At 46.2% G+C, this 139,657-nt stretch overlaps 12 protein-coding genes and 1 non-coding gene across 23 annotated transcripts; 6 read left to right on the top strand and 7 right to left on the bottom strand.

The window, feature by feature from the left end:
- Positions 1–26,840: 26,840 nt before the first annotated feature.
- On the top strand, positions 26,841–30,758 carry LOC112877369. Of its 2 annotated transcripts, XR_003225472.1 has the most exons (10): positions 26,841–26,976; positions 27,103–27,271; positions 28,529–28,613; positions 28,714–28,760; positions 28,892–28,948; positions 29,263–29,454; positions 29,554–29,586; positions 29,673–29,772; positions 30,271–30,391; positions 30,627–30,758. XR_003225472.1 is itself a non-coding variant. In XM_025941662.1 (9 exons), exons 2-9 carry the CDS (start codon positions 27,122–27,124, stop codon positions 30,282–30,284), a joined length of 678 nt encoding a protein of 225 aa, XP_025797447.1. In that variant the 5' UTR covers positions 26,841–26,976; positions 27,103–27,121; the 3' UTR covers positions 30,285–30,669. The 2 variants fall into 2 exon arrangements, 1 of the variants encoding a protein (XP_025797447.1); XM_025941662.1 differs by having other exon boundaries at positions 30,271–30,669.
- A 2,066-nt stretch (positions 30,759–32,824) lies between these two features.
- Positions 32,825–37,859, top strand: LOC112877798 (protein GDAP2 homolog). Its single transcript, XM_025942171.1, has 14 exons — positions 32,825–33,262; positions 33,358–33,435; positions 33,546–33,601; positions 34,085–34,204; positions 34,329–34,399; positions 34,646–34,739; positions 34,817–35,026; positions 35,428–35,679; positions 35,816–35,924; positions 36,811–36,878; positions 36,973–37,042; positions 37,126–37,200; positions 37,287–37,378; positions 37,466–37,859. Exons 1-14 carry the CDS (start codon positions 32,906–32,908, stop codon positions 37,545–37,547), a joined length of 1,734 nt encoding a protein of 577 aa, XP_025797956.1. The 5' UTR covers positions 32,825–32,905; the 3' UTR covers positions 37,548–37,859.
- Positions 37,860–40,377: 2,518 nt separating this feature from the next.
- LOC112874338 (probable inorganic phosphate transporter 1-3) lies at positions 40,378–42,283 on the top strand. Its single transcript, XM_025937614.1, has one exon. The coding sequence runs from the start codon at positions 40,479–40,481 to the stop codon at positions 42,048–42,050; it is 1,572 nt and encodes a 523-aa protein (XP_025793399.1). The 5' UTR covers positions 40,378–40,478; the 3' UTR covers positions 42,051–42,283.
- Positions 42,284–45,301: 3,018 nt separating this feature from the next.
- LOC112874337 (probable inorganic phosphate transporter 1-8) lies at positions 45,302–47,386 on the bottom strand. The gene has a single exon (XM_025937613.1). It carries the CDS (start codon positions 47,123–47,125, stop codon positions 45,494–45,496), a length of 1,632 nt encoding a protein of 543 aa, XP_025793398.1. The 5' UTR covers positions 47,126–47,386; the 3' UTR covers positions 45,302–45,493.
- A 6,316-nt stretch (positions 47,387–53,702) lies between these two features.
- LOC112877891 (ethylene-responsive transcription factor ERF096-like) lies at positions 53,703–54,492 on the bottom strand. Its single transcript, XM_025942269.1, has one exon. It carries the CDS (start codon positions 54,464–54,466, stop codon positions 54,065–54,067), a length of 402 nt encoding a protein of 133 aa, XP_025798054.1. The 5' UTR covers positions 54,467–54,492; the 3' UTR covers positions 53,703–54,064.
- An 11,456-nt stretch (positions 54,493–65,948) lies between these two features.
- Positions 65,949–68,741, bottom strand: LOC112877281 (E3 ubiquitin-protein ligase AIRP2-like). 4 transcript variants are annotated; one of them, XM_025941526.1, is made up of 6 exons: positions 68,396–68,741; positions 68,114–68,255; positions 67,945–68,011; positions 67,627–67,852; positions 66,675–66,815; positions 65,949–66,548 (listed from the first exon to the last, which is right to left on the bottom strand). In XM_025941526.1, exons 1-6 carry the CDS (start codon positions 68,455–68,457, stop codon positions 66,485–66,487), a joined length of 702 nt encoding a protein of 233 aa, XP_025797311.1. In that variant the 5' UTR covers positions 68,458–68,741; the 3' UTR covers positions 65,949–66,484. The 4 variants fall into 4 exon arrangements, with proteins under 4 accessions (XP_025797311.1, XP_025797309.1, XP_025797310.1 ...); XM_025941524.1 differs by lacking the exon at positions 65,949–66,548 and having other exon boundaries at positions 66,573–66,815; XM_025941525.1 differs by lacking the exon at positions 65,949–66,548 and having other exon boundaries at positions 66,573–66,815; positions 67,627–67,849; positions 68,396–68,740.
- Positions 66,000–66,073, bottom strand: TRNAI-UAU. The gene has a single exon. It is a non-coding gene; the product is annotated as a tRNA-Ile (tRNA).
- A 2,006-nt stretch (positions 68,742–70,747) lies between the features above and the next one.
- On the bottom strand, positions 70,748–82,126 carry LOC112876597 (actin-related protein 7). The gene is made up of 8 exons (XM_025940738.1): positions 81,828–82,126; positions 81,512–81,724; positions 80,391–80,532; positions 78,669–78,913; positions 78,279–78,462; positions 71,453–71,520; positions 71,204–71,380; positions 70,748–71,121 (listed from the first exon to the last, which is right to left on the bottom strand). The coding sequence occupies exons 1-7, from the start codon at positions 81,903–81,905 to the stop codon at positions 71,228–71,230; spliced, it is 1,083 nt and encodes a 360-aa protein (XP_025796523.1). The 5' UTR covers positions 81,906–82,126; the 3' UTR covers positions 70,748–71,121; positions 71,204–71,227.
- Positions 82,127–97,915: 15,789 nt separating this feature from the next.
- On the top strand, positions 97,916–100,421 carry LOC112875138 (pentatricopeptide repeat-containing protein At5g14080). 3 transcript variants are annotated; one of them, XR_003225127.1, is made up of 3 exons: positions 97,916–99,496; positions 99,602–100,076; positions 100,285–100,421. XR_003225127.1 is itself a non-coding variant. In XM_025938866.1 (2 exons), exons 1-2 carry the CDS (start codon positions 97,951–97,953, stop codon positions 100,341–100,343), a joined length of 1,605 nt encoding a protein of 534 aa, XP_025794651.1. In that variant the 5' UTR covers positions 97,916–97,950; the 3' UTR covers positions 100,344–100,408. The 3 variants fall into 3 exon arrangements, 2 of the variants coding, with proteins under 2 accessions (XP_025794651.1, XP_025794650.1); XM_025938866.1 differs by lacking the exon at positions 99,602–100,076 and having other exon boundaries at positions 100,285–100,408; XM_025938865.1 differs by lacking the exon at positions 100,285–100,421 and having other exon boundaries at positions 99,602–100,240.
- On the bottom strand, positions 99,737–103,126 carry LOC112875140 (rubisco accumulation factor 1, chloroplastic-like). Of its 4 annotated transcripts, none has more exons than XM_025938868.1 (5): positions 101,597–103,126; positions 101,301–101,469; positions 101,156–101,195; positions 100,236–100,360; positions 99,737–99,940 (listed from the first exon to the last, which is right to left on the bottom strand). In XM_025938868.1, exon 1 carries the CDS (start codon positions 103,092–103,094, stop codon positions 101,724–101,726), a length of 1,371 nt encoding a protein of 456 aa, XP_025794653.1. In that variant the 5' UTR covers positions 103,095–103,126; the 3' UTR covers positions 99,737–99,940; positions 100,236–100,360; positions 101,156–101,195; positions 101,301–101,469; positions 101,597–101,723. The 4 variants fall into 4 exon arrangements, with proteins under 4 accessions (XP_025794653.1, XP_025794654.1, XP_025794652.1 ...); XM_025938869.1 differs by having other exon boundaries at positions 100,236–100,337; XM_025938867.1 differs by having other exon boundaries at positions 100,236–101,195.
- An 11,179-nt stretch (positions 103,127–114,305) lies between these two features.
- On the top strand, positions 114,306–115,673 carry LOC112876623 (growth-regulating factor 3-like). 2 transcript variants are annotated; one of them, XM_025940765.1, is made up of 3 exons: positions 114,306–114,687; positions 114,930–115,045; positions 115,173–115,673. In XM_025940765.1, the coding sequence occupies exons 1-3, from the start codon at positions 114,562–114,564 to the stop codon at positions 115,531–115,533; spliced, it is 603 nt and encodes a 200-aa protein (XP_025796550.1). In that variant the 5' UTR covers positions 114,306–114,561; the 3' UTR covers positions 115,534–115,673. The 2 variants fall into 2 exon arrangements, with proteins under 2 accessions (XP_025796550.1, XP_025796549.1); XM_025940764.1 differs by having other exon boundaries at positions 114,309–114,687; positions 115,170–115,673.
- Positions 115,674–117,567: 1,894 nt separating this feature from the next.
- On the bottom strand, positions 117,568–119,512 carry LOC112875521 (brain acid soluble protein 1 homolog). The gene is made up of 2 exons (XM_025939397.1): positions 119,132–119,512; positions 117,568–118,707 (listed from the first exon to the last, which is right to left on the bottom strand). The coding sequence occupies exons 1-2, from the start codon at positions 119,390–119,392 to the stop codon at positions 117,805–117,807; spliced, it is 1,164 nt and encodes a 387-aa protein (XP_025795182.1). The 5' UTR covers positions 119,393–119,512; the 3' UTR covers positions 117,568–117,804.
- Positions 119,513–129,278: 9,766 nt separating this feature from the next.
- LOC112872852 lies at positions 129,279–129,892 on the top strand. The gene is made up of 2 exons (XM_025935890.1): positions 129,279–129,519; positions 129,567–129,892. Exons 1-2 carry the CDS (start codon positions 129,279–129,281, stop codon positions 129,890–129,892), a joined length of 567 nt encoding a protein of 188 aa, XP_025791675.1.
- Positions 129,893–139,657: the final 9,765 nt, after the last annotated feature.

Raw genomic sequence — 139,657 nt, 5'->3', positions numbered from 1 at the left:
GTTGCACCAATTACCCCTAACTAAATGAGCCGTTATGGGTTGTTTGGATCCTAACTCTAGACTAAAGTTTAGTCCTATCATATCGTATATTTCAATACGAATTAGAAGAACTAAATATGAGGTAGTTATAAAATTAATTGCGGAAGCCTAGGCCAATTCGCGAGATGAATCTATTAAACCTAATTAATCCATGATTAGCTCATATGATGCTATAGTAAACATATGCTATTAGGGGTTATACAATTAGTTTTATCATTATTTTACGTTTAATACTTTTAATTAGCAACTAAACATTCAATATGACAGGACTAAAATTTAGCCCTGCCGATCCAAACAAGACCTCAACCTTTTGGCAACCACGATAGTTGATAGAGGGTGACTCCATAGTAGCAACATTGATACTACGAGAAAACTTATGTATAAGAGATGGATTTAATTCGATAAATAAATAGAAAAAGAAGCTAAAACGAGAAGCATGTCTGAACATTTAACCTTATTATTTTGTGCCTATTTTAGCTTGTGCGACACAGGCACACAGCAACTCGCTAGCTAGCGGAAGACTCTAGCCGCTAGCTATATTATTTTAACTTGGATTGTTGGAAATTTAATAGAGGTAGCACCATCCATGTCTATACCATGCAAATAGAAATACTTGATCTGATCTTTGTTGAATAGCTCGATCTCGCATCATCGGAACTCGCAAGTTCCAGGTTAGAACCAAGCTTGACTTGATTCCCAGTATAGTCCAGCTTGAATTGAGTTTTTAGCAAGTCAAATTTAAATAGCTCGCGAGTCTCGAGCTTTTCTGGTAGCCCTACTAAGGGATAGTGGTGAACCGTGAATGCTCAGCAGGTGAGCAGGTAGAAGTAAGCTAGTCGTGATGTGTCTTATTTATTTACCTATCTTTCTATTTTTATATATATTCCTATCTTTTCTTTTTAATATTATAGATGAAATAATAAAATTAGTTGATATCTTTCTAACCATGCTATATTTAGCTACATAAAACATGTTATATCAATTAAATTTGGCTTTTTAATCATTATCGTATTGGGCTAATCTTTTCTATATTAGCTATTGATTCAAATCTTACATAGGTATAGACAACATGAAAATTTAGTGAATAAGGCGAGAAAATAACATTTCATACAAATACTAATCAGCAAAATTCCGACAAGCAAAAGGTCACACGTCTATAAAACATATATCTAACAAACAAGTTAGGAAACCATCTATCTTCACTAACTCGACTTTAGATAGTAGCTTAAAAATATGACTAAGAAAAATAATGATACAATGTTCAGAGGAACCGTTTGATTTAGTGCTTATAATAGATGATATTTTGACCGTCGGTATCGAAAATATTGAAAAGGTTGATGTCTTATGATCCACCATTTTGAACATCTTGTTGGTGTTGATATTTTTTAGCATAGTGCTTTGTAATAAAATAAATATGTTCTTAAAATGGAGTATAGTAAGTTATATAATATTAACTTTTATCATACAATTTTATTAAGTATACTTTACTGATTTTAAAGAGCGGATTGTTTTCTTAGTTCATATTGATTTTTGGTCATTAAACTTATCATCAGATATAGAATTGAAAGTGGACGGAGTTCACGTCTAGATTGTAGTCTCCTCCGACTTGGAATCGATACCGCCCATTTTCTTTATAGACAAATGATTAGTATGCCGGTGGGGCTATTGTCGCCGCTGGCGCGGGGGGGGGGGGGCCTAACGGGAGATTGTGTGATGCGTAGGGCAATAGGTTATAGCTAAAAGTTGGGTACTGTCCATGCCAATATGGAGTTGATGCTAACAACCCTGCCTGATATCCTCGTAAGGTGTGGTTTACTAACTTCGGTTGTTCTGGGGTCAGTTGCTCCAAACCCTGCTTCTTCTGTTTGATTATTGGGAACTCGTTTATGTAGTGCCCCTTGTCCCGACCGTTGAAAAAATAGAATGGGACCTTCAGCCCTGCCTAACCCCAGCCTCCTCTGTCGTTTCTCCCAACTCAGCCTGCCGAAGGGTGATATTTGTGCCCTTCATGTCCGTCTGAAACCGTGCTGATTGGTCTTTGAAGTTGCCTGGGCTGGTCTACATGCCACGGTTTCATATGTGGCCATTGGTTGCCTTTGGCTGCTTTCTGCTCCCTCAGGGCCTCTAGTCTTCTCCTCCTTCCCCGGTCGGACTTGCAATATTCTTGCATGATTTCGAAAAATCTCTTTGACTGAGTCTGGTTTGCATCTATCCAAGTACTCAACACACGGACCCATTCTCATCCCCATGATGGCTGCATCGATGATGCTGTCCGATCCTCGGCCACCCTTGGTGCCCTTGCTCGCAGCTTGACGATAAGTTGTAGGTAGTCTTGCAAGGTTTCCTTCTTGTAGGATCAAGGATATCGACTAGAGGTGAATAGGCGGTTTTAACTAAAATCACAAACACTAGGCAAATTTAATTTGCAACACAAGTGAGTCCCTATTTCTACTAACTCCTATCACTGGTGGGGTTTTACAACCTAGGGTGACAAGTAGCAATTCAAACTCTAGTATAATAAAGTGCTTAAAGTAAATTGCAAGAATTAAAAGAGCAAACAAATAACCGGGCATGAGATAAGAATTTTTTTCATGGTTTCGATAACTTGCCGGTCACCCCTAATCCACGTTGAGGTGGATTCAAAGCTTCAACCGCTCCTCTATCAAGAACTCTTCTTGATCTTGAGCCGGCTTGAATCAATGAACCTATCCAAACCTCGATTCCACTAGAGTTGCTCTTCACCACTCCGGCGAAGTGAGCACAAGAATGTCTTCACAATCCAAACTAGGGCACCTTCACAATCTTCTTGCAGAGCTCAACAGTTTCACCTTCTCCAAGCCATCTAGAGAGTGGCAACTCCCAAGAGTAACAAGTTGATGACGCTTGCTTGAAGACACCCTAGTGCCACAAAGCTCTAACACTTGATGCAATGCACTAGGATGCTCTCACACTCTCAAGAATGCAATCTCTAAGAAAAGTGAGCGAGAGAGAGGAGGGAGCTGGCTCAAGTAAGTTAAGGAAGCTTTTCAAAGTACCAAGAGACCTCACCCATGGCCGGGCATGAGATATATATAGACACCCCCTCAAAATCTAGCCATCACACTCAAAACTCGTCGAAAATAGGGTTATCGCGAACTGTCCGCCTCACACAGACCGGACTGTCCGCCTTTCAAACCCAACGGCTAGAAGTGCAACAAATGTGTGTCAGAGACGACCATTAAAGCCATGGCGGACCATCCGCACCCCTCTGGCAGACCGTCCACTGTTCAAACTTGAAAAATCCAGTCAGAATAGAGAAACGTCTTTGTGTCGTTCGCGGACGGTCCGCCCATCTGGGCCGGACTGTCCGCCGTTCACCAAGTTCGAACTCAAGGGACTTGAACGATTAATTTGATCCTACCACAAACATTACCACCAAATTAGGATGTGTTAGGTGGCGGACCGTTCGCTCCCCCTGGGCGGACCGTCCACCGTTCATCCTTTGACGCTCACCAGAAACTCAAGTTTTTGTCCAATCACCAGAAACTCAAGTTTTTGTCCAAAACCTTCTGTGTCGTTCACGGACCGTCCGCCCATCTAGGCCGGACCATCCGCCTCAGGAAGTCAGCACACATTTTGAACTTCACGCTTTCCCATTTTTCAAACGAAGTTAAGCCTCATGCATGCAATGCAATTGTTTGAGCAAAATAGCACTATAGAACCATCAAGCAAAGGCACACCGACCCCTCTTGATAATATGGCTATCTATCCTATTCATCCGGTCATTTCTCTTCCGCTAAACACCTTATGACCGGCAAAAATAGAAAAGCACTACAGTATACCTTTGCCTTGAGCATTCCCTTCAACATCATCTCCAAGTGTCTTCATGACATCAACGTATGCTCATTTTCTCATGGACCAACCTATACTCATTCTTTTCAAGAGTTTTTTAGTCCACAAATGTTGTCATTAATTACCAAAACTTGAATTAAGGGCCTAGATGTTTGAAATTATGGAAATCGCAAGAAGTTAGCTCTGCCCGCCATAGTCCTCTAAAACTGGTCTGCAGATTCGACCACAACTAGCTCCAAGAATGAATGTGTCCCCTCGGGATGTTTGAGTACCAGTGCTGTGCCGGACCACTCAAGGCCATGATGAATGCTTTTGTGAAAGTGCATCTAGGCCCCTAATGGATTTTGGTGAATTGAGTGACAATGTGAAAGTGCATCTAGGCCCCTAATGGGTTTTGGTGAATTGAGTGACAATGCGATTAAAGGACTAACCTATTTGTTAAAGAGTTTTTGAGCAGGAGTATTTGTGAAATCATTTATATCATTGGCTCATGTGACATGCAATCAAATAAAGAATCATACTGTTGAAATGCAAGCAACATGCAAAGTAAAATAGAAACAAGAGTTCATGCGTATCAAGATGGTTTCTATCTATGGCTTGCTATCATGGAAAGTGGATTGTTAAAATTGTATGATTTTTCTGTCTATGGCTTGCTATCATGGAAAGTGGATTGTTAAAATTGTATGATTTTTAAGCAAGACAAGTATATGAAGAAATGGATTTAAAATTGGATATTCGTTGTTGATGGTAAAATGAAGCTAAGCTCAATAAAGGTAAGATGGGATGGAAGAATCAAGCACGTGACTATACAATGAAGAACTAGGCAAAGGATGGTCAACTGACGACTTGGATCATAAATCTTTGCTAGGGTGAAGTAGCTAGTACCTGAAAGTTTTTGTAGCATCAAATCAAGCCTTGGAGAGCAAAGAAATGTGAAGCATCAAGTCATTTTTAAATCATATGGTCAAATGGCTTAGAGAACAATACAAACAATATTGATCATAGAATTCTCTAAGTCACTAGCTCAAGTTGAATGTGCTCAAGATAATAATCAATGTTGGAAGTCCCAAGATTGAGAAAGACAAGTATGGCAAAAATGAAGACATACAAAGCTCAAGTGGTTGTTTGGCTTTTTTATTGCTCTTGAGTATAGGTATGTCGTACTATCAAGAGGGATGCAACATTGGTTGATTGACAACATCCAATAGTGCTAATAGGTCTACCCAAGTGAGAATCCATGAGAAAAATCCCCTGGTTACTAGCTGTGAGCAACCTGGTCGACCAAGTCTTGGGTGGGTTCACCAGGTGGAGCTCTTTGTTTGGAAGTGTTTCCTCTCTGGCTCACATCGTACCGGTCTGACCGGTGTGAGGAATCAGTTTGACCGATCTATGTTGGGTGTGGGTTAACAGCTAGTTTATTTGAAAATCGGTTTGATCGGTCGATCACACCGGTCTGACCGGTAGGGCCCTGACAGTACAACGGTAGTTTTCGGAAGGTGGGTATTTATACCCCTTGGCCCTCTCTTACATGGGCTGCTGGTTCCTTCTGCATCCAGAGCTTCCCAAAACCAATTCTTTGACCAGCAAGCTCTCCCCAACCTTTCTTTGTGAGTTGTGCTAACTTGGTTGCAAATCTTTGAGTTGGGTTGAGAGATTGAATATGTGTAAGCACTAGAGAGCATTTCATAGCTTGAGCACTTGTGGTTGACGTCAAGGCAACTTGTGAAGTATTTGTTACTCTTGGAGGTGAAGCCTCCTAGATGGCTAGGCATCGCCGGCTAGCTCCCAAGCTTGTGGTGAGTAGTGGCAAGTTTGTGAAGGTTGGCATCTTGCCTCCGCAAGAAAAAAGATCACATCAGTGGAAACGAGGACCGGTTGAAATAGATCGAGCTCAATGGACCGAGTTGAAATAGACTCAAGCCCAACGAGTTCCTCAACGGAGACGTAGGGTTCACGGTGGTGAATCCGAACTTCGGAAAATAAATTCTCGTGTCTACATTTGGTTTGTCTCAATTCTTTACTCTCTAGCACTTATTTGCTAATTCCACATTGTTCTACTTGGGTGTGCTTGTTCTGTGTGCAATTACTTACTAGAAATACTTGAAATCATCGACAGAGGCACTACACCAAGTTTGGTTTGTGTTAGAGCTCAAGGAGGGAAGTTACTCTATTTTTAGTGTGCTTTCTGCTTTGAATCGGTCTGACTGGTCTGTGGTGCTGGCAGTTGCAATTAGTGTTATAATTTGCAGAAAAGCCTATTAACCCCTCCCCCTCTAGGCGACATCAAGATCCTTTCATTTTGCCTTCACAGCTGGGCCCCCTCCGTTCAACTCGACCGCCGCCTTGTACTTCAGCAAGAACTCCTTTGGATCTAACTCACCATCATACTGCGGTAGAGTCGTTGCGTTGAATCACGCGCGCCATGGCACTTCCTTCAATTCAATTGCAAATGGGGACGAAGGCGCTTCATGGTGCCTTCCCCATGGAAGATACTCTCTATATCTTCTGTAATCTTCTTCTTCGGAGTCTTCAGAATAAGGGTCCACTCTTCATATGGTTCTTGTTCGGGGCCTTGCTTCTTGAGCTTGCAGTCCCTCAGACTGCTACTGAACCTGCGGCACGGTTGGTTCAGGAGAATCTTCGTTGTACAATAATGTGTGCATCTGCTCCAGCATTATCTTTATTGCTTGTATCTGTTGTTACAGGAGTTCGCTTCGTAGTTCTTCCTCTCTGAAAGTGCATCTAGGCCCCTTGTGGGTTTTGATGATTGAATGACATAAATAATTAAATGACTAATGAGCTTGTTGAGTTTTGGATAGACTTTTATTGTAAATGACAAAGGCAAGCACATGTCATATGAAGTATGAAAAAGTAAAGGTATGACAAGCAAAGATTGGAGTAAGCAATAGAAACAAAGATGCAATGCAATGGTATGATCTTATTGGTGGTTTGCTTGCATAATCAATGAAATGTGAATATCATATGATGATTGATCAAGAGGAAAACATTGATAAGAAAGGTGATCAAAGGTTAAATTGTTCAAGAAGAAGTTTATATGGAAAGTTGTTTGGTCACAATATCAATATGGAGAAAGATAGTGAAATGAAGAAATGATAAAGAAATATAATATAAGTGTGCGCATTGATGTGGAGATTATTGATCAAGACCAATGGTGAACCCAAGGGATTTGAAATGATAGTTGCTTGGTCACATGGATGGTATTCTTAATTAAGAAAGAAGATCATTGACAAAGTACGATCAACATAGAAGTTTACTTGGTCACAATATTGGTATGGAAGTATATAATCAAAAGCAACGATCATGATATTGAAGAAACGGAATTCCATGAATACTTATATTGAAGAAATGGAGTTCATTGAATACTTCTATTGAAGAAATATGATACTTGATGGTTAATATAATTGGAAAGGATGACCAAAATGTTGAAATGGAATTCAATATGGTGAAGGGTTAGCAATAGCTTGGCTATGAGGAACTAAGCAATGGTGGAGGGCTAGCAAATGGCTTGGCGCCAGAGAACCGATGCTACCGTAATGTAGCAAGTATTGACCAAACACTGAGGGACCGATCAAGGCCATAGGAGTGTCATGTTGCAAAGCATCAAATTATTGTTGAATCATAATGAATTAAAGTAATTTGTGGGTATGAAGTTATTTGTTGATCATATTTATTGAGGAATCAAAAGTCACTAGCTCAAGGTGGATATGCTCAAGCAAAGTGCAACGTTGAAAGCCCTCAAGATTGGAATGATCAAGTCACTAACTCAAGGTGGATATTCTTTTACCTTGAGTATAGGTATGTCGTACTATCAAGAGGGATGCACGTTGATATCTTTATTTATGTCTTGGTGCTCAAAGTGATGTAACCAACTGCTAACATGAGAGAAACACTTATCACAACACTTGCACTAGATGGTCTTAGGGCTTGTTTTTAGTTGGGTTGGATAGCCCTGTGAATAAGCTTTCTGTAGAGTCCAAGATCATCGAATTCGTATCCGAAGTAAAAAGTTATGGACGTTTTAGTTGGGTGCTGTGTGGAATTTCCAAGGCTGTCAGAAATTTCCGACCCAAGCAAAAATTTCTGGTCCGGGCGGAAATTTCCGACCAGGGGAGGATATTTCCGACCCGTGCGACGGAAATCAACAGCTAGTTTTGAGGGTCCTCTATATATACCCCCATGACTCTTTCAGTTGGGGCTGCTGATTCCACTGATGAAGAACACATTCCACATCAACGATTTGCTCTCCCCTCTCTAGATTTACTTGAGATTTGAGAAGAGAAGAGAGTTGGGGTTGAGAGATAGATTGGCAATAGAAATTGAGCTTCATTCCATACTTTGAGCACTTGAGTTCATATCAAGAGATCGTCAAAGCATTTGTTACTCTTGGGGATTCAATCCCCTAGACGGAAAGGAGTTGCCCGGTGAGCATCCAAGGATTGTGGTGTGCCGCGGGAAGTATTTGAAGGTGTGATTTCGCCTCCGCATGGGAAGAAATTAAGAAGTGAAGTGGAGCAGGGGTTAAGGGCGACCCGGCTTCCTTGGAAGCACGTAGAAACCCTCGACGCAGGGATCCAAACTTGGGGAAATAAATCATTGTGTCTCCCTTCTTGGTTTGCTTGTTCTTAGTCCTTGCTCTACTTTGTGCATATTTTCCCGATCTGTCTTCTTGTGAGCTTTTTGTTGCAGGTGGTTGCTTAGAAATCTTCTACACATCAAGTAACATCTTGCAACTCATAGATTTGACTAGAAGTGCATAGACGTACCTAGATCTAAGTTTGTTTCTAAATTTGAGGCTGTCTGAAATTTTCAACAATCATCGAAACATTGGAGATTTCCTGAAACCACCAGAGATTTCCGATAGAAATTTCCGGTAGACTAATTTCACTATAGATTATTTTAAATTTTGTAAGAATCGCTTATTCAGCCCCTCTCTAGATGACATCAAGGTCCTTTCACTCTCTTAATTTCCTGAAGTGATTCTAGGCTTCGACGCCTGTCATCTACCGTTCTTTGCCCAGTGACCTCATTTGCATTTGGGAAGCTGATGGTTGAGCTGCCTCTGCTGTAGCCTGGCGTGCTCTCTGATTAGCCTTGACCAACCTGGCCTCAATTCTACGGAACGCTACCAAGTCTTCTCAGAAACTCCTAGGTCTTCAAGGTTGACTTCAAGCTTTCCATCTGCGATGTCCTTAACTGCAACATCTTCTTCGTTTGTCTGCACCGATGGGTGCTGGACGATGGCGAGGTCTTGAGGTTGCGTCTCAGTTGCTCTTGCCGAAGTACCATCACCCTTCTTCTTTCGAGCCATGTGGGTGCTAGACGATGGCGAGGTCTTGAGGCTGCGTTTCCGTTGCCCTCGCCGAAGTACCATCACCCTTCTTCTTTTGAGCCATGTGGTACATTGGGACGAACCATGGTTGGCGCCAAAACTGTTGGTGGAGCATACCCTTCGGAGCGAAGTAGTATCACAACAACCCGCGGCAAAGATCATTCAAAAGTAATTACAAAGTGGCACTAAGATTCTCAATAGATTCATTCATTATCCTTCACACCAGACATCCCATCAAAATGATTACAGGGGTATTTATAGGGCTACTGGGCTCCCCAAATTCGAAGATTATAATTTTTACCCCTCAACCGCTATATTCTAGGAATATACTGGAGGTACACGGTAATTTTCTATCTGAGTTGCCTTTTAGCAACTTTACAGCTCAGCTCATTCTCCCTCGAGCCTTGTCCTTCGGCCCAGTTCCGGGGGGGGGGGGGGTAGCTCGAGTGCGCACCGCCTCTGAGCCGCCTCCTCTGTTCCGCATCTCACGCCCTCACTGCAGCCGGCTCCTGGACTTTCAGGATGCCTTCGGATTGCCTCTTCGGCTTCGCGCCTTCGCTCTAGGGGCTTAGTCCTTTAGTCTTTTCCCCCCAAAAACGGTAGATCACCCTTGGGTCCGCCCCGAGCCCCTCTAGCCTTGCATCGCCTTCTTGCTAAAAGAGAGAGAGTCAACTGGACCTGGGTTAAAAAATAACCCTTCTGCCAACGACCGAAAGTGGCATCCGAAACACTAAACACACACACACATATATATTTATATATATATAGGAAAAATCCATTCTACACACGTTTATAGGTAGTCCTACATGTGTATCTCATGATGTAAAGCGTATCTAACCTAATGAAAGGTATATACTTTAAGTATGTGACCATACATGGAGTATATGGACATACTTATTTTTATATACTAGTACTAATGTATAATCATGATATATCTAAAAAATAAGGATGCTTTTGAAATTTTTCATACATATCCCTTTGAAGTATCTTAGAATTAGTATATGAACATACTCAAAGTGATAAATGAGTATGTGGACCATGGTAGTATACTGATAGTGAGAGTAGATACAAGCGAGTCATATACATATATATATATATAGTTTTATTATAATGCACCTGGATGCATTTTGTATAGAGAATGCACCCACCGTTTCAGTTGCAACTGTGACACTTCTAGTTGCAATTGGATTGTGTCCAGTTGCAACTGGGGCGGTTCAAGTTACAACCGGTTCACGTCCAGTTGCAACCGGGTCGGTCTGAGTTGTTATATATATATATATATATGACGAGTTTTATCAACACTACTCGCTTGTAGCCACTCTCATCATCAGTATAGCACCGTGCGTATATCCACATACTCATTTATCACTTTGAGTATGTTCATACACTAATTCTAAGATACTTCAAAAGGATATATATGAAAAATTTCAAAAGCATCCCTATTTTTAAAATATATTATAATTATACTTTAGTATTAGTATATAAAAATAAGTATGTCCATATACTTTATGTATAGTCACATACCCAACATATATACTATTATAGATGTTCTAATATGATCACATACTCCACGTGCATACTCTTCGTTCGGTTAGATATGCCTACGTCACCAGATACACATGTGTGCGTGACCCCCGCAGCTTTGCTCTCTGGTGAACGCACGTACGCCGTAAGCTGCAGCCCGTACCGGACGCATGCACACAACTGAAGCAAAGCACTAGCCATGCTGCACGCAAACGAGATTTCGCTGCATCTGCATGTAGCCACTGTTAGAATTCTAGGCAATTTTTGGTATATTTTAATTCCAAATATTACTAGCAATTTCATGATATAAATGAGTGGTAATGTGTGAATAAGACATGTGCATGTGTTCATGTTATTCTTACTAATAAGCATGAACAAAGAATTAAACCAGAATAGGTTTAGTAAGTACCCCAAGGCGGGACCAGTGCCGGGGGCACCGGTTGCGCCGTTACCAGCTGGAATAGACATGCTATTCGACTGGCCTTGCTCGAAGTAGCCGAACTATGTCGATGCAAGAAGAGGTTCGCAGTGCAGTCCCACGAACGGTCACGCCGGGAAGTAGACGAAGTAGTCGTTCCCACGAACGGTCACGCCGGGAAGTAGACGAAGTAGTCGTTCGCACAAGCGGTCACGCCGGGAAGTAGACGAAGTAGTCGTTCGCACGAGCGATCACGCCGGGAAGTAGACGAAGGAGTCGTTCAGGGAGCGAGCAGTCGCGTCAAGACGCTCCCCAAAAACCTGATTGCCCGCGTCCCGTGCAGGACCTTCAGCGAGCGGAGGTTCCGGAGGCCCTGCTCTCGCTAGAGCTGTGCGCGCAGTACTAGCAATGGGAATGGCAGAAAGCAGCTGAGGGAGAAGGGAGAGGTCTCCTAAGAAGGAGTACCTGGATCAAGTGCTGAGGTGAGTGAGGATGGGAGGAGGGGGTGCTGGTTTATATAGGCATGAGGTGCCTCAGGTTCAACGAACCTGGACGTCATGAATGACTTTGATGAGCGGCAGTTAATGTGCCTCAGGTTCAACGAACCTGGACGTCGTAAAGAGTCTTGATTGTCCGGTCATTAGTATCAACATTAACTCTCTGTTTTAATGCTCTTTACTGCTCTTTACAGCAAAACATCCTTATCATCTCAGCACATCACGTCGCACTGCACCTGCACGTCACGTCCGTCCGTCCGGCCGCGCACGCGCACGCGCACCGCATCGCATCGCGCCGCGCCGCGCCTCGCCTCGGCCTCGGCCTGGCGAGGCGAGGCGAGCGAGCGCGCGCGCGTGTGGTTCACCGTCCTCCTCTTACCGGCTTCACAAGTGCTGTACACGAAGTCCACCCTTTAAGTCGGTTCAGATCCTCCTCAATTCCCGGTACGGAATTAAGCTATTGATTCCCTAGCATTTAATAGTGGGGTTTAAATTCTTTTAATGCATTGATTAGAATGAATGAGCCAAGCCCATAACTCCAACAATCCCCACCAAGAAATTAAAGCCACACTAGAAATGCCCTCATTCCCTCATTGATATACAGTATTCGATAGAGACTGTTAAGTTGAACTTCCATCTAGGACAAAAGCTACACTTATTCACAACTGTGCAATGGACTATGCCTTGAATTGCTAGTTTTGTGCAAACAAGTTTGACCAGAGCCCTACACTGGTACTAGGTTGCAAAAGCATCCCCACGGTTTGGAGCTTATAAGTCATACTCCAGGCCCTTCTTGAGTTTCTAGAGAATACCCAGTTCTCAAAGACCATGACTAGTAGTTAGACTCATATAGGTGTGTTCCTTTCAGATGTTCTGTAGGACAACATTTTTGTTTCAAGAAAACAACTTATTTGTTTTAAAGAAACCACCTGGAACACATTAAGGTATAGACCAACCTGCCATACAGATTAGAAGAGAAATGCACCTTATACACGGAATGAGCCCTTTTCACAAAGGTTCTCTTCTCACAGTCAGACTTTAGTTTGTTTCACCATCCTAATTCATGGGATCTCCGATCACATAGGACAGCTTTCCACTATAGAATGACTCACGTGGGTCTGAAGCCCAATTCCATAGATGCATTGTCTATCACATTTCGTGAAAGACCCTTTGTAAACTGATCTGCCAGATTTTTAGCCGTCTGAACATAGTCCAGGGCTATAACTCCGGAGTTTCTCAATTTTCTGACAGATTTCAACCGCCTTTTCACATGTCTAGATGACTTCATGTTATCCTTTGAACTGTTCATCTTGACAATTACTGTTTGATTGTCACAGTTCATTAGAATTGCCGGTAACGATTTTTCAACTATCGGCAAGTCCATAAGGAGCTCACGAAGCCACTTAGCCTCAACAGTGGCGGTATCTAATGCTGTGAGTTCTGCTTCCATAGTTGACCTCATTAAAATGGTCTGCTTGCAAGACTTCCAGGAAACAGCTCCACCACCAAGTGTAAACACATATCCACTTGTGGCCTTTATCTCATCCGCATCAGAAATCCAGTTTGAATCACTATACCCTTCTAGTACCCTTGGGTACCCAGTGTAGTGAATTCCATAGTTCATTATCCCGTTTAGATAGCGCATTACTCTTTCAAGACCCTTCCAATGATCATCTCCCGGGTTTAAAACAAACCGGCTCAGTTTGCTTACAGCAAACGAGATATTAGGTCTTGTAGCGCTCGCTAAATACATTAATGAACCAATGATCTGAGAATATCTCAGCTGATCTCGCATTATCCTTTTGTTCTTTCTAAGAATTAAACTGGCATCATATGGTGTTGAGACAGGTTTATAGTCGCTATAACCAAAGCGACTTAACACCTTCTCCACGTAGTGAGACTGTGTAAGAATCACCCCACCATTGCTCTCTTTTACCAGTTTTATATTAAGGATAACATCAGCTTCTCCCAGCTCCTTCATCTCAAAACTTTGAGATAAAAACTCTTTGACTTCCTCAATCACATTAAGGCTAGTGTCAAAGATCATTATGTCATCCACATACAAGCACAAAATCACTCCTTCAGCCCCACCATAGCGATAGTACACACATTTGTCAGCTTCGTTCACAACAAAGTCAGCAGAGGTCAAAGTTCTGTCAAACTTTTCATGCCACTGCTTAGGCGCTTGCTTGAGACCATATAAAGATTTCAACAACTTACAAACCATTCCTTCTTGACCCTTTGATACAAACCCATCCGGCTGATCCATATAGATCTCCTCTTCTAACTCTCCATTGAGGAAAGCCGTCTTAACATCCATCTGATGAACGAGAAGACCATAAGAGGCTGCCAGGGAAAGTAACACTCGAATTGTGGTCAATCGGGCATCTGGTGAATAAGTGTCAAAGAAATCTTCTCCTTCTTTTTGGGTATAATCCTTAGCCACAAGCCTAGCTTTGTACTTTTCAATAGTACCATCTGGCCTAAGCTTTTTCTTGAACACCCACTTGCATCCAACCGGTTTACATCCATAAGGACGTTCAATGACCTCCCAGGTTCCATTAGACATAATAAAATCCATCTCACTCCTCACTGCTTCCTTCCAATAGTCAGCATCAGGAGATGAATATGCCTCTTCAATAGTTCTGGGTGTATCATCTATGAGGTATACAATGAAATCATCACCAAAAGACTTTACAGTTCTTCGTCTCTTGCTCTTTCTCGGAGCATCATTGTTATTCTCCTCAGGATTTTCCACAAGTGTATGTTCATTGTGTTCTATCGGCTCAGCAGAGCCATCATCCTCGATGAACTCTTGCCTAGATGAACTTGTTTCATCTCTCATGGAAAAAATATTTTCAAAAATGTAGCATCTCTGGACTCCATTATAGTACCAACATGCATGTCTGGTACTCCAGATTTCACTATTAAAAATATATACCCAACGCTGTGAATAGCATAACTAGAAAGATACAATCCACAGTTTTAGGTCCAAACTTATGTTTCTTGGTTATTGGCACACTCATTTTTGCCAAACAACCCCATGTACGTAAGTATGACAGTGTTAGCCTTTTCTTCTCCCATTCCTCGAATGGAGTTATCTCTTTATTCTTTGTAGGAACACGGTTTAGGACATGACATGCAGTCAATATAGCCTCACCCCACCATTCCTTGGAAAGTCCCGTTGTATCTAATATGGCGTTAACCAAGTCCGTTAGAGTGCGGTTCTTTCTTTCAGCAATCCTATTTGACTGAGGTGAATAGGGAGGCATCCTCTCATTAATAATACATGTTCCTCGCAGAATAAAGTAAATAAATTTGAGAAATACTCGCCACCACGATCTGACCTAACTCTTTTGATCTTTCTCTCAAGTTGATTTTCTACTTCAGCATTATAGATTTTAAAGTAGTGTAAAGCTTCATCTTTTGACTTCAACAAATAGATGTAACAAAATCTAGTACTATCATCAATCAAAGTCATGAAATATTTTTTACCACTTTTTGTCAACACTCCATTCATTTTGCACAAATCGGAATGAATTAATTCTAAGGGTGCCAAGCTCCTTGCCTCCGCGGTCTTATGAGGCTTACGAGTTTGTTTTGATTCAACACATACATGACACTTAGAATTTTTGACAAAAATAAACTTTGGAATTAAGCTCAAATTAGCTAAGCGCATCATACAACCAAAATTAACGTGACAAAGCCTCGAATGCCAAATATTTGTTTCATCAACGTTAATAACATTCTATGTAACTTTATTACAAAGATCTGACAAAGAAAGACGGAACAGGCCTCCGCTTTCATAACCCTTTCCAACAAAAGTACCAAACTTAGATAAGATACATTTATTAGACTCAAAGACTAATTTAAAACCATCTCTACACAGTAGAGAGCCGCTGACTAGATTCTTCTTGATGGTGGGGACATGCTGCACGTTCTTCAGCTGCACGGTCTTCCCCGAAGTAAACTTCAGATTTACCGTACCAACACCAAGAACACACGCATGCGATCCGTTCCCCATTAGCAAGGAGGAAGTCCCGCCGATCTGGTAAGAAGAGAACAGAGAAGCATCAGCACAAACATGATTATTAGCACCAGTGTCAACCCACCATTCGGGTGAACCAATGACTGAAAGAACAGTAGGTAATAAATTATCATACCCCGATATTCCTCCAGGCTCGCTAATAACCATGTTGGCAGAGTCGTTGCCTTTGCGGTTCGGACGCTTTGCAGCAAAGTGTTTCGTACTAGCGCACACATAGCAAGCTCCCTTCTTCTTCTTCTTCTTAAAAGTGGTTGTCTGCTTAGTATTTGGTTGGTTCTGCGGTGGGTTTTTCTTGTTCTTGTGGGAGTTGTTCTTCTGAACAAGATTGGCGCTAGAAGCACCAACAACTCCTTTCCCACGTATGTCCTTTGCTCTAACCTTCTCCTCAACATCAAGAGTCCCTATGAGTCCATCTATGGTGAACTCCTGTCTGTTGTGTTTTAGAAAAGTAGCAAAGTCCCTCCAAGAAGGTGGCAGCTTAGAGATTATACCTCCGGCTACAAACTTATTGGGTAACACACATGGGGACTCTTTACAGCAATTTTTAAGATTTTTTGCCAGAGTATGTATTTCATGAGCCTGTTCCACCACAGAACGGTCTTCGACCATTCTATATATATTCAAGGAACTGCTCCATGATATACAACTCACTCCCGGCGTCAGATACTCCATATCGAGCCTCAAGAGCATCCCACAATGCTTTGCCAGTTGGCAGCCGGATATAAGAATCCACCAGGTTTTCACCGAGAACACTAATGATCAAGCCTCGAAAAAGGATATCAGCCTCATCGAACGCACTCCCTTCCTCTGGAGAGAACTGTTCAGTCTTACCCTCTTTTACATGGATCACTCTCGATAGTCTTAACCATAGTATAAGCCGCTCTTGCCAACGTTTGTAATTTGAACCATCAAAAGGTGGTGGTTTGATTGATGCAGCAAAACTAGATACCGAAAGCCTATTAACAAGATCAGGTTTTTGGATTGTTAGAATTCTAGGCAATTTTCGGTATATTTTAATTCCAAATATTACTAGCAATTTCATGATATAAATGAGTGATAATGTGTGAATAAGATATGTGCATGTGTTCATGTTATTCTTACTAATAAGTATGAACAAATAATTAAACTAGAATAGGTTTAGGCGGGACCAGTGCCGTTACCAGCTGGAATAGACATGCTATTCGACTGGCCTTGCTCGAAGTAGCCGAACTATGTCCACGTCCGTCCGTCCGTCCGGCCGCGCCTCGGCCCAGCGAGGCGAGCGAGCGCGCGCGTGGTTCACCGTCCTCCTCTTACCGGCTTCACAAGTGGTGTACACGAAATCCACCCTTTAAGTCGGTTGAGATCCTCCTCAATTCCCGGTACAGAATTAAGCTATTGATTCTTTAGCATTTAATAGTGGGGCTCCATCTTGGCTAGCTGTGGCAGAGGCACCTTTGAGACTTTGACCGTCGCGATCGACGATCCGACGCCTATATGGAGCTCCATCTTCCACGCAAAGCAGGCAGTGAATCCAGCACTTGCTCGCCCGGCCGCCCGGTTTACTACCAGCTCCATCTTCCACATCATATCATCTCGATGATCGCCGCTTTGTTCTGTTCTCCTTCCTTTGTTTCTCTGGACACCGCGTCAGGTCGTCAATGTACACGTTTTGATTTGATGGAGATCGATCGAGTTGGACATTATTATATTGCATGGCTCTCTAACTATTAGTTACCGTGTCAATATAGTATAACCCACAGCTCATCAACGCATAGTCTAACAGCATAGAAATCAGAGTACGTTGTGAAGCAAGTATAGCTAGCTATCTCTTCCTAAATACAGCCATGTATAGTACTGTAGGGATACTGCAACGATCGGCGGTTACGATTAGCATTCAAAACTGCCTTCCCAGTCCAACGCATATAAAGTAGGAAGCAGGGCGACACTTCGTGGAAGCAACCGCACTGACCATTCCGGCAAAAACACCAGCTCTGGACCTTTGCCCTAGCGGCCTTCCAAATCTGTGAAACATCACTCTCTCACGCTGTCACGCATCACGCATCATCATTGCTTCTCCGATCCCAAACCAATCACCACCACTTTCACGTACTCCAACCTACACGCCGTACAAATCAGTAAAGTCAGCGCATGCAATGCTGCTCCCTGCTATGACTAATAATTTGGGATAGAAGAAGTACAGCATATCAGATAAAAAGAAACCTACAAAAATCCACCATATACATCACACCAAAAAATCGCTACTATGCTGAATTGTCGAGCCAGGAACGACCCAGAGAGCCGATAAAAGAATAAATCGAATTGCGAAGGCAAGTACACTAAGCTAATTAAATCGAATTGCGAAGGCAAGTACACTAAGCTAATTAAACCGTTTCCGATTAAACACTGGGCTTTAGACCTCTAGCTAGCTACCCTAGGATAACCGTCCATATGGGTGCAGCATCCACTATCAGTGCTTCGATCTGCACATGGAGGGGAAGATGAATGTTGACTGCATATCCGTATCTGTATTCTGTACCGTGCATGCACAGGTGCTGATTTTGACAGATTTGTGTCATCAATGACTCTTTTTATTTGCCATATTGCAAACACTTTGGAATTTAGATGCTGAAGTGCCAGCTTTTACTGTTTTACTAAATGGAAGGTTCCATCAGAAAACATGGCACTTTAGAGGTAGGAATTTGCCACTGCACAGTGGATTGCTGGGGTACGTACGTGCATGGTACCACGCACTGTGCAAAGCACACATGATTTTGTCCAAAGTATGGCAGCTGCAGGTTCTTGGAAATTGCATTGCTCGTGTGCGCGTATGCAGCAGCAGTTAGGAAGTGATTGGTGCAGGTCAGTGCAATTTGGTAGTGAACTGTCAGAATTACTAGTGCTACCTAGAAAGGTGGTTTCCTTTTGACACAAAACACAGTAGCTCATTGTTCTTAATTTAGAGGATTATAAACAGGCCTACAAATAGGTTTTCTTTTTTGCATAAGCAATAGCTCGTTCTTCTGAATCTTCTGCATGTCAGCATGTAAAGCGTAATAATTATTAATGCTTCCTGTACAATCTGAAGAACGTGAATCCTTGTCAGTAGTAGTTCTCGCTTGGCCAAGGCTATCCCCAACGTAGTTACTACATAGTACATAAAAAGAGGCGCCATTTATAAGTTCAATTAATCAAGCAGGATTGGAAAAATATTTTAATTTGCTTTGTGTTCAGATACAGCCTACGTAAAGTTCAGCGTGCTGAATAGTCTTCAGTCTAAAAAAATCTTCGTTCAAAAAGAGAAAAAGATTCTTTAGTGTCATGTAGGTTGATTATTTTGCCTCACAACAGACGACATGATCATGAGACAGCGAATCAGGTGGTGGTCTTATTCTAATCTAAGTGCGCAGGTGGAATATTATTGGCTGATTGCGACATGGATTCGGTGCGCAAGTGGCCGGCCGGCATGCTTTGGACCAAATGTTTTGTGGTCAGTTGGATTTGGTCGCGTCACATCAAGAACTCAAAGCACGATGGTGACATTTGTATTCCATGATGGCATCATCCGAAGAAACGAATCATATATGCACTTTCCTTGCTCAAAAGCTTGGTATCTATCGATGATTTATTACTTCGTTCCATCTGACGATGACGTGGCAAAGGTGCCTATGTACAACCATTGAGATTAGTTAATTGGTGCATATAATGTTCGGATCCACCCAGATGGTGAATCCAACTTTTACAATCTAACCTATGATCCAAACATTATAAATTATGTGATTCAGCTTTTTCAAGCTACCAAGGCCAATTCCAACAATCTTCCGCACCTGATGTTTACCAGCTTGTGACAGAACCGCCCTAATCTAGGTAGGCCCAAACAAATTCCAAACTTTTACAATCCAGATTTTTTAGGTCTAGCTTTTAATGCCGACAATCCCAAGCTAGTTTGTGGTGGATCCAAACAAACCTTTAATAATTATAATAATTAGATAATAAGTGAACTATGTGTTTTGCAGATAATTGAATTGAAGTGCAGTTTTGTATAGCTCAATTTGTTAGGGTTACGGTGTTGAGGTTCCTGTGGTAACTTTATCAACTACAAGATCCAATGACCTAGTCACTCAGTAGCATTTACATAGATAAAATTTGTGTTTGTAGCTTTATGTATTTACAGGGTGAGTGTGCATATTTATATGAGTGACTTCTGCATATATTACTTTTTTAGAAAAAAAAAGTTGATTAGGTAATGCACGTCGGAAAATACGCAAACTGTAGTGGTAAGTTTATTACCGCAATTCTAGTCGTTACTACTGACTCTGAGTAAACTTAACGTTGGGCTTGAGGCCAGGCTTGTGCGGTTGGGCCGGGCTCCAGGTTTGAGTAGAGATGCCCGTGTTAGGCTTCAGGCTGGGCTCAGGGCCTGTTTTTTTGCGAGCCCGGCGGGCCTTTCTTCTTCTTTTTTGCTGCCGTTTCTGAACGGGCGACACGTACCGGTAGCCTAGTAGCAGCAGCACGAATGAGAGCTTGACCAACAGCAACAGCAAGTTCGCGGGGTGCCGGGCGGGGGGCGGGGGGTAGTATTAAATAAAATTTAACTATAAAATTAATTGTAAAATTTTTAGCCTAATTTATGAGAAGAATCTAATAAGCTATATTAATCTATGATAAGTGCATAGTTATTGTAGCATCATTGTTGCAAATTATGAATTAATTAGGCTCATTAAATTCATCTAGTAAATTAGCACCTATCCGTAAAAAAATTTTGTAAATAGATTTTATTAATACTTCTAAATGATAAGAATTTTGTAAACATATTTTATTAATACTTCTAAATAACAAGATTCTTATTTAATGTGACAAGTTTAACTCTCCACAACCAAACGCACCTAAACTTGCACAATTGCACGGAGTACGGCACACGGGATCCGGTAATATGGTACAGTATATAACGATGTACTCCGTAGAACACAAGATCAGTTTAAACAAGTGCTGAAGAAGGACGGCGTGCACGGCGATGTAACAGTGGATTGGACGTGCACACGGCACACCTGTACTCTGCACAAGTACCAGTTGACGGCGTTCTAGTTTTGTAGGGTTCATGATGAGAGCCTAGGAAAATGAATAGAATTGGCAGCAAGTGTCCTTGCGTGTGTAAGCCAACTATGGAGTGTTTACTCGGGAAAAGAGAGTACCGAGATACTCCTCCGTCTTAAAAAGATTGTTTTTAAAAAAATCAGACACATTATTATTGTGAGAGATAACTTCATTACCTCTAATTATAGTAGTTTTGATTAAAAACTATGTTATTTATTTGGTTCTCTAGATTCTTAATAAATACATATGCATTGAAATTTGAAAAAAAATATGTACTAGTGGTGAGTTTGGCACGGCCCAACTCCAAACTTCAGCTTGGAGCTGTGTGGTGCCAGCCGAACATTCCAGCTCTAAAAATTGGTGGAGCAGCCCAACTCCATGGAGTTGGTGGAGCTCTAGTTCATTTTCTTGGAGTACCTCTTCTACTGCTCCAAAACTCTCCGAAACGAACCTGGATGTGGAGTTCGTAGATAATTACCCACCACTGCCATCGATTAGGAACAACAAAATGGTTGTTTCTTTCTTTTCCCCTTCCCACCTCCATCTCCCACTCTCATCCACACGCCCCGACCCGACGCCGCCACCCGTCCAGCCACCGTGCCAAGACCCGACTGTGTCGCCGGTCCTATTACTCACCCTCCCCTCTCTCCCCACCAGCCTCGCCCTCCCAAAAGGCCGCGCCACCACCCTCTCCTTCCTCCCCACCGACATGCCATCCTCGAAGGCCGCACCCATCCACCCCCCCTGCAGGCTGCACCCCGCCACCCTCGCCCTGGTGCCCGTGGATCGACTTCCTCGCCGGCGCCCGCCCGCTGCAGGCCGTGGACGCTGCCCATGGGCCACTCTCCCGGCCGGCGCCACCCCACCCTCCCCTCCCCGATCACCGCCCTCCCTGAAGGCCGGCGGGAGCCGCCCCCGGCAAGCCGTGGCCGTCGCCCGCTCTGCCAGCCGACGCCACCCCGCCTTGCTCTAACGTCACGCGATACCCGCCCCTGCCAGCACAATTCCCGCCCTTCCTGCCTGCGCCGCATCGCCGGCTTGGTCCGGCCGCTGCGGCCCCTCATTATCCAGCAACAACGAGGAGAAGATAAGGTAGAAAAAGAAAAATAAGGAAAAAAAGTATGACATGTGGATCCCGCGAACCAAAGGCAACGATGGCAATACACACTGAAAACCCATATTTTTGGAGTTGAGAACACCCTCCTACCCAAACACCACATCCATACAAGTACAACTCCATCTAGAGCCAGCTCCATCTTGAGTTCGGCTTTAATTAGGAGCTAGCTCAGATGGAGCTAGCCAAATAGGATGCACTTTCGGCTTCTCCATATCATTTTTTTTCTTCATATTTGATACTACTTTAATTAGACTGATCTCTTTACAAGCTAAAACAACACTCTTTATGAAATAAAATTTGAATGCTAAACGAATACTCTCTCCGTTCCAGAAAGACCGTTGTTTTAGCCTTTAAAATTTGTCCCACAAAGAGTGTTTGTTTAGCTTGTAGTAAGATCCATCTAACTAAAGAAATGCTAAGTACAAAAAATTGTACAGAAAAGCACATAGATCCAATCAAATGCTTAGTATATTCTACTTTTCTAGTTACAATACATATGTATTTATTGAGGATCTAGAAAATCAAATAAACAACACGATTTTCAATCACAATGACTATATTAATTAGGGGCAACAATATCATTTCTTAGGACGAGTAATGTGTGCCTGAATTTTTCTAAAAGATGGAGAAAGTACTTATTTTGGAATGGAGAGAGTAGTTATTATTACAAGTATCAAGGTGTTTCGTTCCAATTAAATGAGCTATTACATCAGCGCATATATTGATGTAACAAATAATTTATAAGAAGAGATGAAATGATAAATTTTGTTCTCACCATCTCCAACACGTTAAAAATCGTGTCTCTCTAATTAAGAGTGTTAACTCCCATGGGTCACTTAGATATAATATTTTAATAATATGCTATTCTATAAAATCCTGAAATAAAACTCTGTATTGAGAGACCTAGTTTAATTTATCAATTCAAACATCTCAAAATGACATAGCACTCTTGAAAACCATGCATGCGAACAGTCTTAGGGGTTCAGATTATAGATTATAGATTCAGTGTTGTGCAGATATGGTACTAGCTAATTGATTTCTTCACAACGTACTGCCACCTGCGCATATAGAAAAGAAAATCAGTATCACTTGTAATGCGTATGATCGATTAGCATCAGAGCATGCGATGACTGAGCGAATAATTAAATTACCATTCCAATCTTATCAAGCACTTAGTGTCTTAATCACGCCTATCAACATCGGCTGACGGCCGGGGCTATAGTGGCATGCATATACGCGTCAACCATGCCCACCTCGATCTCCCGGTGATCGCTGCTGATAGGAAACCTAGTGAACTCGAATGCATGACGCATGGTATCATGTCGACGCCGCGCCGGTGGCTTTGCCGGAGAGAGAATGCATGCATATGTTCTCCGTTCTCCGTCCACATTATTGGGATCGGATCACATCGAAAGACACAAAAAAGGGTTTTGGAAAAAGGATCCAAGTTACGTTCACACACCGGTCGTCGTGACTGACGCAACGAAATGGACGCGTGTGTGCATGCATATTGCCTCTGTTATTTTTGTCGCAAGGATCATGCTAAATCAAGTCTCATTTAATTCTACGCTCGCTGTTCAGGTTTGAGGAGCGTGGTTGCGTGTGTTTTATTTTGTCATCTAAATCGTACGCCACCTAATAACTTAATTAAAAAGCTAGCTAGCTAGCCAGCAACAACATAGCAATAAGAGAAAACAAATAGTAGCAATTAAAATGGGTTGCTTTATTCCTCGACCTAGTACAGAATTGTCTAGTAGTTCCGGTTCCCAAATCTCTTTAGTCCCGGTTGTAAGCGGGACTACGAATCCGGGACTAAAGACCTGGATTATTAGTCCCGGTTCCTACACATCGCATGTGACTTTGAATGGGATGTATTTATTTTAAACTAACCCGTGAAGGACCCTTTAATCTGGGTTGGAGACGCCAACCGGGACTAAAGACCGTTTTAATCCGGGTTGGAGCCACCAACGGGGACTAAAGGGTCATCCTTTAATCCCGATTGGTGCTACCACTTGGAACTAAATGTTTAGGACTTCTAGTCATGATTGGAGCCACCAACCGCGACTAAAATGGTGATCTTTAGTCCCGGTTGGTAGCTCTAACCGGAACTAAAGCTCTCCGCCGCCCGCTAGCCGTTGAACCTGGAACTAAAGCCTTCATTAGTCTTGGGTCCAAAAGTGGCCGGGACAATTGAAAAGGATGAAAGATCGTTTTTATGGTAGCTAGTAGTGACTCGAAGTACTATGGATGATTAGCATTTTAAAAATAATAGAATGGAATTCTCCATTGTGAGTGGCCAGATCTACATTTGTATTAATGAAGAATAGTGTGAAATCAATGGCAAAAAATAAGGATGTAATCGCTTTTTACGTTTCTTCCTCGGTCTATTTTGGTCGGCTAAGCATGTTTTGTACTCCAGCATCCATCCCTAAATATAAGCATCATTACTTGGTTTAATAAGAGGAGCATTTATGGAATAATGGAACAAGCCTGGCCAGCCCCCAAATAGCGCGGTTTTCAATCAAGCACATTAAATGAATGTTATGTACGGATATTTTGGTAACATGGCATTGAGTTAAAACAAGAGATATAAGAAAGTTATGGGCCTGTTTAGATCGACGCAAAAACGCAAAAAGATTTCGCGTTTAGGGCCTTTTCGCGTTTAGCTAAACAGGTCGGGACGTGTATTTTTGCGTTTGGGCATCGGGCCGCGTGCCCCGCCGCCTGCTGCTCTCCCGCCCCGTCCCCCGCCGCCTGCTGCTCCCCCGCCCCGTCCCCCGCCGCCTGCTGCTCCCCCGCCGCCCCTCCCCCGCGCGCTGCTCCCCCGCCGCCCCTCCCCCGCCCGCTGCTGTCCCGCCTGCTCCCCCGCCGCCCCTTCCCCGCCGCCCATCCCCCGCCTGCTGCTCCCCCGCCCGCTGCTGCCCCGCCTGCTCCCCCGCCGCCCCTCCCCCGCGCGCTGCTCCCCCGCCGCCTGCTGCTGCCCCGCCTGCTCCCCCGCCGCCCCTCCCCCGCCGCCTGCTGCTGCCCCGCCTGCTCCCCCGCCCGCTGCTGCCCCGCCTGCTCCCCCGCCGCCCCTTCCCCGCCGCCCATCCCCCGCCTGCTGCTCCCCCGCCCGCTGCTGCCCCGCCTGCTCCCCCGCCGCCCCTCCCCCGCGTGCTGCTCCCCCGCCGCCCCTTCCCCGCCGCCCATCCCCCGCCTGCTGCTCCCCCGCCGCCCCTCCCCCCGCCGCCCTCCCCCGCGTGCTGCTCCCCCGCCGCCCCTTCCCTGCCGCCCATCCCCCGCCTGCTGCTCCCCCGCCGCCCATCCCCCCGCCGCCTGCTGGTCCCCCGCCGCCCCTCCCCCGCCTGCTGCTCCGCCGCCTGCTGCTCCCCCGCCGCCGCCGCCGTGCCGTCCGCCCCCTCCCCTGCCGCGGCAGCCGAGCTCCAGCATCGCCGCGTTTTGCCTTTTTGCCTTTACACCGGAACTAAACACATGTAAATGCAAAAAGGTGTAAAGTTTTACACATGCAATTTTGCATTTTGCCTTTTTGCCTTTACACCGGAACTAAACAGGCCCTATATCATTTAAAGATACATCTTGAGCTCAATTTCCAAGACTAGAAAAATATGGTAATTATTTGGGTTCAATCTTATGGAAAGATTTTATAAATGTATGGATACATAGCACATACCTATATCTAGTTTGGTTTCGGAGGCACGCTCTCCCGACAACTTTGGATGCAAGTTGTCGGGAAGGAACGAGTACAACAGAGGAGGAGATATTGCTGTCTGTATTTGGGTTAAATATTCGGTTTCACTTATATATGTGTGACAAAAGAAAGAGTCATTAGTATTAAAAGCAACTAAACGTAGAAGTATAATAATTCGGGCGGGTATCGATCCTTGATTTTATAAATTACTAATTCAATTCTTGATTTTAGCCCATTGATTTTGAAAATCTTTAGTGCATATGACATACATCTATAAAATAAGAAAAGTAATTCAGGCAGATGTCAAATTCTTGATTGCATAAATCACTAATCCAATCCTTAATTTTAGCCCACTGATTTTGAAAACACTTGGTTCATATGACATATGTCTATAAAACAAGGAAGGTAATCCGATTAAGTATCAATCAACGCTAATTAGCAAATGTAATTGATAATTAGCGATGGAAAGTGTACCATTATAAATAGAAAATGTATCGTGATTGATAAAAAATAAAACAAATGAAAATCACACCATATATGCAAAGATTTTGGGGTTAAAGTAAAGTATAATGTATATGGAATGTGCCTTGATTCGTGGATGCATTATATATGCAATCAAATTAATTATTTTCTAAATACAAAATATAATTACTAAAATTAGAGGTAATCAGGACCGCGCACGCATCGGAGCGCGCGTGGAGGGTTGTGGGCCCTGTGGTGGGAGTTTAGGTGTAAAAGGTTTAGTTATTTTGGTAGAATTATTTTCTAAAGAGTGTTTTTAGGTCCTCCTTTACACTTTAGCACCGTCGTAGTCCTTAACAGGTCGATCCCTGTAAGAAGAACGGTGATTTATTCTGGGTGATAATAGTTTTCAATTATTTCATTCTCTACCTCTATTGGATTAGTATATGATTGTAAGCTTTTATACCATAGGATGCGTCCGAAATAAATACCCAAGTGTGTTATTTAAAGCACCTCATCATATTAGATAAAATTATCAAAATATTAAATCTTACATTAAAGTGGATACTTTTATTAATTTTTTATACATTAAGCAAATATTTTTAATAGTTAAATTTATTACACATTATAAAGTTATCCTAAAACTTACTCTTATATTAAAAAAATAATATATAATAGACAATTTCTCCCGGATGTCACCCTCCCTCCCAACCAAAGCTTACAGTGGGAGCTCAAGTCCGCCCTCCTAGCCCCTCTTATATGAGCATGGTTTTCTCCGGTCCAATAGGCCACAACAGCCTTTGCTCTCGTCTGCCTCCATCCTCCTGCTCTGCTACTCTCCCACCCCCTCCGAGGTGCTCCGCCTGCTCGGCAGCTCTTTGCCTCTTTGCTCCTCTCGTTTCCTCACCACCGCCCTCGTCGAGCCGCCGGTAATCGACGCACTGCTGCAAGGAGGATCGATCGATCGATCTATTCATCTGCTTTCTTGTGCTCCCTTCTTCCTCTCCGCGCTGCTACTTCAGGCAAATTTTGATTTATCCCCTGTTTCTTCACAGAGCATTCCCCTGAGCGCTGATGGAGCAGCCGGAGATTAAGTTTTGTTCGCCGGAGATGGAGCAGACGGGGCTGTTTTGGGCGCCGGTGCAGCAAGAGGAGCAGGGACTGGATGGCCACCTCGGCGATCTGCAGTTCAGCCTCGCGAGCGGCACTGCCTGCGAACTCCAGGTAACGAGGATCGCGACCGCGGTTTCAATTTTCCGGTGCTCGGCGTGGCCACCAGCTGAATCTGGATGAAAAAAGTCAGATTTTTTTATGTTGTTGCTGTATGAATGCAACCATACATCTACCCTTCCTCGATTAAAGACGTCCCTTTCTGCATTCATGCTTCTTGGGTCCGTCATGGTCGGAAAGCTCGCGCTCTATTCACTGAAGTGGTGGACGGCGGTCACCACCACCATGGTATCCCGCAGCGCTTGTGCGGGCGGGCGGCGCGCGCGCACCGAATGGCGAAAGACGCGGTGAAGCCGGCACGTGTGCGGCAAGGGTGGGGTTCAGGGACGCGGTGAGGCCGGCGAGGGCGCGGCCGGGGTTCAGGGCGACGTGCGCCGCGGCACGGTCTGGTGGCCGCGCGCGCGGGTGCGAGCGTCTTTTGTGCGGCCAGCGCGCGACGCGGCGCCCCGGTCTACTGTCCAGCGCGGGGACAAACTTGAGGTTGTCCTGCTGGATTTAATTTCTTCTTGGTCTTTTTCTGCGTTTATTTTTCAGCTTGTCTCCCCACCTAATTCTTCTACGGCGGAGATGTGCTTCATTGCGATGGGAAAGACAGAATTTTGTTTCTCGAACTGGACTGAGTGGAAAATTAGTTTTAGCAGATAAACTTTGGGAAAAAGATCGCCAGTTATTTTCCTTGCCGAGTCATAGATGATTGATGCCTGATTTTTCTTTTCAGAATCATAGGAATCTTCCGTATTCCATTTGTTCAAGAAAAAAACATTTTTTGGTACTGGTTTTCACCATTGATTGAACTACTTGGGCAGAAATTTAACAGAGTCTAAACCATAACAACCACGGCAACACGCAGGTCTGACTGCCAAACACCCAACATGTTCAACACTTGGTGCAGTCCGCAGTGTTTGCTCCCAATCTTCAATGTGCATTCCAAGCCCTGAAAACTCCCCTGCTCCAAATCAGTGGTTAGAGACTCAAAAGAAACATTTGCTCACCTTGGTCTCCATTAATCCAGTAATAAGATCCATCTGTTGTAGCAAAATATCCTGGTAGATCCACTGTTTATTTGTGAATGTGCATTCCCCAGCATATAAATGCTGGAGGTTTTACAGTTTCATTGAGTGAAACTTCCTGGATATTGTCATCCTCAACGTTAGTAAAAGAAACAGATTCATGAGTCTCTCATCAATATGGTGGCATATGTTGTCAGGCAAATGAACAAGGTAATCAATATTGATGTTATGTTTTTAACAGATGGAGAATTATCAAGCGCAAGATGATGATGCCCTGTTCGTCCTACAACTTCTGGAAGAGGCAGACCTGGATGAATGGTTATCAGGTACGCTGTTTAGTTATTACTGTCAATTCCCACGGTTTCTACACATGAAACATACAATTATCTTTGGCTTGGAAGAACATTTATAGAGCCTCTATTGCAGGTGGTTTACATCAATCTCCTTTACAGGACACAGTGAGCCATCATAAGGTATAATTATGGAACTTATCAAATAGATGCTGAGATATTTAAGCAGTCACTAGATTTTGGGAAAGGTAAACTTTGAACCTGATAGAAAAGTAGATATGACAAGGTATTGACAATCAGTTTCCTCATGGCAGATGGAAGGTAGAAAAAGTGGTCGAAGAGGAATGCGTAAGAGAAGGATATCTCCATGGGTACGTACAAGTTAATTTGCAAGAGAATCCCTTTCATTATACTAACAAAAGAAGAAAGAAAAAAGGATGAAAAAAATACTTTACTTCTGTGTACAGTTTCTTGAGGAAATTTTATTGTTCTTCATGATCAGAGAGAAAATAGGCTAGTATAGTTAATTTCAGGTACCTAACCAAACATTTATTTTGTTTAAACAGAGTGTTTAACAAATTGATTTTAATGTTTCTGTTGCCCCCTCTTTGAAGTCAGACTCATTTTTAGTCTAGCATCCATCAGGGCTGAAAAATTTCCATGGCTATCTTTGGTTGTTTCACAGGACACATTCATCTTCGGAGGAACAACTTTAGGAAGGAACAGAAAATACATAACTAGAAAAAACAATAGCCGTTGGACAGGTAAAGAAGTGAAATTACTGGTACAGGGTGTATCTAAATTTGGAGTTGGACGATGGAGTGAGATGAAGAAGAAATATTTCAAAACATCAGTTAGGACATCAGTAAACCTTAAGGTGCAGTAGATTAGTGATACATTGCACAATGAAGTAAATTCATTCAGATGATATTGGCTAATATCAAACTCTTGTTTTGTTTCATGTTTCATGGTTCAGGACAAGTGGCGAAATTTGTTGAGAGCTTACCAGGTCAGGGTTTCATCTAATAAACATGTGATATTCTGTCTTAAACTTCTAATGCTAACTACTAAATACATTTCTTTAACTCGATTCAGGAAAATGTACAAAAATATACGCTGCTGGATCTGGAGCCACCATTGGTCGAACAGATCAGGAAGCTGGCAGCCAAACATCCATATCCGAAACAAAGGCACAGTTAAGAATAACAACTCAGTCATTATATAGATTCTAGCATGGAGTTAGCGGCATATAAAAGGGAAGGGAACAGTAGAAAGTAGATTATTAATTAAATGGAGGGAGGGTTTTGTAAGTAAACAGGCTGAATCTTTTACTTTTGCCAAGTCTCTGTAAAATTGTCCAGCAGTCATAGACGAGTTGCTCGTGATTTCACATAGTCCATTACATGGTGCTGGAAAATCCAGTTGAGTTCCCAGCTCAAAATTTGGTTTGGTTAATCCTCTAGGATTGACAGAAAGCAAGAAACTTAGTGCATACAACGAACTGCTTGTTGCTGAAGTAGCACTGTCCATGTCAGTAATGGATAGAAGTTTGCTTACCATATTTTTTCTGAGTTTCCATTTGAATATAAAAGTATAGGAATCAATTGGTGTGTGCAAGGTTCTATTCACGATATTTTGGAAGAATTAAGCAATATGAACATCATATGCTTCATTGTAATTTTCACGGTTGCAGATTGGTACATTTAGAAATCAAAGTACAACAGAATCCATCTTTTCAAAAGCATCTAGAATCGGCCGTCAATTTGACAATTTGGAGAGCAATCCTTCAGCAGGACATGAATATTGAAAGAATGGTATTTTTTCCTTCTTTTTCAGATCTTTATTTTATTTGATAACTCAACCATTTTGTATTTTATATATTAGTCCAACACTGCCCTCAGCTCTCTTCAACAGTAATCCTTCAACAAAAGAAGTTTGAACTCTGAAGTGATCTCCCTGTGCTGTATTATTTTTACGGTCTAGGTCCACGTATGCCATGTGCACCAAAGTTATACTCTGATAAAGTTTGTCCTGCTCTTTGCATATCAGGTCTCTGGCCTCTATGGCTCAAATGCTCATGTTTATGCTACTGTTCCACGCTCATTTTGCGTAGATGTTGTTCAGTACTTTTCTCAAGAGATTGTAATCTCAGGCTTCTTCATGAAGCATCATATATGAAACAGAAATTCAGAATGTTGAACTGTGTGACAGACAAATTATTGTAATCTCAAGTTTCTCCAATTTTCGCCCCCCACAGAAGGGCCTCGCCCGAGTTTCATTACTTAACCAGCAACGAACTCACAGCGTTTCAACCACAGCAATCTCATGTTTCTCCATGAAGCAGCATACGAAACAGAAACTCTGCATGTTTGAACTGTGTGACAGGCAAATGCAGAATTCCCCTGGTCTGTCCTGAACAATGGAACATGAACACATCACACGCGAGTGGTGGTCCATCTGTCATTTGTAGATCCCCCGCACATTTGACAACGGGGGATGCTCAGAACATCTGGGTTCAGGCTTACAGCACTGAGAAATCTGAAACCTGGGAGCTATCCTGACAACAACATGCCTGAAAACTCAGGAACCACCTGGGCCTGAAACAATCCTGGTACCGCTGCACTACCTCACATGGCCACACGAGCTGCCGCTGTCCGCTGCACCGTTGATGGATCAAGTAGCAGCACTGATTTCAGCAGGCTCACAAGCAATCTTGAACATTATACTCTTCGCAGGTACAGCTCTGGGGTCAACACGAGTGCGTCCAATCTCGCAGACACAAAAGGCCAATTCGACAGGCAAGTGATGCAATTCGGTGCTACGGCAACCTGAAAGACCCAAGAGCCTCAGCAGCAGGTAAGGAGTTCTTCAGGGCCCCTTTTGCCTCGCTCACTGCCCACACTGCAATCCGACCTGCTCTGAAATTTACTGCACAGCGAGCGAGGAGAAGTAGGGAACGGCGAGACACCCGGAGCGCGGGCTCGCTCAGCACCAGATGCCGGCGCGGCGGCGAGCCGGCGAGGAGGGTGGGCGCGCTTGGCCTTAGGCCCTCCGCCGCAGCCATCTCCGGACTCCGGGTTGTACACATTGACACTTTGCCCCGGCCGCCTCGTCCCTCCTCGCTAGTTGAATATGCGATCCGGGGTGGCTCGGTTGCCGGCTTGCCGCCGCCACCATCCGCCCACAACCACAAGGACACTCTGCCTCCGTCACTGCCCAGTGCCACCGCCGCCCAGATTTTTGGACTCTTCAACTGTTAAAGAAAAAGGGTATTGTTGGACTCTGGACTGGACCTCTTTCGTTGGATTCTACATACCGATTTGCTACTGGGCCAGGCCGAAAGGATTTACACTCGTGTGTGTGATAAGTCGGCTTCTCTTTGCAACCTCGCTCGTGGGCTGGATATCGGGAGGTGGGGAGCGTGATTGGCTGGGCCTTTATGGGCTGTTGGACTTGAAAGTTTCGCACAGAAGATGTCGGCAGCCCCTCTACTGCCATTTCTATTTTTTTTCGCTGCCTCTATAATCTAATAAAATATGTCGTCATGCGTGTGTATTCAGTATCGTGCTTAGATAGGTTGAAGATGGTCGAAAACAAATGACAGACATGTTATCTCTCCAACAGGCGTTGGACGGCGACTGCCCAGGCATGGTCATGGTCAAGCACCACATGTGCTGCTCAACATGTCGCCCAGCCTGATCCCATCACCAAACTGTTGGCCAGATTCGATCCAAAGGATTACGGGACACGGATCCCGCGGGCGCCCAGGCCCATCCTTCCTCGGACTCGCCTGCTTGTCCTCCTGACAGCATTCCGTGACTCGTGGGCTCGACCCAGCCCGAACCGAAGCTTCGCCTTGGCTTGGGGAGCCCATGCAGTAAAGTCAGTGGACGGACTCGTGGTCCCTAGCTCGGAGCTCGACTGGGGAAAAAAGGACCAGAGAGCCGAGCTGGCGCCTCCACGTCACGACGAGCACGCGACGGGAACTACCTCGCGAGCTCGAACCGACGCGGCAGCCTGGTGCACAAGCACGCGTGGCCGTAGCAGAGGTGTACCAGGCTTCGACTCCCACACCGAACCGAATGCTGCCCGCCCCCGCAACGCGCACGCGCGCCGTAGCCCCCACGGGAGGCGCACGGTCCCTGGTCGCGTGGGTCCAACAGGAATTCGTCGGCCCACATGTCACAAGCGCAGGCAGAGTTTAATCCCGTGCTCCGCCCTCCGTGCTCATGTCTATCTCTCGCACCTCCTCGCGTCCGCTGCTGGCTTAACGGCCTGACCTCTCCTCGCCCCCGCCGCAGCCCGTCCCCGCTACTGATCGCGCCTCCATGCTGCCGCGCTCGCCGCCGTCCGCCGCGGCGGGCGCCATGGTGCCCGGCGTGGGCGGCGTCGAGCCGGCAGTGACGCTGGACCAGGTGCCGCGCTGGAGCGACCCGGACCAGCGCATCTTCCCCGCCGCCTCCACCTCCGGCGAGGCCTCCGCGGAGGGAGGCGGATCCGATCCGCCCGCCGCGTCCGGCTTCCTCTCCTTCTCCGACCCGCTCACCGGCGACGACGCCGGCGGCGGGGGCCGCGGGGGCGCCTCGCGGTTCCCCGTCGACCAGGAGATCAACTCCAGGATCTACCTCTGGCGCGGGCACCCCTGGAACCTCGAGGTCGACGCCGTCGTCAATTCCACCAACGAGGTCGCGATTGATGCCCCTGTCCTCTTACAAGTACTGGGAATTGAGCTGAATTATGGTGCTAAAGCTCCTTTTTTTTGCTCTGGATTTTCGTGCAGAGCTTGGACGAGGCGCACAGTAGTCCTGGGCTGCACGCTGCAGCAGGGACAGGGCTTGCGGAGGAATGCGCCACCTTGGTACTGCCTGGAATTCTCTTTCACTGTACAAATATAGTTGACATGTTTGCTTAATTGTGCTGGTAGAGACTGTTATGTATCATTTGTTCATTGGACTACCTTATTCGCAGGGTGGATGCCGAACCGGTATGGCGAAGATGACCAATGCCTATGATCTGCCTGCAAGGTAACACTTGATTCTATGTTACTTATATTTGGACTTGTTGGATCCTGTGGAACATGTACATGTATATATGCGTGTGAAGATCTCAAAATAATGTTGGACACTCAAGCTACAAAATCAAATTATTCTGTGGCTCACAATTAGAACTGTGGCCCTTTGGGTGCCTAGTTTGATCAGAAGTTCCCGACTTGATGGTTTTCTGCAAATCTCAAACCGTAAGGGACAACACAGGCATTTTTTTTTTCTTATGGAATCACAATAAGGACCCTTTTGACTGAATTTGGTACAAGTTTAAAAAATTGGATCTTGTTAAACCATACTTCAAACTGGCACAATAGTTTCTCTTAAAATTTGCTACTACTTGAAGCTTTAGTAAAAAGTTAGTAGCACTGAAGTTAGTTGCTGAGTACTCACATTCATTATACTGTTATATGTATTTTTTGTATGTTCAGTATGCTAAGATGCATGTTTCAATTGATTATGCAGGAAGATTATCCATACTGTGGGCCCCAAATATGCTGTCAAGTATCACACAGCTGCCGAGAATGCACTTAGTCACTGTTACAGGTCCTGTTTGGAACTGCTCATTGAGAATGGTCTTGAAAGGTACATGTCAAATCTGGATCCTTAGAGCTTATTGTTAATTTATCTTAAGTGATGTTAAATTCTTGCTTTTCACATTGTAAACTTTCCATTTTTTACTAATAATTTCCTTTCATGGCTTATTTAGCATCGCAATGGGTTGCATATACACCGAAGCTAAAAACTACCCTCGTGAACCTGCTGCTCATGTGGCAATAAGTGAGTTCTTTTAACATTTGTTTATTCTCTCTTTACTGTGCTATGAAATATTTCTTATGCATGAATGAAAATAATAGATCTGTAAATTTGGAGATTACATGTGGTACCAACAACTTCCAGTTAAATGGGAACCTTTCGGCATCTCTCACACTTCTTACTCCTACGTAGAGGATGGAGCAGTGAGTGGTAGAAAGTGGGAAGTCTAAAAAATGTTTCATTCTTCATGAATTCATTTTTACTCTGCAGGAACTGTGAGACGTTTTCTGGAGAAGCAAAAAGGCAATATAGCTGGTGTTGTGTTTTGTACTACATCTTCATCTGACACAGAGATATACAAACGGTGCTTAAACTGAAACCCAGAAGTTGCATTATATTGTGATCATTCATATGCTGATGATAAGCAGTTAAGCACTGCAGATTGCTCCCTCTATATTTCCCTCGGGACAAGCAGGAGGAAGAGATTGCAATATCAAAACTCCCAGCTGATGTCGGGGATGAGAATGGTGAGACAGTAATTGATGAAAGGAAAATAAGAATAAGACCTTTGCCTGCTGGTGCAGTAGACAGAACAGTGACTTCAACTCCTATAGATCTTCCTCTTTCTGATCCTGGGTTGGCATTGAAGAGGTGAAATTAAAAAGTTCGACTTCAATTTATACAAATTCAAATATGTTTTGCTTTGGTGGTAGCGGTTTACCGTTTCTGTATCATACTTAGTATAACTTTTTTCCCTCTTAGTACGTTACTCTATCGTGCAGATCAATTTGTATAAGTAACTTTTATCCTTATTTTATTGGGTGTTTTTTTTCCCTTTTCCTCTTGGCGGGGGTGGGGGTGGGGGCATCCTTATTGTGCTTGCTGAGAAGTTCATGTCTTTTCTAGTAGATCCTTTCCCCATCTACGTAATTTGTTCCAGGTTCTTTGTCTCATTGTTGTTTGCTCTACAAGATTCCTTGTATCGATTACTATTGTACTTGTTGGTTTTTATGTGTGATGTTCTTCAACTCATTTTGACTGGTTTGAAACAGGGGTTCTTTCAAGTTGGATTCATATTTGGATCCATCATTCATGTCAATAATTAAAGATCCAGATATGCGGCGCAAGGAGCAGTGGGAAAAATCTGCTCAAGCTCAAAAGGGATTTAATTATGCTAGGTTACTTGGATATGGCGATCTTGGTTGCCCTTCATTATCTGCAGCAGAGGAATATTCACTTCATTCCCGATACCTTGCTAAAGCAAATTCTCTGAATCTTTCAGAGATTGCTGAAATGAAAATAATGTAAGTAGGTTTCCCACGTTATGGTTTTATACATCTATTTCACTTGTGCTTAATAATGCTTGTATATCTGCATATTTATCGGTATACGTTCCATTGTCTTCACTGCCCTTAATCTGATGTTCTCCACCAACTGCAGTTATCGTGGTGGAGTTGATATTGAAGGACGCGCAGTTATGGTTGTTGTTGGTGCACACTTTCTTCTTCGTTGCCTTGATCTTGAACGGTTTGTTCTACATGTAGTGAAGGTAATTGATATAATACAGCTCCGGCAAAAGTTGTGCTAGTATAGTGCGTGTTTTTGTGCCACGAATCAACTGTAATGTATCTTAATGCAAATGTCCTGAAGTCTTGCATTGGAACTGTCTGTTTGACAATTCCTTATTTCCATTGAAGAAAATTGCGATCACTTATTCACCATTGGTGTGTCAGTGACATGTGTGGTCCACCTGTCTCACTGACAGTGGCAAATACGGGATTGTGCAAATTGCAATCAATTTGGAACAAAAATCAGCTTGACATATAATTTATGGTTTTCTGTTATCACTGAGCCTTATGGCATTTCTTAGTCTCCAGGTTCTTGGCATGTCTACTATACCATGCACATATTTCTGAGTTAAAAAGTTAAATCAGCTCTGACATAACATTGTGTAGTTTAGAGAAATATAGGTCACAGAAACTAGGTTCGCACAAGTATAGTTATCTTCACTCTAGGCATGTCTCGAATACTGTGCACATTGGCGGGGACTGACACACAAAATAATTACTCCTTTGGTGCTAGAACATGTAACCTTCGTTTAAACTCTAGAATTTCTGAAATGGCCTCAATCCAAGTAATACAAGCATCTATATGAAACATACTTGTGTCGAAATTATATGAAGTTGAGGATTGATCTTACAGCAAAACTAAAGAAGTGGAGATGGCCTCTGAATATTTCAGTATATTTATAGGGAGTACTCTTGGAAATGTGAATCTGAAAGTTTCTTCCTCTTTGCTTTTGATAATTTGACTGACTTCCACTATCTCTGTTAGAGCATGCATATATTCCTTACTCTCTTGTACATCTTGTTTTGTTTTGTTTTGTTTTTTCACTAAGTTAATTCTGAAAAGTTGTGCTATCTTTCTCTTCATAGGAGTTTGAACCTCTGATTCAGAAGCCTTATACAATAGTATATTTGCACTCTGCAGCATCATTACAACCGTAAGTGTCTGATAAATTTGTTACTGAAGAAATTCCTTATTATTTACCTTTAACTCAAAATGAAAAAAGAAGTAACATCTTGTTGAATTTCCAGGCAACCAGATTTAGGATTCATGAAGCGATTACAACAAATACTAGGACGGAAACATCAGCGCAACCTTCATGTTCGTATCTTTTTCATGTTTAATTTGTATCAAATTCATCCTATAACAGGTTCATTCTTCTAACAATGTTCAACTGTAAACAGGCGATTTATATTCTCCACCCATCATTGGGATTGAGAACTGCTGTTTTAGCAATGCAGATGTTTGTAGATGGAGAGGTACCTCCTAGTTCAGACGATAGTGACTTTTCTAGCTCTTCTTTTCATTGTGCGGCATGAGATCTTAGCATCCTTTTTCCCCCCAGGTCTGGAAGAAAGTTGTATATGTGGATAGGCTTGTGCAGTTGTTCAAATACATACCACGCGAGCAACTTACAATGCCCGATTTTGTCTTTCAGTAAGTAGCCTTGCTCAATACCTTCCAAGTCTTGGCACATTCGCATACAAACCGGAAACTGATGTAGTACTTACTAAATTCCTGCAGGCATGATCTGGAGGTGAATGGTGGGAGGGGCCTAATCGTTGACCCAAGAACAAAGCACATTTATCAGAGGGTGTCCAGTTGATGACTTTAAGTGACAGTTCTGAGTTTTGAAGTTCATTAGTTCTTGCACTGTACCATTATGATGTTCGCTTCTTGTAACTTTATTCCATGTTGATGCTTCTTTCTGTATCTAGATAAGTTGGTCTATTCCATTGGTTCTATTCTGCCTTCTTCTCGCCTGTATATGTTGATCTATATAACTGAATAAATGTGGTCTCAGTCTAGATGTTTAATCTTCATTCATCCTGTACAAATTTTGGCCGTCTTCCTCTCATGTTGTCACAACTGCAGACTTGAAATTGGAGTTTATTTCAAGTTTCACCATTTATATTTATTCTCTCCAAATAAGTACTGAATCATCATTTTTTTTAAAAAAAAGGTGATCCGACTGCAGGGCACTCCTGTTGTGGCTAGTATGAAGATAGACTTCCTGTCCCTAGCAGTCATTCGTTAATGGCCTTGTTTGAGTGCTTACACTTGAGCTTACAAATCCATTGAAAACTAGGAAAGTACGTGGCTTCTCAATCTTTTGAAGAGCTAAATCTTCAAACATGGACTCCATGTCATTGAGCTAAGGTTGCTTACACCATTATTGGAGACTAAGCATGGGCTCACATCAAGTTCAAAGATGCCCCCCCCCCCCCCCCCCAAACCCCCCAACCCCCCAAAAAAAAGAAAAAAACACGGTAACATGATTTGCAGGTAGTTGGCCTTTTCTTTTTAGCAACATTTTGGCCACTTGGCTACTAGACAGATTAAACAGAACTACATAGTGTTGTCAATTAAGATGAACACCAAGCAAGCTCAATCAATGGCCTATCTTGTGAGAGACGGGCCTCACTGCCATTTCCAAACAAGTGCTTAAGAAGGTTCTCGGTACCCTTAATCCTAGTCATGTCATCTGTCCTAAAACTTAGCTATTTTTATGTTTATCCTAAGCCAAGCTATCTTAGGTTTGACCAAATAATACAAAAATATATATATCAAGATTTATGGCACAAAATTACGATTACAACATCAATCATGAAATATACTTTTATGTTGTACTTATTTGGTTGCAAAGATGTGAATTTTTTTCCCTGTAAACTTGGTCAAACCTGACAAAACATAGTTTGATTTAGGATAAACCTAAACATAACTATATATCGATGCTATGGAAGGAATAATTCCTTATGAAGGTGCAGCACAATTTTAGCTTGCTACATTTTCTTACCCCTCACACGATCCACATGTCAATATTTCATACACACCACCGCTATGATATCCATTTTCCCCGTAACACTTTGCCTATTTTTCTCGTACAAGCACCTTTTCTTATAGGTGACTCGGTAGTTGCACAAAATTATGATCACGTAAGCCACCTGGAAGCATACACTGTACCAGCATCTTTTCGAGCATCTCCAATCTACATACTATATAAGGGGCAGATAAAATGAACTATGGGTGTGTTTGTTTTCTCCCCTCTAAAGTTTAGACCCGTCACATCAAAGAGAATCTTGCTATTTAGAAGTATTAAATAAAATTTGTTTATAAATTTTTTTGCACAGATGGATGCTAATTCGCGAGACAAATTTAATGAGCCTAATTAATCCATAATTTGCTACAGTGATGCTACAATAATCATCCGCTAATCATGGACTAATATACCTCATTAGATTCGTCTCGCGAATTAGCCTTGGGGTTCTGCAACTAGTTTTGTAATTAGACTTTATTTAATACTTCTAAATGATAAGATTCTATTTGATGTGACACCTCTAAACTTTAGACCCTAGAAAACGAACGCACCCTGTAGTCTACAAACAAAGGCTGTCAGTTAGCATCGAAGAATTTGACTTGCAACTGACGGATACTGATGAATATGCAAGCATTTGTTTCGTTTACCTGATGAGTGCTGATGATCGAGCAGGCAAGGCAAGTAGGCAAAGCATATTCGAACATTAACAGCCACTTCGACCCAACTGCGATCGCCCGATCATGATCGGACGGTTCGCACAGCACACAGCTGGAAGCTGGAGACAGAATCCTTCTCTGCACTACAATAAATGGTGTTGGATGCGTTCAAGTTCGTGCTGAGAGGTTAACTTGTTATGATACATGCAACACGGCATTGGCATAGTTGACTAGGATTATACAAACCAGATGATGCTACTAAGTATATCCCTAGGATAAACCTTGTCTATTTAGCTACGCGAATCCGACAGCATTGCTCAATATTTTTTCATCCTTGTTCAAACTGAAGTCCTATCTTCTCCAATTTCAATTCCCTCTCAAAGGTGAGCGATGCTGATTCCTTTCATGACTATGTTTTGGTTAGACGACCATACCAGTTCTGAGAAATGTAGGGTTGTTTGTATTTATATACTGAAATTCTACTGAGAAATACATAGCAAGTTGGTAAAGAACTTCTTATGCAGCAGTACTTTACTAGGGCTTCCATTCAGTTCACCTTTAGCTCTTCAGAAAAGATACCCTTTTCGCAGTTTGTTTTGCTCAAGAAAGTGCAGGTGATCTGTATGTACTCCCTTTCTATGATCTTGACATGATGAGTTTCACCTACTGCGCAGTCACATGTAAATAACTAGCTAAAAGAGCATCTTTACTTACCTGCTGCAACATTTGATTACTGTCTGAACGTGCATGCGAGTGCTCACTAATCCTATCCATCTAGCCATTAATGACGACTGGATCGCAAGAAATGTCCTTCTCAAGCAGCAATTTTAATTCCAGCTTTCGCTTTCGTCGACTAAGAATTTCTTCAATAATTACTATTTATCCCTATAAAAGGCAACAACATAAGACTCCTAATTTCGCAAGAAATTTCAAGCTAAGCTCACCGCTGGACCAATTGGGAGCTCACTCTCTTAGCTTCTATATAATTGCATTGCAGATAGAGCTAGCTAGCCGTGTAGTGCACACACCGTGCGGCGGAGCAACTGCAGAGGCGGCGGCGACCATGGCGGGCAAGCAGCTCAACGTTCTGACGACGCTGGACCAGGCGAAGACGCAGTGGTACCACTTCATGGCCATCGTGATCGCCGGCATGGGCTTCTTCACGGACGCCTACGACCTCTTCTGCATCTCCCTCGTCTCCAAGCTGCTGGGACGCCTGTACTACACCGAGCCCAACAGCCCCAACCCCGGCAGCCTGCCGCCCAACGTGTCGGCGGCCGTGAACGGCGTCGCGCTGTGCGGCACGCTGGCCGGCCAGCTCTTCTTCGGCTGGCTCGGCGACAAGCTCGGCCGCAAGAGCGTCTACGGCTTCACGCTCATCCTCATGGTGCTGTGCTCCATCGCGTCGGGGCTCTCGTTCGGCCACACGGCCAAGGGCGTCATCGCCACGCTCTGCTTCTTCCGCTTCTGGCTGGGCTTCGGCATCGGCGGCGACTACCCGCTCTCCGCGACCATCATGTCCGAGTATGCCAACAAGCGGACCCGCGGCGCCTTCATCGCCGCCGTGTTCGCCATGCAGGGCTTCGGCATCCTCTTCGGCGCCATCGTGGCGCTCGTGGTGTCCGCCGGCTTCCGGAACTCGTACCCGGCTCCGTCGTACCAGGACAACCCCGCGGCGTCGCTCGTCCCCGAGGCCGACTACGTGTGGCGCATCATCCTCATGTTCGGCACCATCCCGGCGGCGCTCACCTACTACTGGCGCATGAAGATGCCGGAGACGGCGCGCTACACCGCGCTAATCGCGCGCAACGCCAAGCAGGCCGCGGCCGACATGTCCAAGGTGCTCAACGCGGAGATCGTCGAGGACGCGGACCGTGCCGAGCGCGACGCCGCCGGGGCCGGCAACGAGTGGGGACTCTTCTCGCCGCAGTTCGTGCGCCGGCACGGGCTCCACCTGCTGGCCACCACCAGCACGTGGTTCCTGCTCGACATCGCCTTCTACAGCCAGAACCTGTTCCAGAAGGACATCTTCTCCAAGGTCGGGTGGATCCCGCCGGCCAAGACCATGAACGCCGTCGAGGAGGTGTTCCGCATCGCGCGCGCGCAGGCGCTCATCGCGCTCTGCGGCACCATCCCGGGCTACTGGTTCACCGTCGGCTTCATCGACATCGTCGGCCGCTTCGGCATCCAGCTGATGGGCTTCTTCATGATGACCGTCTTCATGCTCGGCCTCGCCGTGCCGTACCACCACTGGACGACGGCCGGCCACCACACCGGCTTCGTCGTCATGTACGGCTTCACCTTCTTCTTCGCAAACTTCGGGCCCAACAGCACCACCTTCATCGTCCCCGCCGAGATCTTCCCGGCGCGGCTGCGGTCCACCTGCCACGGCATCTCGGCCGCCGCGGGGAAGGCCGGCGCCATCATCGGCGCGTTCGGGTTCCTGTACGCCGCGCAGGACCCGCACAAGCCGGAGGCCGGATACTCGCCCGGCATCGGCATTCGCAACGCGCTGTTCGTGCTCGCCGGTACAAACTTCCTCGGGATGATCATGACGCTGCTGGTGCCGGAGTCCAAGGGCCTGTCGCTCGAGGAGATATCCAAGGAGACCGTCGACGACGAGGAGGCGGCGTGATCTGACAAGAAATCGATGCATGCGACCTTTGCTTAGTGTTTTGTAATTTTGTCGTTGGTACATTGTACACTGTTGCACGAGTATGTGGTAGCTAGTCTGTGTTTTGCTACCTGTTTCATGACACTTGTTAATTTGTGAGCTTGTGACATGGTAATGCTAAGTGTAAATTTGATCTGGCAAATTTTTCAAAAGAAACAATAAACAACTTGTACAGGTTACAGTTTGTACTATTATTCTTGCTATTGAAATGAATTTGAGATTTGTATTCTCCAAAAGACAATTAAAGGATATCTTAACTGTTGCAATTGCTTAAGATTTGTGGAGATGTGTTTTTTACTCAATAAGGTTTGGTTAAAAACACTCTTTAGACCACGGAGGGCAAGATGTTTTCTCTGTGATTTCACGCAGTACAGAGATGAGAATACGGGCGCGATTATACATCATTTCAGGAGATACAATCACGTGTCGTCACCTGAAGCCACCGGCCGACGAGCAAGGGAGTGTCGTTGTCCTCCCCTACCCCGCCGGCCACCTCCACCTCGGCAGCTCCCGTCCTCGAAGCTACCGCCACCGTAGCCGTCGAAGTTCCTGCTCGCCCCCGCGCCGCCTATGACTTCATTTTCGACGACTCAAATCCGCCGCCGCCGATCTCGTTGCCGTAACCAAGATTTGCCGGACGTCGGGAGCTTGTTGTGAATCCCTCACTGCATCAACAGGCCACCGGTTTGTCCCCCGCAACCCACGGCCAGCAGTGTCCCACCGCCTCGCCGCCCTGTCCACAATCCGCCACCACCGCCAGCTACCTTGCCACCAGTGACCTCCCTCTATAGCTGGCCACGCCGGAAATAACCTCACTCGACAACCCAAAACCCTGAAGTCCCTAACCCTAACTCTAGGAAGAAGCAAATTAGCGGCAGTGGCACGAGCAGCGGCCCTAACCCTAACTCTAGGAAGAAGCAAATTAGCGGCAGTGGCACGAGCAACGCCGGCACGATGAGAAAGAAGCAGAGCTGGACCAAAAGTTTAATTGGACCGAAATCGCCTTCAAGCTATAGCTGTAGTGCGAGCCATATATAGCTCTCACCTAATAAGACAGCCAACTAGATGGGAACTAACTTTCTCTATAAGCCATAAGTCAGTACACCCAAGAAAAATCTAACACAAGAATGGCTTTATTAGTTTGTCTGGCTTGAGCTATATATATAAGCTGTAGGAGCTATAAGGGAGTTGTTTGTTAGGAATTTGCCAAAGCTATTGGTTTGTCTGACCTGTGTTTTCGTGTACTGGCTTCTTTTACTCTCTGGCAGGTGAAACAGCAATTTGTCGGCTTCTTCAGGCTCTACGCTGGTGTCGTTGCTGCGAAATGGCCGGCCGGCAAATATAGTACTGCCGTGTGCCGGCTGGTAGGTTTTTGGGATTTATTTTAAATCCAGTCACATTGAATATTTCAAATACCAATTAGAAAAATTAAATATAAGTTAATTATATAAAATTAACTGCATAAGTTTAAAGCTTATTTACGAAATAATTTTATTAAAAATAATTAATCCATAATTAGCATATGTTTACTCTAGCATCATATGGACTAATAACGGAATTAGATTTAATATATTCGTTTCACGAATAAGCCTAGGGGTTATAAAATTTATTTTATCATTAGTCTATATTTAATACTTCTAATTAGCATCAAACATCCAATGTGACGGGAATTAAAATAAGCTTTAGGAAATCCAAACACCCACTAAGATACGCAGTCTCACGTAGGCAAAATAATCTAGAGAATTCGGGATTACCTCTAATCGGAGGTGTATGTAAATGAATAGCCTCGTACCTACTATTTATGACACTCCGGGTATCATTTCTTTTCTTCTTTACTGCGACAAGTTAAAAGGTTTCATTTTATTGGAGGGCAATGATGAAAATATAATCCTCTTAATGGTCTACATTACAACAATGTTGATTAATAAAACACAAGTCCGTCAATTTGTACACTTTTGTATGATATTCATGAAATACCCATGGTTTAGGATTGGGATTTTGCAGATAACTCATGTTTCTGTTTTTATTTATAAACTGAACTTTAGAAATCTTAACTGCACATTTGCCTTAAACTCTAGCATGGATGGATCAGATCTTCTCTTTTTCTAAGACCACAGTGAGAAATTTTCACCTTTTATTATTTTTTCTGCAAATCTTTGGTCTTTGTCTTTTGTTCTTCAGAAGAATCAACAAATGCGTCAAAACCACATTTTGTCATAACATAATTAATTTCTTTACAACTCTTTCATCAAATGGACGTTTTAAAGATAAGAAAAAAAGCCTATTTTTATCCATTGAACTATCACCGTGGTTCTGTTTCGACCGTGCAACTCCAAAACTAGAAATTATTGACTACCCAACTGTTTACAAATGACTACCGCACCCCTTTTAACCCCTTTTTAAATGGTTTTGGCTGCCATGCTGGAACCACTAGCCATGTCCGCATGCTGACTCAGAGGTCATATACAATACAAAGGCATCCCTTTGAGATTCTTTCCCCAAATTGCATCCCTGGCCGAAACTCTAGAGCCATGGTTAGCGGTGAGGCAGAGTGAGGCGCAACAGCGCGGCGAGCGTATGCGACGGATCAATGGTTTTGTACACTCGCCCTAACGTTGCAATGACCATCCTCTACTTGATTTTGTTATAAAAAATGTGCCCAATGCTTAACCATTTCAACCCATTTCCATTAATTTGGAGATTGAAGGCTCAACCCACACTGAGTACAATCATTTAAAACACTATTACAACTAGACTATGGTAGTACTTTAGAAGAGCCCGGTGTATGTAACAAAAGTAGATCATTGGAGAGATTATCTATTGTGCTATGTATTGATAATATTGACAACTAGCAGCCTAATTTTATTATTGACATTGCGCGAGTAATGAAACCTTTGATTACAGCGGACGAGGCTTTCTAAATCAATTGGCACCGTAATTTTAAGATGAGAACGATCGGCAGCGAGGAAGATTTAAAAATGATTTGAGGGTTTGAAAATTGATTGGAGGGTTCCAAATTAAGGATTCAATTGATCACGGTTTCCAAATTTGCACCGAAGTTTTGGAAGGGAGAGGATGAGCAGTGAAGGCATCGCAAATTGATTGGCGTTGTCAAATTATTTATGGGTCAATTAATTGGATGTTTCCGTGCCAAATTATTTACGAGCAGTGACTGGCACCATCGTCCGAGAGTTTGTGCCTGCTCACCAATGTGTGTTGTGTGCTTGATATTTCCTATTTTATATATATTATGTAGATGGATAAAAATAACAGATGCACATGTACCACCACGTACCTACTACACAGCAAAATAGTACTACCAGCTTTGACTGACTTGCACATAGGAGTAGGAAAACGAGATCAAGTGAACCGGCGCACGCGTCATCGTCCCCACGTTCGTTCTACTACACCATCTGGGTCTCGGACGGCCGCACGGCGCGGCCGCCGCCGGCGGCGGCCGCCTCCTCGCCGTCCTCGGCCTCGCCGGACATCTCCTCGAGCGACTTTCCCTTGGACTCCGGCACGAGGAACGTGAGGAAGAAGCCGAGCATGTTGACCCCGGCGAGCACGAAGAGCGAGTTGCGGACGCCGATGCCCGCGGGGTACCCGTGGTCCGCCTTGCTCTTGTCCTGGTTCTGCGCCGCGTACAGGAACCCGAACGCCCCGATGATGGCGCCGGCCTTCCCCGCGGCGGCCGAGATGCCGTGGCACGTCGACCGCAGCCGCGCCGGGAAGATCTCGGCGGGCACGATGAAGGTGGTGCTGTTGGGCCCGAAGTTGGCGAAGAAGAAGGTGAAGGCGTACATGACGACGAAGCCGATGTGGTTGCCGGACGTCGTCCAGTGGTGGTACGGGATGGCGAGCCCGAGCATGAAGACGGTCATCATGAAGAAGCCCAGCAGCTGGATGGCGAAGCGCCCGACGACGTCGATGAGCGCGACGGTGAACCAGTACCCCGGGACGGTGCCGCAGAGCGCGATGAGCGTCTGCGCGCGGGAGATGCGGAACACCTCCTCGAGCGCGCTCATGGTCCTGGCCTTGGGGATCCAGTTGATGCTCGTGAAGATGTCCTTCTGGAACAGGTTCTGGCTGTAGAAGGCGATGTCGAGGAGGAACCACGTGCTGGCCGTGCCTAGGAGGTGGAGCCCGTGGCGGCGGGCGAACTCCCTGGAGAAGAGGCCGAAGTTGTTGCCCGAGGCGGTGACCATCTCGTCCAGCTTCTCCTGCTCGTCGAAGATCTCCGTCTGGAGCACCTTGGACATGTCGGCGGCGGCCTGCTTGGCGTTCTTGGCGACGAGCGCGGTGTAGCGCGCCGTCTCCGGCATCTTCATCCGCCAGTAGTAGGTGAGCAGCGCCGGCGCGGCGCCGAGCATGAGGATGATGCGCCAGACGAAGTCGGCCTGCGTGACGGTGGAGGCGGCGGCGTTGTCCTGGTACGCCGGGGCCGGGTACCCGGCGCGGAAGGCGGCGGAGATGATGAGCGTGACAATGCCGCCGGCGAGGATGCCGAAGCCCTGCATGGCGAACACCGCGGCGATGAAGGCGCCGCGGGTGCGCTTGTTGGCGTACTCGGACATGATGGTGGCGGAGAGCGGGTAGTCGCCGCCGATGCCGAACCCCAGCCAGAATCGGAAGAAGCAGAGCGTGGCCATGACCCCCGTGGGCGTGTGGCCGAAGGAGAGCGCCGACGCGATGGAGCAGATGACCATGAGCATGAGCGTCATCCCGTAGACGCTCTTGCGGCCGAGCTTGTCGCCGAGCCAGCCGAAGAAGAGCTGGCCGGCGAGCGTGCCGCAGAAGGCGACGCCGTTGACGGCCGCGGCGACGTTGGGCGGGAGCGAGCCCGGGTCGGGCTTGGCGGTGTCGGTGTAGTAGATGCGGCCCAGCAGCTTGGTGACGAGGGAGATGCAGAAGAGGTCGTAGGCGTCGGTGAAGAAGCCCATGCCGGCGACGATGATGGCCGTGAAGTGGTACCACTGCGTCTTGGCCGCGTCCAGCGCGCTGAGCACCTGCAGGTTGTCCCCCCCGCGCGCCATGGCTGCCGCCGCGCCGGGAAAGAGGACAGGATCGGCGGATCGGGAGGCAGGCAGCTGATGGGGCTGGGAGGCGTGTCGCTGCCTTGGTGGGTGGTCAGTGGTGGTGTGTGGCCGTGCGGGGGAATGGAGCAGGGCGGGCGCGGGGGTATAAGAAGGAAGGCTGCTGGTCAGCCCGGTGGAGGCAGCTCAGCAGCAGCTCGGGAATCTTGAGGGAATATTACGGCAATTACCTAGCCAATCCTCTCCCTCCCTCCTGCCCGTGCCCGGCGGCCGTCTACACTAGTAGTAGCCGAGACTAGGAGGTGCTGGAGGAGGCGCCGGCCGGCGCGACGACCGTGACGTGCCGCGACGGCCGCGCGCACGGGCTCCTTATCTGTAACGCGCGTGCTCTCGGCTCTCGAGTCCGCGGCGCCGTTCATCCACCCAAAAGGCTTTCGATTTTTTTTCACGGTGATCTTTTCATCTACTACCCGAAAGGTTGGAAAAAGAACAGAACAGAACAGAACAGGGGACCATCGATCGAGCACAAGATCTTCAGTTCGGTCAGTCCTGCGACAGCAGGCTTGACATCAACCAAAGCACCTTTTCCATTTTTCTCCCCTCCCTCCCAGGTCCACCCCGTGCCGCCATTTCTGAGAAACTCGGCTGCGGACGGCGACCCGGCGACAGCGACCTGCCCAGGTCTGAACGGCTGAACGAAGAGCGCGATTATTGCGGTGGCAGGCATCGGCGACGACTCCTCATGAGTCGTCGCGTACGATGGCTGAGAGCAGGCTCAGCGAATCCGATGGACAATTGCAACAGGGACGATGCCATTGGCGTGTCAGCAGGGAACTCCATCTCTTTGTTTAGTTTAAGCTTATCCCAAGAAAAGTTCTCCCGATCTCAGTCCATTCCTGAAATCGCGCGGGAGATTTCTTTCAGATGAACCACCATGCTCGTCAATCCACCATTTAAAAAAAATAGAACTGGTAAATATTTTTGTTAAGGATCGGAGCTCACTCAAGTTCGAGACTGCAGCTGCAGGACGTACCGGTCGCTGTGAACGGAGGCCAGACGACGCGTGCGCCCTGGTCCCTGTCGTTTTGACCCGAAGAACGGACTATCCAGCCGCTGGATGCAGTGGCGTGTGGACCGAACACAGCGAAAATGATAGGAGACTTGACTTGTTGCGAAAAAGAAAAATAGAGGGAATCTTTTTTCTTCCTAAAACGTGCAATTTATCCGTTGGCAGAAACTAGGGGTGGAACTCTTTCGACACAAATTTGGCATTAAAACATGGCAAAAATCTCATACCGAGCTTCTCTTCTGTGTAGTTTGCGCCTTATCCTTCCGTGATCCTTTCCGGGGAATATAGGGTTTTGATGTTTTCCATTTTCGATTCTGATCTCCCTTGCTATTGTTTGCAGAAGTGTTTTTTTCATCCACATGTTAGTTTGAAACCTTAGCACTTTTGTTATACGACACTGCTAGCGTCCGGATATCCGATCACATTTTTTTTAATCGGACGGTCCGTCGCAACATTGATAAATAACAGTTGCAACATGAGAAATCAACCTTGCAACATAAAAAATATGTATACAAATGACTCTGATATCCAATTTGAGGATGAAAAATTCCCACCGCAATATTAACATCATGTTTTATACAACATCCGTTGCACAACATAAAGAAATAATAATTGCAACATCGGTACTTGTCTATGCAATATGGGTCGGAACGTCCAATTTATTTTTTCTGCACGGACGCCCTAATCCTAGCATTATCGTTTGTCCTACCTCTTACTCTAGACCTTCTCTTGGACCTTGCTATTAGGGCATGTACAACGGTATTCAATGAACCGTCTCTACAGAGGGTGCCAGGGTGTTTTTTGCAAAAAAAATTTTGGAGCCGTCGCTTGGTGGGGAGACGTCGCTGGCTCTTCGCCCAAGCAGGAACCGACGATCTCCTCTCCCACTGTAGGAGGTTGACCGTCTCTTTGAGATCCCGTGCGACGGTGCTTCCAATCTTTCATATGGCGCGAATTCGAGCTCCAAAATCCTTTCTCCTCCTGATTCCCCGCCATACTCTCCTTCAAATCTCACCCCTCTTGCACATCTGAATCTGTGGACGACCATGAATCGCCCTTCGTTCCAGTCCAGGCGTCGGCCCTTCGTTCCCCATTCGACTTCGAGCAGCGCCGCCGGCCGGCTTCTCCCCACCGGCGCCCACGGCTCCTCCCCCACTGGCGCCCACGGCTTCTCCCCCACCGGCACCAACGGCTCCTCCCCCACCAGCGCCCACGGTTCGTCCCCCACCGGCGCCCAAAGCATGTATTATCTTGCACAACATGATAGTTGAAGATGAAAAACAAGAGGTTACAATCCCGATCGACTTGAACATGAATCCTGGAGCTTCCATCGCCCTACCCCCTAAAGTGAGCACCGAAGCTAATCCATGCTTTGCAGATATACTTCGAAGGAATAATGAAATACGGGATAGCTCAAAGCATATAGAGCTCAAGAATGATTTAGTTGAACATATATGGCAGCGATATGGTCATAAATTTTGAGCTGAACAAGATTAGTTAAAAAATTAGCTTCTATATGATATATTATATTATATATTTAATGTAAGTATTATGATTTTGGAAGACAACATATATATGGATACAAAATATGTATGCACATTTGATCAAGGGTGTTTTTAATTCTAGTATACATATGCATTTATTAACATATTGTACTTATAAATAATCCATTGTACAACAGAGTCTCTTAACTGTCTGTTATGCTTGGAGAACCGTTTTGGTGTCTAAGCATTGTACATGTCCTTAAGATTTTGGAATCTGGATTTTAGACTGCACTTAGTTTCAATAATAGCGTAAATTCTTCATTTTAAAAAAATAATAGTGTAAATTACATGCACCATGCTGCCCAAGATATCAAATTTTATCTTAGTTACCTTCGCTTATTTTTCATAATAACTAAGGTTAATAATTCAGAGCAATTTATATCCAATAGCAATTGTTACCAATAATGATCAAGGTGCCGATTTGCCCATTATTTTCGCAGCATGTTTCTTGAGGAAACATGGAGTCAAAAAAAATGCTTGCAATTAGTAACCATGAGATAAGGTCCAATAGCTTCCGACCTATTTTAAAAATGAGAAGAAGAAAAAAAATGCAACGATGCAGAGGAGACAGACGCCTTATCTGCTGAGGTGTGCAGGTTGTCGGCAACGCACAGGTGTTCGTGCTGAGCTCCTACGATTCCCTGCGCGTCGAGAAGACTGCCCATTTGATTACTGCAACAGTCTACATGTGCTGCCAATTTGTAGTACTAGTTAATTGATTAATTGATTCCGAGATCGCTTTGGCAGTTCTGTTTGACTTTACTTCGTTATCTGCCAATCAGTTTTGAGTTTAATAAACCATTTTTATATTCAGTTTTTTTTCGAATGGCGGGCCCCTTAGCCCTGAACTTTGGCGGCGTCTACTGTTTTGCAACTGCAGAACACGTTTCCTTGCCCGCTCTATGTGCATCCTGGTCATCGAGTTGGGATGGAATACGTGGTGTGGAAATCTAGGAACACTTTTCGCTTTTCGATGAAGACTACGATCCCTTTCTTATTGTACAATTTGTACTAGCCTACAAAGTTTTTCGTTCGAAGTTGGAACACAAAGCATGGGAGTTGGTAAAACATTATCGAACGTGTAATATGAACAATTTCTTCAACCATGCATGGCACGTTAACAAGGAGCTCCGCTTTGTTAGAAATCAATTCTCCTGATCTCAATCTCCCTGGAATTGTGTGGGAGATCTCTTTCACACGAACCTAAGCATTTGTTAGTGTTTAAACACCTAAATTATTGGTTAGCTTTGATACATTCTCCGTTTCTCGGATTGTTAAATCCATGTGTTTACATTTTTTTCAAATATAATCACTTCCACGTGGCTTAAATTATATTTTGGAACGGAGGAAACACTGCATATGGCACCCAACTCATCACAACAGTAAACCCGCAAATGGAATTACTAACCCTTTATTCCAGTCGCAATAAGTAACGTGCACAACATCACGACCTCTTATCTACCGCAGCCGCATAGTACGCACGATCTCTTGCCTAACCGCGTAGCTCGTGAATCCCATGTCGTCGTGTGGCGCCATCTACCACGAGCACGGATGGTATCAGCTTCGATCGTGTCGATTCCACACACGGCACGGGAAAGCCAGTTTACCTTTCCGTGGTTGGCACTTGGCAGGACACACGGAGCTGCATGCCATGGGAAAAGGAGAACACCAAGTCCACAACCGCCATGCCCGTCCAACGGGAAGGCAACCGGCGGATGGAATGTTCCAAGGAATATCCGCTTGGGCCGTTGACGGCGACCGCCGTAGCCGGACTAAAATATGCGCCAACCATGGACGCGTAGCCATGGATGACGCTGGAGGAGACGACCACGGGCTTTCCCCTCCAAATTCCAACTTTTTTCACTCTCTCTCCATCACATCAATTTTAGGACACATGCATAGAGCTGTATGTAAAAAAAATAACTAATTGCATAGTTTAATTGTACATCACGAGACGAATCTTTTTAGCGTAGTTAGTCCATGATTAGATAAAATTTTTCAAATACAAATGAAAGCGCTACAGTATCTCCGGTTAGAAAAATTTGGAATCTAAACAAGGCCCGGGGTGTAATCACGGGGTTGTGCTAGCTATAGTTAGCTGTGGCTTAATTATTGATGGGGATTAATGTTTTTGCTAGTAGTTAATTGGCAGGGGTGATTGCTACTCCCGTACACCACCAGCTGTTGGTATCCTAGCTAGTGATTGCAATGGGAATATTGGAGCTGAATTTGTTGGCAAACACTTGGAGCGTTCCCACGAATTGATGGGCTACAGTTAGCTGATTCGAGCAGGAATGATGTATGCACTGTAGTTCTAGCATAGTATTTCTCTTGCATGTATTGCCTATGAAATACCAAAATGAAATAATGTATTGTATGAGCAATTTCATCCAAATGGTTTTGGTGCCTATGTGGCACCCTTGAAGATTAAAAAAGTTGAAATCCCCTTTAGGATCGAGTAACCTTAGGTGTCCACGCATCGAAACACGCAAATCTTTTTTAATCAAAACGTGGAAATCTCTGTTTTTCTTTGCCAAAAAAAGCTAGTGCGCTTTGTATTTAAAATCTCTTGAGCAACGCATCAATGTTTCGTGCGAGCAAACATTATTTGTGAAAAGGTTACTTTCGAGATCATCGAAACAGGGCGAGACACTCACACTCCTCTTATGATTGCTGCAGCGCTGAACTCGTGATCGCGCCGCTGATGATACGCGTGGCTCCGCACCTACGGCGTCGGCCATCGTCCGACCCGTGCTGAGTGAGCCGTACAAAACGTATGGAGCACACAGGATGGCCCGTGTTGAAAGCAAGCGGCGCCCCATCCATCCATCCATCCATCCATCAGGCCAAGAAGCAACGTGACCGAGTGAGTGCAGTCCAGCAAAGCCAATCGGTCAGCACTCAACTCAGTTAGGGCGGGCCTTTTGCAGAGGAGAGGGTAAGCCCACTAGTACTAGCTCGGAACGGCCCTGCCGTCTCAGGCACAGCCCATCGAGGCCCATCCTGCGTCTCACCGCGGCAAGTGGCGCGCGCCGCAATTGACCGCAAGAGAGGCCATGCCCATGCATGCCCGGTGGACTGAGTTGACCACTTGGCATGCAGGTCGCTTGACGGCCTTGTCTGGGCTATTGGGCTATATGTACGCAGGCGCCATCGTGCCTCCGCCCTCCGGTAGGGCGTCCCGCCGCTGCCGGCAGCGCTAGCGTGCCCTAAGCTGAGAGCTAGCCTGACGCGCGCCGTTCAAACTAGACCGAGCCTCGCCCTAGCGCGAGGCCGATGTTGATCTACGGTATATCCGACCGGCCAGCTCCCCCGCGCACAAGGCGATCGAGATTCCAGAGAACGACGTGCATATATATATATATATATATATATATATATATATATATTATATATATATATATATATCTGGGCACTATTAGAGAATAAGTTATTGGTTCATCCTAAATATACCGGTAGATATTGGATCCGATACTAATAGAATTTTCTAGGAGTGGATGCACTGGGCTGGCTGGAGCGGCCTTGAGCCCTCTCCCAGACTGCCCTTCCTTGATGGATCTAATGCTAGTCAAGGGAGGATTTACTGTGGATGTCATGTAGATGTAGGAAGATGCATAGACACACTTGGCATCTATGCTAGTCAACCGGCACAAAAAAGGAAGATCATGCATGCACGCATGGCCCAATGAAACAAGCATGCAAAATTTGTCCACCACGCGTTACATATGATGAACCCATGGCAGCACAAATAAAAGAAGAGGAATATTACGGTTCATGCACCTATGCATGTCAGTTCGTTGGACGATCCATAGAAAACTTCCAAGGAGATCGAACAAAACAAGAAATGTTGGTCAGTTTTGCCATTGCCGCACACATTAATGCCTGGTAGCGTACTGCATACACATGCATCACATGAAATCTGTCTCGATCGTGAGCATTCACCTAAATACATGCAGCAGCTCTGCAACCCGATACTCCATTTCGAGTTCATTCATTCGACACGTCTGGCACCCATGACGTCCATCGCGGCCTCTGTTTCTTCTCGGCACCAAACAAAAGCATTTATTTTGCACACTACAATCATCATCGTAATAATAAGCTAAGCATTTACTTCTCCTAAGCAATTTGTTTCATGCGGTATGGTGTTTACTTTATTTTATAGTGACCAACTTGTGATGTTTGCTTCAATATAAGGATGGGTCGTCCGATCCCTGTATTATTACGCGTTTGTTTATTTAATTCAATTCATTTTAGGTCGTCGTTTCCTCATCATGATCGATCGAGCTCCGGCATGCACGCATGCAAGCACATGCACGCGCACGCTCCTCACTTATGGCCGTACTTGCCGTCGTCGAGGAGGTCGTCGAGGATCTTGTCGTCCAGGCACTCGAGCTCGATCTTCTCCGCGTCCCCGCGGGCCCTCCCCCTCGACGAGGCGCCGGCGGGGGTGGTAGACGACGACGACGACGACCCGCCGCCCCGCCTGCCCGTCGGCCCGCCCGCGACGACCTCGCCGGGGAAGTTGAGCACGGCGGCGGCGCCGCGCTGGGCGAGCGCCGCCCGGTCGTACGCCCGCGCGGCCTCCTCGGCCGTGTCGAACGTGCCGAGCCACACCCGGGCCCCGCCGCGCTCCGGGTCGCGGATCTCGGCTGCGAACTTGCCCCAGGGGCGCTTCCGCACGCCGCGGTACTTGGTGCCGCCGGCGTCCTTGCTGCCGTCGTCCTCCATGGATGCGTCCTTGAGCCTAGAGTGGCAGCTAGTGATCGAGCTGCACGCCGGTGCAGCTAGCTAGCGAGACCGGGAGCTGCCGGTATGCATGTGTTGTGGCCTGCAGAACGCACGGCTATTTATAGAGGCCAGGCCACGCGCAGGTGTGCTGTGGCTGCAGTGGCATCTGTACATATACGTAGCTCTGTACGAAATATAATATGGTTTGCTAAAGGAACAAAAATTCTAGCGGGCTGAGAAAAAAACACCCGAAGCATAATTGAACCGCTGAAAGTTCAAACCGCTAGCTCATTCGCGCCACGGGCATGCATGAACCAGTGCTATATTCGAGATGCTTCCTTTGAAAGGGACTGTAGATTTTGGCCCTGATGAGGCAGCTTCCAGCTTAGGGCCTGTTTGGATCCAACGGAAAGAGAGAGAAAGAGCAAAAATTTTACTTTTTTGCACTTTTTTTGCACTTTTGGATCCAAACACCCCAAAGTGCAAAAGGGCAAATGCTACCGTAATTTTGCTAATTATGAATTAATTAGGCTTAATAGATTCGTTCCGTCATTTAGTCCTCATCTATGTAATTAGTTTTTTAATTAAACTATATTTAATACTTCTAATTAGTGTCCAAACATCTGATGTGACAGGAGCAAAAATTTTACCATTTGCCCTTTTGCCATTTGCCTTTGGATCCAAACATAGCCTTATTTGCTTGGATCCAAATACTTTATAGTTCAACTGATTTAACTCGAAAATCTGTAGTCATTTAAGAATTTTTTTAAAACACGAGAACAACGCCTTGGTCACTTCCCCACATCAAACCCATGTCACCCAAAGTTGCTCGTGGTTGAGGGTTCCTGTTCGGTTCGTTGGAAACTGACAGGAATAATAAACCATTTTCTGGTAGTGATGCACGAGTGCTAGAGCTAGCTACTCCAACCTAAGGTTTCTTTTCTGACGAATATTGGAGAGGGTGCAGAATCGTAAACTTCTATTCGTTTGTGCCCTCTTGAGAATCAAGTTAGCTCAAGTGCTGCAGCGCCGCCGGCGGTGGCTGCCGGCCGGGCTGGCTCGCTAAAGCCGGGGCGGCGAGTTGACGTATTGACGAGGAGATCTGGGTGTGTGCATGCATATTTAGAGAGTGTTTGGATCCAAATGCTAATGTCTAATAATATTAGATATATTAAATTTTAGCACTAGTTGATCTAAATAGAAGTGCTAATAGGATGGACTAAATTTAAGATAAATTAAAAATTTTAGCAAAACTTTAAATGCTAATAATTGCTAAAATTTAGTATCTAACTTTAGCTCCTCCAAACACGTGTACCCAAAAAAACGAAAGTTGCGAGCGAGCTCATGGAAGTCCACGCGCGGGAGCCCAGTGTGGTAGAGTCTTAACACTCTTAACTTCAGGCATATGACTAGACGTTGAATTCCCCCCTGGAAAAGCATGCAGTGCGAGAGCTACCGCAGTTCCCATCTGATATCTGACGAAGATTTTTTTTTTTGGGAAGAAATATCTGACGAAGATTCAGCACAGCAGTTCAGGTACACACACACGTCGTCTGCCTCCACTAGCAGCAAACACAGCGATCGGGGACTTTTGCAGTAAGTTTTCCTCTCCATTGGATCGCTTTCGGTTGTGAACCGAAACAAAATATAGGCTGGCTGTACCCTGTGGCACTGCATGAAAACATGCGAATCCTTTGTGGCCATGCAACACAACACGACAGCGCACAGGCCCTGCCTAGATTCGTTACTGGGGATGTTTGGATACAGAAGGGCCAAAGTTTATCCCTATCACATTGTTTAGTGGCTAATTAGAAGTATTAAATATAGATTAATGATAAAACTAATTCATAACCTCCAGGCTAATTCGCGAGACGAATCTATTAAGTCTAATTAATTCATAATTAGTTCATATGATGCTACAGTAAATATATGCTAATTATGTATTAGTTTTATAATTAGCTTATATTTAGTCCTTCCAATTGGTATCGAAACATACGATGTGACAGAGATGTGACAGAGGTAAACTTTCAACCATTGGGATCCAAACACCCTCAGGTTCAGACTAACTTCATCTTCCTCCGATGGTGAGCTCAGATGCTGTAGTTGGAAATAAATTCTAGCAAAGATGATGATGCGACGATTTGAACCCTGATTGCGTACTGAGGCTGGTTCAATAAACACCTAGGTTCTCCTCCTCTCATAAGAAGGTCTTAGATATCATCATTAGAATCTGGTTATATGTACACTACACGGTTAGCACAGACCCCATGCCTAGGGCTCTAGGCATCGCTTTGGCGATGCGGACGTACGTGACCTGACTTTTCCTCGGCTGGACTACTGGGCAGTGATGTATTGACGTTGTCATGATGGATGCGGATGTGGGCTCCACAAGGTCGCCGGCGGCTACGTCCGCATTGGCCCGTTTGTGGCCAGGTAGGCAGGTTCCTACGCATCCTTTGATTTGGGATTGGATTGCCCGTCACCCTCCAGCCATTTGCAGGCAGCGAACATGGATTTTCCGCGTGCCCCTGCGGTCACAAGGGCTATCGAGGCCGTCGAAACAGTACCACAGGTGGAGATTCGTGAAAAGTACTGAACTTGGGAAGTATAGATACGGTTCTCCTCCACCGCCCGGCGGACGGCGCCCTCGCCTTCTTGCCTCCGCCGCCCACAACCCACCTCATCCGCCGGGCCGGCCGCCACCCATGGCCATCTCTTTAAGGCCGCCCGGCCATGGATACCTCCCCAACAATTCCAAATCCGAACCTATAATCTTAATCCGGCAATCTTTTCTATAATTCTAGCCGGTGTCGTCCCCATACCCAGCGCGAGGCGGCGAGGAGGAGTAGGAGGAAGAGCGCGGCGAGTGCCGGGAGGAGCCAGGCCACGGCCGGGTGACGATGACGGCGAGCTGGAGCTTCTGCACCGGCAGGGCAGGTCGGCCGCGAGGCCCTGCAGCCATTGGCGCATGCAGCTATTGCGCCCCTGCTACTCTGCCTTCGCTTGCATGTCCGCGGCGGAGTGAGCGAGCGAACCACCAGGAAGCGGAAATGACGGCGGCGAGCTCGGGAGGAAGCAGGAAGCAGAAATGGCGGCGGCGAGCTCGGGTCGGTCCTTGTCGCAAAGCTTGCCAACTCCACGCAGGACCTGGGATCGGAGTAGGAGGATCGAGGACACAAAGAGATGGGAAAGTATACATGGACGAGCAGATGAGACAAACAGGCTGAAGTCAAATCCCTGAACTATCCCTGTCCGCATAAAAGAACTAACACGTATGAGCTGCGTCTGTAACGAAACCTACTCACCGAATCGACGGCCGAGATAAGCCCGGTGGTCACGAGGGTATGTGGTATGACATTTTCGCCTGCGCCTCTCGAGTGGCCGAGCTTATCGTGTTCTGGTGTAGACGCACGGTTCCTTCGGATTCGGAAGCATCTGAGCAGGAGCGGGGAAGCGTATGTTCGTCATTAAAAAAATAGCTCATCATGATTACGAACCAAAGGAAAGGGAGAAGAAATTGGTGAAAATTTAGCATTGCCACAATGAAGAAGAAATAGTTTAGCATAACAGTGGCACATAAGAAAGTAGCCATGCATGGTGAAAACTGGCATTGCCACCACCTCCAAAGGAAAATAGCTTCCATTTTTTGCATACTTAGTGCAACCAATATGCCCTAGACTGGTGGTAGTGATACTAGGTTTATTATCAAAGAATACGTCCTCAAAGCTCAGAGCGTTCTGGTCTGAATGGCCCAGCGCGTACGAAGCAAAATATTGTCAACCCTAATCACACGAGACAAAATATTAGAACATGAAGAACTGAAACAAAAAGGAAACAAACATCTTCGCTCGTGGGCCAGCCTATACAGATGGACCAAATGGGATGAATTTAAAAAAAAAAGGTTAAAAAATTAAATTCGAAAAAGGTGCCGATTTGGAAAATTTCGAAAAATGGGTACCTCCCGCCCGATCAACGGCCGAGAGGCGTGGGGCCGGACACCTCCCGCCCATCCAACGGGCGGGAGGTACCGAAACTTTTCCAAGGCCCCTCCCGAGAGCCTCTTCGCGGATAAAAAACTTTTCTTATTCGCGAAGAGGCCCCTAAGGCAATGCCGCCCGTCCAACGGGCGGGAGGTGCCCACTTTTTTTTATTCGAATTTATGTTTTACAAACTATTTAAAATTCATACTTTTTTCAAATACAAGATTTATTCGCCATACTCTTTTGTATACATAAAAATTTTAGTTCAATTTTACGAAGAAGATTACTGTATCTAAAACTCATATGAAGATGGTTAACCGATAACGTTTTGCAACGTAGAATCCAAATATTACGATAGTACGATACATCAAGCCATTAAAAATAAAATAGTATGATACAAAAAATAGTTTAAATATACAGAGTCCACCGAATCAGGAGTATCTACTCCGCATGTCCCGGTCCTTGCGCTCTCTTGGTCCTCCCCCCCAGTCCTAGGCCGTCGGCATATGTGCCCCTCTGAGTACATGAGTGCATCTGGAGCACGGTGAGGACGAGGCGGAGGAGGCGCCGGCGTGAACGGGTCATCTTAGGACAGTGGAGGTGGAGCGTCATACGTCTGGGAGGGGCCAATGATGTCTGGCTCGGCGCCGCCGCCCTCCAACTCCGATAAACTGACGGAGCCGCCGTCCCAGTCCGGCACACCGAACAGACCACCGTGTGCAGGAGCTCCCATCGACCACGCATGCTGAGTATAGCCCTGAGAATACGGAGCAGCTGGCGTCGAACCCGACGGGAGAGACGTTCCTGGAGCATAGGCGCCAAACGTCTGAGGCTCCATTCTTGCAGGAGGAGGCCCCATTGCCGTCGAGTGCATGACTATAAAAACAAACGAAATTAGTCGTGTAAATCAAATTTGATTGAAATGGCATTATAAAGGACTTACAGCTCGAACGGGCGGCAGTACCGCTGGACGCTGCGTGCGGTGCTGCAGAGGTCGATGGGCCAGCTGTGTACACGTGAGCGGACCACGTCGTCTCTGTTGCAACACGTCAGTGCACGTAACGCTCGCGTCAAGTTGTCATGAATCCGACGAAAGCTCTCTTTGTAGTGTGTGTCCGGTACACGTACTCCACGGTCAAACAACGTGATCTGAGATGTAGTTCGACCTCCGTGCAGTTGATCAGATCAATCTGCATGAGTAATGGGAAGCAGAGTAATATTGTTATCGATTTTTTTTATAAAAAGATGTAATAATTGAAGTTGCGAAAGACGTACCGCGCCACGCTGCGCCTGATCACGGTACAAGGGATACGTGTCCGAGATGGTCGGCGGGTGCTGATGCTCCGCGTCATCAATATGTGAAAGAGTGACGTACGGACGCATGCGAGTGAGGTACCAGCGGAGATATGCGCCGTAAGATGCCTCTGTGTGTGGCTGCGGCTCGTCCTACACATCGTCAGGTGCGTCTAGCCACCCTCCTACGTACTCCTGCAGCTTGATAACCCAGTTAACTTCGTTGGCATGATATCCCCTGCGTGAATATCTGTTGCAAATATTTGGAAGATAATATTATTTCATGGTAACGGTTATATAATTAATAGAAAACAAGTTATCACAAACTTACTCGTGTACGCTGCGCGGCACGGCCTGGAACGCTCGGGGTAGGAGAGGGAAGTGCTGTCGTCGACCGAACTGCCTCATCACTCGCTCGACGCAGTACGGCTCCACGACAATATCGAACAATAGGTTCGCCTTTATGAGCCAGTACGCCTCGTCACGCGTGCATAGGGAGGAGAACCCGTACGGCGCACGTGTCTGGACAGCCGCAGTGGTGTAGGGGTCCAGATGACATCATGTGGCCGCAACCGATCAAATTTGGACACGAACTACGGGTATGATTTTCGGATCTGCCGATGTGCCCAGCTCATCTGCAAAATTACACAACTGCGTCGGTACTTTGCCTATACAGAAAGGTACAACTTAAAGAGCTTACCCGTCGATCGGTCCAAAGTGAACCCATCGTGGGGCTATCCTCGTGCCACAGCCCATACATCTCGGGCGGATAAGTCTCCTCGCTGATCAGGGGGCATGCTATGGCGAATCGCTCATACGACCATAGCTGCAGCAGAAATGGACAGCCTGTGATAACGGCGGTCCTCTCCGTCTTGAAACAGGTCTGGCAAAGGCATCAATACATGGCAGCAAGCACTGCCGATCCCCAGCTCCACCCAGATACCTGGCCCGCCTCCGCATCCGCAATCGCGCGCGCGTACTGGATGAGAACCTTGTCTACATAGTTGTTGCTAGAGTTGCAGAAAAGAGCCCAGCCGAACAACCACAACAGATATGCCTCTAGGCAGCGCGACACCTCGTACTGCCCAGCCAGAGGGTGGAGATCCTGAGCCTGAAATATATTTGTTCAATGCTTAGAGGTAGTCACATATGATTCAATTAAATTAATTAAAAATAATTGTACGTACCCTATATTGTATTACCCAACCCTTGGCGGGGCCGGGCGCGTCAGGTACGTCCAAAAAATGTGGCGGGTTCACTGGAGCAAACCGCTTCTGAAGCTCCGCCCTCCAGGTAGGTGGCACAGCAACCGGGCCAACGGCTTCACCCGCAATAGGAAGCCCGAGCAGGTACGACACGTCCTACAACATGGGCGCCATCTCCCCGCACAGCAAGTGGAACGTGTGCGTCTCCGGACGCCACCTGTCCGCCAACGCCGCAAGTAGAGAGCGATCGAGCTGCATCCGCTTCTTGGCGCCACCGTCTTGGTCGTCGCCGGCCTGAAGCATACGTGCGAGTGGCAGCAAACCAGCCTCACGTAACCGGTATATTTTGCATTATGGTTACAATTGTCGTACAAGCAATACATTCATTCTGTAAAAAAATACAAAGTATTACCTGTCAAGCCAGCGGTCGTCTACGTGCAACAACTCCTTTGCTACACGAGGGCGCAACTCGTGAAGCTGCTGCCCCTCCACCACTGCCAGGTACGACCTGTGCCGTACATCGGTGGTCGCGTCAAGGAGCTCCGGTGTCTGCGCCATATCTGCATGAAATAAGTACGATACATATATTAGAAACATACATAACGAATACAACAGAGAGTATACAAATGCTAAGTCACAGTTACAATTACAAACACACATAATGGTCTGTTAAAATTATAAATACACATCCACGTCTGATACAAACTCAACGCGGCAAATATTACACATGAGCAAACAACGTTCAAATAAAATTACAACTAAACGGTGCCTGATGTCGTAGTAGCACTCAGTCGGCGACGTCTCCCACTCCTTGATACAACCGGAGGTCTTCCATCTGTAGCATCACCTGTAAGGCCAGCTTCAGCAGAACTAGGCCCAGCATCATTGTTCGGACAACGTTTATACGTGTGTCCACTCTGGTTACATGAACTGCAGCGTTGTATCTTACGAATACGCCGTGTTTAACAGCGCCCTCTCTTAACCCGACCTGTTCTCGGGTCTGAAATATAGATCACAGGATTCGCTGTCTCAGTGAATGCTCCAACCATACGGAACCCATAGATCTCATACTGCCAAGTGCTGGCAATTATCTCCTTTCTGAAGTAATGAGAAACATATATATCCACAGGATGTGCAATATCCGCACAAGCAGCCATTACATGAGAATAAGATCTGTGTAGCAACTTTGGCCTCATGCATGAACAACAACAAGTACCACCAACCTTCAGGATGCACTCCTTTACAGGAGTCTGACGTCTCATGTCATGTCGTGCTCTGTCTCTGGGAGCTACCTCAAACTTGAGCTCCTGTGTACCACATTACCGTACGTGCTGTAGCTGGGCGCCAGCTGCCTTCTTGGTCATATAATCTGTCATCATGCTCCCAAAATGTCTGTCAGGATCTTGCAGGTATACCTGATTTTTAGTGAATCGATCACTAAAGTAATCGGTACACCCATAAACGATGAATTCCACAATTGCAACCAGTGGAAGCCCACGAACATCTCGCATCATCCAATTGTAAAGCTCACCGAAGTTGGTGGTCATTATGCCGTACCTTGCACCATCGGTATCGTAAAGCAACGCCAACTTCTCCTTCGGCTCATTCTCAATCCATTCAGAAAAGGTTTTCACTGCTGACCCAGACCTCCTCCCAGTACGTGCAGTATCTGTTTGCAAAGGACACAAAGCCTCTGATTCGTCCTGTGCAGTTCTGGTTCTTACTGCGTCCTCGCTTCTTTTCTTCCCGGTCAGTCCATCAAGTTTCTGCCACTACTTGTTAAATTTTCGTTGATTTGTTTCCTTGCATAGCCTCTTGAACATATCCATAAGGTGCTTGTTCTTGAACTGCCTGAAAAAGTTTGCACCGATATGTCTCATGCACCACCTACTGCGAACATCACGCCACTTGGCCGGCTCTCCGGTCTCCACACACCCCTCCTGCAAATCTAGTATTGCCCTTAGTATGCTGCCGTGACGATCATGTAGCCGGCACACATCATCCCTGTCCCGAACGACTGTAAGCGTAACCCGTTCCAGTAACCAGTACCAACTGTCTGTGTTCTCGCTCTCAACAAAAGCAAAAGCAACCGGAAGCAATTGATTGTTTCCATCCGCTACAATGGCTGTCAGCATTTGCCCTCTATACTTTCCTGTCAGAAAGGTCCCATCTATGCACAGGATAGGTCGGCAGTGTTGGAATGCATTAATGCATGGACCCAAGCTGAAAAAGGTCCGGTGCAATATGAAGGGCGGACCTTGTCCTCTGTCTAGACTTTTTAGGTCATAATAGCTTACAGGATTTCTCTAACAAATGATTGTCGGTGTTTTATCGGCTGCCCACCAATGGGTACACCCAAGGTGGTAAATTTAGGTGAGGGACACCGAGATCAGAAACTCAAAAGTGCAAGGAACATAAGATTTAGACAGGTTCAGGCCGCAAAGTGCGTAATACCCTACGTTCTGTGTGGTAGTTTGTATTCCCTTGGGTGTAGATGTTGTGTTTTGAGGGGGTCCCTACCCCCCCTTATATATCCGGGAGGTCAGGATTACATGGATCTAGTCAATACTAGCCAAGGAATCGTACTCAGGTATAACTCGAGTAGTTTCCTTCTGTACCGACTAGATTTATCTTCTACTCAAACGAGTAGAAAACAACATAAATAAGAGATAAAACGGGCTTTATCTCTTAATCCTATTTAAACCACGTTATATACACAGCCCCGTAGCCCCGGGTCTGACAATGACGGCCAACAATCGAGAAATATTATCATATGCAGCCTCGAACGTGCCAAACCTCATCTCTAACACCTTATGTTTTGCACTCCACGCCTTCCCGTATGAGATGGTATACTTGTGCTTCTCCTGAATATGCCTGATAATAGACTTTGGTTCAAATGATAGGTTGGCTACTATCATCCTGTACATCTCGTTTGCAATGAATTGCGATGTAAAGTTGCGATGGGACTTCTGCACGTCCAGCAAATGACAACTGTGCTGAGTGACAATTAAGCATTCCCAATAATCTTTCCATTTGCCTTTATAGGCATGCACCCGCCACGGACAGCCCTCCTTCACACATACCACATCGTACTTACGAGACTTGCACTCGACTGTTTTGAACTCTCGCATAAGAGAGAGAGAGAGAGACCAACACTTAACAGCTTCCATCACCTCATCAATTGACTGGTACCTCGCACACTGGAAAACTTCGTTCTCCCTGCAATCCCAAGACACGCTGGGTCCCTCATCTATGACAAGATGACTGAAGTTGCTGCTCACCCATTCTTTAGGCACATGCTCGTCATCATCAGACGAATCGGCATTCATTGCTTTATCGAACTCACGATCTTCATCTCGCAGCTTTTCAACAATACAGGGTATGTTCTCCCCCTCATCAGCCACGCATTGAGGTACTGCGGTGCCACCTGCCTCAATGTTTGGCTCCTCAACTTCTTCGTCAACATCTTCATCCCCCACAGCAAATTCGATGTTTATCAAAGGCTTCTGGTACACACTGACAAGGAGTACCAGTGGCCATTGCCAATGACTTGTATTTTGCAGATAACTTAACCAGTCATCGTTACTTGCAAGTGGCATCAGCTCCCAGATCAAAGCGTGAGTGGTACGGTTTATGACGCACTGAACACTCACAGTGTGTGTCTCCTGATTATTCCTCAATCTGCTCATTAATCAGTTGCATAGGAATTCAAATATCCTCTCGTACGATCTGGTAATTCCTCTGACCGCACAGTTGAATTCACTTAAATCTACCCCATTCGACCCATAAATCACATTTACTTCTCCGTAATATATACTAAAAGTACCCTTCTCGGAAGATATATCTGTCAATTATTAATAAACTAGTTATACTACATATTAATACACAACGACCTTAAGTTTCAGCGATTCTCAGATTATATTTTTCAGATTCTAAACTATTCAGAATATAAATTATACTAAAAACAATTAAAAAATACTAAAAACTATTCAAAATATAACTACCCTAAAAAATATTTCTAAAAACAATTGAAAATACTAAAAACTATTCAAAATATAACTACCCTAAGAAATATTTCTAAAAATAATTGAAAATACTAAAAACTATTCAAAATATAACTACCGTAAGAAATATTTCCTAGATTATAGTTATTTTCAAGTAATCATACGACTAGAACGAGAATATATCTCCAAACCGACGTGTGAACAGGTCTTCGCCGCTTGCTCTCCTCTCTTCCTCTCCTCCCTTTCTTTTTTTTCTAATTTTTGCTGAATAGAATGGGAATTTGGGGGCAGGTGGGGGCTTATATAGGGCTAGGGGAACCTCCCGCCCGCCCAACGGGCGGGATGCCCTTCCGCACTGTACGGGCCCCGGACCTCCCGTCCGTTGGGCGAGCGGGATGCCCCCGCGGCCGCATCAGGGGCCTCTTCGCGAATTGGAAAAATTTTTTATTCGCGAAGAGACCCTCGGGAGGGGCCTAGAAAAATATTTAGCACCACGCCTCCCGCAATATTTGGATGGGTGAGAGGTGTCCGGCCCCACGTCTCCCGCCCGTTGGTCGGGCGAGAGGTATCAATTTTGGAAATTTTCCAAATCGGCACCTTTTTTTCAAATTTATTTTTTAACCCTTTTTTCAAAAAAATTTAAATGGGATGACCATCTTTCGGCCATGTGCACCTGCCGTGGACTGCAGCAGCTTCATCGACGCGTTGCGCTTGCGCACCTGCGACGTGGATGCGGCTCCATGGCTCAAGGCTCAAGCCATGGGCAACGGCTTGACACCTGACCTGACCAGCTCAGGTCTTTTTTTTATAACAGATCCGCTCCGTTTTGTGTTGAAATAAAAGAAGAAGGAGAAGAAAAGCAGATCTATTTTGTGGGGAAAAAGGCAAAAATATAGCGAAAGGCTCGGATCTCTTTGATGAAGGAAAAAAAAGGCCATGCAACGGCTGACAAGTGAAAGCTGCAGCTCTGTTTTGGTTAAACTATGTTTTGTGAAAAATATAACAAAAAACTCAGCTCTATTTTATTTTTTCCAAAAAAGTTTTACAAAAATGCTCCCGGCGGGGCTCGAACCCGCGACCTTCGGCTCATAAGACCAACGCTCTAACCAACTGAGCTACGGGAGCTTTCCGCTGGGATTGTAGTAATAACGTATTACATCGTATTTGTATTGAAGGATTCATGGAGGAAAAGCGGAGGATTTCAAATCCTATGGGAAATTGGTACTGTTCGTCCCTTTCGAATGGAATTCTTGCTTAGGGAAAATGGACGAAAGTTTCCTACCATGCTGATTTTACAGGAAAACTGCAGGGGGGAAAAACATCTGGTCGGACCTCTTTGTTTTTGTTCCCGTCGCGTAGGATCGAGGCAAAACGAGCTTCGCTGCTGCTAATGCACCGTTTAAGCACCCCTGTGCCACTTATCGCTGTACACCAGCAGTGCTGCGCATCGCCACACCTGCCAGACCTCTCCGCCACTCCACAACAGCACCACGAGCGAGTATTGCAACACATCTGAATGGCTGAATCCGGCAGCCTCTAAAACCACTGGAACATTCGACGCGCTTTGCATGCCCTATCATGGCCGTATAATGACAGGGCACTGAAACGAAACAAAGAGCTGGTATGAAGCTATGAACAAGGAGCAGTTTAAGTTTACTTGATACGGTACTGGTAAATGTCAAGATCGACTACATGTAGGACTACAAGGGGCAGCTTGTTTATGTACATGAAGAGCCGCCTAATGTTCTCCCTCGTCAAGGTATCCATATCCACAACGTCGCTGTCGTCGGTGTACATCCACAGGCTGCCCGGCTTCACCTCCTCCAGACAGGCGCGGCAGAACGGACAGGACTTGGATTTGGCGTTCCTGCAGTGAGAGCGAACGAACTTTGTTATGGCCCACCACCACGGTGATTAGATTTATGAAGGAAGGGAAAGGACAGATTTGTGTGCTTGATGACAAGGCAAAGTGCAAAATGTTGACATAAGAAAGCGAAGCTTATCCCCTGACCCAGCAATGAGATAAGCTGAATGGCAGAATCATTGACAGACCATATCACATTATTAGACGACTTCATTTGTTACTAACCAACTAGTATAAGGTAAAAAAGGAAAATTGTAAACTTCAAGACAAACATAAACCAACAGTATAAAACACGAACAATACGGAGTTTGCTGTTACGATGAGAGTCATGCAACCTAATTTGAAAGTGATGCTTCAGCACTCAGCAGGTACAAATGGTCATTGTGGTACCGAGTTCCCAACTCCGAAACAGGCTACTAATTTGATAGAAAGCTTCCTACAGTTTCCTAGCATAATAATGGCACTGTCGCTGCAAGTTGCTTGGATGGACGGCTTGCATCAAGAAGTTTGAATTCTGTCAACGTACTATATATACGTAGCAATCTAAAGAGCCATCTTGATACTAATAAGGGTCTGAAGTGACAGCCTACCGACCAGGGTTGCGTCATTCAAAACAGCACTTTGCAAAGCAGTTAGATTTCACCAAAACCAAACCTTCCATGGTTCCAATCCAAAGTTTCAAACTGCATTCATCTGAATGTAATTCTTCTACGGAACCTATGAGCACTATTTTGTGCTAAATATAAGCCAGCATCGCCAAATTTTGCGCCAATGCAGTAAGCCAGTAACTACAAGGGGACAATAGAGCTCATACCAATCCTCGAAGCACCGCATGCAGAGCGTGTGGGCGCAGTCGGGCAGCACGACCTTGCGGTTGACCTCGAGGCAGATGCCGCACTCGAGCTCCCTCTCCGTGTCCACCTCCGAGAGCTCCTCGTCCCTGCTCCTGAATTTCTTCAGGCAGAGCCTCCTCTGCTTCCGGTCGTCCAGCTCGGTGATGCCGCTCGGCAGCTGCAGCAGCGACGGGAATATGACGCCTGCTATTCCGCGCGACGCCGTCAGAACTCACAAGTCGACAGCGACGAGCAATTGCCCGTGGTTTGACGGGAACCAAGGGGCGTTGGTCGATTACCGTAGAACTCCCTGATGCTGGCCTCCCTCTCCCAGTCGGGAAGCGCCGACGAGCCGTCCGCGTACACCTGTCGCGTCAACGGAGAAGCGGCAGTTCAATAACCTGCTCGCGCGGGGAAATCGAATCGAGCACGGACAGGAGCGAGATAGGGTGGCAGACGAGACGAGACCTTGTAGAGCATGACCTTGAGGAGGCCGAGCGCGCCGGCGAGCTTGCAGTCGGTCCACTGCACGAGGAAATGCGCGACGGCGCTGTACGCCATCCGCATCTGGATGAACGACCCGTCGTAGTCCCGCAGGAACTCCGACGCCCTGGAAGGAAGAGCCGCGCGGGGCAAAAGCGAGCGAGCGATTCAGCCACAAGAACAAGTAGCAATAGCGAAAAAGAAAAGATTCCACAGCTTTAACACTAGCACAAGCAACGGGGGCAAGAAGTTTCTGGGGGGACTCACAGCGCATTGGCGTGCTCGATGTCGGCCTCGAGGGCCTTGACGGAGTCCTGGAACTTCCGCATCGGCGCGCCCCACCGCCGGCGACCCCTCCTCCTCCTCCCACGGCGAGAGCTGAAGCGCACGGGAGACAAGACGGGACAAACCCTGCCTAAACCTCGCCGCGTCTTCCCTCCCCGCGACTCGGCGATCCGACCGGGCTGGATTGGGCAGGAACGGTTTGCCTTCCCTGAGCTCCCTCTCCCCCTCGCGCTCCGGCTTGGATTGGATTCGTCTCCCTTTTTCTCGCTCGCTGGATTGTTCTTGCCGGGTCCGGCTCCAACCCCACCCGGGAGAGTCCCACTCCCACCCCTTCCCCCTTTTGTTGCCACTCCCGTCCCGGGGGGGCCCGGGGGCCGAGAGCGACGACGAGGAACAGTGTTTCCTCCCTGGGGTGGGCCCAGGCGGCGGTGACCGCTGGGGCCTGCGCGCATCTCGGCGCACCCGAACAGACGCGCGCGCCCCGCGCTTGGTCCCTGAAACGTGGGGTCGGAGCCGCGCGGGGCCCGGATGTCAGCCGGAGAAGACCAATCCGCGCGAGTAGCTTCCTGCTGGGGACGTGGCGGGGTGGGTCTTTGCGCGGGCCCACGAAAAATATCCCGAAATATCCATCCCGGTCGCAGTCACGCGCAGGTGTGCAGACCCACATTTACCGACGCGCGGGGCCCGCCAGTGTCCAGGCCGACATGGCAGTTTCGCTGCCCGGATATTTACGGGCTGACCGACTGACCACCCACCAGCCCGGCGGCGGCGGGGTGACACGCGAGACGCACTGACGCCGCGCGAAAGAAACCGGTGGGCTTTGCTTTCCGTGAGGCGCCGCCCCCGCCCTGGTTTCCGTTCGGGGCTTTGGGAGGGTCGGAGGGAAGGGGAGTGCTGGGCGGGTGGGCCCGTTGCGGCATTACCCGTGGGGCCCGGGACGGCGACGTCTGGCTGAGGCTGACCCCACCACACCACGGCCAAGAGTAGGGCTGGTTGGTGATGTACTCATGTGCTCAGCGTAGGCGTGCTTATCGCTGGCTGACTGACTGACGAATGTGATTAGGACGGAGCTTTGAGTGACGGCTCTTTCTTGAGCAAGGGGACAAGCAAGATTCCATTTCTAGTGAAATATTTCGGGTCATGGAGATGTATGGCCTTGTTCTGTTGTCCCAGGAAGGCAGAAACCGTTCCATCGAACCTGACCGCATTTACGCTTGGAAATTGCATAACAGTAGCAACCACACTTATTGTTGCAGATACTACTATAGTAGTAATTTATTGTGGTAAGCTAATAATCATAAAGGCTCAAAAACTTAATCGCAAGAAAAAGATGGTACAAAAAGTAGTGGCAAAGTCCTTCACTAAAAACTGAAAGAAATATTATAGCAATTATACGGTACTACCACTTTCTAAAGTATTTGTAGGAGTGAAAATACCGAGTGAAATTCGCGAAGGAATGAGGATCATTTTCCAATATGAGAAATCGCATATTGTATTCTTTTACTTGCACAAATGGGTTCGGGTCTCTAACTCAATACCGATGTTCGTATTTATGGTTAAGTATTCATCCTAGGAATAGAGTGCCAGTGAGTTATGTGAGCATCACTGCGATGAACAAGAAAAAATGAAGAAGAAAATATGTAAGCTGAAATCATATTGGAAATGCGACTTAACTGTAACGGTAGGTATATGATATTTACATGAAAATTTAACAGTATATGCTGCATAGAGCGAAGGAATATCTATGTTATTAATTAATTTTTGTGTGGCCATCTTTTCCAATCACACATACTGATTTTCTGTCTCTTCTAATCATACGTTGTTTTTGTTAGTTTCGTATCTGTTCTTGTTGCCGGCATTATCGCTTCGCTGAGAAAGACGTCGTTTAGGAAACGACAGAAAAATTTCTATCGTTCTCACCCCTAGTTTTGTGCACGGTTTCCGTCTAGTTTCGGTTTCTCGCAAGTCATGAGACCGTTACTGCTTTGTTGTCTATTTAAGCCAAGGATATGGTAACATCTGCCGAGGAACCACTCAAAAAAAAAAAACATCCGCGGAGGAATGGTAGTTTCAAGTTTGGTGAGGCGGGCGAGGGGTCTTCATCAGTCTGGTGGCTTGGCATAGGATTTTGACCGCTGGTTTAGCTGGACATGACATACGCTGAACCTAAACCAGTACAAAACTCCGCCGAACATTCAACCTTGTCAACGCCCTCTAGAAAAAAAAGGACAAAAACCTGTGCGCCGAAAGTCCAGCCTTGCCCCCGGTTTTGGTTAATGCTGCTGCAAGAAAAGGGACAAAACCTAAACTACAAGTTTATAACACGTCATCATCTTATATAAAACTATACGCATCCAGCAACCAGTCGATGTGACTAGTCTCATGGATGTCTTGAAGCAACTCTCTCACTAGTACTAGCAGCTAAACAGATAATGGATCATAATGCAAATTGCAAATAATTATCTTAGGAAACTTTCTGATACTACTGGTACTATTGAACAATTGGCTACAACACCTAACAAATAGAAGTTAATCTTACAATCTACTGCACTCCAAATAACCTAGGGACAATACAACCTAACCGGGCCAGAGGGCAGGATGCACGAAAAGACCATGAAAAAAGCTTAGAACTGCAGCGCCCTAAGGGCATTAGCGCTGCAGCTTGGAGCGAGCACAGTGCAGTAAGGTTTAGATCCCAGCATCAGCACCTGCAACACAGTCAGGTATGAGCTGCAGTCGCATACACGAAGCATCAGTGAGACGAGCGGCAGCAGCAAATGGCACACCAACCGTGTCAAGTCAAGGCAGCTGTTTCTAAAAGCACTTCTTATGCACAATGGATGGGCCCGTCTCATCGTACTCGCCCTTGGTGACATGCTGGTTCTGAGGGAAGACAACCTTGGCCAGTATGGCACCACCCATCCAGGCCGAGTACCTTGCTAGGTTCTCGGGCATGTATTCTGGGGGCTGTTGGAGCAGTTAGCAATGGTCACGCAGTATGAAAAGGGTGGACTTGCAGGTTAGTGGCAAGGAGCTTACCTTGACAAGAGATGGGCAAATAGCTGAAGCAGAAAGATTTGCTTCTCTTTGGAATCTGTCTTCAAAACCTTGAGAAAAGAAAGAAATATGAACTTGAGTGGTTACTCAACAGAATAGTCTAAACAAAAACAAGAATTTATGATGTATTATTTATGTAAAGATGGGAAGATGTTTGAGTCGATACACAACTAGGCAAGAGAAAGCCTTTCAACATGCAAAGCTGGAACAATGCCATGAAAATTGTGTAACAAACTGCTGATTACAATATTTGCAATCAGTTTCTGCCACCAAGTATTGTTTGACCAGCATATTTTAAAGTGCGATCCACGTGTTTAAACATAATATCAGAAGTACAAGAGATTTCCATATGCTATTACAGATTCCAGTTTCATATCAACCAAATGAATTTCAAAGTTCCAACAGCTTCTCAAGCAGGAGAACACGGAAACTAAAGTACCAGAGTAGCCGTGCATAGGTTACGCACTTACACAATAGGGCATATACACAACCAGCTCATGCATAGGGCAGATTTCAACACCAATGATGCTATGTTCCACTAGTAAACATATGTTGCATCCACGAAACTTCAAAACAGAAGATATGTTTACCCTTTCTACCTAACAGACATGCACGCAAAAGAAAAGGATGAAGATAACAAAGGGTATGTTTGGATCCTTTGCAGGACACTCTTTACCCTTGCCAAGCAAGGATACAGATGAGGCCATGAGTTTGGGTAGATAGCAAAATTAGATATGTATATCTGTACACGTCTTGTATTTGACTTGTAATTATCTTACTTGTACTCCAACCCTATACCTCCTAGGGTGTGTGGTGTTTACCCTAAACATATCTCTCCACATGGTATCACGAGTCCGGGCCCTACCCTAGGCCTGCCGTGCGCCTCTCCCTCTCTTCCGCTGCCCTAGCCGCTGATCAGGAATCCCCTTGATCGACGCCACCCACCAGACTCGCGCCTCCTCCTCCAGGCGCGACTCCTCCCCTCCCCTCTCCCCTACCTGCAGATTGCATCTGCAGCCCTGGCGCCGCCATGAGCACCGACAGCACCATGTCCTCGAACAGCTCTCCGACGGCGCCCAGCACCACCAGCGACTCCTCCGGCCCTCTCTACACCAACCCCTACGCGACCGTTGCTGTCAAGTCCCACGTCCCTCGAGCTGCAGCGATCCAACTACACCAAGTGGTCATCCTTATTCCGCGCGATGTGCGGCAAGTTCAGGCTGCTGAAGCACATTGACGACACTGCTCCTCCACCCCCCACCGACCCCTCTCAGCCGGCCTAGGAGCAAGCGGATTTCCGCGTTCGCAGCTGACTCTACGGCTCCATCTCCGATGCCGTCCTCAACTTCACCATGGGCGGCAAGGATCAGACAGCTTGCGATCTGTGGGTCGCGATCTCCAACCACTTCCAGTCCAATAGGGCGCTGCGAGCGATCTACCTGAGTCACACCTTCCACACCATGACTCAGGGCGATCTCTCGATCTCCAACTACGGTCAGGAGATGAAGAAGGCCGCTGACGCCCTCCACGACGTCGGGCAACCTGTTCAGAGGACACCCTGGTTCTCAATCTCCTTCAGGGATTGAACCCCCGCTTCCTCTCCTCCATCGGCTACATCACCGACATGAACCTCAACTTCACCGGTGCCCTCGACCAGCTCGCCATCAAGGAACTTCGCCTCGCCAACGCTGATAAGGTCGCTGCGTCCACCGCCCTCATCGCCTCCACCAACCCCTCCTGCGGCTCGTCTTGCCGCTCCTCCACCTCCTCGTCGGCGCCCCCGCAGCAGCCCAGCGGCTAGCAGCAGCAGCACCACAAGAAGGGCAACGGCAGCCGACACAATGGAGGGGGTGGCGGCTGCACCCAGCAGCAGCAGCAGGGCCGTGGTCCCTCTCCTGCTGGCCCGTGGGTGTGCTTCAACCTTTGGGTCCAGCAGCAGGGCGGCCAGGGCTGGTCCGGCTGCCAAGGCGGCGCCGGCGGCCAAAGCTGGCGCGGTCAGGGCATCCTAGGCCCTGCGCCCCAGGCCCACACCGCCTACCGCGCCCCCCAACCAGCAGGCCCAGACGACGTTCGCACCCCTACGAGTGTCCCAACCCTCTCCATCATGGGATCAGGCCGGGCTCGTTGCCGCCTTGCAGCAGATGGCGCTGCAGGGCAATCAGTGGGTGATGGACACCGGCGCCTCCACCCACATGCACTCGTCTGAAGGTATCCTTCTCTCTCGGGCTTCCCCGCTGCATTCATCTATCGTTGTAGGCAACGGTACACATTCCTGTCACGTCTCGTGGTCAGTTTGTCCTTCACACTACTGCATCTAAATTCACCTTGAACAATGTTCTTGTCGTCCCTGCCATAGTTCGCAACCTTCTTTCTGTTCTTCGGTTCGAGACAATAGTTGTTCCATTGAATTTGATGCCCTTGGCTTTTCTGTGAAGAACCTCAGGACGCGATGCGTGATTCTTCGCTACAATAGTGATGGTGACCTGGACACCCTCACTACTGCCACACCAACCACTACCCACGCCCTCGTTGCCGCCTCTTCATCCTTGTGGCATCAGCGTCTTGGTCATCCTGCCCCAGCCGTTGTTGCCTCTCTTCGCTAGAATAAACACATCTCTTGTACTAAAGTAGACCGCTCCATCTAGCATGCTTGTCAGCTCGGCAAACATACGCGCCTCCCCTTTAGGGTCCGTTTGGTTGGGGAGCCAACTTGAATGGAATGGTTCCATTCCAATTTCTGAGAATGGAGCCGCTCCGTTCTACGTTTGGTAAGAAGAGCGGAGCCGCTCCATTTTTTGTTTGGTTGGAGAGTACGTTAGAGTAGAACCATTCCATTCTATGTTTGGTTGGAGAGCCAGGTGAGTGTAGGTGAGTGTGGTTACTCTCATTTGTTAGGGTGAGCTTACCACCTATTTCACTGAAACCGAACAGATCATCAACAAAAACAGAGGAGCCATGCTGCCGGCGCTGGGGGTGGGTTGGGGGGGGCGCGGGCGCCGCCGGCCGGCGGGGGGGCTCTGGCGGGGGCCGTGCGGCGGGCGGCCGGGGGGGGGGGGGGGGGGGGTTGGCGGGGGCCGTGCGGCGGCGGGCGGGGGGGCTCCAGGACGCCGCCGGCGGGGGTGGGTGGGGGGGCGAGGGCGCCGCCGACGCTGGGGGGTGCTCTAGGCCGCTGGGGGGGAGGGGGCGCCTGGCGGGTGGCGGCGGCGGGCGGGGGGCTCCAGGCGGCCGCCGGCGGGGGGTGTGGCGGGTGGCGGGGCTCCAGGTGGCTGCCGGCGAGGGTGGGGGGGGGGGCGGGCGCCGCGGGGCGGCGCAGGGAGCAGGCCGCGCGGGGGGCGGGGGGCGGCGCGCGGTGGCCGCGCGGGGGGAACAGAGGAGCGGTGCCCCTATCTCACACGCGCGGGAGAGGAAAAACGAGCGCTCGCGTTCGGTCGGATCTGGGGAGCGGGATGGTTCCGCATATCAACGGAATATTCGGATCTTTCCGCTCCTGGAGCCATTCCGCTCTTACTTGCTTACAACCAAACACGTAGAAAAATGGAGCGGAGCGGCTCCGCTCCGACTCGCTCCCTAACCAAACACACGGTTAGTACCTCTACCTCTCGGACTTCATCTTCTTTTGAGTTAGTTCATTACGATGTTTGGACATCGCCTGTTCCTAGTATTTCGAGCTACAAATATTATTTGGTTATACTGGATGATTTTACTCATTTTTGTTGGACGCTTCCCATACATCGTAAGTCTGATGTTTATGAGCATATCACTCAGTTTATTTCATATGCACGGACTTGGTTCAGCCTCCCAGTTAAGTGCTTTCAGACCGATAATGGCACATAATTTATTAATAACGCCACCACAGCCCACCTAGCGTCCCGTGGTGTCTTATTTCAAAATTCTTGCCCTTATACTTCTGCTCAGAATGGCAAGGCTGAACGTGTTCTTCGTACCCTTAACAATTCTGTGCGTACTTTACTAATGCATGCCTCCATGCCGCCTCACTATTGGGCTGAGGCGCTATCTGTAGCCACATATCTCCTGAACAGGTGCCCATCATCCTCCATTTCTGGTGACATCCCTTATGCACACCTCTTTGGAAAATCCCCCTCCTATGATCACTTGCGAGTTTTTGGGTGCCTCTGCTACCCCAATCTCCAAGCGACCTCCCCTCATAAGCTTGCCCCTCGGTCCGCTGCATGTGTGTTCTTGGGCTATCCTTCAGCACATAAAGGATATCGTTGTCTTGACATCTCCTCCCGTCGCATTATTATATCTCGTCATGTTGTGTTTGATGAGTTTTCCTTTCCTTTTGCACGCGACGCTCCCGTCGCCATCTTCCTTGGATTTTCTATGAGACGATGATTTGGATATTATTGTCCCTTGCTCTACTAACAATGCAGCGGTTCCCTCGCCGGTCACTCCATCCTCCATGGATGTCGAGCACCCACGACCTTCGTCTAGCTCTGGCGCCTCCGGTGCTGGTGGGAGCGGTTTTATACCCCCACCAATCTCTCCCTCGGGCACCCCTGGTGCTGGTGGGCGTGGTCCTATACCCCATCAGCACCCCCTTCGGCTTCTTCGCTCCCAGGCAGGAGCACCGCCCTGGCTGGTGCGCCTCAACAGGCTGCTGCGCCTGTTCACCAGCCCGGTCGCTTCGGCAACATCTACGTTCGTCAACCTCAGCAACTTGCTGTCCAGCAGCCGCCTGATGGCCCTCCTAGACGGTTCGGCAACATCTACGCTCGTCATCTTCATGCACCACTTCCAGCCAGACAGTTTAGCACATCTGCTCGAGTGCTGCCACCACTTCCTGCGCCCCATATGCGGCACATCGCCGCCTCCCGTCCTGCGGCGCATAACTCGCCTCCAATCAGGCACTATTCAGCCCGTGAGCTACAAGAATCTGTCTGCCAAGCACCTATTGCATCCCCGATACCGTCCAACTATCGGAATGCTCTTGCTGATCCAAATTGGCAAGTAGCTATGGCTGATGAATACAAGGCTCTCAACGATAATGGCACCTGGCGTCTTGTTCCTCGCCCACCAGGGGCTAATGTGGTTACAGGCAAGTGGATTTATAAACACAAGTTTCATTCAAATGGTTCTCTTGCTCCCCATAAGGCCCAATGGGCTGTTCGAGGTTTTTCACAGCAGCATGGAATTGATTATGATGAGACCTTCAGTCCAGTCGTTAAGCCTGCGACCATTAGGGTTGTTCTTAGCATTGCAGCATCCCGTCATTGATCAACCCATCAGCTTGATGTGAAGAATGCTTTTCTCCATGGCCATCTTGATGAGATAGTCTACTGCAAGCAGCCGCCAAGTTTTGTTGATCCAGCTCATCCTGATCATGTTTGTCTTCTGCAGAGGTCTCTCTATGGTTTGAAACAGGCTCCTCGTGCGTGGTACCAGCGATTCGCCACATACATAAGACAGTTGTGTTTTGTTCCTTCAGTTATCGACACCTCCTTGTTTGTTTACAAGGATGGCGCTCAGCTGGCCTATCTCTTGTTGTATGTGAATGACATTATTCTGACAGCTTCCTCTGATGCCCTGCTTCGCTCTATCATTGGTTGACTTCATACAGAATTTGCCATGACTGATCTTGGAGATCTACATCACTTTTTGGGGATTTCTGTTACTCGGTCTTTTGACGGTCTGTTCTTGTCTCAACGGCAATATGTTTTGGATCTTCTACAGCGTGCTAGCATGAGTGAATGTCACTCCACCACGACGCCAGTTGAATGTAAGTCCAAGCTTTCTGCATCGGATGGACCTCCTGTTGCTGATCCTTCTGAGTATTGGAGTATTGCCGGCGCCCTCCGATACCTTACTCTCACTCATCCTAATATCGCCTATGCTGTCCAACAAGTCTATCTGTTTATGCATGACCCACGGGAGCCGCATCTTGCACTTGTCAAGCGCATCCTACGCTATGTCAAGGGCACCTTGTCCTCTGGTCTTCAGATTGGCACTGGTCCTGTGGATTCTCTGACGGCGTATTCTGATGCAGACTGGGCTGGCTGTCCAGATTCTTGGCGCTCTACTTCCAGCTATTGTGTTTATCTTGGTGACACTCTGGCTTCTTGGTCATCGAAACGTCAAACTATGGTATCTCGTTCCAGTGCTAAGGCTGAGTACCGGGCTGTTGCACATGTTGTGGCTAAGTATTGCTGGATTCGCCAGTTGCTTCAGGAACTTCATCTTCCTCTCTCTAAGGCTACGATCGTCTATTGTGACAATGTCAGTGCAGTCTATACGACTGCCAACCCAGTTCATCATAGACAGACGAAGCACATTGAGATCGATATTCATTTCGTGCGCGAGAAGGTCGCATTGGGACACGTTCAGGTTCTTCATGTTCCTTCTTCGCGACAGTTTACTAACATTATGACTAAGGGTCTTCTTGTACAGTATTCACTGATTTTAGGTCCAGTCTTGGTGTTCGTCAATCTCCCCCTGTGACTGCGGGCGGGTATTAGATATGTATAGCTGTATACGTCTTGTATTTGACTTGTAATTATCTTACTTGTACTCAAAGCCTATACGGCCTATATATACAAGAGGTCACCCCCCTCCTAGGGTGTGTGGTGTTTACCCTAAACATATCTCTCCACAGGCAACCTTGCCTCGGGACCTGCACCGGCAAGGTTTTGCCTTGCTGATACGGGAGAGCAAATCTCACTCGCATGGGTGGCGAGGATTCACTCACCTGGCAAGGCAAAGGCCAGGCAAGCTAGCCAAGGAACCAAACCGCCCCCAAAGGTGCACATCAAGAAAAGAAGGCATCAAGCATAGGGAAGTGATAACTAACCAGTCATCGATGCGGTGGCACCACATAACATGGTGTTTTCTAGCAGCTGCCTATGGTATTCTGATGAAACATTTGAGACACTAGTAACTAGCTGGTGAACGATACCATAATCTTCCAAGCCCAAAATATTTGGTTGAAACAAAGCTTCACCAACAATGTACCGCTCTTTTTCAATTGTTATAACCTGGAGAAAGAAGTGGTTATAAATAGATTGCTTGCATAGATTCATTATGATATTAGGGCCCAAGACAGTTGGTCAACAAAGAGAGCAAGGACACAATTATGTTGCATTTTATGTAGACAGTCAATATCACACATTAAGAGAGGACCAATATGTATGTTTGGCACAACCACACAAAATTTACACAAAAGCAATGTAGAATAACCAACCTGCCCATCAGGAAGAGTGTGCCTTTCTGGCTGGCATGAGCTTTCTATAGCTTCAAAGGCCAACTGATCTTCTGTGCAGCATGCGTATTGCTCTTTCAGCCTCTCAACATCAGAAATATCAAAATTTACTGATGGATTGGATTTTTTCAGTTCTCGTGCAAACAGATTTGTCAAGTCAACTCCTCCAATCTCTAATCTCTTTGATGCTACGTGTTGAACAGCTCCTTCACAAACTGGAGCAATATCTGGTAAAATAAAAGGAAATTACACTCTTTTTCAACAGTGTTACTTGCCGGCCGATATACAAAAGGGTGCTTGTGAGAGAAAATCCTAGTTAAAGAAGCAAATCATGCACTGAACAGCCAGCACTGAACCAAAATGTAGGCAGAGTCTACTTTAGTAAAAGGTAGCCATTCAAGGTGCGTTATGTATCTTGTCTTTTACAAAGTAGTCAACTATTCCACACTAAACAAATACAAAAAGAAATTGTATAAGACCTTTTAGAAGACCAACAAAATGGCCGACAAGAAAAATGCAAGTATAAACAGTTCTACAGAGCAATTATTCAGTTACGTTTCCATAACTGAACCAAAAATCTTCTAGTCCTTCCTTTGCTGAGCTAATGGAGCTAATGGCGGCGAATATAACTACGATCCACACCTTGGGAGTCACAAGCATCTAAGAAGTCAAGATTTTAAAAAGAAGTTGCCAGGCAGGTAGAGTATTTATCATCAGTACACTGTTTCTTCTGATGAACATATATAGCACAATGATATTATGTTATTTTGTTAGATGTGAGGCTGAATAAAACAATGTGTTCCCTTTGTTAAGGAAATAGTACTATTCCAGGCATCCGCTCGTCATTCAAATCCAACTTTGTCATTTCATTTATCTTGAGATATATTTATGAAACTAATAAAGTTTGTAATATTTTGAAACAACTCCACAGCTAACATTTCCATATCTTCAATCACCATGTACAACTATAAGCACCACTCCCTCAAATAGCCTTGTGTCAGAAACTCAATTTAATACATTTAGTTTCATTTATGCTCTTAACTGATAACCAAATTGATAAACAAAAGTCGGTTATTGTTAACTTTAAATGTATAGAAAGTGGGTGAACGAGGGGTAACAATAGATATTTGTAGAAAAGGTAAACAATATTTAAGCAAGGAACTGAAACACAGCTATACCCAAAAAGAATGCACAAATAAACATGCACAACAGACAACACTAAAACAGTAAAATACAAACCATGGTTGATTTATGAGACTAGGTTAGTGGCATAAAAGCAATAACCCTGTATGCATTGTAACATAATAATTCTTGAAAAAAATTTCCATGAAAAATTTATGTCATCCTCATGTGATGTCCTTTCATGTACTTAAAGATCATCAAACGCTAGGCGACATCTCTGTTCTATGGCACAAGTTTTGAGCTCAAAAGGGAATAATATTTTCCCTGAAAGCCTTCGATATGTGCTGGTCTGCAACAAGGCGATTATGTTATGAATAACCAAAAAGAAAAGATGGCAAAAAAAAAGTCCATAAGAATGATAGTTGAGTTAAGATCTAAAAGTAATGCAGAACAACATAAAAGAAGCAAAAGGTGAACAGCTTCAGACTAGCACTGCACAACCAAAAGCCATGTGTGGGATCAACAGAACTGAAATCTAAAACTTAAGCATCCAAAGTAGAAGCTTTAGTTTGGTGATATTACCTATTTTCCCATGCCCAATGTCAACTGTACATCCTGAAATGCGTCCAACAGCATAGAGTGACAATACAGCCTGTTCAGAGGCATAAAAGCCTGAAACGTTGAATTTCTCAAACATAAGCTGCACCAATTGCTCCCGAAGAGTCTGCAGAGAGCATTAAGAGGTGTTAGGACATTATAATCAAATTTAAAAGTACTAAAAAAATTAATGATAGAGCAATGCATAAGACACACTGAAAGCATGAACAATGTCCTATGGGAAAATTTTAAGAAAGTAGAACTGTACAAGATATTATTTGGCAGCTCCCAGAAGTACAAAGATTACTTAAAAGATGCATCATACACTATCGAAACATGTGCTGCTATGATGCCTTCAAGTCCTATACTATCAGCATCTATAGAACATCACACCAGAAAGGCCACCAAGCAGTCTATTAATCCATTACTTAATACTACTTTATAATTGGCACACAGATGCAGCTAAACTACAGATTTCATCTTGAGTAGAAGTATGAGTAAATCAGCTTGTTTGAATTTACTTTAAAAGCATATCAGATTTGACCTAGAGCTACAATTTTCTACTAAGCTTCAATGGGCGCCAATACAACACTAACATTTGCAGTGACCTTAAAACATAGGCCGAAGCAGCCACGAAAAGTATTGGGGTCCATCAACTCAGCTCAGGTAAGAAAAAAAACTACCAAATTCAGTTAGTTTAACTATTGTTACCAACTTCCACATAGATCATTAAATCCATATCCCATGACCCCATCAAAGCAAAAGGTTTTACATCATAGTTTAGAATGCATGTGGCATGGCCATCTAATTAAGAGCTTATGATTTCAGAAAACTATTAAACAAGCATGTAAGAATACTAAATAAATGCTATTGAGTTTATGATTTGAGTTAAGACTTCAAACCACAAGTCCAGAATCCCAATATTAATAACTAAGGCAAGCAAAACATAAGCCCCCCTAGTCCATTAGTAATTCAGCACATTCAGACCCACATTTACTTGTCCTAAAACAATTTGGGGCACAATTGGCCACCCTAGCCGCCCCCATCAGCAATCCTGCCACGCAGAGCATCTGGCAAGCTGGGTTTCGAGCAGGGAGATCCATCACCTTGGGCGTGAAGAGCGGCTCGGTGAAGAGGATCTGGCCCTCATCCCCAATCTCCCAGCCAATGTTCCTGTACAGGACGTAGTTGAGCAGGTCCTCCATGGCGTCCCAGTCCTTGACGAAGCCGCGCACCACCGGCTGCACCACCTCCTCCACCACTGCGCCGTCCGCCAGCTGCTGGTCCTCGACCTCCAGCTTCATCTTCGACGGCATCACCTGAGCAGCAAACCCACGGGAAAGCAGAAGGTCAAATAATTCGCAGAGAAAAGAAGGAACAACATAGCGCGCTGGGGGGCGGCCGGGAGATCCGCGGGCTCACCAGCGGGGGCGACTGGTCGGGCGCCGCGATGCCGGCCTTTAGCAGCTTGGAGCCCGCGTCGACGACCACCGCCTCCATGGACGGCGGCGGGGGCGGGGAAACCCTAGGGTGCGGGAGCGACGCGAGGCGCTAGGCTGGAGGCTAGGACGGATGCGTGAGGATTTTGAAAAGGTGGGTGTCGCGGGAAAGGGGAGGAGGGTTTTGGAGAATTTCGGAGCAGCGACCCAAAGACAAGCGAAGGGAGGACGACGAAGCTCCGAGATCTTGCGGCGACTGCAAGGGGAGAGCGCGTCGACAGAAGGATGATGACGTATCGGTGTATTTCCCGTCTTCGTAGGGCGGTTGTGGAATTGCATATCGACGCAAATGGCCCCAGCCCGGGCCTAAGTGGCTTAGCAGGCTACCTCTACGGCCCGCGATTTAACGAGGCCCAGTCCAAAGAGGCCCAGTCCAAAGAGCAGGTGATTGCCAACCGGAAAAAGTTCTATTTATTTCCCTGGATTTCAAATGAGTCCGCGTTTCCCCAATAGATATTGGGCCTGTTTGGATACTATTATAATCGGCTTTTGGGTGAGAAAAATCGAGAATCGAAATTAATCGCGCCAAACGGTCCGCGCTTACTTCGATTTCCTCCGCCGCTGCTTCAGTTGGTCGGCCTCCTTTGCACGTAAAATCGAAAATCAGAAAACGTGGTCGCAATCACGATTCTGAAGGCTGCCGATTCGCTGCGCGGCGATTCCGCATGCCGCAGAAACAAACAGGCCCATTGAAATCGTCGTTTTTGACTCGCGATACCAGACATATGACTTCTCTGGCTATTTTCTCTCAGTGATTTTTCTTCTTTTCTTTTTTATATTTATTTTAGCTGAACTTTTGAAAAATTATAGTAAAACATAAAAAAATATAAAATGGAAAATTTAATTTTATTAGACTCCACGTGAGTAGATCTGTGAACATATGATATAGTATAATTTATTAACAATTTTTTTATTTTTAGCTACATACTTTTTTGTAATTAATTTATAGCTACAGTTTTCATAGTCCAGTTATGGTGAAATTTTTATGGTGGGTAATCATTATATGCTTCAATTGTAGTAAAAATTTTATACTCATTGGATTATGTAAGGCTGAGCAACTAATGCTTCAATTGTAGTAAAAATTTCATACTCATTGGATCATGTAAGGCTGAGAACTGAAAAATTTTTGATATAGCTTGGAATTAAACAACTCATGCAGAGTTGCTCAGCCTTACATGATCCAATAAGCATGAAATTTTTACTACAACTGAAGCATATAATGATTAGCTCATAAAAATTCACCATAATTGGACCACGAAAACTGTAGATATAAATTAATTAAAAAAGTATATATCTACTAAATTTTATCATATCATATGTTCACTGCATAGATCTACTCACGTAGAGTCCAACGAAATTGGATTTTCAATTTTATGATTTTTGTTGTTTTGCTGTGATTTTTCAAAGATTCAGCTAAAATAAACATAAAATAAAAGAAGAAAAACCACCAAGAGAAAATAGTCAGGAAAATAGTGTGTCTGGTATCGCAAGTCCAAGGAATCTAGATGGACGGTTTCATTGTTTAGGGAGGAAACACGAACTGGTTCCAAAGTTCAGTGAGGTAAAAAGAACTTTTTCCATACCAACGACTGCGCATTCGGTCAGATCGAACGGAACTCGATTCATTTGTTCTCACAAAATTCGCTATCTAAAAATAAGAACGAATTGGTTCCTAGAAATTGTAGACAGTTTATGCTTGGAACCAGAGGCGGCAAGTTCAAACCAAAATGTTAGTTCTCTATGCCATACAATGAGCAAGCAAAATAACCTCATAACAATCTTTTATATGTCATAGGTTTAATTTTCACTTGTATGACCTGCATATACTTTAAGTCAGTCATTGCAAACGCACGGCATATGTGAAAGGATCAACACTAGGCCTAGAGGGGGGGTGAATAGGCCTTGTTCGAATTTTTCTGAAAATCTTGACACAAAATCGTCAGGGGCCGGATGATCCGGCACTAGGTCGGATCTTCCGGGGGTCGGATGATCCGGCCTAGGGTCGGATCTTCCTGCCGGGAGAAAGTAACTAACCACTAAATTCGATATATACTTGAAATTTGACAATTCCCTTTGAATACAAAGTTGGCAAAAGGTATTACAAAGCCTATGCAGGTATCCAATGTGAGAAATCTACACCTATCTAGTAGATCGGGTCAAAACAAGCTCAAGAACAATATGAGCAACAATAAGTAAATGGAGGCACATGATTTAATCCGAAGTTCACTCCACAAAGGAGCTACGTCTCCGTTGAGATGCTCACAAAGAGCCGGGCTGTCACTAGCCCCAAGTCTCTCACAATCAACCACAAAGGAGGATTGAGTTACTTACTATTGATCTCACAAAGAGATGGGTAATACAAACTTCCGGGAGCTCAAACCACAAAGGAATGGGAGCTTCCCGGCACCTCTAACCGTCTAGGAGCAATGCTCCAAGAGTAACAAATGCAAATCGACGAATCGAGGATGCTTCAAGTGCTTCTTGAGATGAACAAGAGAAAACCCGCGAAGTGCTCTCTTTCCACACCCCAACTCTTACTTTCTCTCAATCCCTAGGTGAATCTTGGCAAGAATCAAGCTCTTGGATGGAGGAGAGAGTGAAAATCAATGCTGTGCAGGGGTGTTAGGTCGTGGGGGAGAGCAGCCATGAATGAGGGGGGTGAAAGGGTATAAATACCCCACCCTCCTCAAGTGACCGTTATGTGTAAACTGAGGGGTACCGGATCATCCGGCCTATAGCCGGATCATCCGACTCAGCACACACTTTGAGCACCAACAGCTCTCCAGAAATCTCAGGGCCGGATCATCCGGCCATAGGGTCGGATCATCCGGCAAGCGACAGAGGGTTTCAGGCGTAGGGGCCGGATCATCCGGCCTAGGGCCGGATCATCCGACCCATGGCAGTGAGGAGAAATCAGCCAGGCCGGATCATCCGGCCTGAGGCAGAGGATTTTGGCTGGCAGGCCGGATCATCCAGCATAGGGCCGGATCATCCGACCCAGATGAGTTTGGGAGAAAGGTTATCTCAAAGAAAGTATTTCATCTCAAATTGAAGCACCTTGACAACCTAGATCAATCGACAGCATCCCCCTTTATAGTACGGTGGTCCTATACTCAAATTCAAAATAAAAATTTGAATTAAATAATCAGTGAACTCCACCACCATACATATTTGAATTGGGGACCTTCTTTTCTTCTTCTTCTTAAATCTTTCATTTTATTCCTGCACACAACTGCATCAAAGCATCATATCCCAAATTGTGATTGTCAAGAATCATCAAAATCAATTAGGGGCCTAGATGCACTTTCAATCTCCTCCTTTTTGGTGATTGATGACAACACCAATTTGCGCTCACAAGGGAGGAATAAAATCTACGAATTGAAAACAATAAAATAGAGGAGCTCCCCCTAAATATGTGCATGTACAATTCAAAGTGGTCTCAAATACCAATGCACATATTTAGATGAACTCCCCCCAATACATTGCATGGAAGTGCTCAAGTGTGATGAATATAACCGTGATGCATATGACAAGATATCCAAATCAAAAAAATAACAAATAACATTACATCATCCATACGCATCAAGCTAATAAAAGTCAAGTTCATCATCACACTAGCAAATAAGTCTTATAAATTATCAAATAAAAGTTCAACGATCAATGATCACCAATCATAACACAAATACATAGTTCTTACATGTCCAAAGTCCAAAGAGAGTGTTTGATAAGATATAAATAAAGATATAATGACGATGACACCCAAATATCTCCCCCTTTGGCAGCAAGCACCAAAAAGGAAGTAGATCAACATCTCACTTGGACTCGGTCTCGTCATCGCCGCCTTCTTCCTCTTCCTCTTCTTCTTCCTCCTCATCACTCTGGGCTTGACCCCCTTGGGAAGGCATCTCTTGTCCTCCATAATCAAGCTCAACATCATCACCAAAACGATATTCTTGAGGCACATAATCATCCCAAGGATTATAGATAGGTGGTGGAGAAGGAAAGTCTCGTTGCTCACGAACGGGAGAGTGAGGAATATCTACTTTGGCCATTAACTGCTTTTGCCTCCTTTCCATCTTGAGGAGTTCCTCATCCATATATCGCCTATGTTCTCGCATTTCTTGTGCATTTTGGCGACACATATTAAAGCAAACAAAAATCCCTTGAGCAATGAAGGATAACTTGTCTTGCTTTGACTTGGGAGCCTTGCGCCGATGAGAAGTAGATGGTCCTGCAGGAGAAGAAGGAGCAGCCCGCGAAGATGATGCACCGGGGGTGAAGTGCGAAGCATAGGCACCCGGAAAGGGTCCAGAAGCAGGAATCCCCGTGCTATGACTGGCAATGTGAAGTGTCTGCTCAATCTTTCCCTTGTTGGACCGATAGGCCATGTGAGTGATGTTGGGCACAATATTAAGTTGTGTTGCCGCTTTGATCATGTGGAAGATATATGGAGCATAATGACATGCACTGGATGGATCAGATGAACAAGCAATAATCTCATTCCAAATGAACTCCATAACAGCGAATTTGGGACGATCGGGGGCCATTTGAGCTAAAAGATTCTTTGCTCTGGAGGATATCTTATCGGAGTCACCACCCCTAGGAGTAAGAGTGAACCTGAAGAGAGTGTTGAGCATCTTGTAGTATGGAGTGAGCCCCTTGATTTGCCCATACACAATATCTCCATAAGCATGATCATACATGAAATGCAACTTGGAGGGCTCAAGCTCATTACCTTCATGCAAGTCGACCTTGGAGGTATCACGACCCACAATGTAGCTACTTCCATAGACCATAGAGTCTCCGGTGTGACCAAATAAGATACTGAACTGAGCCATGTTGTATCTAAAGTGCTTTCCTCCAAGTAACCAATGAATAGTTCGCTCATCGTCCTCAACAAAAAGTGTGGCATAGAATTGAGCTACAACCACCTCATTCCAATCACATTTGAAACTCATGATCTCCACAAGATCCATCTCCCGGCAGCGGTCATAAACAGCATCAACCACTTCCTTGACCGGTGACGACATCCGCTTCAAATAGTCCCAATCGATCCACCTCATCTCAGTGGTAACATGTTTCTTGGTCATGATGACAGACTCGTACCAATCAGCTTGGTGAGGAAACTAAAAGCGAATATCCCCAAAGAAGCTGCGCTCAACGAATCTGGGATTCTCACTGTATCGAAGTGTAGATATAGAGTTGCCACCCCTCTTGTAGTTTACCATTGAGGGGTCACGGGCGCTGCGAGTTGGACGCATGATGCTAAGAACCATGGTTTCAAGATGAGAAAGATCGATGTCATCGTTGTACTCATCTGGAGGACGGCAAATGCTAGCTTGCTTCATTCTAGGACGACCACTGGAACTTCCTGCAGCCGACGATCCCCTTCCTTGAGGGATTTGTGCACCTCGTCCTCTAACGTTCCTCCGAGGAGCGGTGTTCTTCCTTGTCTTTTCCTTGATATACACCTCTCCGTCGGAGCCGGTTTCATATTCTGTAGATTCGGAGTCGGTGGGAGGACCCTTCTTCTTTGTCACCTTTTCCCTCACCATCTAGATTAAAAGATTAACAGGAATTTAGGATATGGATCGAGAAAACGGAATGAATTCATGAACTTGTTGTGCATCTCAGGGCAGGGACGGATGATCCGACCCTACGTCGGATGATCCGGGGGTTGGATCATCCGGCCCACAGTCAGGTCATCCGGCCCTGCTCGGGGATGAACTACAAATCCATGAATCCGAGAAACTAGCCTACCAAAACGCATGAAACTTTAGGCATGACCTCTATATGGGTAAAGAAGATGATTCACCGGAGGAAATCGCCTAAGACATCCTACATTGAGAGATCGGGGCGAGAAGGTTTTGAATGTTATACCTTTGAGTTTCCCACGAGATTTGAAACGAAGTTCCGGAGTAATGCCGGATCTTCCGATGCGGAAAAAGCAGGGCACAAGAGGGCACGAAGAAATCCTCGTTTGCTCGAAAAATCACCAAGCAAAAATTTGGACAGAAGAGTGGCCGGCGAAGCAAATGAGGAGTGAACCTAGGGTTCCAAACGGTCGGGTTTATATATGTGAAGTGCCAGGGCCGGATCATCCGGTGCAAGGCCGGATGATCCGACGGGTGACAGAGGGGAGAGGCCGGATCATCCGGTGGGTAGCCGGATGATCCGGTAGGTGGCAGAGGCGATCCGGACGAAACGGTCGGATCATCCGGTGTAGGGCCGGATGATCCGACTGTTGACAGAGAGAAACAGGGTAGAGCGTCGGATGATCTGGTGTCCTGCCGGATGATCCGACTTCCACCAGAGATAAGAGCTGATTTGAGGAATTTGATCCGATGAGGATGATTTGAGAATGGACATATAAGAACCTTGACTCAAAATGATCAGCCACATTCATCATTACAAAGCAATGATCATATGAGCCAAGGAGAGATCCAAGGATCTCAACACCAAAGATTTTTGAAGAACTCACACAAAAGGATTTTTCTTAAACTAAGCATCAACACAAGGTGTACACAACAAGTCAAGCCAAGTTACGAGAATCCAAGATATTTAGCTCACTCCTCAAGGAACAAAACCTTTGCTCATCAAGAGGCTTTGTGAAGATATCGGCTAGTTGATTTTCGGTTCCTACATGAGTTAATGCGATATCTCCTTTGGTTTCGTGGTCTCTAAGGAAATGATGTCTTATATCAATATGCTTGGTTTCTGAGTGTTGGACCGGATTGTTGGCTAGTTTAATGACACTCTCATTGTCACACAGGAGAGGAATCTTTTTGTACTCACAACCGAAATCACTCAAGGTTTGCCTCATCCAAAGTAGTTGAGCACAACAAGCACCGGCTGCAACATACTCGGCTTCGGCGGTGGATAGCGCAACGGAATTTTATTTCTTAGAACTCCAAGACACCAAGGACCGACCAAGAAATTGGCAAGTCCCTGTTGTACTCTTTCGATCTACCTTGCAACCGGCATAATCCGAATCGGAGTAGCCAAGTAGATCAAAAGTGGAGCCCTTGGGATACCATAAGCCAAGGTTTGGAGTGTGCACTAAATATCTAAAGATTCTTTTAACAGCCACTAAATGACATTCCTTAGGATTGGCTTGAAATCTTGCACACATGCACACACTAAGCATAATATCCGGCCTAGATGCACAAAGGTAAAGAAGAGATCCAATCATGGAGCGATATACCTTTTGATCGACTGGTTTCCCATCTTCATTGAGATCAAGATGTCCATTTACTGCCATAGGAGTCTTGATGGGCTTAGCATTTGCCATGTCAAACTTTTTGAGCATATTACTTGTGTACTTAGTTTGACATAAGAAAGTTCCATTCTTCAATTGCTTGATTTGAAAACCAAGAAAGAACTTTAATCCACCCATCATGGACATCTCAAACCTTTTTATCATGATCCTACTAAATTCTTCACAAAACTTCTTATTAGTAGAACCAAAAATAATATCATCAACATAAATTTGGCAAACAAATAAGCCCTTATCTACTTTTTGAATGAAAAGAGTAGAATCAGCTTTGCCCATTTCATAGTCATTCTTGAGAAGAAATTCCTTAAGGCATTTATACCATGCTCTTGGAGCTTGCTTAAGCCCATAGAGCGCCTTATGGAGCTTGTACACATGATTGGGAAATTGAGGATCTTCAAAGCCCGGAGGTTGCTCTACATATACCAACTCGGAGAGGGGTCCATTTAGGAATGCACTCTTCACATCCATTTGATATAGCTTGAAGTCATGATGAGCGGCATAGGCTAGAAGAATACGAATGGACTCAAGCCTGGCCACCGGAGCATAAGTCTCACCAAAGTCTAGACCTTCAATTTGAGTAAAACCTTTGGTGACCAATCTAGCCTTATTTCTTGTGACAATGCCATGCTCATCTTGCTTGTTCCGGAAAACCCACTTTGTACCAATTACATTTTGCTTGAGCCTTGGAACCAATTCCCAAACTTCATTTCTTGTAAAATTATTTAGCTCTTCTTGCATTGCAATAACCCAATCAGCATCACCAAGAGCATCTTCTACCTTAAGAGGTTCCAAAGAGGAAACAAACGAGTAACATGCACAAAAATTTACTAAACGTGAACGAGTAGTTACCCCTCTTCGAATACTCCCAAGGATGTTATCAACGGGATGATCCCGTTGATGTTATCAACGGGATGATCCCGTTGGATGCTTTGATGAACTCTTGGGTGAGGGAATATAGATTGGCGTTGGATAGGCTCATTGTCGTCACCCTCATCATGAGAACCATCAACTTGAGTATCTTCGCCACTAGCTCCCCCTTGATCGTTTCCACTATCATGATCGTCACCATGATCTTGAACTTGATCTTGAGAGAAACTTGATGGTTCAACTCTTGTTGATGATGATATATTAAGATTAGGACAAATATTCGGTGTTTGGATTTCCGCTTGCTCTTCTTCTTGATCTTCATGAGGTCTTACTTCTCTTAGACCCATCTTCAAGATGGATTGGTTTGGCGGCTCTTCGTTACCTACAAGGTTATTTTCAACTTGCTCTCCTTAAGAGCCGTTTGATTCATCAAATTTCACATCTACTATTACCTCAACACACTCGGAGGTTTTGTTGAAGACACGATAGGCATGTTCGTTAGTACCATAACCAAGTAGAAAACCTTCATCGACCTTAGGTGTAAACTTAGAACTTTTGGTTTTCTTGTTAAGAATATAACACTTGCAACCAAAGACTCTAAAGTAATGCACCTTTAGCTTGTTACCTGTGAGAATCTCATATGGAGTCTTGCTTAAGTACTTTTGAAGGTATAAACGATTCACGGCATGGCAAGCCTTATTAATTGCTTCGGCCCAAAATGAATCCGGAGTCTTATATTCATCAAGCATAGTTCTAGCCATCTCAATAAGAGTTCTATTCTTCCTTTCAACAATGCCATTTTGTTGAGGAGTATAAGGAGCTGAGAGTTCATGCTTGATTCCTTCTTCATCAAGATATTCCTCCACATTGAGATTCCGAAACTCCGAACCATTATCGCTTCTAATATTTTTAATCTTCAATTCAAACTCATTTTGTGCTCTTCTAATAAACTTTTTGATAACTCTTTGAGCTTCACTTTTATCTTGCAAGAAATATACCCAAATGTATCTAGAGAAGTCATCCACAATCACAAGACCATATTTATTCCCGCCAATGCTAACATAAGCAATCGGACCAAATAAATCCATATGAAGTAATTTCAAAGGTCTTGAACTAGTCAATATGTTCTTTGGTGGATGAGAAGCACCAACTTGTTTTCCGGCTTGGCAAGCACTACATAACCTGTCTTTCTCAAAAGTAGCATTTGTTAGTCCTAGGATGTGCTCACCCTTTTGAAGTTTGGCCAAGTTCCTCATGCCAACATGGGCAAGCCGGCGATGCCAAAGCCAACCCAAGTTAGATTTTGCCACTAAACATGTCTTAGGTTCCACTTTAGTAGTTGTGAAATCAACTAAATAAAGTTTTCCCTTTAAACGACCTGTAAATGCAATAGAGGAATCCTCCCTTCTCAAGATGGTCACACCCTCATTAGTAAAGAGACAATTGTATCCTTTCTCACAGATTTGTGAAACGGACAATAAATTGTACCCTAAAGTATCAACTAAATAAACATTGGTAAGTGATGAATCTTTTGAGATAGGGATATCACCTTGACCAACAACATCACCATAATTATTATCGCCAAACATAATTCTTTCAATAGGCGAGTTATATTCTTCAAGATTTGCAAACATTTTCTTCTCTCCGGTCATATGATTTGAACAACCGCTATCTAGCAACCATGTAGTGCCACCGAAGGAATATGCCTACAAAACAAATCAAGTCTTGATTTTAGGTATCCAAATAAAGTTGGGTCCTTGAGGGTTAGATCGAGACATCTTTGGCACCCAAACACTTCTCATCATTTTCTTGGCATGAGCGCCAACATACTTGACTACCATCTTCCCATTTTGATCCCACATTACCGTGTAATCAATTGTGTAGTTAGAAGATGGTTTGCGCTTAATGATCTTCTCTTTTTCCTTGGTGACCTTGCTAAGAATCTCAACCAAGGGCTTTGCTTCAATGTTGTTTGCTCTTGATGTACCATGAACAATGTTCATCAACTCTCCAAGATTGGTGCCTCTCTTGAACAAGGGCACCTCATATCCATTTATTTTTCTTGTGACATTTGATCTACCACCTCTTGTGAATCCGAGTCCATCCTTAATACTAGGATATCTCTCGGCCTTATATGCCGGATGTGACTCGAAAACACTCTTACCTTTGGTTTTACTCATGTTAACCAACTTGTTCAAATCCTTAATTTGAGCATCTTTCGCTTTGATCTTTTCTTCTAGCTTAACACGGTTAGTTTCACAAGATTTGATATCAATTGAATAACATCTTGAGCAACCTTCACTAGTGGAGACATTTGGATCATGAGTTGTTTTGGAGTTGGTTTTGGCATTTTTCAAAAGAGTGTCAAAGTTAGCTTCAAGATCTTTATATTTGACCTCTAGACTTGAATGCCTTGCTTGAAGCTCACTATGTGCATTCTTTAAATTAACAAACAAGTCATTAATTAAAGAAGCTTCCTTTGACATACTCTTAAGAGAGTCATTGGCACTTGACAAATCAAGTGTCAATTTATCAACCTTCACCTTTTCCTCAACTAGAGTTTTCTTAAGGGCAAGGTTTCTTTCCTTTTCAAGGATAAGCATGTCTTCTTGCCTCTCAAGAGTCTCTTTTATCTTTTCCAATTTCTCCATTAGTTTTTTAATTTGTTTATAGCCCTTTTTGCCAAACTCATTTATCATGTTTCTTTCTAGTTCGGCCTCCTCCTCATCTAGGTTATCTCCTATGTCACTAGATGTTAAAGGAGTGGATGATGGAGGAGCGGAAGCATTTAATACCTTAGTCCCTTGAGCCATAAGGCAAATGGAAAATTCATCATCACTTTCGAAGAAGTTGTTGAAGAGTCTTTGAGTTGGTGTAGGGGCTTGAATAGCAAGAGTTGCTATTTCTTCTTTGTCGGAGTCATCACTTGACTCCCAACCTTCACCAACATGGGCATTGCCATGTTTCTTCTTGTATTCCTTGCTCTTCTCCTTGTACTTCTTCTCTTTATCATTGTACTTATTCTTTGATTTATTGTCTTCCTTGTCATTTTTCTTGTGAGGACAATCGGCGATGTAGTGACCTTTCTCGCCACACTCATAGCATCTTCTTTGGTGAACCGGTTTCTTGTCACTTCTTCTCTTCATGAACTTCTTGAAGTTCTTCACCATCATGGCGGTCTCTTCGTCGGTGCTATCATTATCACTTGAGTCTTCTTTCTTCTTAGACTTTAAGATCTTCTCTTTTGACTCATTCTTGTTGCTTGGTTCGGCCTTTAGAGCAATTGTTTTGACTTCACTTTGTTCAATAGACTTGGACACATCCAAGTTGTTCATCTCATGGAATTGCAAATTGTTGAACAACTCCATAGGTAGCATATGCTTAAACTTTCTTTTGTCTCTAATCATGGTTGCAAGCATTGGATTCTTAGGCGCATATGCTCTAAGCATTTTCTTGGTGACTTTGTGCTCATCCCAATCCTTACTACCAAGCATCCTTATCTCGATCACAAGAAGCTTCAAGCGATCATGCATTTCTTTAAGATTTTCATCTTTCTTCATGACAAAAGATTCAAGTTCCCCTTGAAGAACATCCATATTTCCTTTCTTAACCACATCCGTTCCTTCATGAGACAATTGGAGTGTATCCCAAATGTCCTTTGCAATTTCAAGCCCTCTTATCATGTTGTATTCATAAGAGCTTAGAGAGCTTCGAAGAACCATCACGGCTTGAGCATTTCGGAAGAAGTCGTGTTCTTGCTCTTTTGTGTGAGGGGGGTTGGCGTTGATATCCACACCTACAACCACAATAGTCCAAAGAGAAGGGTGAAGACCATATAAGTACATTTTCATATCATCGCTCCAACGAGCATAGTCACTCCCATCAAAGTGAGGAACCTTTCCCATTGGAACCGATGTAAAAGCAAGGTTAGCGGGATCAAGAGTTCTATGAGAGGAAGAAGTCTCATATGAATGAGACACCGCATGAAGTCCTGCAAGAATTTCTTTCTCCTTTAACTTCTTCTTGAGAAGCTTTTGTGCTTTCTTCTCGGCTTGTTCGGCAATCTTCTTTCATATCTTCTCACTTTGTTTCTTCTTCTTCTCCGCTTCCTCCAAGCTTTCATCAACATCGCTTATAGCGAAGTCGTCATCATCATCTGAGCATGATTCCACAACCACATGTTCTTTCTCGGAGGATGCACCAATACCGGAGTTATCACCGATCCCGGCCATAGTGTGTTTCCCTTAGCGGTTAAGCATTAATCAAGGGATTAGGCTCTGATACCAATTGAAAGGATCAACACTAGGCCTAGAGGGGGGAGGGTGAATAGGCCTTGTTCGAATTTTCCTGAAAATCTTGACAGAAAATCGTCAGGGGCCGGATGATCCGGCACTAGGTCGGATCTTCCGGGGGTCGGATGATCCGGCCTAGGGTCGGATCTTCCTGCCGGGAGAAAGTAACTAACCACTAAATTCGATATATACTTGAAATTTGACAATTCCCTTTGAATACAAAGTTGGCAAAAGGTATTACAAAGCCTATGCAGGTATCCAATGTGAGAAATCTACACCTATCTAGTAGATCGGGTCAAAACAAGCTCAAGAACAATATGAGCAACAATAAGTAAATGGAGGCACACGATTTAATCCGAAGTTCACTCCACAAAGGAGCTACGTCTCCGTTGAGATGCTCACAAAGAGCCGGGCTGTCACTAGCCCCAAGTCTCTCACAATCAACCACAAAGGAGGATTGAGTTACTTACTATTGATCTCACAAAGAGATGGGTAATACAAACTTCCGGGAGCTCAAACCACAAAGGAATGGGAGCTTCCCAGCACCTCTAACCGTCTAGGAGCAATGCTCCAAGAGTAACAAATGCAAATCGACGAATCGAGGATGCTTCAAGTGCTTCTTGAGATGAACAAGAGAAAACCCGCGAAGTGCTCTCTTTCCACACCCCAACTCTTACTTTCTCTCAATCCCTAGGTGAATCTTGGCAAGAATCAAGCTCTTGGATGGAGGAGAGAGTGAAAATCAATGCTGTGCAGGGGTGTTAGGTCGTGGGGGAGAGCAGCCATGAATGAGGGGGGTGAAAGGGTATAAATACCCCACCCTCCTCAAGTGACCGTTATGTGTAAACTGAGGGGTACCGGATCATCCGGCCTATAGCCGGATCATCCGACTCAGCACACACTTTGAGCACAAACAGCTCTCCAGAAATCCCAGGGCCGGATCATCCGGCCATAGGGTCGGATCATCCGGCAAGCGACAGAGGGTTTCAGGCGTAGGGGCCGGATCATCCGGCCTAGGGCCGGATCATCCGACCCATGGCAGTGAGGAGAAATCAGCCAGGCCGGATCATCCGGCCTGAGGCAGAGAGTTTTGGCTGGCAGGCCGGATCATCCGGCATAGGGCCGGATCATCCGACCCAGATGAGTTTGGGAGAAAGGTTATCTCAAAGAAAGTATTTCATCAAAAATTGAAGCACCTTGACAACCTAGATCAATCGACAGCATCCCCCTTTATAGTACGGTGGTCCTATACTCAAATTCAAAATGAAAATTTGAATTAAATAATCAGTGAACTCCACCACCATACATATTTGAATTGGGGACCTTCTTTTCTTCTTCTTCTTAAATCTTTCATTTTATTCCTGCACACTACTGCATCAAAGCATCATATCCCAAATTGTGATTGTCAAGAATCACCAAAATCAATTAGGGGCCTAGATGCACTTTCAATATGTCCTTAGCATACACCGAGAATGGAGGGTAGTATGCGAAAGGCCATGTATGCCAGTAGTTACAATAATCTTCAGTAGCACTTAAGGTTTTAAGGTTCGGCTCCTCGTAGGAGTGAATTTTTTAGAATTTAACGGTGTTATGCTTTCAGTAGCAGTGGTAGGCGACGTTCCCATTGACAGCGAGACGTCTATGGTGACTTCGTCAATCTTGAGGATTTACCGGCTTAATCTCTTGGAGGTGCTCATAAGGGTAGGGTCGTGTGCGTGTTTTCATATGGGTGAGTGTGTGTGCATGTTTGTGAGCGTCCGTATCTGTATACTATGTTTAAAAAGAAGAATGAAGGATAGTGTGTGGACGATTTTGAAAAACAGACAGCAGGAAAGGTTTTGTTTCCATCAGATTAGGCAGTGATGAGCCATCTACGATAAGAGGTTACTAGGTGCATTTGGCAAAGATACAATTTCTTTACTCCTTGTTTTCAAATTTATGGTTTTTATAAATGTATTGAATTAGGCACTTTTATGCAAATGTTACGTGCTGCTTTTATTGGGTATTGGTGCTCAAAAAATGTACGTTAGGTGGGATATAATTCATATGTGAAATACCATTTTGGGTTAATATGTTTCTAGATTTTACTAGTACGAAAGAGAAACTGTTTTACAATAGGCTTCCGTTTGGAATTTTAGAATTGAATTCCATTCTATAATTATAATTTAGATATAAATCTATTAAGTTGATTATATACGGAATATATTTATATACTATTGTTGGCTATACGAGAGATACTTATATGCTATATTTTTACTATAAAGGGGTGAGCCAAATAGCGTGCTACAGGTTACGAAATAGAAACATAGCTTGGTGCTATATAAAATCAATTTTCATTTCCCACTCTATGAATTTAGCATAGTCTTATATCTAAACTTTACAAAGTGGTTATAAATTGATGGGATGTCAAATTCTAAACCAAATAGCCTAGTTTATTAAGTAGATTTTAATTCCTTCAAAATAAAAGGATCCAAACGTTCCTAACCAGAACCAGAATTGTTGGTTTGTTAGGGATTCACGAGTTCATGAACATAAAAATATTGTGAAACCGGGCCTTGATTCCCGACAAGGCTAGAATGGTGCACAAATGTTAGTTTGATCCAACACTAGAAAGTCCAGTTGAACTCCCTGTAGGATTGATTAAATCCTCGGGCTAATGCCCAATATAATTTGATGTCCAGCCCCATTCATACTCTAATGTGTCGGAAAACTTAAGAATTGATTGCTTCCTATAGATCAAATTCAGCTATCAAGTCCCTGTTTAACAGAGAGGATTAGTTCACCCTAGCATGGACCGGGGCTTCTATTTCTAGCGCGCGATGGGCAGGTGCGCTGTCGTAGAAGGACGGCAGCCGGCTATAGGGCTCCCCTCCACTTGTATGCACAACCGTTGCCACGTCTCACACGTACATCAAGAAAACGAGAACATAACTTACTATTAGCATATCCACGTGGTAAAGAAACATATCTTATAAATTAGATATTCAAATTAAGTTTGGACTGCATTATTATATTTTCCATGATTAAATCTTCAAAATAAGATCACAGTTAAATATGTTTGGATGATTTTTTAATTAGAACAATTTGATGGTGAAATTAGAACAAATTTCATGTTCCACCCTAAAAAAATATGAATTATTCTAGAACAAACAAAAATATTACATATGTATTCCATCAAAAATTAGAAATTGTTAGAAGAAAATAAAGTGTTCTGGAACAAGATAAAATATTTATAAAATATAAATAGTTCTGGAACAAATCAATATATTTTAGAAAAATATCATCTAAATGTATTCAAATGTGGTCTAGTTTTGAAGATTTTACCCTAAAAAATATAATGGTGCAGTCGAAATGATTAATTTGTGGGATAGAGTAATTTTTTGTTTGGATATATGTGTTAAAAAAAAATCGAGACACATAATAAGGTGCGTCCGCCTCTTTCTGCGATGTGTCCTCCTGCTATGCGTCCGCTCCCGCTCGCATGAAATCACCGCTCTGTTCTTTTCCTTTTTTTTCGAATTTTCATAGCATGTACTCCAACATATGCATGGAGATTCCAGTCAGTGATTCCACCTGCGCGCCCTCCTCCTCTCTCGGCTCTCGCTGCCACGATGGGCCCACAGCCCCCCGCCTTCCTCCCTTGCTTCACCGCCGCCGCGGCCGCGCGCGCCCTCTCCGTCTCCGCCCGTCCCCACCACCCGACGCCCTACCCTTCTCCCGCCGCCGCGGCGCCCGCCTCCAGCCCGCACGCCTTCCACGCGCACCTCGCGTCCGTCGCGCCGCAGCTCCCCTCCCTCCTCGCCGCGCTCTCCCGCGCCCGCGCCGCGCGGCTCCCGCTCCCCCCGGCCACCCGCGCGCTCGCCGCCACCGCGTTGCTCCGCCATGGCCGCCTCCCGGATGCCCTCGCGCACTTCAGACTCCTCCCGGACTCCGATCCCACCGCCCCGCTCCCCGCGCCGCTCTGCAACTCACTGCTCGCCGCGCTCGCGTCGTCGGCCGGGTCCCTTGCCCACGCGCGCAAGGTGCTTGACAGAATGCTCGCGGGGGCCGTCGAGCTGGACACCGTCGGATTCGGGGTGTTCGTCAAGGCCGTGGGCAGGAAAGATGACGGACTGACCGAGGTCCTGCGGTTGGTGGATGTGGTGGGCCGTCAGGGGAGCAGGATTAACAGGTCGGTGGTGGCGGCAATGGTCATTGACGGTATGTGTAGGGAGGGGAGAATTGAGGGTGCTTGGCGTGCTCTGGAGGAGTTGAGGCTGCGCGGGTGGAAGCCGGATTTCGTGGCGTACAGGATAGTGGCCGAGGAGTTCAGGGTGGCGGGGAGGGTGGAGGAGGAAGGATTGATCTTGAAGCAAAAGAGGAAGCTCGGGGTCGCACCGAGGAAGGCTGAGTACAGGGAGTGTGTGCTCGAGTTGGTGTCCAACAGGCTGGTTACAGAGGCGAAGGAGATGGCAGAGGCGGTTGTGTTGGGCGATTTCCCGATTGATGATGATGTGCTCAATGTTTTGGTCGGTTCAGTGTCTGACATTGATGTTGATGGTGCTGCCATGTTCTGCAAGTTCATGATGGGGAAGGGGAGATTTCCAAGCACCGAGGTGCTTGTGAACCTTTGCGAGAACCTTTGCAAGAGCAATAAGGGCGACGAGATGTGGGAAATTTTCAGGGTGCTTCTGGAGAAAGGGTATTGTAAGAATGCAAGGGACTACCATTTGGTCGTGTCATTCTTGGGCAAGGCTGGCAAGGTTAGGGAGGCATATGATGTGCTCAAGGAGGTGAAAAGAAAGAGACTAGAACCTGACATTTCGTCGTATAATGCTCTCATGGAAGCATTATGTCGAAATGACCTTCTTAGGCCGGCCAAGAAGTTGTGGGATGAGATGTTCACCAGTGGGTGTTGCCCAAATCTGCATACATACAATATACTCATAACAAAGTTTACAGAAATGGGCGAAAGTCAACAGGTCCAACAGCTGTTTGATCATATGTTCCAAAAAGGAGTGGCTCCAGATTGTGCAACATACACATCCTTCATCACTATGCTATGCCAGGAAAATAAGTATGAACAGGCCCTGGAGATCTTTAAGAAATCTTTGACACAGGACGCTGAAGTGGCTAGTTCAGTGTTGAGTATGTTTATCCTTGCACTCTGCAACCAAGGTACAAATGACGTTTGGCTGCTGCTCAATTTGCTTTTTTTTCGATCAAGAAAAAATTGCTTTTTATATCTCATTTGAACAATTTCTATGGCATAATATGTTGCAGGTAATTTCAAAGCAGCATTGAGCGTTATGTGTTCTGTTCCATCTCATGTTGAGAATTTGAATTCCCATGTCATCTTGCTGAAGAATCTAATAGACGTTGGAGAAGTAGAAATGGCCGTGGAGCACCTAGAATGGATTAGGAGCAACTGCAGCTCTAATTTTCAGAACATAATGAATGAACTCATGGCTTCTCTATCCACATCTGCCAGTCTTCAAAATGTGACAAAGCTGATACAGTGTCTACACTCACAGAGGCTTGTTGATGATGCTGACCCATGGATGAAGTTGATGTGAAATGTATATGCTTGAATTGCAATTTTTCAATGAGTAATACATCCACCTTGCAAAAGAGGAAAGAGTGATTGAGACTATTATGTGGATTGCTTAGGCACAAAACTGTATTACAGAAATAAGATCTGTATTGCAGTTATGAAGTATCACAGCCTCTCTGTTTATGCCTATCAAAAAATGGCCAGGTTACGAAAGACACTGGAAAATGTACAGCGTATCCTAGCTGTTTTCCTTTTCTTGTGTTTATGTACCATGTTGTTTTCCTCCTCTTTTTGCTAGATTTAGCGACAATGCATCTTACTGTGTATGTTCCAAAAAAATGAATCCAGTAGTGAGAATTATACCATGAGATGGAGATACGATCAATCTCATATTTATTTCTTCTCATTGCAGGTCTTGAACTGCAGTTTTATCTCTGTAGTCATCTTGGAAGATTTCATCTGTCTCTGTAATCATGGGTCACTAACAACTGGTCAATGGTTGTTACTTGTTAGTATGCTAGGTTCATCTGATATAACACATTCTTATATCTTGGTACATACTTGACTTACCAATTTACCATAACATTTTATTTTTATTTTCAGTATATTTTATATTTCCCCAATATTATGTGTCTCCTGAATCAGTAAGAAAACTTATGCATGTAATCATACGGAAAAGTTGAGCTTATACAGGCACATTGAATCTCTATAATTGTGTGATATCTCTTCTCCTTTCATTGCTCATTTGTGCTCTGAGTGCCGTGCCTTTGTAAGGTAGAATAATAATGTGCCTTCTGCAGAATCTACCAATACTTGAAATGACTCAAATGATAAAATGAGATCCCTTGTGATCCTTGGAGTATCCTGTGGTTTAGTAATGAACACTGGAGAGTGGAGACTGCTGTGAAAGCATTGCCTTAGTATGGCTTAGACTCATTGACATTACTTTAACTGTAGTTACATCCTCCATCGGCCTTCTCTTGTATGATTTGTATAACTTACATTATTAATCTTCACCATTGTGATACATATCATGATTTTTTCCCTGACAAACTCATTTTCTCCTTGCAGTTGTTTAACCTCACATCTATTGAATGTATTATCTACCACTTCATCAACTGACACTGAGAGATGTATTCTCACAGCTCTTCATCAGGTTTCACAGCTCTTCATTTTCTCCTCTTTTTTAAGTTTGCACGGAATCTAAGAGTCACACTTGAGGGCAGGCCAGCCCAAATTGTACTGATTCGTAATAGATTCTGAATGTAGAATTGGGCGCTTACCATGCACTTGTTGTCTTCCTGTGCATGAAGAACTCCATCCCTAAGAGGCAGACAGTCCAACAGGGAAAAAGATCTCAAAATCAAATCAATGTTCATGCTGCATCATTTGCCTGTAACGCTGAAAGAGGACCTTCAGCTTTCATACCTTTGGCTGCCCCTGACGGCCTTTGAAGATGGCTGCTTTCTCTCACCCAAAGTTAGGATCAAGAGCGCAACCCTGGCAATGTCCTGAGTCCTGACTGGAAATTTAGATGACTATTCCTTGTACCAGTACGTAGTTTCATTTGGCTATTGGGCTAAGGTTTTGGAAAGTACTGTAAGACAGGTAGAACCATATTTTCAGTAATGTTATATGAGTGTATCTGATCATAATATTTATAGCAAATATATTGAGAGAAAACAATAGCCAGCAATGCAAGGCTAAGAGACCACAGAATGTACCTATATGACATGTACCAAAGCAAGGAGGCAATTCGTTCCTCTTATTCATCAACTGTGAAGAGGGAAAAAATTCACCCAATGAAGAAATTGATTAACATCTCCGAAACCCTTCCTAAACCCCTCCAGATCAGTCCCACTCCTCATCGCTGATCATGTCGTCCTCGTCCCTGGGCGGCCGGACGACGATCAACACCTCGGCGGCGGCAGTGGTGATGCCCTGCTCAGCCAGCTTTTTCCCTCTCTCCACCACGAGCCGGCCTTCCTTCTCGAGGACGTAAAGCCCCTGCTCCGCCACCTCCTTCTGGCCCCGGTTGGCAATGACCAGCACCGGCTCCTCCTCCGCCGTCCGCCACGGCAGCCTGCGCCCGTCAGCCAGCTCGACCACGACCGCCTCCTCCGCGGCCGCGGCGACGGGGCCCCATCCGGGAACGACGGCCCACCGCGCCCACGCCTTGTCCACCTCGACGATGCCGAGGTCCACGTCCGTCTTGGTCCGCCTGGGCGCGGACTCCATGGCGGCGACGCCGTCCGTCTCCCGCACTACCGGCAGCAGCAGCACGGTGGTGGCCTCGGCGACCTCGCCGTACTGGAGGCGCACCACGTTGACGGCTGGGCGCGCGACGGCGTCGTCGTCGTCCTCCTCCACCTCCTCGCCGGCGGCCTTCTTCCTTGCGCGCTCCATCTCGAGCTCGACGCGCGCCCTGGCCGGGTCGGTGGCCACCACCTGCAGCGCGCGTTCGAGCTCTGCGATGCGGTCCTCGACGTTGATGGCCTCCCGCGACTGCCGGAAGCGCGCGAAGGCGAGGCAGTCGCCGGGTGAGGCCCCGTCGAATTCCCCCCATCCGTCGTCGACCCCGCGGCGTCGCGGGAAGTCCTTCATGGAGCGCGCGAGCTCCCGCACGCCCTTGGGCTCGAGGCGGTAGTCGATGGCGTGCTTTGCGGCGTCGGCGCGCTGGCGCGCGTTGAGGAATCGGAGCTCGTACAGCAGCTCGGGCCCGCTGTAGGAGTCGAAGTAGGCGAGCAGGTCCGGCGGGAAGGCGGCGGTCTCGCTGATGAGCGAGTCGCGGACCTGCGACGCGACGACGAGGCAGTTCTGCTCGACGCCGGAGATGCCGGTGGCCTCCTCGATGGAGGACGGGGTGAAGCCGTCCCGGGAGAGCGCGGAGATGAGGGGCGCGTACTCGTGCCACTGGCCCATGCGGTCGCGGAGGACCTCGAGGCGCTGGGTGAGGTCGAGGGTGCGGTAGTTGGCCGGCAGCGGGGACGGCGGCGGGTGGTAGGGCCGGTAGAGCTGGCCCGGCGGCGCCATCGGGGGCGGGGTGAAGGGGAGCTTCCGGTCGCCGCCGCGGCCGCCGGTGCTGCCGCCGCCGCCGGGGAGCAGGATGGCGCTCGCGGCGATGTGGCTGGCGCGGCGGCGGAACGACGCGGCTGCGCGGCGTGGCGCGCGGTGGTGGCGCGGCGCGGCGGAGGCCGCGGCGGGGTGGGAGAGGGAGAGCATGGTGGTGGCGATAAGGGGGAGGAGGGAAGCCAGAGCTTATCGCTATCGGGCTTGGCTTAAAGGCAGCTCCAGCGTGCGATGGAATCGAATCGTGGGCTACCCAGACCGAACAAAGCACGTAGCGACGATCGGCGTTTCGTTGTCAGACCATGGAGCTTGATTCGACGCCCGGACGCGGCCTGCCCAGGCTCGTGTAAAGATGGCAACAACGGGTGAACTATCCGCAGATATTGCCTCTGAATATCTATACCCGCGATCTAAAAACTATATCCGAATCCATATCCGTTACCCGCAACGGATAGCAAACCGTATCCATATCCGTTACCCGCAGGTAACGGATATCCGCGGATATATCCGTTTGTCCAATAACAAGACTTCAGATATCGGTAACGGATATCCGCGGATATATCCGTTTGTCCAGTAACAAAACTTCAGAATTATTCAAAGGATAAATTAGCATACAGATTTTTAGTTGCATAAAAAATACATAAATATCCAGCAGAATTAAATCTAAATTGTTCAAATAATAAAATTACAAACACAAAAACTCACTTGACCAAATAAATATCTCATCCAGAATCAGCACCCAACACACAAGATTCTTCTTTGATGTCCTCTTCGTTATCTTTAAGGCAAGACAAAAACTGTTGAATCTTCCATTATCAACAGATTCATCATCTAAAATGAAGTTACATTGATATTATTATCTACATGCTTCAAATATAACATATTAGCAAAGCAATAAAAAGTTTGTTTACCTTGAAGAGTCTAACGAAGCCAACTTTAGCTACACATCAAAGCTTCCAACATTTTAGGAATAAGACGACTGCGATGATCACTTAAAAGCCTCCCACTTGTACTAAAAGCAGATTCAGATGCAACAGTGGTGATTGGAATAGCTAAAATATCTCTAGCAATTAGCCTCAAAGTTGGATAACGAGTTCCCTCTAACTTCCACCAACCAAGAATGTCAAAGTTATCATTGTCATAATTAGGAAGAGTTTCTTCTTCCAAATATCGATCCAGCTCATTCTTACTTCTAACAAAAGTATTAGTCTTCTTATTTGCAGCAAGTGTCTTAAAAATGGACAGCACTGCAGCTGCACTAACATTAGAAGATCCACTAGAAGAGGAAGTTATAAACTCTGGTTCTTTCACTTGGTAATGCTTCATCAATTCAGTTAGCAATTTATGGGCATCTGAGACATGTTGTTCAGCTACTTCTTCACCAAACAAAGCAATATAACAAGCATGCAACATTGTCATCTTAAGACGTGGATCCAGAATCACAGCAACAGCCATAAGCCCATGGATGTCAGTCCAATACTTATCAAACTTTGCTATCATAGCAGCTGACATTTTTCTAATAATTTTATTCTCATCATGACCCCAATTATTCATTTTGAGTTTAACTTCACACACTTTAGGAAAGAAAAGATTACCAGTCACATATTTTGTTCCAGAAAACAGCATGGTTAACTCATAGAATATTTTCAATTTCTCACAAACAATAGTTGCAAAAGTCCAATCATGATGAGTTGGGCACATATAGTTTCTATCAAGGTCACCTAAACGTTCAAAAACCTTCCTATAACGAATAACAACACTAAGCATGATAAAAGTTGAGTTCCATCTAGTTTTGCAATCTAGATTCAGCGTCCTATCCAATCTAACATTTTCATCCATGGCTGTTTTCTCAAATTTTTCGTACCTCTTTGGTGTAGCAATCCAATAAGCAACCTATCTCGAATAGCTGCAATAGAATCTGTAATAATTTGTATACCATCTCTCACAATTAGATTAAGAATGTGAGCACAATACCTCATGTGCAGCACCCTTCCTCTTAATAACATATGATTTGCACCAAGTCTTGTCTCCATTAGACCAACCATACTATCATTGGTGGTGCAATTGTCAAGGGTCATCGTTGAGATCCTACGGTCGATATCCCAACTTTGCAAACATTTGTGCAATGCATTACATATAACTTCTGCTGTACGAGGACATGGAATATAAATAAACCTGTACAACCAGTAGAAAAACAGCTAGTGAACACAACAAAAACAACCAATTAAAAAATATTCATAACACTTATGTAAGAAAGTGCACTATGCTAAAGGAATCACCTCAATATGCAGCTTTTAAGTGTCCATGAATCATTAATGAAATGTCCTATAACGGCCATATAGCCCCTTTTTTGATTATCAGCAGTCCAAAGATCAGTTGTAACAGCAACACGACAATCGGTCTTTTGCAAAAATATTCTTGCTTTCCTTTTCTCCCCCTCATAAAAACTCATGATATCCCTTCTAATAGTATTCCTGGTTCCCAATTTAAACAAAGGTTGCAATGCACTAACAAACTTACGAAATCCACGGTGATCAACAATGGACAATGGATACTCATGCAGTGTAATCATAAAATAAAGTGCTCTTCTAGCTACATCTTGATTGAATATATAATTTTCTACGGCCACTTGCCCCTTCTCTGATGTAGCAAACCTCAAATTAGTTTGTACTTTTACTCCTTTCTTCTTTTGATTATAAACACAAGATTTCAAATGTGCATGTAAATGTGATGTACCATTTTTTGTGATGCCCGAAAGTTTCTTCTTGCAATGTTTGCATTTAGCCTTCGATACTCCATCAACTTCTACGGGTTTAAAATCACTCCATCAACTTCTAATGTTTAAAATCACTCCATCCTTAGGCTCGTGGGAACCAACTGCTGGGCCAGACTGCCGGGATGTAAAAGATACGGAGATTTCTAGCGTTTCTGCAGGTTTGATGGAATTCACTCCGTGCCCGTGCGTGGTTCACTCGGGTAACCAATCATCCGCTCTGCGTAGTCATGCTCCTGGCAACCAATCAGAAGGCTCTCAACCTAACCCGAATCCAGCACACCTATTGCAGGTTAGAATTCTAACCTATTGCGTAGACTGCAGGGAACCAATCAGATCCGAAATAATCGCCAACGACGCGCTGTGGCTGGATCCGCGATTAGGGTTCTTCTGGAAAACAAATCTTTTACGGTAACTGCAGAGGCACTGTGCCACTGCTATGTGAGCCCCGGTTGCCATCAGGTCTGCATGGCAGTGGCGCAAGTCCCTTCTTCCCGATACCCCATGAACAAACAAGGTTATTATCCAAACGAAGAGAAAAATCGATCTGATCCCAATGCTTTAAAGAAACAAGCTAACAAATAGAAAACTTGTTTCTTGGGCTTGGAGAAAAACAGAAATCGACCCAGGTCCGCATGCATCTGGACCACGGACTACCTTGATGGACAGGTCATGGCAGATGCCTACGAGCATATCCTCCTCGGCGCGGGCGTCGTCATCAACCGGAGTACCGGACGGGGGCGCGTGCAGCGTGCTTGGGCTGCTGAGCCTGACGAGCATCGCCTCCTCGAGGAGGTCCTCGACGCACGCATCTCTTTGGCTGGCCCCAGTAGCGCGACGGCGAGCCGCATGAGCGCTACCAAGGACCTGTCCTACTTGATCCACGGGCTGGTTGACCTGTGAGCTGTTTGGAAAGGTTAAAGCCGAACATTAAATTTTAGCATATATTAGTATTTATATTTATGTTAAAATTTTAAAATCTCATCTAAAGTTTAGGCTAACCTATTAGCACTCCTATTTGAAATTACTAGTACTAAAGCTTAGTACTTGGATTCAAATGGGCCTTGAACCGCTCTTATCCATGGCTAATTTTTTTTTTTATACGAGAAACGCAGTATAGATGTAGACACTCATGTACGCTTATGTACACTCATCTCTATAAATACACGCATGCGATCCTACTTTTATGAGTTATTGTTAAAGACTGAACCTGATGATTTTTAAGATTGACGAAGTTATCATAAAATTTCAAGACGCATCGTCAGTTAGGAAAGTAGGGAAGGGAGCAGTGAAAGAAAGAGGAATGAGACACGGACGGGCGCTGGCATTCTTTCCGTCGGAGAAAGGACGGACGCGGGTAATTGAGTTTTTTTATTTTACGTGGGTCCCACGAACGGGCGACAACACTGCAGCTACGCATTGTTCAATTACCGTGGCCTGCACAAGTTAGAACCAGCGCTGGAGGTGCCCCTATCCTGCTTCGTGGACGCCGCAACGGTTATTATGGCCAGCGCGGTGTGGTGTGTCGGTTGGGCCGATCAGTGTCCCTGCCGTTGGCCTTTCCGCGCGGATTCGCCTCGCCAGCGCTGTGCCTGTGCGACTGCGCGAGAGCGAGAGCGAGAAACATGGGGCCTGGATGGAGCGAGGCCATGATCGTCTGGCTCTGAACGAATATCCTGAACCAGGGCCAGGATATTTCACACTATACGAGAAAATAGTTTAATTTCGTCGGCCAGAAACTATTAAAAATAACTAGAAAACCATCGAAAATATATATATTTGTCGGTCGGTCGATGAAAATCGACGGAATAAAATCGATAAAAATGAAAGTATTTTCGTCGGCAACCGACAAAAATATATTTATTTTCCTCGGCCAAGACAGCCGACGAAAATATATACCATATTTTTGTCGACCAGCACAGCCGAAGAAAAAGATATAGTTTGTTTCGTCAGCCTCGAAGACCGACGGAAATAATCGTAGTTAGTTTCGTCGGCTTCCACAGCCGAGGAGAATACTGAAGCATATACAGTATTTTCCTCGGTCCCCTGGCCGACGAAAATACTGAGCGCCTACTAAAAAAAGTAGATGTTGCATACTAGTTTTCCGAAATTACAGATAACAGTTAATTAATATAAAAATAGTCATCCATAAGCATAACATACCACAGCATTCATACATCATCACGCAATCATGAAATATGTCCCATGAGTGCAATAATGAAATCCATAGTCTAAATGACATATATATGTCAACCAAACCCAAAAGGATAAATCAATGAGGGGTAATATTATGTCTGCTGCCATCGTCACCTCCAGAAATATTATGCGCTGTCGATGGTGGTGTGGACAGACTGCCAGAAACTCCTCGAGTATGACTGCTCGTCGAATCCTAGTTATACGAAAAAATTACCACTTGTGGAGATGGTACATGCATGTATGGTACAAAAGTCGGCGGTGGTGGAGGAGGCGAAGGAAGAGGTGATAAATTAAATTGTGATCCAAGGGTAGCCGCTAACATTTTTCTAAAATACCGATAATAGATCAAGTATTTTATACCAATGAAAAGTACACAACGACTTAAAAAATATCAAACTTGCATAAGTACTTGAAGTTGTCGTTGCTGAGCGAAAAAACCTTGCATGTACTCATGTTATTGCGTTTCCCACTCCTCTTGGCTCTGCATGCCTCTCTATGCTTCCTTATCTACTCCTGCAGTCGATTTTCCCTTTCGTAGCCCCGAGAACTCGGAGAGGACTGAGAAGACCTCGCCTCACTCAAAGCACTACTTATCTCAATAACGTCATTCAACATGCTGAACCTGCCATACTTCTTCCCTCCCCCGCTTGAGTATAAGGCACCGATATCCTCATCACTCCTCCTCCAATCGTACTCCTCCCCATGACGTGCCACCATTTCATCACCATATCTCATCTACCATTCAAGCAAGCAATATTAATACAATATTCGAATCATCGCTTAATTGAAATCAAATTATTTTACTGACTAGAGTCTGTATAGCACTCTCACTGCAAAGTAACTCTGTCTGTGTAGGATCTACGCCGTAGTAGCTTCAAATGTATGTCTCAATGTAGCTTGGGGCCACCCCACTTTCTACCTCTTGCCAAAGAAAAAATTGTGATATTGCAAGCAAGCACATAATAATCAAATTGAAATAATAAACACCTACCATTCGACGAGCCAAACGAAGGTGTCCATCGACCCCATTTTGTGTAACCCGTGGTCCTGCTTGACGATTAGCTCTCTTCATCTTGGATTTTTCCACAAAGCTAGGTGCAGTCCAATAAGCACAAAGTGCTCGCTAATCATCTGGATATTTTCACAACAAGGCAAACCGCTAATATCAACTTGAAGATACTCATCCTCTTGGAGATATATCTCAGAAACGTCCAGTTTCTTGTTCATATCTTGCTGCTTTATTTTCTTGTGTATAATCAAACACACTGTATACGAGCATTGGACATCATGTCCCTAACCACCTTCATTGTTGTCTTGTCAAACACAAAAAGAGCCATAACTTGTAAGCACTGCTCCCCCCTCCGGCAAACGATACCTATCCTAAACAGAAAAATAAATTAGTTAGACAAATCAAATAGAATGTTATACAAGTTATGACAAAAATAGTACCTAGAACTATGAGAGCCAAGAACATATACTCATCCTTCATGCATAATGATGGTGGAAGATTGTATGGAATTGTAATCACTGGCTAACATGAGTATGGGGCAGCATTTGAGTTAAAAGGGAGTGAAGCAATCAGTGGCCAACCCAACACGCACATTCCGGGAGTCTCTTGCAAAACTTAGATCATAATGATCGAGAGCCTTCCAAGCCGTACCATCACATGGATGACTCATGCATCCTGTATTATTAGGAATTCTCTTTTTGTGCTATCTCATATATTTTGCAATCTTCTTAGATAGGTACAACCGTTAAAGTCTTGGTTTCAAAGGTAGGTACCGTAACACCTTAACGGGCACACTTGTTATCTGTATACTTCCATCTTTGTTCACCACCTTCTTATATCTGCACTTCTTACAAAACGAACAATACTTGAGATTTTCATTTTTCTTTCAAAATAACATGCAATTGTTCTTACACACATGGATTTTCTGATACGGCATCACTAAACCAGCCAACAATTTCTTTGAGTAGTAAAAGTCTTTCAGGAACTTGTGAGGTTTGAAAAGCATGTCCAATATCAAATCAACAAGATTATTATAACAACTTACTGAAAAATTGTACTTCGACTTAATAGCCATTAACCATGTCACAGCAGCAAGCTGTGATAAAGTAGTGGTCCCATGTAATGGTCCTTTTGATAACGCAAGCAGACCAAAATATTCCGGGACCTCAACAGCATTGTCAACATGTTCGACAAAATCATCCATCATTGCATCTATCCTATCTTCATTTTCCTCAAAACTATCAACTGGGTTGTATGCCTCCTGCTCCTGTGACTCCCCATGCTCGTACCACCTCTCATAATTCGGCATGAAATCAAACTTGCAGAGGTGACGCTCTGTATCAATGTTGACTTGACGAGAACAATTCTGACACTTGTTACATGGACACTTTGCCAAACCACCGCCAGGAGATAAGAAAAATACATGATCCATAGAAGCTTGTGTGTTGACCATCCACTCTCGCGTAGGCATTATGTTACTTCTCGAACCATCATCCAACTTCGAACATCTCCCATTTTATCAAACTAGCTACTTCATTAACAAAAATGAGAAATATTATTTCATTAACGATAGTAAGCATATGTAACACAAATCTTTTTAGATATCATTAATAGTATATATTTTCTAAGAAATGAATCAGAAATCTTATAAGAATCAGAAATTTTCTACGAACAGAACCACAAATATAGGTACAATAAGAACAATTATATTTCTAATAGGATTAATCAAAAGATAACTACAATCAACAGGTTAATACCTGAGCTCGAGCAGGGGAGGGCTGAGAAGAGTGCGTCGGCGACGGCGCCGGAGGCTGCTTGCGGGGTTGGCGGCGCGTACAAAGAAAACGGCATTCAGAATAGGTGTGGGGGCGGCAACGGCGGCGCGCGGAGGCGGCGCGTGGGGGCGGCAGCTGTGGCGGCAACGACGTGCGGGGTTGGCGGCGCGTACAAAGAAAACAGCAATCGGAGGTGCGGGTTGGCAGCAGGGGCGGCAACTGTGGCGGCAGCGACGTGCAGGGTTGGCGGCACCTACAAAGAAAATGGCAGTCGGAATAGGTGCAGGTTGGCAACAGCGGCGCGCGGGGGCGGCAACTGTGGCGGCGGCGGCGCGCAGGGGCGGCGGCTGCGCATGGGATTAGCGGCGCGTACAAAGAAAACGTGCGTGGAGCTAGCTCGCTCGCTACTTAGGGCAACTGTATTTTCGTCGGCTCAAATAAGACCGACGAAATTACACTTATTTTCGTCGGCCTCAGTTAAGCTGACAAAAATATAACTTTTGTTTTTCATCGGTCCAGACCAGGCCGACAAAAATAAGTGTAATTTCGTCGGCTTGGTTAAGCCGACGAACTAATTTAGTAGTTTTCATCATATTGTCATAGGCCGACGAAAATAAACGTGTCCGACGAAATTAAACTGTTTTGGTGTAGTGTGAAGAAATGTGGCCAAACTCTCGACGATTTAAAATAGTTCACTGTCAGCAGATGGTTAATGCTGTCATGCTGACTCAACTGGCCAAGTTTCATGCCATGGTGTTGGAAGGGTTTTGCCGACCATCCCGCTAAGAGACGGGATTTAACTTGAGACGGAGCTCATATCCTTAGTTTGAACTTCGCTATTTTGGTCCGGTTTTGGAATCGGGGGAGGAGGGAACTGTTTGAACGAATTTTGGGATGGTACTTTTCTTACTTGTGCTAAAATGGATCCGCAAGCAGCAAGCAACAAAGGAGAGACGGGACAACGAAACGAGCTGGCCCCACCATGCCGTGACGGGGCGGCAAAGCCCAACCTGTCCGCGGGAGCAACGGGTGTTTGGGTTTAAACGTTAAACTTCAGTCCTATCATGTTAAGGAGAATATTACTATTTACAAGTATTACATAAAGTTTAATTATAAAACTAATTGCAGAATTTCTAGGCTAATTTGAGAGACGAATCTAATAAGATATATTAATTCATGATCAACGGATGGTTACTGTGTATCACTGTAGCAAATTATGGATTAATTAGGCTCATTAAATTTATCTCGGTAAATTAGCACCCATCTGTGAAAAAATTTATAACATATTGTATTTAATATTTCTAAATGGTAAGATTCTTGTTGTTTTATATGACCGGACTAAACTTTAGGGGCGATTGGTTTGCTGACCAGGGGAGCCTGGCTCGCACCAGTCCAGCCAGGCTGACCTGGGACAGGCTCTAGTTATGCACCAGCTTGATATTTGGTTGTCTGGATCGATTTGTTCAAGTTGAGCATAGCTCTCGTTTGGTTGGCTGCACTAGTAATCTAAGTATACATTGCATAAAATTAAAAAGAAGGAATAAGTACTAAAATAATATCTATTTTGTTTGAATTGAGTACAATTTGTACCTATTTAAGACTTAATTTACATTATAATGTACTAATATACCTTAAAATACACTAATTATTTGCTAATACCATCATTAGCTGGCTAATACCTGCATCCCACGAGTCTGGCTCTGGAGAAACGGGTTTCATTCTTGTTTCTAGTGAGCCAGGCTCACTGCCTGCTTTTGCACGTTGTGGGACAGACTCTAGCCTTCACCCAGGTAACCAAACACGCAACACTTGCACCTGTCGAGTCTGATCTGGTCATATCCAGCAAACCAAACGCGCCCTTAGTCCCTGGGAACCAAACGGGCTTAAGTAGGCCAAGGCGGAAACCAAACAAAGCCCTGCTCTCCGGTGGGCTTCCAGTCAGGGTTCCGGCAACCCCCTAAAAAAAAAAGTCAGGTTCCGGCAAGAGTCGAGATGTACTTTCGAGCGATCTTGACCAATGCTTTACACATAAGTAGTATACACTATCGTTCCTCCCAGAGAAAACGAAGCATCTACTCAGTTCAAGTAAACTAGTCATAGTAGCTAGTAGGAGATGATGGTGTATGATTGAGAACATGATCTGATCAAACCTGTCTCACACCAGTGCATGTATGATTCATGCAGCGCTGCACAGTTGCTGTCAGTAGCAGGGCGCAGCTGACCTCACGACGAGTCGCACCCTCCGCAACCAAACCACCTCGACATTGACCCACGAATCAACCCACTAATCCAAGTTTCCTTGATTAGCATTATCCCGTCAACCGGCCTCGCTCCTCCAGAAAGAAACAAAAAGAATCGCCCTCAAATACCTAGCACTAGACACCGGCACTAGCACCAGCTGTGAGCTGCGGCTTCGTGTGCGGAGGAGATGAGTGGTCTGCGGCAAATGGTGTCCGGCAGACACGTCGTCGCGCGCCGCGCGCCGTGGACGGCGCTGCCGGGGAAGGGCAGGGGCAGGAGGAAGATGGCGGTGGCCAGGCTCGGGGGCGACGGCGGGCCGCGGCGCGGGTTCCCTGGGACGCCGGCGGCGCTCCGCAGGCTGCGCCTCCGGTGGCGGCTGGCGGCGCTGTACAGGCGGACGCTTCGGCGGCTGCGCGCCGCCGTCCGGAGCGTCCTCGAGGGCGCCGCGGTGGTCGGCGCCGCGCGCCTCGATGCCGGGGTCTGAGCTGCCTGCCTGGTCGCGCTCACGCTCTCGCGTACGCTTGCGGTGGTTTGGACTTCGGACGGGCCACCCCGCGCACGTATCGTTCCTTGCGTATCGCACCTCGCACGTACGGTGTGCGGTAGAACCCAGACGAAAAGGAGGAAAGGCATTTCCTTTCGATCCACAAGATTTCGGTGCTGTACTTTCCCCCCTCCTTTTCATCGGTCCCAATTCAGTGTGCTTTACGGGTACTTTAGTTCCTTCACAATGAATATTCGGATACCTATTAAAAATATTAAATATAGATTAATTATAAATTTATTGTATAAATGGAGACTAATTCACACGACGAATCTATTAAACCTAATTAGTTAATGATTTAATAATACTGTGATACAGTAAACATATGGTAATGATAGATTAATTAGGCTTAATAGATCCATCTCGTAAATTAGTCTCCATTTAATAAAATGTTAGCTCACATTTAGTTTTTTTAATTAGCATCCAAATGTTTGATCAGAGTAAATTTTAACCTCTGGATCTAAACACACATACTTAGTCCCGGATTCAACCAGACAGACGCTTCCCCGGGAAAGGCAGAGGCGTGAGAAAAAAGTGGAAAAAGGCAGCCGGCAAGCCGGTCCCCGTTCACCGACTGGAACGCGCTGCAGCAGCAGCAGCAACCGACGGCCCCTGCCGGTCGCGCTCGGGTCGGGTCACTCACGCCCCCGGCCGCCCAGTCCTCCCTCCCTCCCCTCCCACATCTTCTCTGCCGCCGCGGCCGGACGGAACATTCCGCGCATCCCTCGCCGGCTCGCCGCAGCCCGCACGCGCACGGCACGGCCGGAGCCCGCGAGAAAGATGCGACGGCGACGGGGCCCCCAACCGAGGGACAGAACGGGAAATTTTACCGCGCCCGCCTCGGGTCTGAACGGGGAAAGAAGAGGGGCCGGGCGGATGCGGACGGACCGGTCTGCCGGCAGAGGCTAGGGAAAAGCAGTGGCGGACTAGTCAGGTGCAAGACGGGTACTAGTACTGCAGCAGATCGAGCGGCCAAGCCCGGGGAGACGCGTGGGGGAACAGAGACGGAGGGAGGGAGGGAAAGGGACAAGGGAGTAGAAGCCAGCGGGCGCGATCTCCGGAGCGCAGCGGAGCGGGGGGCCATGAGGATCCGGAAGCGCACCCCGGCCAGGGCCGCCGACCCGGGGCCCGCGTCGGCGGCGCTCTCCGGCTCCGCCTCGCCGCCGCCGCGTCCCCCGCCGCTGCAGCAGCAGCAGCAGCTGCCCGAGGTGAGACGCCGGCTGTTACTGCTACCTGCTACTGCTGCCCTGTGGCCGTGCGTTGCGTATCCCTACCGCACGCGCCGGCGCGAGGAGAGATTCATTGCGAGCGCTGACGGTGCCCGGTTCCCGAGCGGTTCTTGGGGCTCGGGATCCCGTTCGTCACCCGAGCCGCGGGAGACGCGGGTGTTGATCGTCCTACTTCGGATTGCCGTGCTCGCCTCACCTTTCGGCTGCCGTTCCTGCCGCAGGAGGGATCCCGCGAGGAGGCGGAGGAGGCGGAGGAGAAGCGGGTGATCCTGGTCGCCGGGGTCCGCGTCCAAGAAGGAGACGGCGACCGGGTCCCCGCCGCCGCGTCCAAGGACAGGTGCGTGCGGACTGAAGCCTCCCTCTCCTCTCTGTTCAGGTGTCTCTCCTTTCGAGATCTTGGGTGGGGGTGGGCCGGTGGGGCTGAGAAATCGCTTTTGTTTCCCCCCTTCCTCCCCACGCAGCAGCGCAACGGACGACGTGCCGAAGCCGGAGCCGGAGCCGCAGGACGCCGGCGCCCGGTGCAGCCGGAACGACGGGAAGCGGTGGCGCTGCAAGGGCGCGGCGGTGCCGGGGTACCTGTTCTGCGACCGCCACGTCGCGTGGTCCACACGCAAGCGCAAGCCCAGGCCCAAGAAGCACAAGCAGCATCAGCAGCAGCACCACGGCGTCCTCCTGGCCCCCGCCGCGAAGGACGAGGCGGCGGCGTCGGCGGAGGGGGACATGCCTCAGCTGGTGGGGCGCGGCGACGGTGACGACGACGACGACGGCTTCTTCAGCGGGTTCCAGAAGCGGGCGAGGGTCGGCGGGCCTGGGCCGGCGGCGTGACGAAGGCCGTCGTGCTCTGCTCCGGGAACCAACCCCTCTGCTTTTTCCGGCTGCAACTGATTGGCACGAGTCGCACGACCGCGTAGGTGCATCTGCATTTCGCGTTTGCGTCCAAATCCTTCTCGATTTTGATGCTGGTATACTACTGGTAGTAGTGCTAGTGTTCATCTGACGGCAGGCGATTGGAACTCTGGAAGGCGAATGCCGTGATGCCTTTCCAGGGGGGAATCCAGGATCCGATGCCAAAGCAGACAATGAGAACGGGGGAATTGATCATTGGCCGCGCCTTGTTCTTCTCGAGGTTTTTCTAACTGCTCTGGCCTGGCCCTATAATATCTTTGCCGAGTGCGGTGGAGGGAATAGGCATACTACATTACATGATCTCTTAAGATTACACAAATAAAGGGTATGTGTGTTGCTAGTAATTGCACATGTGCACCTGCTGCGCTAAAGGTGGCGCCAAAAGGAGGGCATTATCGTGAAGGAAGCGTTTCATCGAACACCTTATCCGCACAGACCAAACAAGCAGGCGTTGCGCATTAAACGCCCTGCGCGCGCGAGCTCGTGAACCAGCCGACAGGCGTTGGCCACGGCTGCAGATTTGCTTGCCGAACACCATGCATGCTTACACCAACAAAGAACAAACTTGCTGCGCAGCTCCATAACTAGAGAGGCTTGCACTTGACCTTGCGTTGGCACGCCGACAGCCGACAACCAGGCGTCGCTTCTCGCAGCTACGGGTGTGCAGGTGCAAGCACTTCCAACTTCAATTCTTAGGATCTAGGTGTCACGTTCTTGCTAGAGCAAACCGGCCGGGCACAGTACAGCTCGTCCAACACCACCAGCGTGCCAGCGAGCACAATGCATGCGCCCCTACCTTGCTAGTAGGTCATATATCGCGGCAGGCGGCGCCACCGTCCCGACATGGTGTGGCCGCAGGATGGCGCGGCGAGGCGACGACCGATGCCGGTCCTCGCACCCGGCCTGTGGGCACCCCCACCACGTCGCCAAACGAAGCGTCACAGTGCGATGGTGCTGCCACAGTGCCACTCCTCTCCGAGGCCTGGAGCACGCGGCGGGGGTGCCGCGGGCAGCGGCGAGGCCCGCGGGCGACTGGCCTAGGTCTACAAGGTACAAGCTGTACGCAAGGATCGTGTTGTTCTTCGGTCCCATGGCCTCAAGGGCTGGGGTGCTGCTGCGCACGTGCGGTGCAGGCGTACAGCACGTGTCCGCCCCGCGCAAAGGACGACTTTTTCCCATGTCGGGCGCTCGCAGCCACCTCGAGTATCTACAGGCCAACAGTACGGCAGCGTGAGTGCTCATTTACTCCTACAGTCCTACTCTCAACAGCAGCAGTCAACCCCGTTACTCGGGAAAAGAGAAGTCAACTCAGATGTTTTTTCTTTTCATCTGGCCCAGAGCGCTGCGGGCGGGGTACAGTCGCGGGCCGAGCCAGTGCTGCTGCTGCCGAGCATCCAGGCCCAGTCCCCACGCCGCCGCACGCCCGGCCCAGTGTTCTTTGACATGACAGCCAGGGATGTGGCGGCCTCCGCCGGCTCCTCCGTCTTGAACTCGTCTACCCCTCTTGGTCTGACGCCGACGAGATCACGAGGCCGCGGGTTCCCCTGCCTGAATTGACGAAGCTAGGCGACCGGAGCCGACTCCACCCGTCCGTGTGATTCGTGACCGGCCGCATCGAATCCAATCGAATCGAAACCATAGCCACGGCTGATCCGACGCGAGCTCTAATAATCAAACTAATCCTCCGCGCACGTGCGTGCAACTATATACTATACTTGATCCCTTTCCCGCCGGCGTAGCTTGACCAACATGTAACGACCGGCTTAATTAGTCGAGAAGCAGTTGTGACCCGCAACTGTTTTTTTGCCTCCAAAACGCGCGCTCGTACGGAAGCCCACACGCAAACACTGCGGGCAGACAACCTCCATCAAACGCACAAACAAGCACATTATTCCTTCCAGGACCCCAACACGGGAACAGAAGCACACTGATCTCCACGCGACCGGCAGCTGGTACTCCAATAGGCTTCAAAAATTAACACGCAGAAAAAAACTGCCCTAATCAGCTCGACGACAGGCCATGAAACAGGCGAAAATCAGGATGCAGGAGCCATCAAACAGTTTGTACACCAAGTCACCAGCGAAACCTGACGGGGATAAAAAGGCTAGGAAGAATAATTAAGCTAAGTCAAGCTAGCTGATTAACCAACCTGTCCACCTACAGCACGGGACGCTGCTTGATCATTCATCATCACATCAGGGACTTGAGCGACCGCGCCTTCACGGGCTTCCTCCACCGCTTCCACGGGGTCTTCCTCTTGCCGCCGCCGTTGCTGGCCTGCGCGTCGCCACCTCCGTCCACGCTGCTGCCGGCGATGCCGATCCCGTCGTAGTCATCGTCGCTGGTATCCTCGTCGACGCCGGCGATCCCTGCAATGTCGTCGTCACAGGTAGACACATCGTTCTGAGGCGCAGCAGCCTGATTGGCATCTTCGGCAGTTCGGGCCTGATCTGCGGCAGGAGGGGAAGCGTGTTCGGGCACTTGCTCCTCCTCCTCTTCTTGCTTTACGGGCACAGGTTCGTTCGTGCCGCCGCTTCTGCAGTGCCTCTTGCTGCGGAAGGGGCCGAACCCGGCGTAGTAGTAGAAGCCCTCGGTCGCATTGAAGTCGCTGGTGGGCTTCTTCCTCCGCGGCTTGCTGTTGCTGGAGGGCGGCTTGGAGGCGGCGGCAGCTGGAACCGGCGCGGCCTCCTCCGGCTCGACCGCCCCGGGGAACTCGTAGTCCGGGTTCAGGTACGAGCGCTTCTGCACGAAGTGGTAGTTGCAGAGGGTGTTGGGCTGGCTCACTGTCCGGTGGCAGTGCCACCGCTTGCCGTCGTTCTTCTTGCACTTCCAGACCCGCGCCGCTTGCACTTGCTCCCCCTCCTCTTTCTTCACCTTTGCCTTGCTCCAGGCCTCAGCGTCCTTCTTGTCCTTCTCCTTGCTCGCTGCCGCCTTCTTGAGCGCCTTCCTCGCCGCGTCGCGCCGCCGCTTGGCTCTCTCCCTGGCAGCCGCTGCCACCTTCTTCGCGTTGGAGACCGGCATGCTGGCCGAGAAGAGCCAGCTCGCGCGAGTCGTGACATGGACGAAGTACCTGTCGACGAGGTCGTCCTCCTCCTAATCGAATGAGACAAGTTAATTAATCGAGACAGCAGCACGCGCAGACGCCACCTCCTACGGCGCTACAGCCCCGGAATGGGGCGGCGCGGATCTAGGGTTCGACCCGGCCGCCGCTCCGGCGATTCCAACCCTAGCAGCGGCGCCACCCCCAAATTACCACGAGGGAAGGGTAGCAAAGGCGACGTCGACCCCGGCCAGGCAGGCATCTGCGGGCGGAGCCGCCCGCTGGCGGCCCATTCGGCCCCGCCGGCCAACCCTAGAGGCATGCACGAGCCGGGCGTTGCGACCGCGGGGGACGCGGCGAGAGCCTCACCAGCGCAGCGAGCTTGCGTAGCATGGGCCTCGCAGAGCGACCCGGAGTGGAAACCGAGAGGAGGGAGCGAGGGGGGGTGGGAGGGGGTCGGGGAGCGGGGGCGCTGACCTGGGGGTCGGAGAGGGAGAGCTCGGCGATGAGGTCCCACGGCGAGCGGCTGAGCTCGCAGGCCTCCCCGGAGGCAGTCGCGTGGTCGGGGTAGCCGCCCCAGCCGCGGGATTCGGGCGGCGGGGAGCACGCCGCGGGGTGCGGCTGCGGCGGCGGCGGCGTCGCGAGGAGCTCAGGCGGGGCCGGCGCGCCGGGGGCGGCGGCCGCGGGGGCGGAGTAGGCGGAGCCGAGCAGGCGGGCGGCGCTCTTGCGGATCCGCATGGAGGGGAGCGGCGGGGATCTGGCGGCCCCCGGGGCGCTAGGGTTCGGATTTTTGGTGGAGGCGGGGCTGGGACTGGGAGTCGGGGCGGGGGTGGAGGTGGAATAGAGAGAGATTGGAGAGAGAGAGAACAGGTGGGTGTTTCTTTTTCTTTTTTTTTCCTTGTTTGCTATTGGCATGGTGCGGGTGCGCGGCTTGTTGCCTGCGGCCCTGCTCGTCGTGTGCGGACGAGCGAATCGACACGCCTCTGTATCCTCAACTCGCCTGGCCTGAACCCGCTTGGCTCGAACAGTATACTTCTCTGTATCTTCGCCGCCTGAATCGACACCGACGCCGACGAGATGGTACTAATCAGCTGAACACGGCGGAATCAGCTGGTAGTAATCGACCTCAAGATCGATGCAGTAAAGCTAGCACAGTTAAGCCAGAAATAGCAAGGAGTAACCATCGAGCATGCACAGCAAAATAAAAAAAAAGAATCTGAAAGTCAAACAGCGCGACAAGTCAACAGCAAAACGGCAAGCAAAGCTAGCTAGCTTTTCTTCTACACCACGGATGTGAGAGCACGTAGGCGCTCGCATCAGGGACTTGAGCGTCCGCGCCTCCACGGGTTTCGTTCCTCCCCCGCTTCCTCCGGATATTCCCCTTGCTGCATGCCGCCATTGCTAGCTTGGGGCGGAACACCATTTCCATCCATGCTGCTGCTGCTGCTGCCGCCGCCGCCAGCAAGATCGACCAATCGCGTTGTGGTAGTTGTCGTCGCTGCAATCGGCGTTGACGCATGCCCGCGATCCCTGAAATGTCATCGCCGCAGCTAGACGCATGCATCACCACGAGCTGCAGCCTGATTGGAATCATCGTCATGACCCTCACGTTCCACCTGACTGGGAAGAGACGCATCTTTCAGCTGTTCCTCCTCCTCCTCTTCTTTGATGGAATCCTCCTCCTATTCTTCCCTCTGTAGGTACAGAATCGCCCACGCTGCTCCTGCAGTGCCTCTTGCTGCAGAACCCAAACCCGGCGTAGTAGAAGAAGCCCTCGGTCGCGTTGAGGTCATTGCCGGACTTCTTCCGTGGCTTGGAGCTGGTGGAAGGTTTCCAGGCTCCTGGCCGTGGAGCCACCAGCACCTTCTCTTCTTCCCGAATCTAATTCTGGGTTCAAGGAGGGGTGCTTCTGCACGAAGTGGTAATCGCAGAGGGAGACGAGGCGGCTCACTTTCCGGTGGCGCTGCCACCCCCCCCCCCCCCCCCCCCCGCCGTCCTTCTTCTTGCAGCTCCACGCCACTGCTGCCCCTTCCCTTCTGCTCATCTTGCTTGAACTTTGCGTGCTTCTTGGCCTCCCCGCCCTTCTGTTCCGGTTCTTCTTCCCTCAACTCAATGCATGCAAGAAGTGGGCGAGGCAGTATATCCGGGCTCGAGAGGGCCGCCCCCGCCTCTGGATTCGGGCCCGGAGCCGCGGAGCACAGCGCCAGTTGTGGCGACGGCAGGAGGTCGGACGGGGGCGCCCGCCGAGGGGCGGGACGGCGGAGGCGGAGTAGGCAGAACCGAGGAGGCGGGCGACGCTCCTGCAGATCCGCATGGCGTGGAAGTGGATGACGGTGGGGCTGATCTGAGCCGGGGCCCGGGGGCTAGCTAGGATGCGGGATTTGATGGGTGGAGCCGGGAGGGAAGCATGGAGGACGCGAGGGAAATGGCGGAAACTGAAGGAGGGGGGGAGAGGGAGATGGGCGGTGCGGTGGGCTTTGGTTCGGTCGGCTCATCGGCTGGCTCTGTATTTCTTTCTTTTGGGTTTTGCTTTGCTGCGCTGGTGCGCTAGCTGCTGTGGCCGCTGCTCCGTTGCCCTGTCGGGGTGTGCGTGTGGCATTTCCTCTAGCGTAGATTTAATAGTAGTGATGTCATGTGGGCTCCACCGCTCAGCGACGGTACCAGGTGCTACGAGAAACGGAATGGAACAGCTAGTAGGCGTCCTACGGGAGATCTCCGTACGTATGCTGCTACACACCAGCGATGGAAAAGGTCAGGGTCCGTGCCAGCAATCTTAGCCCTCGCTCCACTGGGCAGGAAGAATGCTCACATTTGCATCTTAAATAAAGTGAATTTCGACATGAATTCAAATGTACTCGAATATGTACAAATGTTTGGATTGTCAGAATTTGAGTCCGAGTTCGGATTTCGCACACCTTCAATAGTAAGATTATTATTTTTATTTGTAAAACTAGATAATATTCATAATTTATGGAAATATGTGAAAACTAGCATTTAAAACAAATATCGTGTCAATATTTTGTTTAATATACTAGCAAAACATTAAAATATTTGAATCAGACTTAGAGTTAATATTTATTCAAGTATCAAGATAGATGAATATAAAAGGCATTATCAATATGTTAATTTCCATTCTATTTTTCAAAATAGTTTTATGTATTTAGTTATTAGAAAAATATAGAATTTAATTCTTTACCTAAATATCAAGCTAATATTTGAATCAAATGTCAGGTTAATTAGATGAATAAAGAATACATATATATAACTTAGTATTTCATTCTATCTCTCAATTCTATTGATGTTCTTAAAATATTAGCATGAATAACAATATATTTAGTATAAGTGAGGCTATTAGATGCTCTTACTTTCTTCCTGCTACGATTTTCTTATCATGAACTTTTAAAGGGAAGGTTTTTGATGACTCATCCAATATATTAATAGTGTTGGAATTCAACCGGAAGAACGACACAAAAGATAAATGCAAATGGACACGTTAGGGTTTTGGCATAAACATGAGCTCTCCAAAAAAGATCCGGTTACAAACGCCACACTGCCCCCCTCGTTTTATAGGCCTAGGAGTCTAGTTAAGTTACTGCAATACCCCCCTCAAGCACATCATCTAGAATATATCGGAGCATTTTGGTCTTTATACAACAAATAAGAAACCCTCTCGGTCATTCAAGCTCCCACGATCGTGGGCCCGCTTGTGTGCCGCGATCCGTTAAGCAAGCTGAGGTCTAGGCCCATTCCGTACGGCCTGTTCGTGCTGCTGCTTCTCGCTGATGATCTCGTTGCTTCCAAGTCTTTTGATTCCACTCGCTTGACACCTTCGCTCCTAGATCTTCGTTCTCGGCCTTCGCCAGTCGCTCTGAGTTGTGGCCGAGGCCTTCGCTTCGCTCTTCGCACCCATCGATGCCACGCGCCAGGGAGTCGATCCCCAACAAATAGAGCATGATATTTACTTTGATTCACGATCTAATATCTTGCTTTTTTAATTACCTTGATTTTTCCTAAGGTTTTTATTTTTTTATATATATTTCACATCTAAAGGTTTATGCTTTTTGGCTAAATGTACCTAAACGATCTACCTGTGCTCAATGGGCCCTGTCATCGTTGGACACTTGTCCGACGGTGGCGAGATACGGTGTCTCAAGGTGTGCGAGGATGTGCTATGGTTTGATCTTGTAACCGCATGTTTGGTTGGATGAACATTCAAGGACATGACGAGGAAGCCTCAGTTTTGCCTGTGTTTGGTTCGGGATCGACTAGGGACATGATCATCACATGAGAGGATATTTCTATGAGACAGGAGATAGTCTGGTACCCAAAATTTGGAGGGAGGGCACCATCCCCACTGCTGCCAACGTGGCTCGTGAGGGAGAGAAAGGACGGGAGGATGGTAGGTGGCTGAACGGTGGGCCGACAAGGATTTTGATTTTTCCTTATTTCATCGTCTCTTCTTTTCTTTCTCAAAACCACCTCTAATTTTAATTTTGATTTTTTCCGCACAGTACAAGCCGAGACAAACCCATATTTTACTTAAGAACACTCATGTAGACCTTGTTGAATTTAAAGTAAAATGCATCAGAGTAGGCTCCTTTGAATTTTTAAGGAATTACATAATTACAAAAAATAATCAATATATGCCTAATGAAGAGGTATAGTAACTTATAAATTATTTGCAATACCATGTTGCATAGGAACCTTTTGTAGTTTATAATAGTACATTTTTTATTTAGTTTGACATTTGTTTTTATTTAGTTTAATATTTTCTCGAGATTGACGAAGTCACCACAGGCGCCTCGGAACATCGGCTACCACTAAACGCACAATGCCGTTAAATCCTAGAAAATTCACTCCCACGGAGAGTCGAACCCAGAACCTCATACGCAGTGAGGCTCTTATAATCACTAGGCTACAGACTCTTTCGCATTTAGTTTGCCATTTGGAAACACGAGATATGTTCATCTTATCCCCACTCCAATCAAGTGTCGCATGGGAATCGTAGGATCATGCCACGGTCAGGGCAAGCATAGACACGTTAACAGGCGTCGGTGGGACAGGTGATGATGGGGCGAGAAAGGAGCTGCCATTTTTCTTTGGTGGACCGTATGACCCGGAGAGAAAGGGAAACAAACACACAAATCACATGCGGTTAACCTAACTTCGTTTTTTAGCCCAAACATTGCGGATCTACATGCGGCATGTGATCCAGCCCATCAAACATCGCGGGCCGTGCAGCGCCATGTAGATCCAGCCCAAGCCCCAGGCTTCCGGTGCGCGCTCGTCGTCGCAGGGAATTCAACTTGAGAAAGCGCATTCTGTTCAAAGATACTAGCATGCTTAGAACAGGGAGGAAATTTCAGAGGGTCTGTCTCTCCTCATGACAAATGCAATGCAGAAAGAGAAATCCTGTTCAGGGAGGCTCCAAAATCCAAATCGAGTCAAGCCCGTATAGGCGCTAGATCCCTTCGCCTGTTTTGGGAGACCCCAGAATCCAAATCGAACCGTCTGGAATTCTAATCGATGTTTCCTCGTCTCATCGATTTCGACTCGGATCTGCCTGGACTCCTGGCTCGCTCGATCTATATAAATCAAACCCCTCCTGCTTTATAGATCCGGTAGTGTGGATCCAGATCCTGCACTTCGTTGGGAAAATGGTTCTCTCTCTCGACCCGGTCGTTGCTAGTATAGTAAAGAAGTAATGGAGTCTTCTTCGTCTAAGCGGCGGCGGCTGAGCGAAGAGCGATGCAGGCACTGCGCGGAGAAGAAGCACCTGTACCTGGTGGTGGATGACTGGAAGGGCGGCTACAGCATCCACAAGCTCGACGCCGACAACATGGAGAACCGAGGACCGCCTCCCCGAGCGTGCTGCGGCCCTCCGGCTAGCGTCGCCGGAGCCCGGTGCGCCCATGGCTTTCACCTCTCTGGGCACCAGCATCCTCATCGCCACCAACCCGCACTGCAGCCGCGACCGGGCGCCCCCGTCCCTCGTCTACGACGCGGGGACCGCGGCGCTCACCGTCGGCCCGCCGCCTCAGGACGGCTACGTCCGTGACGCCATGGCCGTCGGCGGGAAGCTGTATGCCCTGTTAACAGTCGTCTGCGACGACGACGACTCCCATCAATACTCCACCCTGCGGATGCAGGTCCTGCCGTGGGCCCCCACAACCCACCAGCAGGAGCCATGGCATCCGGCCATGGCGTGGTCGTGGGATGCCGCGCCGGCGCCGCCCCCGTTCGGCCACGAGACCAGCATCACCTCGTACGCGTTGCACCCGGACGGGCGCACCGTCTTCATGTCCACCGACTGGGGCACCCACTCGCTGGACACCGGCAATGGCGCGTGGCGCGACCTGGGGGAGTGGACGCTGCCGTTCCTGGGCCAAGCCTACTTCGACGCCGAGCTGGACGCGTGGGTCGGCCTCCATCACAAGGAGGACGGGCGCGTCTGCTGCTGCTCAGTTGCCTCGCGCAGCGCCGCGACGGCGCGGCAACCGGAGTGCAGGGTCCTCAAGGAGAAGCTGTTCTGCCGCCGCGGCGAGGAGAAGTATCCCGACGGCCGGTACCTGAGCGCCACCCTTACCTACATGGGCGGCGGCAGGTTCTGCCTCGTCGAGAACGTCCTGCGCGGTAGGCACGTTCCCGACGCCGTGCTCCATGTCACCTTGTTTACGACCAGAAGGGAGAGCTAGCAACTACGATTAGCCGCACCACTAGATCCTATGCAGTGTCCAAGAATACCAAGCTATTTTCTCATGCGGCGTTCTGGATGTAACCCTAGTCCGTTGGACCTTGCATGAGAGCCGGGTATTCTCTGTGGCTGTGTCTTTGTTGCTCGAAGCCTCGAAGGGGCCCTGCCGCCGCCTTTCAGAACTACTGTAAACAAAAATATTAAAATCCTAAACCACCTCCAGAAACAAAGCCTAAAAGTATGATGAACTGATAAAATCAACGGAATGAGAACATGCCAGATGAGGTGCATGCATGCTAGTAGAAAAATTCAATATCTACATGCGACAAATCATTTCATATATACATATTATTAGCAGTTAAAGAATTAAGAAGCGTGCTGCACGAATCCCAGAACAAATTCTTTGGAACAGTGTTCAATAGTATGACTAAGAAGATGAGTAAAAACCTCAATAGTTTGAGGGTTGCATGACAAGATACTAAATGTTCATAAAGCTGCAAGAAAGATGACTACTTTACCTGGTTACTTCTAGAGGCAAAACAGAGAACACAGCAGGCACTACAAAGGAGCCCATACATGATACATGCAGTTTGGTTTTCCAAAGATTACTGAATTAAACACATCCATGAAAGTAGTTCACATACAGTGTTGCTTATTTTCCCATCGAACCGGGCAAATTGTAGAGCGTTGCCATAAAAATACAGAGCAGATGTGGTGTGTCCGCATAGTTGCCTGGTGCATTTCATCGTAAGAAGCTAGGAGTATCTGATTAAGAGTACATATCTGATATCTACCTTTCACTTCTCCCTCGACATAGGAAGCTATCATTCTCAAAGCACATGTAGCCATGTAGGGTCTGCACACACACACACAGCGTGGTGACGAGGTTTGGGAAAGGGAAGGTGGTGGATGACCTTGCAAGTTGCTACAGGCAACAACGACTACAGCAGATGTCCATGTCTAGTTGTCTACTTCCATTGTAGGGAAGGAATTCCAATAACTACAGTCTACAGGCTTGGACTCTAATGCTCATGCATTTATCGTCTCTTTATTTATCCGCTGCCATCCAATCTGAGTCCTCCAACTTCCTCTTGCTCTCCATCACGGATTCACGGTCCTGACATTATAGGGTAGGGGACCTTTTAATAATAAATAAATAAATAAATAATTTATGTACAAAATGATACTGCTAAATACTCAAAGTGGATACAGAAATATTCATATCAAGCAATCCATATATATTACCTCAAAAGGTTTTTCTAACATTTCTAGATGCGAAGTCGGTAACGATGGTATCAATATCAATTTCATCCAATAATTTCTTCTTGATGCAACTTTTCTAGAGAAATTTTGGACCTCAGATGATTGTTCAACAACTTTAATATTGAAAAGCTTTCAACCGATGGCACAATGACCGACAATGTAAATAAGATCCGATAGCAATAAAAATATTAGGATAGCAGTCCACTTCTCTAACATACTCAAAAATTTTCACAACATTCATTGGTTTATTTGTTAAAGTTAACTGAATAACACGTAACTTTGAAATTAGATCATTTAAATCAACATCAGACGAACCACCAAGCGAAAAAGTGTTTGCAAAGTTGGTGCAACGCTCTCTTAATCTAATAGTATCCAATGACTTCAAGGTAGTTGAACTCATCAAAAATCCAAATATACTTTTAAATGATTGTAGTTCTTCAAAGGTAGTTAAATCTGGTTTTCAGTGAGCTGATTGCAATATCAACCGTAACCAAAAAGTAATTAACTTCAAAAGTGAAAGAGCATCTAGGTCTGCTTAGTAGGTTTTGTGTATTTATGACATACGCTTGTAGAATTAATGGTACTTGTAAGAATGTGAGCAGATAGATGAACAGTTGAAAAGGATATGATCACAAAAAAGAATGAAAGTTGCAAGGCTAAGGTCCATGGAGTTTTAATTACTTTACTTTTTGAATTTGAGTATAGGAATGCCGTACTATCAAGAGAGATATGAAATATACTCGCTTTACGTAGAAAAAGATTCTCAAGATGATCTAACAAACCAATGAGAGATATTTTTGCACTCACACAACATATGGGATATTTTGTTTACAGTGTTACTGCAGAAAAGTTCGGAGTTTCCGGAGATTTTTCTGGAGTCTCCGGACATGGAATTTCTGCGGAGTGTCCAGAGTCCGGACCGGAGTAGTCCGGAGTCTCTGAAATTTAACCCTGCAACGGCTAGTTTTGGAGTGAAGGGGTAATACCCCTCCACCTCCTTCATTTACTTCTCTCCGACCTAACTTCACCTGCCTCCATTCCTGAGCATTCAAAAGTCCTCCTCACTCCCTCCTTTGGCTTACAAGCAAGATTCAGTGAGGGGATTGAGAGAAAATTGAGGGGAGAGCAAGTGAGAGTGATAGTGAGCTGATTTCCCATCTCTTGAGCACCTCGTTCTTCGTCAAGCTGGTGGATTTCGTGTTTTTTACTCTTGGAGTTTCAAGCTTCTAGCTAGCTAGGCGTTGCCCGTCAAGCACCCAAGCTTGTGGTGTGCCTCGGGAAGTTTGTACAACCTCCACATTCTAGTAAGTGATCCTAGCAACCTTTGGGGCTGCTAAGGGAAGGCTTCAAGAAGTAAGTATTCTTCTTGGGTGCCTCAACGAAGATGTAGGTTCCTTGTGCGGAACTGAACTTCGGGAAACAAGTCCTTATATCTTAGCGCTTTTACTTTGTGATTTGTTGAAGTTGTTGTTTCTTACTAGAATTCTAGGGTTTGCTCTCGATATACTTGTTGGAAAGGTTTTGACTGCAGGTAATGGAAGCAAAGGGGTAGACACAAGTCTACAATCCTTGGAATTCTTTCGATCTACTTTTGGTTGAGGTTTGATTGGTCGATTTTGATTTCAACACTTTTCTCCGGAGTATCCGAATATTTCTTCGAAATCTCTGGAAGTTGCGGAGATTCCGGACAAATATCTAGAGACTCTGAAAGTTACTGATAAATCTGTTTTAAGTGTTGTAAATTTTTATTTTCGACTATTGACCCCTCTCTACTTGACATCTCTCTCTAGTCAACATCTAGATCCTTTTAATTGGTATCAGAGCTTTAGTCTCTGAATTTAAAGCTTAACCGCTTAGAGAATCAGCATGTTGACTTCACCTGAAGAAATTCCACCCAATGGTGGAGATGAAAAGAAAGTGGATGATGAGAAGAACAAGAATAAAAAGGAGGTAGTGTCATTTGATGAGGACTCCGACTATGACACCAAATCGGTAAAGGTAACCTAAAACAAAGCTCCAAAACCTTTGCTAAGATTTTCTTTCAATTATGGTCGGTTAAGTAGCTCCTCCCAAAGTGCATTGGTAAGCCTAGGGAAGCCCCCCCGCTTTGACGGGATGAGCTACTCCTCATGGCGACACTCGATGCGTGTATATTTGATCGGGATCAATTCGGACCTTTGGAAGATTGTGTATGTAGGTGTCAACATTCCTGAGGAGGATGAAGTCATCACTCAAGAGAAAGAATTCGAGATTCAACGCAATATGTAAGCCGCTTCCATACTTCTTAGCTCTTTGTGTCTGGAAGAATTTGACAAGGTTGATGGAATGGAGTCGGCTAAGCAAATATGGGTCACACTCCAAGTCAACCATGAAAGCACAAGGAAAGTGCATGAAGGAAGAATTTGTCCACTAGTAGGAGAGCTCAACCGGTTCATCATTCCTGAGAATGAGACACCACAAGAAATGTTGAACCGGTTGAACAAAATTGTGAACAAGATTAGAGCACTCGGTGGTGACAAGTGGAGTGATAAGGATGTAGTTGACAAGATCTTAACCGTATACATGGCTAGAGATGCCAACTTACCTACTTTGATAAGGGAGTAGAGAGGCTTCAAGAGATTTACTCTCGCCGATGTCATTGGAAGTATTAATCAACATCTTACCACCATGAAGGAAGCCATGATCTCTCAACAGTTGTCAATAATCCATGAGCAAATGGAGAAGAACAATGGTGTTGCTCTCAAATCAAGCTTAAAGGAGAAAGCAAAGATCAAGGTTGAGAGGACATCATCAAAGAAGAAGAAGAGTGATAGTGATAATGATACTGATGATGGCATGGCCTTATTTATCAAGAGATTCAAGAAAGTCATGAAGAAAGATGGATACTTTAACAACTACAAGAGAAGAAGTAAGATCACAAGGAGGTCAAACAAGCCATGCTTTGGTTGTGGGAAGTTGGCCATTTCATTGGCGATTGCCCCAACCCAAAGGACAAGAACAAGGGTGAGAAGAAGGAGCAAGGCAAAGGCAAGAAGAGGCACACGGGTGAAGCTCATCTTGGTGTGAAGTGGGACTCAAGTGAAGAATCATCCTCCAATGGTGAAGGTGTGGCGACCATGGCCATGGAAGCTCACATCACAAAGTCATCGCTCTTTGAAAATCTCACTGATGATGAAGATGACTTCACTCCCACTTGCTTCATGGCAAAAGGGGCAAAGGTAGATTCCAAACCCAACCCCAATGATGATGATGATGATGATAGTCTTGATGATAATGAATGAGAAAACATGATAAAAGAATTTGGTAAAAAGGCAACAAATAAAATAATAAAGCTTATGATAGAAATAGAGGCTAGGGATGAGACTCTTGAGGTGCAAGAAGAGTTAATTAGACTTGAGCGAGCGAAAACCGTAGGCCTTGAGAAATCTCTGTCCAAAAAAGGAAGATTTTCAAGGTGCAAGAGGACTTTCTCAAAGCTAAAATTGACAAACTTCTTGAGCTTAAAGAGTCTCTAGCTAAGGAGAAAGAAAAGGTTGTGAAATTGACCAAAGAGCTCTTTTTGGCTAATGAATCAAACACTCAACTTAAGGGGGCAAATGAAACACTTCATGAAAATTTCTTATGTTTACATGCCAAACATATGGATCTTGAAGTGGAACATGATCTCCTTAAGGAAAGCACCTCTTCTAGCTCCAATGATGCAACCAAATCCTCTACTTCTATCACTAGCAATAGTTGTACAAGGTGTAGTAATATAAATGTTGAATCTTGTGCTACTAACCTTGCCGAAATGCATGTCATGAAGAATGAGATTATTAGACTCACAAAGTTGATCAATGAGGATGCTACTTCTCCAAAGATTGGTGAGTTTGAGAAGCACACCAAGGGCTTTGGAAGTAACTACATGAAGAAGTATGGTTTCGTGAAAGGCATGGGTTTAGGTAAGAATGAACAAGGACGTCAAGAACCCATTCCTTTCATCAAGAACAATAAGACATCTGGTGTTGGCGCTAGTGGGGCTATTCTTGGAGGAATGGTACCCATTCATCCAAAGGTTGATGGTAAGCAACCTAAGGCTAGCTCTCAAGTCAAGGTGAACAAAACCAACACTTCACATGCAAGCAAGCCCAAGTCACATGCTTCATAAAACTCATCCTATGCTGATTATGTGTTGACTTGGGATCGCAAGGGTAAGGTGGCCGGCAAGTATGTTAGGCCTCGCACAAAGAACACATTGGTGAAAAGGAATGTGTGGGTGCCCAAAGTTCTTGTCACTAACACTCTAGGACCCAAATCTCTTTGGGTACCTAAAATTAGAGCCTAAACTTGTTTGTAGGAATATTCCTCTAGCGGTTCAAAATGAGTGCTTGATAGTGGATGCACCAACCGTATGACCGGAGAGAAGAAAATGTTCACATCATTTGAGCAAAATGAAAATGCAAGTGACAACATTGTGTTTGACGATGGTAGTGAAGGAAAGGTACTTGGATTAGGTAAATTTGCTATCTCCATCGATCATTCAATTTCAAATATTTTCTTGGTTGAATCCGTGAGCTACAATTTGTTATCCGTGTCACAACTTTATGAAATGGGTTATAATTGTTTGTTCACTAACGAGGGTGTGACCGTCTTTAGAAGAAGTGATGAATCGGTAGCTTTCAAGGGTGTACTCAAGGGAAAGCTCTATCTCGTTGACTTTGCAAAGGAAAGAGCTCAACTTGATACATGCTTGTTAGCCAAATCTAGCATGAGTTGGTTATGGCACCGCCGACTAGCTCATGTTGGGATGAGGAACCTCGATAAACTTCTAAAGAGGGAACACATCCTTGGGCTTACTAATGTTTCCTTTGAGAAAGATAGAGTTTGTAGTGCTTGTCAAGCCGGAAAACAAGTGGGAGTACCACATCGACAGAAGAACATCATCACCACCACAAGACCTCATGAGCTTCTTCACATGGATCTATTTGGACCCATCGCTTATATAAGCATTGGCGGTAATAAATATAGTTTTGTAATTGTTGGTGACTATTCTCGTTTCACTTGGGTGTTCTTTTTTGCATGATAAAAGTGAGGTACAAAAAACATTCAAGAAATTTACAAAAAGAGCACAAAATGAGTTCGATGTGAAGATCAAGAAGGTGAGAAGTGACAATGGCTCCGAGTTCAAAAACACCAACATTGAAGAATGCCTAGATGAAGAAGGTATTGCTCATTTGTTCTTGGTGCCATACACTCCTCAACAAAATGGCATTGTGGAGAGAAAGAATAGAACTCTCTTTGAAGTCACAAGAATCATGCTTGATGAGTACAAGACTTCGGATCAATTTTGCGCGGAGGCGGTTAACACGGCATGTCATGCAATCAACCATCTCTACCTACACAAGATCTTGCAAAAGACCGCATACGAGGTTCTAACCGGTAAAAAGCCTAACGTGTATTACTTTAGAGTTTTTGGAAGTAAGTGCTTCATTTTTAACGAGAAGCCCCAAAACTCTAAGTTTGCATCTAAAGTTGAGGAAGGTTTTCTTCTTGGTTATGCTTCAAATGCTCATGGCTATCGTATTTCCAACAATTCCTCCGGATGCGTTGAAATTGCATGTGACGTGATATTTGATGAATCTAATGACTCTCAAAAGGAGCAAGTTGATCTAAATGATGTAGAAGATGAATTAGCACCTCAGCAAGCAATTAAGAACCTAGCCACTGGAGAAATCTGGCCTCGAGAAAAGAATGATCAAGAGACACCAAAAGATGGGCCAAATACTGCTGCTAAAAACTCCAGAGACTCCCGCCAAATCTGCGGAGAATCCGCAAGTTCCGGAGACTCCGGACATATCTCTGGAAACTCCGGAGATGCTTATGAAGATATCCTTGATCAAGATAAAGCTGATGAGGATGATAATCCAGTGCAACATCAAGTCAAGCAGCTCACTCAAGAGTTCACCAAAGCGTGCAACACGATCATCCAGTGGATAACATCCTTGGGAGCATTCAAAGAGGGGTAACAACACGTTCTATTAGCAAATTTTTGTGAACATTACTCGTTTGTCTCCTCTTTAGAACCTCTTAAGGTAAAAGAAGCTTTGGGTGATACGGATTGGGTGATGGCGATGCAAGAAGAGATGAGCAACTTCACTCGGAATGAAGTCTTGTCCTTGGTGGAATGCCCCAAGAAAAACATGATTGGTACAAAATGTGTGTTTCACAGCAAACAAGAGGAACATGGTGTGGTAACAAGAAACAAGTCTCGGTTGGTGGCTCAAGGCTTCACACAAATCAAGTGTTAGGATTTTGGTGAGACGTATGCACCCGTAGCTAGGCTTGAGTTAATTCGTATATTACTTGCCTATGCTACTCACCATGATTTGAAGCTATATCAAATGGATGTGAAGATTGCCTTTCTTAATGGACCAATTTCCGAATTGGTCTATGTTGAGCAACCACCGGGTTTGAAGATCCGAAGCATCCTAACCACGTCTACAAGCTCTATATGGTGCTTTATGGGCTTAAGCAAGCTACTAGAGCATAGTATGAATGCCTTAAGGATTTTCTCTTAAGAAAAGGCTTTGAAATAGGCAAAGTTGATCCTACTCTTTTTACTCGCAAAGTCAAAAATGATATTTTTTATGTCAAATATATGTGGATGACATTATATTTGGTTCTACTAATCAAGAATGGTCTGAAGCCTTTAGTAGGATCATGATCAAAAGGTTCGAGATGTCTATGATGGGAGAGTTGAAGTTTTTCCTAGGATTTCAAATCAAGCAACTCAAAAAAGGCACCTTCATTTGTCAAACCAAGAACACAAAAGATATGCTCAAGAAGTTTGATATGGAGAATGCCAAGCCCATTAAGACACTTATGCCAACAAATGGGCATCTCGACCTAAATGAAGATGGTAAGGCCGTGGATCAAAAGGTATATCACTCCATGATTGGCTCCTTGCTTTACCTTTGTGCATCTAGGCTCGATATTATGCTTAGTGTGTGCATGTGTGCAAGATTTCATGCTAATGCTAAGGAATGTCATCTAATGGCTATTAAGAAAATTCTAAGATATTTGGTCTACACTCCATGTCTCGTCTTGTGGTATCCCAAAGGCTCCACTTTTGGTCTACTTGGCTATTCTGATTCGGATTACGCCGGCTACAAGGTAGATCGAAAGAGTATATCGGGGACTTATCAATTTCTTGGTCAGTCTCTAGTGTCTTGGAGTTCTAAGAAACAAAACTCTGTTGCCCAATCCACCGCTGAGGCCGAGTATGTTACTGTCACTGCTTGTTGTGTGCAACTACTTTGGTTGAGGTTCACTTTGAGCGACTTTGGTTGTAAGTTTAGTAAGATTCCACTTTTGTGTGACAACAAGAGTGCTATCAAGCTAGCTAACAATCCTGTAAACCACTCAAGAACCAAACACATAGACATAAGGCTGTTATCGCCATAATTTGACTGGGCCAGAAGGTGGGCTGCGAGCAAGATGGGCTCAAAGGATAATTGTAATAGGCTTGCGAATCGGTTCCTGCGCGGGCTGTTTAAGGCCAGACCGGCCATGTATCCAGTTAAGTTAGTTTAGATATAGTTAGCTAAGATTCGTGTCAGGATTGGTTAGGAGAGGCAAAGTCTCCAGACTATAAATATGTACCTTAGACCATGAATGAGACGAACAACAACCATTCACAAATAACTCTCGGCGCATCACCACCTCTGTTTTAGGGTTTCTCTCAGGTAAGTGCTACGCAGCCCCGATCACACGCGTGATCGGGGCAACAACATTCCTACCTATTTATCTTTGTGTTTCTCGTGCTGAAGCGCTATTGATGGCGAGTAACACTAGTTATCCTAACGTTTATAGGGATGCATCGGCTTTTCATACTGTATTCGTGCATTGTTCATCACCTGTAAACGTTTAGCTGTCCTCGTGCCCGATCCCGGGTGCGAGGGTAGCGTCTTGCTCTGTTTTGATTAGTAGATCCGATCTGTTACGGTTAGTCTTTGTTCATCAAAAATTTGGCTTAATATCCGCATGGTTAGGCCCTTCAAACGGGTTGAATGTTCCAACAATACGTCTAATTGCTTTATATTAATCTAAAGAGAGATTGTTTCGGGAATCGGCTTTCTATTATTTTTAGGCCTCTGTTTAGGTTGCTATTATGTTATCTTTCATGTTTGTTAGGCTTAACTACGCGTGGGATGTTCCGGTTATGTAGTGAAAGCTTTAACCGTCGTAGATTGAATCAGCTTATTGATTACAGAGGAAGTTTATATTATTATCAGATATATACACTTTGTTTAGATATACAGATCCGATCTGATGCTGGGAGACAATCGGCTCTTTACAGACGATATCGGGGAACACCCGATGAGCCGATCACGGCTCGGATTAACGTTTAAACATGTTTGTATACGTAGGAAACTAACTGAAACCACATCTACACCTTCCTGATCAGGTATAGGTCAGGTGGCACGCCTAGCAAACCCAGACGCTAGATCATGTACCAGATCCTGGACCGTTGACCGAGGGACCGGGGCCCACCAGCATTCCCGGGAGCCTCCCGGCTCCTCGTGTTGCCTGTCGCTGCTCGCCGGTGGGTTTTGACTGACAACAAAGGCATCATTTCTTGAGAGACCACGAAGCCAAAGGAGATATCGCTCTAAGTCATGTAAGCACCGATAAACAACTAGCTGATATCTTCACCGAACCACTTGATGAGCAAAGGTTTTGTACCTTGAGGAGTGAATTAAATATCTTAGATTCTCGTATCTTAGTTTGCGATCATGCACACAATTGTTTGACTCTAGCTTAATCTTTGTAAAAATCTACTTTTAGATATTAGAAGTGTGTTTTCAAGAAAATGTTGGATCTTATATTTGCTAACTTGAGGCTATTGTTCCCATTGATTGTTTGTTGGCTAGTCTCAAGCTAGTAAATCTCTCATGCCACATAGAATTTACAGAGAAAGTCTATCTTCCATCCATATCAAGCTATAGGTTTCAAATCTCCCAAATCATGCTCAGTCTTAGGGGGAGCGGAGACTACGAAATTTTTTCCGGAAACTCCGGAATCTCCGAAAACTTCGGAACTTTTTTCGGAGACTCCGAAGATTCTACGGTATTTACCCTACCCGGGGTAAAAGTGAACGGTTACTTCTTTTCACTTTCACCCCGCCACCTCTCTCTAGTTTCTCTGTCTAGACACCTCCTTTTGGCGATTTTCGCCTTCCACCATCAAAATCTTTCAAGTTTCATCAATGAAGGCTCCTCCATTGCAAGGGAACATTGTGGAGGCCTTGGATTTGGTTTCTCAATCTTCATTTTTGAATTTCAAGGTACCCTAATCTTATCTTCGCTCGATCCCTCAATGTGGGATGTTCTAGATAGTTTCCTTTGGATGGAACTACTCTATAGGACATCTAGTACTAAGATCTCAAGTTTCATTAGATTCCCAAGGTGGATTGTTGTGTTTGACATTCTTTAGGGGTTTTGCTGCAAATTCCAGAATCTCTAGATAAATCTCCGGAATCTCTGAACAAATGTTCGGAGACTCCGAAGAAACGTCCGGAGACTCTGAATCTTGTGCATAAAACCTAAAGGGGATGTTGTAAGCATCTAGGCCCTTAAGGTATGTTTCGGTGATTAATGACAACCATTATTGTGACTAATGAGTTTGTGCAGCTTTATAGATCATTATTGCTCATTTGGTTATATGTCAAAAGAGGCCCCTAATTTTCATTATTCAAAAAGGCGATCTCGGCATTCAACTCTATAATGTGTCAAGACTAAGGATCTTTCTAGTCCTAAGTGTCATAAGGTTGAGAAGGACACTTAGGTTAGTATAGGTTTTATAGTTTTGTAGTGATCGCACTATTAAGAGGGGTTTAGGCTTAGTAACTTGAGCATGGACATGGTCATTTGAAAATGGATGCACACATTGGTCACTCAGGTTTCTAGAAGCTCAAATAAGTGGTTCTCAACTTATATTTCAAAGATATTTGGATTTCATTCAAGACTCAAGTCAGAATAGGCAAAATTAGAAAAATCCTATTCACCGGTTTAACCGACGCTTCAAGTTTTATATACGTCGGTTAAACGAGGTCAGCAGGTCTGGACAAGTCAATACACCGGTTAAACCGACGTTATTTGAAATTGGACGTCGGTGCAGTTGTCCAGAGACTCGGTTTTCAGTTGATCAGTGGACAAATAGACTCACCGGTTAAACCGACGATGTTTGAAATTTGACGTCGGTGCAGTTGTCCAGTGACTTGGTTTTTCAGTTGATCAATGGATGATTACACTCACCGGTTAAACCGATGCAACGACGGTTAATCTTCCCAAGCTGTAACGGCTAGTTTTCAAAAAGGGGAGTTTACATTCACCGGTTAAACCGACGATGACTATTGGAGGGACGTCGGATTAACCGGCGCTACGCAGTTTTTCTGGCAGCTTTTTCTCCAACGGCTCTATTCGTGTGAGCTGCCTATATATACCCCTCCAATGGGTCATTCTAAAAACTCTTGACACCAGGCAACACCCAAACACACAAACTTTAGTCAAGAGCCACTTTGAGCTTCAACATTTCATACACTTGTTCATTCAATCATTCAAGAAGCAACATTAAGGACTTGAGTAGAGAGAAGCTAGTGTGCATCCATTCTTTGTGATTGGTTCTTGCTCAAGTGAAGGTCTTAGCTTGTTACTTTTGGTGATTGGCATCACCTAGGCGATCTTGGTGATCGAGGTGATTCTCGCGGAGCTTGCCAAGGATTGTGGAAGCCCGGAGAAGAGATTTGTACGTGGCTTGATCTCCACCACACCGGGATGGTGAACGGAGACTCTTAGTGAGCGCCCTCGTCTTGGTGACTTGGGAGGTGACAATACTCTTTGTGAGTGTCACAACGTGGATTAGGGGTGTGTGCCAACACATCGATACCACGGGAAAAAATCCGGTTGTCCCTTGTCCACTTTACTTATTCAAGCATTATCTTTCATGCAATTCGTTCATGTGCTTGATTTAGGGATCACTAGTTAGCTCTACCTTGCTAGGCTTTATCTCTTTTCATCTTAACTAGCTTGTGTAGGTCGTTTAGTTATCCGGTTGGTGAATTGGAGCCTTTCTAGTTTTTGCATAGGTTAAGGTTGTTTTATCTTGTTTTAGAAATTGAAAAAGGCCCAATTCACCCCCCCTCTTGGTCCATCGATCCTTTCAATTGGTATCAGAGCCTCGTTGCTCATTTGGATCATTAGGCTTCACCGCCTAGAGCTATGGCCAAGATGGGTGGTTCGCCGCCTCACTTCGAGGGCAAGAACTTTGCCTATTGGAAAGTTCGCATGGCCGCATACCTTGATGCGATTGCCCCCGAAGTATGGTTGGCAACTAAAGTCGGGTTCACCGGAGATCCCACCCCCGACCAATTAAAATGGAATGCTAGAGCTAGAAATGCAATTTTCGAAGCTATTAGTGAGGAGGTCTTTGCTAGAGTTAATGGCATGGACCTAGCAAGTGATATTTGGAAGGAACTCATTGAAATACATGAAGGTTCCACCAAAGTTCGTGAACAAAAATATCACTTGTTTAGAGCTAAGTATGATTCCTTCAAAATGCTAGCTCATGAAAATTGCAATGATATGTATTCTCGCTTGAATGTCATTGTCAAGGACATTAATGCACTTGAAATATCCAAAATTGACAGTGCATCCATCAACCGCAAGATCCTCATGCTACTCCCGAAGCCCAAGTATAACATTATCAATGCTATGCTTCAAAAGGAGGATCTCGCCGCAATGGAAGTTGGAGAACTTGTGGGCGAAATTCGCGCTCATGAAATGAGCATCCTTGGTATGACCGAAGAGCCAACATCAAGCAAGTCAATTGCTCTAAAGACCAAGACAAACAAATCCCGCAAGCTCAAGATGGTCAAGCAAGACTCAAGCTCAAGCAATGAAGAAGATGATCATCATGAGAGCTCATCCGATATTGAAGATGATGGAGAACTTGCTCTCATGATGAGAAAGTTCACACGCTTGAATGAGAAGATCAATAAGAAGGGTTTCAACTTTGACTCCAAGAAGGGAATGTTCCGGCCAATGGATGTCAAGAACAAGATTTGCTACAATTGTGGCGAAAAAGGACACATCCGTCCAAATTGCCCCAAGCCGGACAAAAGAAGCAAGGACAACAAGAGTAAGCATCGCCATGATTCAAGCGATGATGAAGAAGAGGAGAGGAAGAACAAAAACAAGAGATTTGGGAAGAAGAAGACCCATGATAAGAAGACCAAGCTCTTCCCAAAGAAGAAAGGGCACACCAAGAAAAGTTTCTTGGTGGAGAAACAAGAATGGGTGACCGATGTCTCATCAAGCGAAGACTCAAGTGATGAAGAAGACATTGTCACCATCGCCCTCACCAATGAAGAACCATCTCTACCTCCGCCTCCTATGTGCCTCATGGCAAAAGGTAACACCAAGGTATGTGAGGTAGATAGTGAAGATGATAGTGATGAAGAGCTTGATCCAAATGAATTTACTAACCTCATCAATGAGTATACATCCGTCATCAAGAGGGAAAAGGGCAAAGTTAAAGTTCTTGAGAGCACTCATGCCAAGTTAGAGCTTGCCCACTCCGACTTACTTAGTAAGTACAATGACTTGCTCAAAAAGCACAATGAGTCACTTGTACTTGCTAAGCAAGTTGAAGAGAGCCACAAAAAGCTCAAACAAGAGCATAGGGAGTTGGCTCACAAGTATCAAGAACTTGAATTTGCTTATGAAGTAATTGACCCAAGTCTTAAGAAAGTTGTTAATGAAAAGGTCAATGCTTCCACTTCATGTGATGACCTACTCATTGATGTATATGCCACTAATGTTGTGCCCAAGCTTGCCTCTTCTAAGGAAAAGGAATTGATGGATCAAGTGGCAAGCCTCAAGAGTAGTGTGGAGAAACTCTCAAGGGGAGAATACATCCACAAGGAGATCCTCTTCAACAATGCCCGTGACTATGGTAAGAGAGGTCTTGGTTCATTTCCGGAGCCAAACATGGCTACAACTCCTTCT

This window comes from Panicum hallii, chromosome 9 (assembly GCF_002211085.1).
Source record: "Panicum hallii strain FIL2 chromosome 9, PHallii_v3.1, whole genome shotgun sequence".
Classification (NCBI taxonomy): domain Eukaryota; kingdom Viridiplantae; phylum Streptophyta; class Magnoliopsida; order Poales; family Poaceae; genus Panicum; species Panicum hallii.
This window is presented reverse-complemented; position numbering and strand designations above follow the sequence as displayed.

What these genes read in the sequence shown, in the direction of transcription:
- LOC112877369 (XM_025941662.1), top strand. Translation starts at nt 27,122, where the DNA reads ATGGAGCAGCCGGAGATTAAGTTTTGTTCGCCGGAGATGGAGCAGACG. An exon ending in AGAGAAGGATATCTCCATGG is followed by an intron (nt 28,949 to 29,262) that starts GTACGTACAAGT and finishes GTTGTTTCACAG; the next exon opens with GACACATTCATCTTCGGAGG. An exon ending in GGACATCAGTAAACCTTAAG is followed by an intron (nt 29,455 to 29,553) that starts GTGCAGTAGATT and finishes TTCATGGTTCAG; the next exon opens with GACAAGTGGCGAAATTTGTT.
- LOC112877798 (XM_025942171.1), top strand. Translation starts at nt 32,906, where the DNA reads ATGCTGCCGCGCTCGCCGCCGTCCGCCGCGGCGGGCGCCATGGTGCCC. An exon ending in ATTGCTGAAATGAAAATAAT is followed by an intron (nt 35,680 to 35,815) that starts GTAAGTAGGTTT and finishes CACCAACTGCAG; the next exon opens with TTATCGTGGTGGAGTTGATA. An exon ending in AACATCAGCGCAACCTTCAT is followed by an intron (nt 37,043 to 37,125) that starts GTTCGTATCTTT and finishes AACTGTAAACAG; the next exon opens with GCGATTTATATTCTCCACCC.
- LOC112874338 (XM_025937614.1), top strand. Translation starts at nt 40,479, where the DNA reads ATGGCGGGCAAGCAGCTCAACGTTCTGACGACGCTGGACCAGGCGAAG.
- LOC112874337 (XM_025937613.1), bottom strand. Translation starts at nt 47,125, where the DNA reads ATGGCGCGCGGGGGGGACAACCTGCAGGTGCTCAGCGCGCTGGACGCG.
- LOC112877891 (XM_025942269.1), bottom strand. Translation starts at nt 54,466, where the DNA reads ATGGAGGACGACGGCAGCAAGGACGCCGGCGGCACCAAGTACCGCGGC.
- LOC112877281 (XM_025941524.1), bottom strand. Translation starts at nt 68,457, where the DNA reads ATGCGGAAGTTCCAGGACTCCGTCAAGGCCCTCGAGGCCGACATCGAG. An exon ending in ATCGAGCACGCCAATGCGCT is followed by an intron (nt 68,256 to 68,395) that starts GTGAGTCCCCCC and finishes TCTTCCTTCCAG; the next exon opens with GGCGTCGGAGTTCCTGCGGG. An exon ending in ATGCGGTGCTTCGAGGATTG is followed by an intron (nt 66,816 to 67,626) that starts GTATGAGCTCTA and finishes CTCTCACTGCAG; the next exon opens with GAACGCCAAATCCAAGTCCT.
- LOC112876597 (XM_025940738.1), bottom strand. Translation starts at nt 81,905, where the DNA reads ATGGAGGCGGTGGTCGTCGACGCGGGCTCCAAGCTGCTAAAGGCCGGC. An exon ending in AGCCGCTCTTCACGCCCAAG is followed by an intron (nt 80,533 to 81,511) that starts GTGATGGATCTC and finishes TGCTCTCTGCAG; the next exon opens with ACTCTTCGGGAGCAATTGGT. An exon ending in TGCCACCGCATCGATGACTG is followed by an intron (nt 71,521 to 78,278) that starts GTTAGTTATCAC and finishes TCTTTTCTCAAG; the next exon opens with GTTTTGAAGACAGATTCCAA.
- LOC112875138 (XM_025938865.1), top strand. Translation starts at nt 97,951, where the DNA reads ATGGGCCCACAGCCCCCCGCCTTCCTCCCTTGCTTCACCGCCGCCGCG. An exon ending in CCTTGCACTCTGCAACCAAG is followed by an intron (nt 99,497 to 99,601) that starts GTACAAATGACG and finishes AATATGTTGCAG; the next exon opens with GTAATTTCAAAGCAGCATTG.
- LOC112875140 (XM_025938867.1), bottom strand. Translation starts at nt 103,094, where the DNA reads ATGCTCTCCCTCTCCCACCCCGCCGCGGCCTCCGCCGCGCCGCGCCAC.
- LOC112876623 (XM_025940764.1), top strand. Translation starts at nt 114,562, where the DNA reads ATGAGGATCCGGAAGCGCACCCCGGCCAGGGCCGCCGACCCGGGGCCC. An exon ending in AGCAGCAGCAGCTGCCCGAG is followed by an intron (nt 114,688 to 114,929) that starts GTGAGACGCCGG and finishes TTCCTGCCGCAG; the next exon opens with GAGGGATCCCGCGAGGAGGC. An exon ending in GCCGCCGCGTCCAAGGACAG is followed by an intron (nt 115,046 to 115,169) that starts GTGCGTGCGGAC and finishes CTCCCCACGCAG; the next exon opens with CAGCGCAACGGACGACGTGC.
- LOC112875521 (XM_025939397.1), bottom strand. Translation starts at nt 119,392, where the DNA reads ATGCGGATCCGCAAGAGCGCCGCCCGCCTGCTCGGCTCCGCCTACTCC. An exon ending in TCTCCCTCTCCGACCCCCAG is followed by an intron (nt 118,708 to 119,131) that starts GTCAGCGCCCCC and finishes TCATTCGATTAG; the next exon opens with GAGGAGGACGACCTCGTCGA.
- LOC112872852 (XM_025935890.1), top strand. Translation starts at nt 129,279, where the DNA reads ATGAAGGAAGCCATGATCTCTCAACAGTTGTCAATAATCCATGAGCAA. An exon ending in TAACAACTACAAGAGAAGAA is followed by an intron (nt 129,520 to 129,566) that starts GTAAGATCACAA and finishes GGTTGTGGGAAG; the next exon opens with TTGGCCATTTCATTGGCGAT.